The 111,644-nt window shown below is 33.7% G+C and overlaps 5 protein-coding genes and 1 pseudogene across 5 annotated transcripts; all 6 read left to right on the forward strand.

Moving 5' to 3' along the window:
- Positions 1-23,264: 23,264 nt before the first annotated feature.
- Positions 23,265-24,850, forward strand: LOC115228243 (band 4.1-like protein 5). The gene is given in 4 exon segments (XM_029798875.2): positions 23,265-23,454; positions 23,953-24,107; positions 24,139-24,486; positions 24,488-24,850. Coding segments are annotated over 4 exon segments (1,056 nt in total).
- Positions 24,851-36,518: 11,668 nt separating this feature from the next.
- Positions 36,519-36,935, forward strand: LOC115228244 (general transcription factor II-I repeat domain-containing protein 2-like). Its single transcript, XM_029798876.1, has one exon. It carries the CDS (start codon positions 36,519-36,521, stop codon positions 36,933-36,935), a length of 417 nt encoding a protein of 138 aa, XP_029654736.1.
- Positions 36,936-44,286: 7,351 nt separating this feature from the next.
- Positions 44,287-46,248, forward strand: LOC115228245 (annotated as a pseudogene).
- A 10,396-nt stretch (positions 46,249-56,644) lies between these two features.
- Positions 56,645-57,400, forward strand: LOC115228246 (dnaJ homolog subfamily C member 17-like). Its single transcript, XM_029798877.1, has one exon. It carries the CDS (start codon positions 56,645-56,647, stop codon positions 57,398-57,400), a length of 756 nt encoding a protein of 251 aa, XP_029654737.1.
- Positions 57,401-62,208: 4,808 nt separating this feature from the next.
- On the forward strand, positions 62,209-62,820 carry LOC115228247. Its single transcript, XM_029798878.1, has one exon. The coding sequence runs from the start codon at positions 62,209-62,211 to the stop codon at positions 62,818-62,820; it is 612 nt and encodes a 203-aa protein (XP_029654738.1).
- Positions 62,821-77,401: 14,581 nt separating this feature from the next.
- On the forward strand, positions 77,402-79,104 carry LOC115228249. Its single transcript, XM_029798879.1, has 3 exons — positions 77,402-77,584; positions 77,827-78,004; positions 78,716-79,104. The coding sequence occupies exons 1-3, from the start codon at positions 77,402-77,404 to the stop codon at positions 79,102-79,104; spliced, it is 750 nt and encodes a 249-aa protein (XP_029654739.1).
- Positions 79,105-111,644: the final 32,540 nt, after the last annotated feature.

Here is a 111,644-nt window from a genome sequence, read left to right on the forward strand (position 1 = left end):
TCATCTTCTTCATTCACAGTAAATATTTCGTTATTATTTATTAATTTGAAATCATTATCTAGCCAAACAATCGTAGGTTTTGGATTTCCGTCAATTGCGCATGTTATATTTTCAATGTGTTGCATCATATAGTTGTCTTTTGGAATACTTACAAAATATGGAGGAATTGGAGCATCTAAAAAATAATCTCGACTTAAAAGTGACCCAGATTTACTCTTTTGTTTTTAGATATTGCAAATCCGTGCCGATTTATAGCCAGACAAAAGTATAATCCCCTTGAATTAATAGTTATTTCAACTTCATTGTTCGACACTTTTTATGATTAAATTATATTTATACATTTTTTGTAATCTTTAAACCAAGTTATTTGAATTGGTTCTTCTCCACTGACGTGACAATACAAATAATTGTGACCATAATCGTCACGGAAATGCGAAGGTGCTTTGTTTATTTGAGGAAATCCTATTTTGAAAATAAATCTGTTGAACCAGATATATTTTTGTAAAATTCAACTTTTATATTTCTAGACAGAATTCTTCCATATAAATCAAATCCAGAACAGATTATAGTACTGTTCTTATATTCTGACATTTCTAAATTGAATGTTTCAAAGTCCTCTGATATGTATATTTGAGAGGAATCGTATTGTGCAGAGAACTGTATTACTGTTTGTATATTTCCGTTGTTCATACACCACACCATGGCTCTCTTTCCTATCTCATATTTCAAATGGGGAAACAATGTTGAAATGTTTATATTATCTAATCAAATAAGAATAACTATTACCTAACTTGTAAATCTGTTTAAAGACATCTGAACTGTCAAAGCAGAATATAAAACTGAATATTAAAATAAACATCAAGGCGAATTTTAAATGAAATATCATACGAGAACGTTAAAACGACAATTATATTTCATCGGTACGTATGATAATGCACAAGCTGCAGGCGCAATAAATAATTAGAAGAAATAATCATGGCTAATTAAATCAAAATAAATTGATTTTATATATCGCCTTCTTAATAGTTCAATTAACATTCATTCATAGATGTTAATTACAACATTAGGCAATATTTTGTATAAATATTTCACAGGTCGTGCTGCCGAACTTTTCTTAAAAAGCATTTTTGTTCTTTTTAGTGTTTTTTAAAAAATATATTTAATGTAAATTTTCCAGAAAGAAAAGCTCACATCTAACAAATAATCCCAGACTTGTAAAAGCAGTTTCTTATGATTTTTACCACATCTTATATGATCTCAAATAGTCTTAAATAAGATGAGATGGACATAAAAATTGATTACGATCCAGCTGCTTGCATTATTGATGGTATGACAATAAATGATGGAAAGGTTTCCTATCTTGCCTATGAAAATTTTTTTACTATAAATATGAACTAAAACTTAATTTTGTTTAAATTAATTTGGTAAATCAATATTTTTATATTTAATTAATAAAACTAATAAACTTAAATAGCTAATGGTAATTGAGGTGGAGCCTGTGAATGAGGACAGGAGGACCAAGATATCTCGTTATCTAACCAGAATAGTCTGGTTCAAGCATATGGATTTTGAATATGCTATTTGGCAATTATTTTGGCTTTTTTTCCGACCTCAACGAGTGTTGTTTTAGTTCTATATATTCCCAGGTACACAACTTTTAACCTTCGAAAAAGTAATTTTATTTGACCGATTAGACACATCACAGAAGCCAAGAATATTTGGGCCAGAGATGACCCTTCCTTCCTTCTTCTGGTCGTCCTTTTTGCCTCTCGTTTTCATTTATGTAAAATAGTCCTCAGTGTCTGCCACATTTGAATCTTTTGTCCGCTCAGAGCCACTGCTATCATCACTGTGGCGTATTTTGGTCATTGAACTTTTTCTGGGAGGGGTAGTGGTCACTTCTGGCCTGTGGTTACTGACCAATAAATTTCTCATTCACCCGTCCAGTACTGATTCAGTGGAGTGGGGCTACATTTTTGATCTCAATTTGAATGGATTTGTCGTATTTTGTGCTATTTATAGAATTGTCGGGATTTTTATGTATTTGTTTATGTTCATGTTTTTTTTAGGATTTGGGACATGGCATCTGATTTGGTTATGTTGGCTGGATTTTTTGGTTATTTTTATCATATTTTTCTCGGATTTAATCGTATATATTTTGATATATTTTTAGAACTCAAGTTTTTGAGACATCGAAAATTATTTTTGTACCCCCTCTCTGTAATCGTGTCACTCTCAGTGTTCAGATTATTTCTTTTTTTATTTAAATAAATTTAATATTGATTTCTGTTTGTACAATTCTGGTTTTTTTTATAATTTATGGATTTTTGTTATTTTCAAAGCTGTATTACAAAACCAAAATTAAGTAGAGTTACAATATTTAATTAAGATTTTTTTATTTCTTATTTTTTTGAAATCTCTCGCCTCTTTTTAGGGGAGAATTTGCTAATAGTTACTCACTCTCTTTGCTCCTTATCTTTTCCGGATAAAATTGTTAGATGTCCCATATCTTTAATTGACGTGTCCCAACGGCATGCCAGTTCCACAAGTTCGTCGGATGGAGAGGCGTATTCTTCATTAGATACCTTCATCCTATGCTTGTGTTCAATTAACATACTTTTGAGAGTTCTTTTCAGTAAAAAGTATTGGATGTAAGTTCTCGTTGTCTTCAATAATTATTTTATCGAAATAGTTTTCACATGTACTTTATAGAGAGAGTATCGAAAGTTCATTTGGCCATAAATCATCTTTATGGAATTTTTCAATTTCGACTTCTTCAAGACAGTAGTATGATTTAATGCCCACCTCGATTATTTATTTCCTGTTTTATTTTGTTTTAGACAAAAATATCAGGTTTATTTTATTGAACTTTTTATCATAATTGACATATCAACTTACATCTCAACATTCTGCATCGATATTAAACACTGAACCGAGTGTTTCATCTTTCTTCAACTTTTAATACTATAGAATCGACACAAATGTAGATGGATACATTTTACAACTTTGTTGTGTCTTTGTAGATAATCACTGTTTAACATTTTATCACACTGGGTGGCCAAATAGTTGACAGATTTTCTGCTTTTTGCAATAAAGATCCCACGAATGCAAGAAACAAATTCCTATCCTGCAACGGACAGTACAATACTTCACTCCGTGGGCCGTTGTTTTTCTTAAATAACCATTATTGGACGTTGCTAGGTCAACATTTTGTTCTTCAATACATTTGAAAAACACCACTTTACAATTGATGTTTTTAAGCAAATATTTTCTTAAAGCATCTTTGATAAACTCAACATCCATATTTTCCATGTGGGGAATTACGTATTTGACGGCGAGAAATCATGTTTATCACTCGCCATTTATTTGTTTTTATCACTCGCAGGAGTCCCGAACTCCATACTGTCGACTGTCTTTCTAAACTTTTCAAAAACAGGAAGAGCATCAGTTCAATCTTTAAAGAAAAAGAAGCAAGTCCTTTCCCCATAGACTTCCAGTTTAAATATAACCCCTCTTTATTTGCAGGTTTGAAATGCAGTCTGGTTTTCGTATTTGACGGTCAAAAAATCAAATTCATGAAGCTCAATAAGTCCAATGTAATACAGTAGACTATTTATTTAACGAACTTGTTATATTAAAGCGTGAATTAAAAGTTAGATTAATTAAATTTTTCAATTTACTGGTCTTGGGCCTCCCTGAACAGCATCATCATCTTTCGTGATCCTTTTGCTATTATTTTGTCCTTCCTCAGAGTATTCGTTTTCTGTCACCTCATCATGTCTCCTCTTCATCGAGTTAGCTCCCCTTTGGTGAGTGTTCCACACTGCATAATCTTTGTTGAGAATCAATTCTTTAGTCATTACGTATTCGAAACCATGTTTATATTCTTCTTTAATGCAGTCGTTTGGATGTATGCCAGAACACTGTCTTTAATGACAATCCATATATATTTTAAAATACTTGGAGGTGATCGCATCCCAGGTAATGACAATCGGAAATATTTTGACTTTGGCTTTGTAAATGAATAAAATTTGAACATTAGTTGTATAAGGAAATGGCATAATCGTTTATAGCATTAAACAAATTGACCAAATTTTGCTTTGTGTTTTTAATTTCAAAATAAAACATGTATAAATTCCTAGTTGTCTTTTTAAATATTTTTCCCAATCTTATCTAACAATCAACTAAGATTAAATGTCACAGTCCGAATAAAATACACGCCGAATAATTACATTCTTTAATTTTACTGAAATTAAAAATTTACACAACAAAATGTTTTAATTATTATTAAAAATATGATTTTTAATGTAAAATTCATTAACCTTTTTTACTAATTTATATAAACAAAACCAACCACACTCATTTACGCAGTTAACTTAACGTTTGATATTGTTATTCCATTTTAGGTTATCCTAATAAAATTTTCATATAAAATTTATCGTTAATTTAAATAAAAATTATTTTATTATGGATTTATGAAAATTAATCAATTTTAGCTAATCGAGAAATATGAATTCCGTGTAACCGCTCACCGTCCTCCTTTTCGATAACATAGAGATCATTTCTTCGCTCGACAACAATATACTTATTAACATCAAGTCCATCGTACAGCGGATACTGCGAACTTGGCATCGTTGTCCTGTCTAAAAATTAATTTGACGCTTGAGACCTTAAAAGCACAGTCGTTCCGACATTGATATTTTCTTCTTCGTCGTATCTCCATTTTCTTTTTTCAATCATTTTTTCGCCAGCAATAATTAGTTTTCTAATGCACTTTCTCGTGCCTCTGATAATCCAGTTGAATCATATGCTAAAAGTTGCTCCATTCCCCCTTCATCAATCCTCCAGGATTTTCAACACCCATGAATATATAAAAAGGGATTTTTTGTGTCGAAGAATGAATGCTGTTATTGTAATCATACACGATGTCCTTTATGCATTCGCGATATCGTCCAAAACATTTTGAGAAGAACTTGCCGACGATATCCAGCGTTTTATGCTTTGATTAAATCTACAAATCGATTTTAAATCATTAACATTTCGACTTGCCCTTGTACCCAAGGAGCACGAGGCCTCCCACGTACATGTTTTATACCAATATTTCGTACATAGAGCATCCATTTGCGAATTGCAAATTCCCTTCCATATCAGTGTGTAGAATAAGCGGAGGCCCGACATAATAAAAAATTCTTTGGAATAAATCGCGATTTCTTCAGAAGATTTGGTCACCGACAGTTCAAGCATTACTATTGGAAAAAGAATCCACAATTACCAAAATCTATTTATTAACATTAAATTCATACCCAGCTAAAGCCATCATTCAACGCCGAATATCTTCTGAGGTCAATTAAATCCGCAATGTATCTGTCCCTACATCTCCTTGCAATGATTGGCGTAATCGGAGGCTTCGTAGACAATAATTTTTTCGACTAAGAATATTTACTAAAAGGAGTTATTACCTGACAGAAAGCACAATTCGAAATCACCCTAGAGATTTCTTCTCTATTCAATCCATAATAGAGATTTCTTAATTTCGAAAAAAAGCGCCGGTCTCTCCAAAGTGGTTATAGTTATGTTCCGCCTAAATTTTATTTATTAAGTTGGACCTCAACGCACTTAAGCTTTAATTCGATTTCATCTTCACAGAAAAAACGCAATTTAAGCCCATTTTTTTCGAAAATTGTGTTTCCATTTTCAAAATGGAAATTCTTTCCCAATTTTGTGAGCCTGTATCGCTCATGCCGCTCGATTGACGATGTATCAAAGTTGGAGTCTTCATTTCTTTGATTTTGTCCAGTGTTTCCTTAAATAATCTCACTACACGCATGTTTCACGCTTTTTAAATAAAAAATAATAATGTGATTCTACTAAAATAAATAATCAATTATTGATTTTTTTCATACTAATTTTTAGATTTCTAATTTTTTCAGCCATTTGTGACAAGTGTAGATTATTCAACGTGTATTTTATTCGGACTGTCACATTAAATTTTGTCAAATTCGCAATTTAACAAACTAAAAGAATATTCAAGCATTTGAATTTTAAACAAGTTATTTTCATAATATCAATCAAAGTATTTGGTTTAGACGGGAACAAAGAGAATCCATTCCTTCAAAAATTCCTCTCCCATCAATGGCACAGGCAGCATGATAGTAGAACTGAGAAATAAAACCCAAATAACTCACATATCGACCATTGACGTCCAAATTGAGCTGATTTTTAATTTCATCGACTGACAATGCGTTCGGAAGGTCCTGTTTATTGGCAAATACCAACAAAACGACGTCTCTCAACTGAGACTGCTCAAGCTGGCCAATAAACCCACAACTACAACCAGCCAGGCCAGTTCAGAACGAGCCTCTTCCAGTCGATTGGGATCATTGCTGTCAATAACGAATATCAAGGCCTAAAATATTACAAAATGGTGACCTGAGTGCCTTCCAAGTAGCGATTCCAGAGTGGTCTGATCTTGTTCTGTCCCCCAATGTCCCAGAGAGTGAGGGTTATGTTCTTATATTCCACACTATCCACGTTGAAGCCTTGAAATTGTTTAGCAAATAGCACCAAGAGTAGGCACAGAGGAAACAACCTCGCCAAACTTTAATCTGTGTAAGATTGTGGTCTTTCCCGCATCGTCAAGGCCGACTAATTTTTTTAGACAAACATTTAGACAGACGCATTAGGATTTTTACTGCTTTTTTGGTCGTCAGACGTTCAAATAGCTTTGTAAATATTGAGCCCATTAACAAAAGTCAAACAACAAGGATTAGTGCGTGCACAATTTGTTGAAAATTACAAAATTATTTATATTTAAACAACTTAATTTTTAATATAACTAATTTTCATGTTCCTGTTAAAAAATAATTTTCATTTTATTCTATACAGAATACCACTTTTAGAAAATGTCCAAACATCTATTCTGATTGGTCTTACTAATCAAAACTAAAATAATCAAATATTTTTCAAAAAAAACATTAACTAATTAATTTTGAGTATCTATTTAAGGCTTTTAGAACGCACTTTCCTCACTATTTCCGTATTATCTTTAACATTGACAAAATTGTTGTTATTGGTGAATGCATATTTTTAATATATGTTTACTACAGACATTAACCAAGAAAAATGATCATTTTGATTCTTAAATCTAAAATAATATGTCGCGTCCCACACGAGCTACCCATCCCATGGTGGTTACATGTCACCTGTCAATAAATAATAATGCCTGTCATGGTGACTGTCAAATTTAATAATTAATTTAATTGCATTGATTTCTAATCAATAATCGTTTCAACAATAAAAATTTATTAAAATAAAGCGTCTACGTTTTTTTAACTTGATTCATATTAACTATTTTAGACTTCCTGAACTTGTTTTAATCTGTTAAATAAAATAATAATAAAATAGACCTCTAGTCGATTGTTTGACAAAATTTGAACAACTTCAGCAGGTTCGCCATATGGGGATTCAAATCGGTTTAGCCTTAGGGAAGGATTTGTCCCAAAATCCTTTAGAACTCTAACCTAACAATTATTCACTAAAAATACTCCGCTCCCAATTGAAAAATCGTATTTCGATTGATGAACATTCATTCTTTTATTCATGCGTTTAAAATATGGTGAATTTAAATTAGGTGGAGAAAAATTCAATATAAAATCACTAGCATCCAAGTTGTCTAGCATATGTTATTCAAAATTTACCTGAAACATCTAAAATATTTTCTACATCCATATCCTCTGATGATACATGATAAAAATCATCCGAACACTCACTTTCTTTGAAATTAAAAAAATTAAAAAAACTTTTATCATCATGAATGACGGTGTTTATACCAGAAACTCCTCTTAGTTTTTTAAATGGTGTTTCATTTATAGAAGAATGAATGGAGTGCTTTATTGTAAAATAGGAGTGTAAACATTCCTGTTGCAGTTTACGAATTCCAGAATGGCTTTAACGCTAAAAATATTAAATATGCCCACACGAGTAACGAATGATTAAACCACATTAATTATGACATCTGACAGCCAATGACCTCGTAAAAATGATTTATTGACAGGTGACATGTACAGTGGGCGCAAAAAAAATCCGGTTTTCTAATTTCTCTATTTTTTTATATTGTGCGATATAATATTTTTTTTTAATCTTAAATTTTAGTGAAAAGTAACTCTTATTTTTTTATTTTGATTATTTTCATTATTTTTTTCAAGAGATATTTCCAATTTAAATTTACAATGCGCAAAAAAAACCCGGTTTTTTAAAAAAATGTCAAATTAATATTTAATATGCCGTCCTTTAGCCATAAAAACATCGTACACCCTTCTCGGCATGCTGTTTATGAGTTTCTGTATTAGATCTTTCGGCATATTTTCCCAAATTTCGATAATTTTATCTTTCAGCTCATGCATATTTTTTGGAGGATTTTCGTACAATTTACTTTTAATATATGCCCAAAGATGTTCTATTGGATTAAATCTGGCGATTGCGGTGCCCAATCCAATAGTTTGACGCTTCTTTCGGCAAAGAAATCTTTCGTGATCTTTGATGTGTGTGGAGGAGCCATGTCTTGTTGGAATATGAATTCATTCAAGCACATTTTCGCAGCGGACTCCCACAGATTATTTGATAATATGTTCACATAAGTTGCTGAGTTCATAGTTCCATTTATAAATACTAGATTGCCTACTCCATAATACCCGAAACATCCCCACACCATTATTTTTCCCCCTCCAAATTTAACAGTTGGAGATAAGTGCGATTTTTCTAGACGTGTGTTGTTTTTCCTATAACAAAATTCCTTTTTTTTGTGATTAAAAATTTCGAAACAGCATTCATCACTAAAAATAGTTGATTTCCATGACGTCATATTCAGTGCGATAAATTTTTTTGACAAGGAATATCGTTTTTCGATATTAATTTTAGACAGATACGGTTTTTTTTGACACACACGTGAATATATTTCCTTTTGTTTCAGATAATTCCCAATTGTTCGTTTTGAGACGATTTTTCCTGTCAAAGAATGAAGATCCTTTGACAGGCAACGGGAAGATTTTTTCGGATTGTCAGAAACAAGCGTCAATAAAGTATTTATATCATCATTATTTAATGTCCTAGGTCTTCCAGAACCGGACAGTCTCTGTGTTGTTCCATATTTTTTGTATTTACGTATGTAATCTCCCACTGTTGATCTGGGAATTTCTACTTCTTCTGAAATTTGTTTATATGTCCAATTAAGGAAATAAAGTTGAATAATTTGTCCTTTCACAATTTCTGAAATACACGACATCCAACAACAACAAAAATGACAACAATTTCAAATTTTTGAGAATAAAAGACTCAATAATTAAAAAAACCGAGTTTTTTTTGCGCATTTTAAAATTAAATTCAAGATATCTCTATGAAAAATAAAAAAATACTTAAAATTAAAAACATACTCGATTTACATTTCAAAATGATACTAAATTAAAAAAAAATAATATAAAATTTATATTGAAAAATTCGAAAAATAAGAAAACCGGATTTTTTTTGCGCCCACTGTAGCCAGCATGGGATGCGTAACCACCATGGGACGCGACATAATAACTAATAAACTTTTAAGATGAATTAAATCGACTTGAAACTTTCATTAGGAAAATGGCTTGAATTTCCATACTGTTCAGTGGCAGGGAAAATTTTCATATATTGATTTTCATTTCTTCTGTGCTTGTTAAAGCTATAAGGAGCTCGTGAAGTTGATTAGTATTTCGCAGATATAGCTTTCCGTCAATAAGAATGAAATTTTCAGTTTTCGTTTTTAGTCGAAATTTGTCAACTTTTGAAATATCCACTTGAACAGATACAAAAAAAGCCACTTCACTCGATTTTGTTCAATTGCTATGATGATTTGGACGTGGATCTGAAAGAATCGTCCTGGTGGTTATCGCATGGGAACAACTCTCCAAGGTCGGAGGGAATGCTGTGCATGGTTCAGGACCGCAACTTATTCTTTGACAACGGTGGTAGTTGTTGCAACCATTGCAACGCCGCCAAAAAGACTGTGGATCATCTTGCTACAAGATGTGGCAGAATGTTGAACAGTGATTACCTACGTCGCCACAATGAGGTTGTAAGGTGCATGCACCTGCACATCTGCCGAAAATATGGAATAAAACAATCTCGGAAGTTAAAGACCCACTCCGTTCAGTCGACTGTCTCTAATGAGGTGGTCGAAATACGTGTGGACACTACCATCAAGACGGACACTATTTTGAGTAATAATAAACCGGACATTTTTGTCTTCGACAAAGTTCGGAATATTATTACGCTTATCGAAATTGGGATTACTTCTCAGCAATCCTTGAAGCAAGTAGAAGTAAAAAAATTACATAAATATGACCTTTTGGCGAACGAATTGGAGGTAATCCATAATGCAAAAGTGAACATCATACCGTTGGTTATTACGTGGGATGGAATAACATCCAGATTCTATGAACACTACCAGAACTCCTTGCAAGTTCAGGAATCTACGCGAGCTTATATCCAGTCAATCGTGATTAAGAGAACACTGGAAAGCATGCGCCCGGAGTATAAACTCCTTCCTACAGCGGCGAAGCATGCAACTAAATCGGACTCGAGAACAACCACAAAAGTGGCCTGCCCTGTGAAATGGATAAGTATACCCGTCGAAGACACTTGCTCGGGCTCGAAGAGAAGGATAATTGACTAAAAGCAGACGCAATAATTAATAATCAATTTTATCTGGACTTTTAAAATAAATATCCTTTTTTTAACATAGATTTCCGGTTCCTTGGGCAGTAAGGCAATCAGCTTCGTTCAGGAGATCGGATCCCGCATGTCTGCCTTCACAGGCGACGCCCGCGAATCGAGATGGTTTTTCGAGCGGATATCCCTTGCGATAGTACGCTCTAATTCTTTCTCGATCGCGTCGGCTTCCCGCACTTGAAGCTTTTAATTAATTAACTTGTAGTTATTGGTTGGTTTTCATCAAAAAAAAAAAAAAAAAAAAAAAACATAGATTATTATTTTGTAGCAAGCTGTCAGTGTTATGACAGCTGTCATGGTTTCAGTGTCAGCTCGGTTTCATTTTCGGATCGCGACATAGTAACTATCTTAGTTTTGATTTAAATGCTTTTTTTTAATTCGATTTAAATGTTAGGAAAGACAACTAACCATTAATCTGTTATTAGACATCACATTTTTTATTTTTCCCTTTTTATATTGGATTCACATTTGTGTAGTTTCAGTAAAAGATTCGTTCCACAATCTTTAATATTTGAACCTAAATTGTTACTATTTAATTATACCTCGTTCTGACTTGTTTCTAACTAATTATTAAATCGCAAATTTCTCATAAAGTTCATTTTAGACAAACATTATTTTCATTTTATTAAGCACTTCTTGCCTTGCCATAATAATTATAACAAGACATATGCGACACAGGAAACAATTTTATTAGTTACTAGCTCGGCAGCTCGCTTCGCTCACCGCGACCTAGCTCCTGCGGAGGGCCTGTTTCATCAAACAACTATAAGTTTATGTAGATGTATAAAACTACCTGGTTTAATGTAACCCTATTCTATCGCCTGTTGATAAACGATGTTTGTCGTCCGTCCTTCCTTGGCATATATGAATAAATTTTCTCTTCTGCCTACCCTCGAGCATCCCACATACAGCTGTCCATGTGAAAAGCACTCACTCTCTAAAAATAACCCAACTACCTTTAATGACTGTCCCGGGCCTTGTTTATTGTCATTGCACACTTTTTTTTTCATTTTTTGTGGTTTATTTTTTTTTATATTAATTTTTTCATTTTTCCTTTGTAATTTCCTTTTTTTTCTTTTTTTGTTTTTTACTGGCGGAAATGGGGCAGGGGGAGATGCGGCAGGCGGAAATGCGGCAGGCAAGAAAGCGACACACAAAAAAGCGACACACAAAAAGATTTAATTAATTACCTTATTAAGCTGACCGTTTTTTCTTCAGCTTCGTTTTTCCTCCTTCGGTATCTATTTAAAAAATTATTTTTGAATAATAAAAAAGTTTAGGAAAAGAGGCATACCGAAAATAAATTCTATCTTTACGAAAAACTCAAGTAAATAGTTAATATTTTTACGCAAATTCTTCTGATTGCGCTGTCAATTGGTGGTAAATTGTGTTATGGTTGTGCTAATGTGGTTTCAACTATCAAAGTGTTTTTCAAAATCTGTTAATTGCACACTCTATTCAAGGTCGTGCGTCAATTGGTGGTAAATTGTGTTAATGATTGTGCTAATGTGGTTTCAACTATCAAAGTGGTTTTTCAAAATCTGTTAATTGCACACTCTATTCAAAGTCGTGCAATCTGTGATTGCACATTCTGTCAAAGTCAAATATGATAATAGCTTTAATTTTGATTCATGGTCGATAATGATATATGCATTTAATTTTAAAGAGAAAAACATAGGATGAATTGAATTTCTTATCGCGAATAATTGGGAGTTCATCATTGTTGTTAATATTCTCGCTGTCGTTTTCATCAAGGATATCTTAATACGTGAGATTTTTGCCTTGAAGGTTTTAATGGACCTCATCATGAATGTCGAGGACATTCGAGTTGTTCATTTTAATCAAAATGCAGAAAATAATTTTTTGATTTTTTGGGGGAAAGGTTTTAAGGACTTCATCATGTAAGTCGAGGACATTGTAGTTGTTCATTTTAACCAAAATGCAGAATTTTTTTTTTAATTTTTTTTGGGGGGGAAGGTTTTAAGGACTTCATCATGTAAGTTGAGGACATTGTAGTTGTTCATTTTAACCAAAATGCAGAAAATTTTTTTTAATTTTTTTGGGGGGGAAGGTTTTAAGGACATCATCATGTAAGTCGAGGACATTGTAGTTGTTCATTTTAACCAAAATGCAGAAAATTTTTTTTAATTTTTTTGGGGGGGAAGGTTTTAAGGACTTCATCATGTAAGTCGAGGACATTGTAGTGTAATTTAGAAGACCATTGGCATTGTAGTTGTTCATTTTAACCAAAATGCAGAAAATTTTTTTTAATTTTTTGGGGGGGAAGGTTTTAAGGACTTCATCATGTAAGTCGAGGACATTGTAGTTGTTCATTTTAACCAAAATGCAGAAAATTTTTTTTTTAATTTTTTTGGGGGGAAGGTTTTAAGGACCTCATCATGTAAGTCGAGGACATCGTAGTTATTCATTTTAACCAAAATGCAGAAAATTTTTTTTTAATTTTTTTGGGGGGGAGGTTTTAAGGACCTCATCATGTAAGTCGAGGACATCGTAGTTGTTCATTTTAACCAAAATGCAGAAAATTTTTTTTTAATTTTTTTTGGGGGGGAAGGTTTTAAGGACCTCATCATGTAAGTCGAGGACATCGTAGTTGTTCATTTTGACCAAAACGCAGAAAAATTTTTTTTAATTTTTTTGGGGGGAAGGTTTTAAGGACCTCATCATGTAAGTCGAGGACATCGTATTGCCAATTTGAAGTTGGTGTGAACACACAGACAGACAGACAGACAGACACACAGACAGACACACAGACAGACAGACAGACAGACACACACCATACCATTTTATTATTAAGATTATTTTTTATCCATCTTACTGCGTCCGGATTTTCATCTGACTTTAAACACTTCCTCACTTTTTGTAGGTCATTGTGCAACGCTTGGTCGACCACAAAAGCATTCCCCTTAGAACATGAAATAATCCTCTATCGCCACATTAGCTGGAGCAGCGAGATCTATACATAGAATATAACCAAACAGTCTCCATCTGGCGTCAGTGAGGCTTACTCGTGCATTTGTTGTAGATTCCAGCAGTCGAAATTCTGGCAGGCCAGTGCACACTAATTAACAGTCTAAGCTGTTTTCTGTGGAACGCATCGAGAGCCGTTGATTCCGCACTTGTTCAGGCCCAGTGCCAGCATTGTATAACAGTATCGACTTCACACATACATACGCCTCCGTAGATTAACACCGAGTCCTTTTAGCCATCTCTTTTTGAGTTTTTTCATTGCAACTCCGGCAAGTGTTTTCCTTTTGATGATGTCTTCTGTGTCACCCAGTAGGGATTTAAGTTTGTTGACATGTCGCCAAATCCATCTAAATTATAAATGAGATAAAAACCGGGTATTTCATAAATCAAAGTGTTAATTCCAGAAATATCCCTAAACTTTAAGGGAGTTTCATTGATCGCCAATCAATGTGTCGTATTATACTGAAAACTTATTTTGTAAATAAATTGTTTCCACTTTTTAGTTCTTTCTTTTATCAGTTTTGCAATATCTTGTGTCCAACGTGAATATTTATGAAAAATCGAAATTTTTTATTTCCAACAAATTTGCGGAAATCCGAGTTGACACAAATCTTCCGACGGATAATGCTATCAACCCGACATATTTGTTTACGACAAATCGAGCAACACAATTACACTTATCGATGTGGGGATTTCTTTATAAAATTGTCTCAAGCAGGTCGAAGTAAAAAAGTTATACAAATACGACTTGCTGGCAAATGACCGGGAGCGATCCACCGGGCGAAAGTGAAGATCGTCCCTTTTGTTATGACTTAAGACGGAATCATGTCCAAATTCTTCAAAAACCATCTGGAGGCGCTTGGCGTCAAGGACATAGTGAAGACCTAAGAGAGCAGGAAAGCCAAGACAATGTGCGGGTCATCGATGCCTGTTGAGGAGGTAGCCCCTTAATCTCGACTGTGCGTTGAAATCAATCTGGCCATTTGAACGTTAGGCCTAGGAGGGTGATGTCAATGTAACAAAATACAACAAATTACGAAAACGGAAACTGAATAACTATTAATTCTAATAATGCAATTATATCCATTGTTATAATCAATAAGATCCGCCTTGAATCTTTCATTTGGACTTCTTGCCGTTACATGGTAATTAGAATCGGATATTTAAGTATATTTATTATAAACTACTTTTATCGGCCTGGAAAATTCAGAAAATTCGCAGTTGTTTGATAATTAAGCGTTTCACTTTGGGTTAATCTTGTTTTTTAACAAAATTAGATGCTAGCTAGATAAGTAGCTAAAAGGATAGTCCAGAGCCTAAGGGTTAGCTCAACGACGCCGCGCTGCGTATTGAATAGCAGTTTTCGCAGAGCACACGTATTTCGTCCTTTTTGACTGTTCAGTTTGAATACTGGCAGACCCCGGGTTGGTGACGATCTTTGGAAACATCGTCGCAGAAAAAGAGTCGATGTGGGTGGCAGGAACTTTTTTTGCTAAAAGTAAAAGTAGTCATCTTGTCGGAACGCTTACCGTCACTCCAGTAAGTGTCCTAAAATTCATGTTTTCTTTTCTTCGAAATTTATCATTAATATATAGGTCACTCTGTCAAATATGAAGGCTACCCGGGCATCATCCTGGTTGCCGCGTGAAGCGTGACATATTAGACCAACAAACTCTGAAGCATTGCTTCTTTTCTATCTTTTCTGTTAACTAAAAAGTTTTTTTTTTTTTTTTTTTTTTTTTTTTTTTTTAATTTATACAAACAAGACAAAAATTACAGATAGCTAAGTTAGTTAAAGGCCTCACGAGACACCCGACCAGCCGCGCGAATGGCGAAGACGTTCCCTCGGATCACAGCAATCGACAGACGTTCCAGGAGCCAAGAAAACTCTCTTGGATCGTGACTAGTCCTTGAAATCCGTCGACCGAGCGAGCGAAGGAAGCGGAGTGTCTTGGGACCGAAGATCCCGGAGGACTCCAAGGCAATTGGAGTAAAGAGCAGCGAGTTGGACAGGTGGCCGTACTTGAGAATCTTTCGCTCCTCGGCCTGCCTGGAAGCGTGCCCAGGATTGGCGGCGGACAGCGCGAAAAAGTTAGTTAAATAAACGACTTATGTAAAAAACCGCACTTTCCGCAGAGCCAGGTAAAAATAATTTTCTTTACAAAATAGTTTAGTAGCGAGCAAGAGAATATTTATCGAAATTTCCCAGAAAATTTCGATTATTTGCTAAAATTATGGCGAGAAGCAAAAATTGTATTCTAGTTTCTATCACAGAATGAGAAGGTTTAAACAATACAACAGGTTTAGGATAAACTTCATAAGTCCAAAGTTTAAATACAACGATCTTCGATGATTTTTTGAATCTACACTAAGTAAAAGAGATATTTTTAGAATTACTCTACACATCCAAACATATCAGATTTTAACTTTCAGATAAAGTTACATCGAAATACTCAAACAGCCATCAAATTATCCCAATCTATATCCAAAAATCCAAATTTTGCCAAGATGAAATCAGAATCATATATCAATAAAATAAGAAGTACAAAAATAGGATATCTAGAATAACTTTATCTACGTCGGGCTGTTTTCTCAGAAAATTCGGAGAGGTTCTCGTACAGTTTATTTTTATAATTGTCAAAACCCAAGCACCACGTCGATGCTTATAAATTTGTTAAAAGAACGTGTCAGGGTCTGCCACTTTTGGTCTTCCAAAAAGGATAACAAACCAGAAATTAAAAGAACAAGAAAATATAAATAAAATTGTTAATTGTATAAAGTTAGAATAAACATTTGATTACCGACATAATATAAAATTGTTAGATCGAGGCACTGCTGAGAAAGGTAACCCACCTTCACAAAATATGACATAAAAATAACCTATTCTGTAAATATTTACTTTCTGTGTATAAAAAAGTGGATGTATTCTCCAACTTAATCTTAAACTGATATTTCTCAGTCGATTCCATATCATAGACCATTCGAGGCGTCGTCCTTGAAGACAAAATACACAATTTTTGTTTGCATTGAGGAAAAGTCTTCAAAACTACAAAACTCCAAACCTCTGACTCCGAAAAATAGTCAGTGAAGAAATAAAGCCACGAATCATTCAGAATAACAAATAATTTTTGTTTTGACGACTTGGACTGTCGATAAACATATTCCGAAAAAGTCGTCTAAACGTAAATTCGCCTACTACCATAAACATGTCGAAAACAGCAGAAAGAGAAAGCGAACACATTCGGAGACTCGAACTTTTGCTGATCAATCCATTTGTGAATAGTTTGGGATTGACTTGACGGTATGAGGGAGTGCCATTTTGAATGGGCAGACCATTCTGGACACAAATACAGGCACTGATGTCACTCATCCACTTTTCCTTGTCTTCCTCGTTTCTGTCCTTAAAAATCCAAAATAACCTTGCTTCACAAAATATTTCCACTCCTTCATGGAAAACTGAAAACTTGCATCCCTCCCAATTCGATAGTTGCTAAAATACCAATAATAAACCACCGTCGGACTGTTCAACGGAATCCGTAAGTTGACAGTAAACAAATGGTCGGTTGGTTGACACAAAATCAACAAATTTTGGAACTAAAAATTCATTCCAAGAAAATAACGAGCATGGCCAGTCGAATTGAGGAATCGACCCCAAGCACTCCAATTCTCACAAAATGTTGGGCAATCAAGTCCTGGGGACATTCCAAACATGTCTGACATTCTCTTATACACAAAAATCCGACCTACATTTCAAAAAAGGCACAACCACATCCCTCAGGTTATTTCGATATGTCTCAAAAAACTGTTCTAATCTCCCAGAAAATGCTAAAAATGAACTTTTAGATCATACATTGCAAGAGGGTGTCCTCCACCAGACAGGAATTGGATATTTCTAAACCAATGAAGACATCAACCAACCAGTAAGGACTGTCCGATAGTAGTACAGCTGCTGTGCTGGCCGTAGAAAAAGACGTACAAAAGGCACGTGAATTTTTTCTCCCAAAACCACACATTCATCAGAAAAGGCAGGAAAATTGTAGAATGTGTCCATTAAGATGTGAATGACATCACTTATCCCCATCATATAGGCCGAGTATAACTACAAATGAGTGGCAATCAGTACAGCCAATGACTTGAAGACTGAGGAAAAAAACGCAAAAACACAATTCATAAGTTGCTCTCCATTCCTAAAGTAACACTCCCAACCATTACGAAAGTTCCAAATTCTCGGACACAAGACAAGACAAAAGTTGATGGAGATGCTCCAAAGGAATGAAAAGATGAGTAAACTTGTATTCCAGTGAGTAAGGCAGAACCTTCTCAGCCACATGTTTCAAATCCTGTGGAAATGCAGGAATAAACCAACATTAGTAATATATCTCAATTCCCTGCAGTACACCGACTCTGATATGTACAACTCGTATAGAATGTCGTAAATGGGAGGAACAGCACTGGATCTTCTGCTTATTCTCTTGATACTATAAGGCCGGGGTCCTCTCGGCTGTGGGACACACTCCGGCACTACAAAAGATGTCCTCGATTCCTCAGATGCCTCTTTCTGAGGCAAAGTCTGACTGTTTTGAGAAATATTTTCAGAAATATTTTCACTGCCGACTGGAGACACTTCCTTCACGATTTCTCGCTGAGGGACATTGTCTTCTGACACAACCTCTGCACTGTCGGGGACTACTTCAGGCGATTTGGAGTCCCCTTGAGAATTGGAGACGGGTTCCTTCGGGAGTGACACTGTGGAGACCGGAATGTCATCATCGATCATAACTTGGTTCAAAACAAGATTGGAGCACGTATTAATACTCACTCTCACATGGTTAGACCGTCTGAAATTACGACTGAATGAGGTCTCAATAATTCCACAACGAATCATTGCTTTAAGAGTTCGACCACTGTAACGAAAACGTGACCCTCGTTTGAAAAAACTGGTCCACCCAACTCGTTTATTCTTCTTATGAACAATATCCTTATAAAATGACAAATTCTCCCACACAATCTTCCAATATGCTCTGCACATTGAAGCATTATCAAACACATACTCAGCCTAAATAGACAAATATGACTAACCTGTTCTCCGTTTGACATATTGTGGACAATTATGAGTCGACGTCCTTTAAAGACGACGGAATATATTATATCCCAGGAATACACCACCACCAGACTATTCCCCTCGTATATCGACACTCCCAAATGGTTTGTACACATCAACAAATGTCGACCCACCTGAGAACTCTACAAATATATATAAACATAACCTCACAGACCACAAATCGTTTTCCGTACGAATCCAACCTCCGAGCTCTGTCTAATAGTTTAAAATCAGCTTCGGCTTTGAACATTCCTTTGCTCAGTTTGTAAAATTCAAGGCACTGTTCTTCGATGTGTTTATTGGAGGAAAAAAGAGCACTTCCGAAATCTATTTGTACCGTTTTTATGTGATCGTAGTCTCCGTAGTCGGCTGGATTTGACATTTGCTGAGATACCCTGAAGAATGTAGGCCAACATGACAGCCATGTCAGTATCCGAGCCACGAATGACCCCTTCTTTCAAATCATGGGATATTTGAAGCGCAAAAAGATATCTAATCGATAAAACGCGGGAAATCACCTTGTATGTTCATTTGTGAGTGTACTTGGGTCTTCGATGTAGAATTTGACTCGAAAATAGAGATTTATGGTCTTGAGGTGACTGAGTTGTCGACGGAGGTTTTTTTCTCGGTCCAACCAAGCCTGAAAGTTGATTTTGTCAAAAAACGTGATTTCCGTTCTTGTCTGTGAATTGGAGGCCAAAATAATCCTTTTCGATGACTCCCAGGACTTGGCATGAACAGTCAAAGAGCTCACAGCCCATCGTTTTAGACTGGATTGGGTGAAAGAACGTCAACCTTTAACTGGAAATTGGAGGAGGTGTTGTCCAAGTAGTTTACTTTGATGTTGTAAAGTTTGTTGAGGTGGAGGAAGAACATTGTCACCAAAAGAGGTAAATGTTGAAATTTGAATTTTATTCTATTATTAAAGATAAGATAAATAACCGAGATATTAAATTTTGATATTATTTAAATATATTATTAGTAATAATAAAAGTCCCACTAATATACTTTTAATGGAGAATTCGATTAATTATAATTAAATTATTTTTATAATTTAACTACAATAAATAAAATTTATAAAATTTAAAAATTATTGGAAACTATTAAAAACTATCAGAGCTTGTTAACATTAATTTATTTTATTTTTAATTAATACATTTTGAATAAGTGTTAATTAGCCTTGTGGGACTTTTACTCTCACATGAAAAATCATCCCTTAATTAAAAAAATAAGCAAAATAAAACAAAAAAATAAAACCACCCAAAATACAATTCTCAACTTTGGCCAAAAAAAGTCTGTCCATCGCTGTCCAGAGTGCGGAATGCTATATCAGCCCTCTGACCCAGACGACCGACTGACACACCTCAAATTCCACAACGCGAGTGCTTCTATCTTTCATTTCCCGACAGTAAAACAGTAAATATAATATAAAGATAACCCCAACTAACGCCAGTAGAATAGTAAATCAATTTTCCGACGGAATTATATTAATGATTGACCCTCAAAGTCCCTCTTCGTTTATTAAAAAGGCAATTCTTAGTTGGTGACCCTAAAGTTAAAGTCAGTCCTTAAAATCGTGGACGATGAGTTGGGGATGATCAGTCCTTTCGGCGACATTTTCAAAGTTTTGTTAAAATATGATTATTTTAGTCTTTTTTGTTTATAAATGAGGGTAACCACGTGATTGGGCTGTGTCATGCACTTTTTGTGAGAGAAGCTCAGCAGATTATTCATTTGGCTGACGGAATGCTCGAATCCAGCAGAATTGTTGCGCTTTCTAAACCTGTCCGTGTCGATTGTGGGGTCAGTCGGATTTGGGTAGATCAGTCTTTTAGAAGAAGGAGAATCGGACATCGACTTTTGGATGCTTTGCGGTTTTTTAAGACTATTTCATTTTTTAGTGCTAATTTTGTGTTTGGGCGGTCTATCAGCTGTCGAGGACTTGCTTTTTCTGACCCCACTCCTGCTGGATTGGGCTTTATCAGGAAATATATGAGTAATGAGTCGTCAATATTTGTTTATACTTGACATTTGTTTATAAGCTGATTTTTTGTAGCAGAAAAAATAAGGTCTTTTGACTAACTGATTTTAATTTATTCAAAAAGTGGGTTTTGAGTGGTAGGACGTGAACAATTAAAATAGAACTGACAGGGAAAGGGGAATTTGACTGTGTAATGACATTGATTTCAAATATTAGTTAATTGGTCATGTCTTTACTGTGCAATCAACTGTTTTTGGATACAATTTTAATTAAATCGTCATTCTGCTGTGCTTAATTATATTTTTGTAGTCATAATTGGCCTTAATTAATAAATTTTGGACAGTTTTCACAAAAATTCATTATATTTGGAAAGTTTATTTATTTTTTAAGTTGTCTTGAGAATATTTTCGTTCTCTCATTTTGAGAAACAACACTTTTGGTTCCATACCCTTTTCTATTCAGTTTTAAATAGAATATGCAACCCTTTGCTCTGTTTTCTAAAAAAGAAATCAAAGAAGCAGCTTCTTTCAACGTACATAACTTTGAAACGACATTTTTCTTTTCGTTTTTGCTTATTTTGCGACTACGAGGCAGTAAATTACAAAGTCGTTTCAAATCATCGAATGCTGCATTAATTCCATTAACTCTACTTCTACAAAAATCTCCAAACAACGACCTTTCTCGACTGTTATTGATCTGTCTTTTTGCTTCAGCCTCGTTTAATTGTGTGTCTCTAATTTTATTTTTAAATAATAAAACCTTGTTCTAGTTGTGTCAGGAACACTGTCTTGTGAGTAAGAATATCCACCGCAGTCCCAATTCTAAATATAAACAACTTTTTATTTACATATTTGTGATTATACTCGTACAAATTATTGCTATTCATCCCAGTCGGAACATATGAAGAAAACTGCAATGATTAAAAAATATACTTGATCGTTATATGATTCATAAAAATATTCAAAATTTGTTTGTCGATCATTTGAATTTGTGTGGAAAACATAACAAGGCTCAAACCCCTGAATTTATTTACAAATCGTTTTACATAATTATAATTGTTTTGTGTGTTGGGCATTGGAATTGACCAAAATGAAGCTGCAAATAAAATTAAACAAATTACTGTTTATATATTTCTGATTAACGTCCATTTCTATTAATTTATGCGAGTTTATTAATTTATAGACAACTCTGAACCATTCCAAGTCAAGAGGACACTTTACTTTAATTTAGTTGTTCTCAAACATACATTTAATCGATTTAGTCTGGAAATATAAAATTAAATTAATTTAAGCAAAACTGACTTAACTGAATGTACATTTAAAGTCACAGAGCGTCATTATGGCCTACATTTAGAAACATGTTAGAATAATATTTATTGTTTAAAATTGTTTTAAATATGTATATAAAGTCAAATCAAAATATAAATGGACTCCAGCTGTTATTCTCTTTATGAAATGACTCTTCTCAAGACATTCACAATGTGAAAGAAATGAAATTATAAATTCCAATAAAAATCGAATATGTTTTCGGTTATTCTCAATTAAATAAGAATTCTTACAATGGGCATATTTTTCTAACAAAATAAATATTTATTAATTAAACAATAAAATTAATGATGTCTCCTGTTTTAGTGATGACCAGGAATTACATAAACAGACTACCAAAAATAATGTTCTATTCGACCAATGTAGTCATTCTATCACCAAAAAATAGTCCAAATTACGAAAAACCAGCCTCTATGACTTCCACAAACAAATGAAAGCAAAAATGTTCAACTTTGAAGGATGGAACATGCCTCTTCACTACGAAACCTCTCCCTTTTCAGAACATAGTCTGGTCAGATCCTTCGTGGGGCTATTCGACGTCTCCCATATGAGACAAGTCGTCTTCTCTGGCCAAGACACAGCCAAGTAACCTCCCTTCTCCAATTGGAGACTCCTCGACTACACAACCGTGGCTGATATATTCAAAATGAAACCAGGGACATGTCAGTACACTGCCATGTTAAACAAGGAGGCGGGAATTATTGATGACCTCATCATTTCTAAGGACGAAGAACATCTCTTCTATGCTGTCCTTAACTGCTCACAGGCAGAGACTGACATTACCCACCTGAAGGCATATTTTATTTATTTTATTAATTTAAAAAATATATTAAATATTTAGAATATTTCTAATGAAAATAAATGGAATGTAAATATACAAGAACTTGATGCTTCTTTGCTGGCTATCCAAGGTAATCAAGTTTTGGCGGGAATTTCAAGGTCCTTACTCACAGGAGTGTCTCCAGAGGGGTTTGGATATAAATTTGAGTAATCTTCTGTTCATGCAGTGTGTCCCCTCAGTGACTGCATTCGGTATTCCCGATTGTAGGGTTTCCCGCGTTGGGTACACCGGAGAAGACGGATTTGAGGTTTTTTAAGTTTTTTATTGAAGTTGATGGTCCCTTGTGAGTCAGCGGAGTTTGTGGTTTCACAAATCCTCGACTATTCTAAAGACGGTCAAAAAACAGGACTAGTCGGGTTGGGGGCTCGTGATTACCTCCGAATTGAGGCTGGGCTGTGTTTATATGGAAATGAACTCAATGACGTCACAAACATCAAAGAAGCCGGTCTCTCATGGATTTTGAGTAAGTCACGTGCCGAAATTAGAACCCGCCAAACTGGAGGCCGAGTCTTTTCTCGGATGGGAAAAAATGAAGGAAATTAATAAAAACCCTCCAAAAAAGACCCGGAAAGGATTGATATCTGAGAAGGGGACTCCCCTGCTGAGAGGTAGTGTTGGTAGGGGGATTGCCAGGGGGGACTAGTCTATACACCCAGTGTGGGAGGAGAGTGGGATATGCCACTAGTTCGTGTAGTAGTAGGTATTTGGATGCGAATATATCGATGGGATATGTGGAGTGTGGTGTTAAGTCCAGGGTTGTATTTGAGGTTAGAGGAAGGCAATATGAGGCTACTGTGGTTAAATTGCCATTTATTGTTCCTCGTTATTATAATTTTGTTTGTTGACTGATAATCATATTTTTGAATAGTATTTAATTAAATTGATTTAATAATAATAAATATTTAGTGGTAAGGCAGTATATTGTTGTTGTATAAAAGTTTGTTTGTGATGAAACTTTTAGTGGTGGGGAACAAGTCCTGGTTTTTTAATCGTCGAATTTTTGGAAACAAAAAACGAAGCACAATCAACGAAGCAGAAAAACAAAAGCCAAAAAAGGGAAATGTATTCTGCAAAATAACATTTCTGGACGGAACTGAAATCTGTTGTGAACAACGTGTAATATTTCCCTCCATTTAATTTAAATAAGAAAAAGTGCCTTGGAATTGATTTGATTGAATTAGCCATCTACCATTTGGACTTGATAGAGAAGGACTACTTCGGACTGCAGTTTGTGGACTCGGACAACGTAAAGAGATGGCTCGACCCACTGAAAACACTCTCCCACCAATGGAAGAGCAAATCTCTCTTTGACCTCAACTTTGTAGTCAAATTCTACCCTTCCGAGCCCAACAAGATGCGAGAGGAGTGCACTCGGTGGGCTATTTGTGGGTGTTGTAGATATCAGGTTTATCTCCAGCTAAAAAACGACCTTTTCACGGGCAAATTGGAATGTGGGCAGGACGTGGCTGTGGAATTGTCGGCTCTTGTTCTCCAATGTAACCAAAATTATTATTTTAGCCGAATTGGGTGATTTTAACAGGAAAAATCATTCTCTTGGAAATATTTCTGAATTTCGGTTTGTGCCCAACCAAAGTGAACAATTTGAGAGACTTGTTTATGACGTTTTCCGGACATATCGGTTGGAATATTGGCAGAATTGCAGTGGTTTGACTCCCGAACATGCCGAATTGGCATTTCTGAATAAATGCAAGTATTTGGACATGTATGGAGTGGATTTACATAATGTGATCGGCTGTGATGACAACGAATACTTACTTGGGCTTACTCCTTCAGGAATTCTTATTTTTGAACGTCAGGAGAAGATTGGTTTGTTTTTTTGGTATTTTTTATTTGTGTGATGTTAGGCCGACTATTCGACGTTTGGACTTTCGGTCACATAAACTGATTATTGTCATTGTGGACGAACATGATGGAGTTGAACTTTTGGAATGTTTTTTAGGTTAAGAGTGAGCTTAAATTTGTTTTCCGAACTTCCCGGGCTACTGCCTGTAAACAGCTTTGGAGGTCTGCGATTGAACACCACGCTTTCTTCCGTTTGAAGAATACGGCCGATGTCAAAAAATCGCGGTCGATTAATTCTAGGCTTGGGTCTCGGTTTCGATTTAGGTGTAGTGGTTATTTGACATTGCAGTGGACGGACTGAGTATCAGACAGCGGCGGAGAATACTTTTAGGAGAAGTGTCCATTTTGTGAGGAGACCATCGCGGAGATATCCACGGAGGGAGTTGTTTCAGGAGGGGCAGTTGAATTCGACAGTTTCGAGTTCAGTGGGACAAGGATCAAGACAGGAGTTAAGGACAGAGCAGAACAGTCGTTGGAGTGACTTGAGGGATTATTCTGGTGACTGTAATTTGAAGGCGAAGGCGGCTATTCGTGCTTTGGATGATATTCTGGGAGAGTTGGTGTGATAATTTGATTTTACCAAATAAAATTTATATTTCTCATGAATTTAGTTATTTTAAGTAAAAGCCAATAACATTGATTTGTATATTAATTATTGAATACAAATTTAGTTCTTGTTGTACGTTGGCAAATGCACTTTAGTAGTGATCGATTGCTTGCGGCTGTTGAGTTTAATTGATTTGCTTTTATAAACAGTTGCTAATAAGAAAGGCGTAGTTTTGTAAGTCTTGGTTCGTACGCAATAGGTGACATCATAATCATTATTTGTTTTAATTTTCAGTGGATGAGTGCTCACCTATCGAAGGTTGAAATAGGTACTCCACACCATGTTTACTCTTAGATGAAGAAAAGATCAAAAAACCCATGTCGGATTCCATCTTTTATATCCCAAACAGTACATTTTATATACCAACTTTTAGTTCCAATCAGCCATGGCATCCCAAACTACTCAATGATGCCATTTGAGCAGATACACTACCAACAGCAACCACAGGAGAATAAACATCCAATAATCAGGCATGGCAGTCCACAAGATAACTCTGAGGACGTCATTAAAAAGAGAGAAATTAGATTAATCAAAAATCGGTTTATTTCTATCTTCTTAAGTCTTTATCAGCGAGGCGGCCAGGGAATGTCGTCGGAAGAAGAAGGAGTATGTTTCCTGCTTGGAAAACCGAGTCAAGTTGTTGGAAACTCAAAACAAAACTTTGATAGAGGAATTACGGAACATGAAAATGCACTATCAGCAACTGATTGAAAACAAAAAAGAATTTTAATTAAAAAATATTTTTGTATATTTATAATTTTGTGATGAATAAATTATGAATTTAATTTCCATTTTTCATTAAAAACACATTTTACGTGTTTCCTTGATATTATTTATTACCCAACCGTGTTTAATTTGTACTTTTTTGGGTGTGGTGAAATGAAATGTGGTCTTAGCTTGGTTGTGAAATTGTCTCAGTTTATTTAGAAGAGTTCATTTAAAAAATTGTCATTCAGAGTTATTAAAGATGTTTTTGTTTTTGACGTAAAAAGTTGTTCAGATGTCAAATTAAAATACTATTATTGAATCCTATGTCAAAAACTACTATAAAACATACAAATAAATAATTACTTGTCTAAACCGGATCCTGACGGGACAGTAAAAATCATCCGGTTTATCGAGGTTACCTCCAGATTGGCACTTTTAACAGCAAGAGTTTTGTCAGGTAAGGCACGGAAATAAAGTCCAGTCTTGTCACAATCAAAGATGTCCTCATTCGATACAGTGCCAGTTGGCTTAGGTCTTAATTTTATTGTGGATTGATAGCTCTTTGAGTAGAACTTTATAGTAAAACTTATTAGCTTTTAAATTTATTATTTCTTAATTTTTGAAAATAGCAGTTATCAAGAGCCGTTGGGACTTGACATAACGGCCGGTTTTCCGAGTATAGAGGGTGCGGAAAATTTTATATTGAAAAAGATTGTAAAAAATAGGACCGGAGAAAACGGCCGGTATAGGGAGAGATTCTGTATTTCCGTGTTTTACCTGAAATCGGCTTAGACAAGTTTCACTGTTTATATTTTTTAGTTCTAATTTTTAAATTTTACTTTACAAATAATAATGACGTGTTTCCGTTGCTATGCCGAAAAGAATTTCTGTCAAAGACAAATTAGAGATTGCGAAGGTCTTAAAAAACTAAAAAAAAGAGACATATTAAACAAATTCAAGACAAACAAAGAGAATATTTCTAGAATCAATCAAGACATTTATAATTTTGATTGATGTGAATTTTCTGATCTCTTTAGAGAACCTGATACTAGTGATAAACATGGGCAAGGTTGTTTTTACTTCATTTCGAAGGTAATAATTAAATATGTCTAAATTTCAACTTTTTTAAACAATTTTTGGTAGAAAAAATTAATGCGACAGATCAATGTTAGAAAATTTTTCTTGGAATTTATGATCCGGAAGCTTATTCTATTAAGGATATGAGACTGGATTATTTGTAGACAAAATCCGACTGTAAATCCTTTGTAGAGTTAACAGATACATTCTGATTTTTTTTCTCTCCTTTTCCCCAATGATTTGCTGGTGTCAAAAAATAAAAAATTATCGTTTTCTTTGAACTAATTCAATTGGTGAAAAAATGAAATGGATTTTCCGAATGGGATGTCGAGCCTCCCAGCGTTTATTTGTCCGCGCTAGAATAGAAAAAACTACAAGAAAAGAGTAACAAGAGACTTCCTTTTATTTAATGAAAAATAATTAACTTTCGTGTTCTCTTGATTTTAAAAAATTGTGTGGCTGGCACAAGGAACGCTTAGGCACTTGGGTGTCTATGTCTTACAGGTAGTGCGCTATTTTTAAGTTAGTGACGTGGATAGTACTTAACAAATTAAACAAATAAAAAAATCATTAAAAAGAAACCAAAACTAAATAACGTCAATCATTAAAGCACATTTCGAGGAACGAAACCCTTTCTAAACGTGCCTGCTCGTCTCCTTCCAAAGAGATTACGAACAATATCAATAACATTTTTAGCTGTTTTCTCCACATCCTCAGGAGTCCCGATTTTGGGGTTAAACTCGACCACATCAAGTTCAGTAACAAGATCTAGCCCATTAAGCTACTCTTATACTCGTTTTACTGAGTTCCTCTGCAATGTACAGTGCCTCTCGCATTGTTAGACCGTGAATGACTATATTTTTAAGTTTTAATTCGAATACTGGCAGTCCCTGTTGATGGGATGAAAGGGTCGAGTGAATCAATATCCCAGCTCACATGTATCGGTCGATCACGACTAAAAAATTATAAATTATTTAATAAAATTTACTTTGAATTGATGTGGTCTATTGCTATGTAAGGACTTTTTGAACATTTGTCTACAAATTAATATCAAGAATAAGATACGACTCAAGAGAGTAATCTTTGTTCTTGGAACGTCTGTTCGCTGTAATCCGAGAAAATGACTTTGCTATTTACGAGGCTGGTCGAGCGCCTTGTAAAGCCATTAACTAGATTAACTCTCTCGTGTCCCAATAAATATCCATTCCAATTTTCGAGTAAATTATACCACTCAATCGATTTAATCTAATTTAGCTAAGAACGTCAATAAGCATATCAAGTTGCAAAAGGTAGGCTGCAAATAAATTAAAATTAGTGTATAGACTATAATTACACAATTTGAACTTTTTTAGGCTGTATCTCATCCGAGCAAAAAACTATTTTTATCTAAGTTTTATGATCAGTTTAATTTCGCTATTGGAAAGTAATTTTATTGAGAAAAATATTAAAAAATATGTCAATTGAGGCCGAGACGTCCGATTTGAAAGTTCTTCAGAATGGCAAAAGCATTAAGCCATGGGTGGGTCTAGTTTATGTCAGTTGAGTTCAACTTGTTCAAACATCTTAGTAGCATCCCCCCCGGCCACACTCATAAGTTCATCAACTCCCCCCGGATGGTACTCCAAATAGTCAGTAAGGTCAAAAACAACACCTTTTAATACTTTTTAATAACAAACCTCTCAGAGATATCCAAACGTCTTCACAAGTACAATGAGTGGACAATTCCTGTGGGGTAATTACCCTTAACTGGCGAGACTGAGCTTCCAATGCTTTTTTGGATGAGAAAGCAACCCAGTCCATAATTGATTTATTTGGCTTCAAAGGCGGTATCTGCACAAAATAAGCAATTAAATAACTTTCCGACGTAAATTAGTTTTTTTAGGATTTAATTCGGACATGTTTAGTTTTCAGAGCAAAATAATATCATAGAATAGACACAACAAAGGCAAATAAATTGATAAATTTATTTAACATTAAATTTATTAAATAAAAAATTGTATCTATGCATTATTTATAATGGACTATTTGGAGTCGCAATTCGAAAAAGAAGCAAATCTCGTTCTACAAAAACTCGATCGTCTGTCCAATCTCCGACCACTAAAAATATCGGGGATTCCCAGTCCATCTGAGAAGATCATAGTTACCGAAGAATTTATAGATCATGCATCTCAGACAGAAAATTCTGATTTGATCAGTCTTGAAACTATGACTAAAAAAGTGGAAATTTTAGAAAAAGTTCTTTAAAAATAAAAACTTCCATAGGAAGTTGTTTGTCTAAATGACCGACTCTATGAAGCAAGACATATGACTCAATGTCACTACGATAAAAAATTAGAAGAAAAGAAAAGAGAAATGTTTGTAAAACGAATATTATATTTAGTATCGAATTTTACGATTATACCGCATTTTATGAAGAAAAAAATCATCAAAAAGTTTTTTAATGTATTTTTGTATTGTAGCATCTTGAAAATGTCAGACGCGCTTACAAATGTGAATTTGCACAAAAATTTGCACAAAATTCTTTGGAAAAATACGTTTTTACCAAAATATTTAAAAATAGAAAAAAGAAGTCATTGAATTAAAAAGAAAGCTAACCCAAGAGGCAGTGAGAACTCGAGAATTCCAACTTGAAAACCGAGAATTAAAAGAACAAATAAAAACTACCAAACAAGAAAATGACGAATTGTTTGACAAAATTAAAGAAATTAAAGAAGTTGACCACTCAATTTCAAATTTAGGAGAAAACTTGTATTCCACAGGAAATAAAACAAAGAATTTTTGACCTGGAAACTCGGATTGAAGATCTAGAAAACGAGAAAATCAATCTGAAATCAAAAAGCTCAAATAAAATTGTAAATAGACGATTCTCACAAAGTAGTCTAAATTGAAGGAAAAACTCGAAATTGAACAAATATTTGCAAATAAGGTTTATTAGTTGTCCAATCACTTTTGTAGTTGAAGGTTGAAAACGAGGAAACTGCAGCCAAGTTTAAGTTGCTTCAGGTTTTTGGATAAATTGAAATTTTAAGCAAACTTCGGAAAAACTTGAACAAGATTTTGAGGAATGCAAAATGAAATTAAAAAATCAAGAACAATTTTTAGAGCAAGTGGACATTCAAAAAAAGGAAAAATATCATATATGACGTTCTAGGAAATAAAAATGCTAAATGAAAAATTAAATGAGAAAAAAGAGAACGATGAAGCCAAAGTTTTTTCTTTCTGAAGTATTTTAGGCGATAGTTCTAATAAATGAACTCAAAAACTCACATCAACAAAAAATAGAACAACTGGAAATGACAATCAAATCAAAAACGGAAGCCATTGACTCAATTCTGGAAAAATTGACTTGTGAACAGCAACACTCAAAAGACATGTCGGAGCAGATCAGTGTCCTCACTGGAAAACTAGAAAACGCAAATTCATCTTTAAGGTGTTAGCTACTCGTAGAATTATAGAGCTGCACAAGAACGGCCAGAAAAGATTAATGAGTCAGGGGAATGGAGAACAAAGTATTCAATTCTCCATAAAAAGTCAAAATTCAATTTCATATTTAGCTACATAAAGTTGAAAGATGAATTTTTTACACGTGAAAAAATGCTGATGAGAGCTGCCTCTCTCAAACACCACTCTATTCAACTTCAGGTGAATGTTACACATTTTGAGACTTAGAAGTGCGTTTCGAGAGCGAGTGAAGGCCTCGTTCAAGGACAAGTTTAAATATTGTTTTTAAGCCTAGTTTTTTACCGGAACACATTTCGCTGGCTCGAAAAATTATTCGTCAACTAGGGATGAAGTTTTTGACACAAGCTTTTCAGGTAATGTTTCTATATTTTATTTGTGTTATTTTAAAAATGTAACTATAATCATAGATGATGGAGATTACTAAAAACAACTTTTTTCTTTATTTTAAATAAAATACTACCCGTTTAACCTAATTTAAAATATCAGGTAAATTAGATAACTTTTTATGAAAAGCAAAAATATCTACTAAAATTACTGATTCGAAAGTTTAAAAAAATTTGGTTGAGAAGTATTCTGACTAAAAGAATACAAATTGAGTAATTTTTGTCAATTTTTTATGATTTATTTATTAAATGTTTGAAATCTAATTTTGATTAAAAATAAGAATTAGTTATTTTAATATCGTTCAATTCTTTCTTTTTTATCCAAATAATATTTTTCATAAATTTGATTTGACTTTTGGTAACATTGATTATCAAGCCAATTTTGATCTGAAATTTTAGGCCAATGTATATTGGCATAAATTCCATAGTTATCAGCAATCGGGGGAATTCCATAAAAATTTTGGTAATCAGAAGACTGAACGCCGTTATCCACAGAACAATAGGGGACGTTGGAATAAGATTGATTAGAGTTAGCATATGGATCAGTGAAGTAGGAATAATAATTCTGATTATACATATTAAAATTTCCTCGACATATATAGTTGATTTCGGGCTGAAAACGAGAAACGTGGTCCGGATTACTAATTAATTGAGATTTGTTTGGTTCTTGTATATATAAAGGTTCATCTCGTGTTTTGGTCTCAGTTCTCTGATAATTTGATCGAATGCAATTGTTAGATTTTAATTTCAGGTCGTTCCGAACTTTCATTCTTCTGTTCTTGAACCAAACCTTTAAATAAAAAACAATAAATAATACCTGGACTTTTTCTACAGGCAATTTTAGTTTTGCCGCTATTTCTTCTCTGAAATATATGTCGGGAAAGTTCGATTCAGAGAAATATCTGACCAACGATTCTTTTTGTTCTCTTGAATATGTGATTCGTTGTCTTCTTTTCTTCGAAGGCTTCGAACCACCATTTGGCACATTATTAAAGATGTTTTGTTCTTGTATTCTATTTTTTAGATTTGAGCTGAGAAATAATTATCAGAAATAAGAATTTTAAGATTATTATTAATAATTAAGTAAACATAACTAATATAGTCGTTATAAACCTCGAGCAGTTCGTTTTTTGTTTAGAATCTTTAATCATAATCCAGATTATTCAAGTTTTGCTTATCGAGATTAAAACTTCCGATTAAGTTGGATTATTTAGCTACGATTTTCTGAATTAAATTTAAGTGAAATAATAAAACGCTACGTACTAAAATAAAGGCGTCTGTGTGGATCAAAGCTAAAATCCAAAAAATTTTGAAATAACGATAAAAAATCATTTTTTTGCTTCTGATTTTGGTTGGAAAATAACTCAAAGTTCTACATTTTATGAAATTTTAGTTAAAATTAATTTTAAAAATGTGATGTAATTAGTTTCCATGACATGCTTTTAGTGTTTAATAAGTCGCTAAATCCATTTTTGAAGTATTAGTGGATTAATCTCTCTACACAATAGTTTTAAATACGTTTGTTTGATGCTCTTTATTCACATTCTCAATCTGTCTCAATCGATTAAGACTTTGTCAAAACAAAATCAAAAAATATTCCCATATATAAAAGTAATGAGCTATAATTTTAATTAATCAAATAATACTGATTTAATTTTAATGATGATAATCAAAGTTATAACAAATTAATCATATTTAGCAAACGCCAATAAATAATATATTTTTTGTTCTAGTTAAATGTTAAAAAATATTTTACCAACTTGTATTTCAATCAAGATACTTAAATTTAGATTTTTGCTATAAAAATAGTATTCAGAAAAATTTGTATTCAATTAGTTAGAAAGATAATCGTGGTTCCCGTAAATGTTTAGAATATGGTATGCAAACGGTTTATTGGTAGCCGTTTGTAGAGGTTAGATAAACACGACGGATACATGGAATTTATATATTTTACCTTTTATCTTTATTATGAATAATAGGGAGAAAAATGACTTCTTAATAGATACTGATATGTAATCTGAGAGAGCTCTAGTAAGCTATAAAGAAAAGAACAAGGCTTTTAAGATATACAGAAAACAGTAGGAATCGATAATAGTCGATAACTGTACGATTTATTCAACTTCAAGTTGGTTTTTTCCCAAATTTAAGGGAATTGATTTTTTTCAATTAAACTGTTATAAATATTAGTGATAAGTTAATACGTAAAAATCCAACTCTTCACTTCAATAAAACATTACTTATTGTATTATCAATAAAGTGTTGTATTAGAGACAAAAAGATAGAATAAATTTACTTTTAACGATTTTTGGTCTTTGAAATTCATATTTCTTCATTTCGTCTTCACAAAAAAGCAAAATGTCTTGCCATTTTGACATTCAGTAATTCGCTTTGTTAATTGGGATTTTTCAAAAATAAGATTTTTAGAGCAATTCTCAACCCCGAGGAAGCTAATTTCATATGATCTTATAGCAGTGAGGTTTTTGCATTTTAAAACGACGTGCGTTACTGTGTGTGTCTTCAGTCATGGCAGATTGGACAAGATGGATCGACGTTCTTATCTAGATTGTTTTGATAGTCGAGAAGTAAAGAATGATTTTCACAGCGAAATCTTGCGAGTTCGACGCGGTCTTTGTAGCTGAGATTCTTTTCAGCTGGGTTTATTCTTTGGATGGGGGATTGTTAAAGAATTATTCGCGGTTAGTGCGTTCACGAAGGATTTTGTTATTAGTTCTTTTATTTCCGATGGCTTTTTGTTAAAGAATGAGTTTAGGATACGGCAGTAATGGAGTGCTGGTGTGTTTTTGATGTTCCTGTCAGGGGTTGGTGTTGTTGCGAGATTGTGACTTTGATGGTTTTTGATCATACTCGCTAAGGCGAGGAATTGGGTTTCACAGATGTCGAAATGGTCTGCAAGTTTGATCATGTTGGTTTCCTGATGCATATGGTCGGTCTGAATAGACTTCATACAACCCGTGATGATTGTGAGTACTTGGTTTTGGATTGATTGTAGTTTTTGAAAGTGTGTTTTTGACAGCATAGTCCAATGTTAGAAGAATGTATTGTCTGTATAGGAATATTAAGCATTCCTTCTTTTATCCAAAGTCTGTTCCGGTGAGTGAGCGGAGTGTATTTTGCATTTGTGAGTTGAGTTTTTAATGTGTTGACAAAATGATAAGGAGGTATCGTATGTTATTCCGAGTATTTTGATTTTTTGATGTGGGGAATTTGAATTTTGATTGTAGGAGTGAAATTGGGATACCCCTCTTATTTTGGTCACCTCTCTAATCAGCCAAATCTTAAAAATTCTAAGAAATATTTTATTTTCTTATCAATTAGCAAATTCGCAAAATTATTTTTTTATATTTCACAACACTTGTCTTTTATGCAATCAGGTAGTTTTTATGCACTTTTTATTTTGAATGAGAAATAAAAACTGACAATTCGATAGATGTTCAATCATTTTTCACATAATTCCGTGACGCATCCAAAAAATATACAAAAAATTGAAAGATTGAGTTTCCATAATGATTTGTGCAAATATGATTGAAAACCATAAATTGAAACTTTTGATGGTTTAGAAGTCCAAAAACCTTCAATGTTTTAAAAATTACGATTGCAAATTTTCCATTTTTTACTACAGTTCAAAACGAGCTTGAATAACCTGGAAGATATTCATAAATTGGCTAATAATTTGTAATTTTAATCTAAGATCCAAAAAACAAATTTTACTCCTCATTGCCAACTCTCCTTTGCATTGCATTCCAGAAAATTTGACAAACATCGAAATTATGTTTTTAATGGATGCTCTATCAAATATCGGGATGAAAATTAGAGGCAGGAACCATAATTATTGTCACTATATTAATGATACAACGCTACTGGCCAAAACAGAGAACGGCCTCAGTTAGTTAATTTTAAAATTTAAAGAATAGAGTGCCGTCTTTGGTTTACTTCTAAATGGCAGTAAGTCTAAAATTATATTGACTGCAAATAATGGAATAATGGAACTAAAAATTTTTTTTTTTTTTTTTTTTTTAGTTTTTTTTTTTTCATCGGCCTGGCCATTGTTCGGGGCAACGCACACTGCGTCCTCGCCGCTGGAACTTAACTATTTTCGGTGTTAATTTTCCAAATTCTACTAAAAAAAAAAAAAAAAGTTAAGGAACTAAAAATTAGGAATGAAAAAATAGAGTTGCAACAATGTTACATTTTTGGGATGCTTAATTAATTGAAATGGTAATTCTTGGAAATAAAAAGGCAAATTGCCATATGACAGAGTGGTTTCCTGAAAATGAACAGTATACGGAAAAGCAAAGATATTTGCTTAAGGACCACACGCAGACTGGTTGATGCAATCGTGTTCCCGGTTTTTCTATACGGTGCTGTAACATGGATACTGAAAAGGCGGATAGAAAAAAATTAATGCTTTTGAACTCTGGATAAATTTAATAAGAATCCCTTTGACGTCCAAAATAACAAACATCTACATATTCAAACGGGTGGATACGGACATTTCGCTTGAAGAAAAAATCGTAAAACATAGATTTATTAAAAATCTACATATGTAAATTTTGTATGTAGTTAACCTATAAATACATTCAAGATAAATTTTTCTTAGTTTAATAAATAAAGATAAATTTTATAAGTTTAATAAATTTTAAAGTTTATCTATTTTTGTAGCTGTTATCAATATGAAGAAAAGGAAAATTTTTGAAGAAAACAGGCAATTCAGCAATCATTGGGAAGAAGATTACTTTTTTATAATGCATAATTCCAAGCCAACATGTTTAATTGCAAGGAGAAAGTATCGGTGGTGAAAGAGTACAATGTAAGAAGACATTATGAAACAAAGCATTCCGAATACGCGAAATTTAGTAAGGAATTGAAAACAAGGAAACTGGATTCGCTTAAATCTGAATTGAGAAATCAGCAAAGACTATTAAATTCATCGATACACTCTTCTTCTGATACTGTTAAAGCAAGCTACTCTGTTGCAATGATAATTTCAAAGAGAATGAAATCATTTTCGGATGGAGAATTCGTAAAAGAGTGTTTGGATGCTGTCGTGAAAGACATTTTGCCAGATAAAACTAAAAGTTTTCAAACATTAGCTTGTCACGTCAAACCATATGTCGCAGGGTTAATGACATTTCAAATGAAATTGAACAAGGAGTTACAAGGACAGGATAATTTGATTATAAGGACAGGATAATTTGATTACTAATGCATGCCATCAAGTCAAAGCATTTCGAATGAAATTGTCATTGTTTGAATGTCAAATAAGAAATGGAAATGATCAACATTTTCCAACGCTAAATCAATTTAAAATCAGCCATTGTAAAAATTTCTTCAAGTACGCTGATGAAATAAAAAATCTTGCTGCAGCATTTGACAGTCGATTCTCGGAACTAACAAAAATATGAGAAAATGTTTGAAACATTTTCTTCTCCATTTCATGTTGACGTTTTTATTGTTTCAAATACTTTGCAGACGGAAATAATTGACCTACAGTGCAACAGTGAACTAAGACTTGTTTATCCTACTATATCCAAAATTGACTTTTATAACAAATATGTGACTGCAGAAAAATATCCCAACTTAAGAATTTTTGCACAAAGAGTTGTAAGCTCCTTTGGATCTACTTACGTATGTGAATCATTCTTTTCGAAATTAAAGTTTAGTAAAAGTAGATATAGATCTTCTTTAACAGATAAAAACTTAGAAAACCAATTAAGATGTGCAACTAGTAATTGTGAAGTTGATTTGAAAAAATTAAGTGAAGATAAAGAAAAACAGATTCTCATTGATACGTATAATTGGACTGAATGCTATTTTACTAAATAAAATCTTATCTGTGTTGTTTTGATATCTATCCTTAGTATGTACATGTATATGCGGCCCGCGGAAAGGATTCATTTGGACAAAGTGGCCCGCGATGCGATTTGGGTTGGCCAGGCCTGCTTTAGAGATTACAAATCTATTTTTGAGATTTAAAAGTAAAAGTATGTTTTTTATTAAATACAATACCATCAAGCTGGAAATAATGATTTTTATATTTATTATTTTTAATTTATGATATTTTGTTGTCGGTCAATCAATTTATTTTTATAAAAATAAAATAATAAATTGTTGGAACAAATGGGAATTACTGGATCTCCAAAATGTGCTGCTTGCTTTAAACCTGTCGAATTTTACGAGCGAACTGATTGCTGTGCCAAAATTTATCACAAGGAGTGTATACAATGCAGTTACAAATTCCAACAAACAATATTTTAGACCAATGTAATAAACGACTGGATTCCTCTTCTGTAAAACTAATAAATGGAAAAATGTTTTGTTGCGAATGTTTTCGAAACTTTACCAAAAAGTATCCAGTTAATGTAAAATCATATCCAACAAAACCAAATATGAAGTTAGTTTTTTGTGTTTATCGCTAACAGCATAGAGAGCAATAATTGTAACATTTGCCACAAACCAGTTTATGATGCAGAAAAGATAATAGCAAACGGATCAGTTAGCTTATTTAATTTCAGTAATTAGATTATGCATAACTCGTGTTTCAAATGTTTCACATGTAAATGGATGCTACAACCTGGAAAATTTAGTGATAGAAACGGCAAGATATATTGTGACAGTAAATTTTTAAATTTTAAGCATTTAGAATGTCATTATTCTCATTTTGGAACCAAAGGTGTTGGATATGGAGGAGCACTCCAACTTGAATAAACTAGTTATTTACTATTGAACAGAATTTTAACTCAATAAAAATTAAAAGAAACAAAATTTAACTTTAGCTAGACTATTGAATTTAGATTCTCAGTCCCGATTATTGGACAGAACAGAATTTTAATTCTTTAAGAAATTTCGCAGTATTGGATGCCAGTACGGCCGACGTCCCTATCGAGATTGGAACAAAACGGAAAAGTTTTCCGATCTCCAAATACTGAGATATCTTCACCTTTTCTGCTCTACTAGCAGTCAAACCGAAAGAATTAATATTCCAGAGACTTATGGAGTTAGAAAACGTATCTGCACGCGTTGCATCCCATGTTATATTTTCCCTTGAAGTAGGAAAAAAGAATTATTTCATACGACCTTCTGCCATCTCCCCGGTCCAGCTCGATGGATTCCAGTTGTGATGGAAATCCTGCGCCCTCGATTGCAAAACAAGGAATGTAGTCCTTTGCGATCAACTGTTTCTCCGCACCGGTTAACTATTTTTAGTTCAATTTTGTAAAAACGTTGAGACCGATAAACCTCAAGACCAAGACGTTGTGCAACACCGATTCTCACACAATCGTCGTCCATAAGCGCACCAAATGAACTGCATGGAAATGCGTGGAGCCATTTGCCGCTCCCGTGTTGTTCCTTAGAAAGCAAATAAACAAGATGGTGTTAGTTCAACTTCCGTTTAGGTCATCAACAATAGCCTTGCATGATATTGCGTCCCAACAATTCTGTCTCAAAACATCATCCGGATCGAAAGTCCATCTTCCTTTCATCAAAACCAAGCCTCGTTAAATACTGTGTCCAAGGAACATCCAGTAGTGTGACATAGTTAGTTAGTAGCCCCGGACTGCCTGATATGCAGGAACCCGGCGGCTATTAAGCGACGCACAGCCTGGGCCGGTCGCTCCCAGAGATCCCGAAGAGCTGCCCATGGTAGCGAGATTTCCGGTGGTCCAGGACGGAAGAAGAAGTGGTGGACGGAGATCGGGTAGAGGTTACAAACGTGGCAGGGCTTTCTTTCTGTTTTTTTCCCATGAGATCGCGTCCAAGGCAGAAATGATGCCCGCAGTGAAGTCTTGCAAGAATCACACGTTTTTTCTTGGAAGTAGTGATTGTGATTCACCGATTTCTGGGGAAGTACTAGGAGTATTTGGTTAGGCGATGGTCTACGGATAGCCCTTGTGGAGATAAAATTGTGTATTAAAGCCGATCTTTTTTACCGTTTCTCAAGAAAATTTTCAACAGTCTTTTCCAGACGTATTTGCCTTTTGTTGGCGGATTTGAGAAGATTGTGTGCCGGATAATAGGCGGTCGCGGAGTCATCCAAAAATTGGAGTTTGCACATTTCGAGATGGTCAGCGACGGGCAGAATTTTTGTTTCCCCATTGAGTTGATCGATAGGGAAAGATTTTAAACATCTCGTTATTTTTCTGAGCCCAGCATTCTGGACTCCTTGTAAGTCCTCAAGGGATGTAAGCAAGACGCACGGAGACCAGCAGGGGGAGCTTAATTCAATGTTGTTTAAATGAATTGTTTGTATATCAACTTTAAGCTTTCCTTGGCTTGTCCAAAAGAATAACCCGAGACTGCACGTAGTGAGTTCAGCTTGTGCCTTGCTTTAGTACATATCGTATTCACGTGGGTAGAAAAACTTAAAAATTGATCATAGGTGACACTCAGAATTTTGGGGTTTTTTGTTACAAGTAAACGATTTCAAGTACAAAGAGTGAGGGTTCATGATTGAGTTCACGTTTGTTCGTCATGAAGAGCGTTGCAGTCGATTTGGATAGCTGGCTGATGATAAACCAGGCAACAATGAAATCCAGATGAGATTGTAGGTGGTTTGTGGCCGTTGATAGATCGCTATCTCTTAATGCAATGATTATGTCGTCTGCGTATGAAAGTAGTAAGGTGTTTTTGGTGACTGGTGCGGTACTTAAATGGAGATTGAAGAGAGCTGGCGATAGCTCTGGGCCTTGCAGGATTCCATTCGGTAGGTATCGAAAGCGGGATTTGTGTCCTCTGATCTCTGTCTGGCCTTAACGGCCCGATAAAAAAGTTGTTAGCCATCGTTTCAAGGCTGCTGGGATATCTGTCATTGCAATTTTGTAACTCAGAATGGGTCTCGAACTGCGATCAAAGGTCTTAGTAAGATCGGCTGACACAAGTATAGTTCTTTGGGGAAATTTAAAACTTTTTGAATCCATCTACGATAAATTGAGTTAATGTTGTTAGATGTGTTGTGATGGAATAATGTGGACGATAACCATTTTAATGATTTTGAAAATGAAAAAAAGGATAGATCATTGTCAATACAACTCTTCCAATAGGTTTTGAGACAACTGATAAAAGCGAGATAGGTAGATATAATGTTGGGTTTTTAAATCTCCGTTTAGTTTTAAAACGCGAAAGATGCATGATTTTTTCTATATCATCGGAATTTGTCCGAGGTTTAATGAGAGTTCAAGAATGATTTTTGTATTTATTTTATATTCATTATTTTTAATTTATGATATATTGGTTGGTGGTAAACCAATTTATTTTAATATAAATAAAATAATAAATTGTTTGAACAAATGAGAATCACTGGAACTCCACAATGTGCTGCTTGCTTTAAACCTGTCGAATTTTACAACCGAATTGATTGCTGTGCCAAAATTTATCACAAGGAGTGTATACAAAGCAGTAACAAATGCCAACAAACAATATTTTAGACAAATGTAACAAAAGACTGGATACCTCTTCTGTAAAACCAATAAATGGAAGAATTTTTTTCTTTGAAGGTTTTCGCAACTTTACCAAAAAGTATCCAGTAAACATAAAATCATTTTCAACAAAACCAAAAATGAAGTTAGTTTTATGTGTGTTAATCGCTAACAGCATTTGGGGCAATAATTGTAACATTTGCCACAAACCAGTTTATGATGCAGAAAAGATAATAGCAAACGGATCAGTTAGCTTATTTAATTTCAGTAATTAGATTATGCATAACTCATGTTTCAAATGTTTCACATGTAAATGGATGCTACAACCTGGAAAATTTAGTGATAGAAACGGAAAGATATATTGTGACAGTAAATTTTAAATTCTAAACATTTAGAATGTCATTATTCTCATTTTGGAACCAAAGGTGTTGGATATGGAGGAGCACTCAAACTTGAATAAACTAGTTAATTATTATTAAACAGAATTTTAATATAGTAGGGAAATTTAAATAAACATTTTCATTTTTAATAAAAGTCACACATTAGTAATGACATTTTTGTTGATATTTAAAAACTTTTTACAAAATTGAACTAAAAATAGTTAACTTTGTAGTTTAAAAAATTATTTCTTAAGTACTGGCTTGCAGGATTGAAAGACAATTTTCGCGTAAAACAGCCAGCGAGATCACCTGAATAAGGAATATAAATTCACTGGGATCTCTGGAGCGATAGGTGAACAGACGGCTAAATTGTAGTTTGATGTTTTTAAAACTGTAACTGTAAAGTATGTGTTTATAATGAGATCAATTTTGTCTTTAATAATCAAACTTCACTGGTTAAAGAGAAGAAAGATTGACCTCTGTGAAACCCATTTTCCTAATGATATGCATCTTCATTTATTGCCAACTTATTGAGCTGGGATTTTTTCTTAGTTTTATCTCTGTCCAACGTTTTCTAAAAAAGTACCCGCTTTTAAAAAAAGACGAAGCACTCATCAGTGAGTCATCACACTAGCGTCCAAAGAGAAATCTGTTTTAATAAAATATTAATTGTTTTGTAATCTTTTGCTAATAATTTTCCCATGATTGGAGATACTGTAAATATTAGACTTATGTGTCTAAAACTACTAACCAGATAGACAGATTGGGAGAACTTCTTAAGCATCAAAGAATTCTTTTTGGATAGAAATTTGTTTTTAATAGTGTTTATACTCAGACTTAACATATTTATGAGACATTTTTTGAACGAATGTATTATTAAATTTGCGAGAGATTAATTTATATATAAAACACATTTAAAAGAAATAAAACAATAAATTGTATAAATCACGTGTAAGGCGTTCTAGTTGGTGTAATGTCTGATTTCGAATTCGACAATGCTGCCTCAGGTTCTTCTGGAGTGACCTTCTGTGAAATTGGTGAGTTAAAAGTTGGAGGATATTGTGTCATAAATAATCGGCCCTGTAAAATAACCGAATTCACAACAGCCAAGACAGGAAAACACGGCCATGCCAGAGTATCCTATTTTAATATCCCAGGGAATGATTGTAGCCAATGATATCTTCACAGGCAAAAAAATGGAACATTCTGGACCGACATCTCACTCGATTAATGTGCCAGTCATAACCAGACAGGAATATACAGTACCACCCCTGATTGAGTTTAGTTAATTGACATTATCGACGAGGACGAAAAGTCATATCTCACGTGCATGGACAGTAAAGGGGGTCAGATTGATGGACTTACATTGCCACTTGATGCTACTTTGGCTGGGAATATTCGCAAAGAATTTGAGGCAGGCCTGAGTGTTGCGGTTTGTGTCTGGACTGCATTGGATGAGTCAGAAGTCAAATCGTTCAAAATAGTCAAAGATTAAAAATTTGTTCTGTCTAACATTCTTTTCTTTTGTCTTATTAAAATTAGCAAAAATGCTAAAAATGTTGAAAAGTAATCGAAAATTGTAGAATTAGTCAAATTTAGGAAAAACAGGGGCAAATTTAGTTCTTTTAAAATTACTAAAAATGTTAAAAAATAATCGAAAATTGTAAAATTAGTCATATTTAGGCAAAATAGAGGCGAATTTAGTCTTATTAAAATAACCAAAAATGTTGAAACAATTAAAAATTTTAAAATTTAGGCAAAACAGGTACGAATTTAGTCTTATTAAAATTACTAAAAATGTTAAAAAGTAATCAAAAATTTTAAAATTTAGGCAAAACAAAGACGAATTTAGTCTTATTAAAATAACTAAAAAATGTTAAAAAGTAATCAAAAAATGTAAAATTAGTCAAATTTAGGCAAAACAGAGAGGAATTCGGTTGTTAATTGAGGAATTGTTTGCATAAGTATGTCCACACATTCCTGCCACTGTCGATACAAGCAGTCATAGTCCACTATTCCACCATTCCTCGTCATTCCCAGATAAACAGGAGCCATAACTGCAAATATATGAATAGCATTGGCTTCCACTCGACAGGAAAGAACGTCTATAAAAGACCGGATAGTTATAACAAGCAGTTTAGCCGTTTCAATCGCCTTTTCAGTCAAATTCAAATTTAGAAAAGATAAAGATTTGTGTTTGAGGACATTGAGGAGTGATTGGCTGAACTTGGCCACATGAAAACCAAGAGATTCGATAAAACGTGGGGAATTTGAAAGTAAAGTAATGTTGTTTTTTTCTGTTGTTTCGAGCAATGAAAGAATGACAACAAAAAACGACTCGTGGAAAGGCAAATCCAAAAATTTGTCAGTTTTCGGTTCAAATTTTTGCTGGAATATAAAAATCGTATCCAAATAAACTGAAAGTAATTCCGAGGATTCAAAATCAGAGCAATAATTCTTAAGAGTGTCAAAAACCACAAGATGTGTGTTGTTTGATTGTAAAAACTTAAGTGATCCATTTTTTAGAATGAAAGACAAAGCACAAAGACCCTTCAAACTCGTCTCAGAATTCGAGTCGTCGATCAGAAGAAGAACTAACACGATAATTTTATTCATGTTTTTGTCCAAAGTGGCACTGTCGACACGGAACATGACCGTTATGACCAAATCCATCATAAACCGACGATTCTTCCATTCATTTTTTGTCAAATATTTCACAAAAAGCGTCAGAATTTTATCAAAATTGTCGGAAATAGAACAATTTTCTTTTTCTAGTTTTTGGCCAAGTTGGGTGGTTAAATCAATACTAACATCAAAATTTGGTGCCAAATAATAACATATTGCGTAATTAATTTGTTCAAAAATATTTTTGGAAATCATTTTTTTGATGATTTCGGATAAGTGTTTTTTGAATATATTTTTCCCGTTATCATCATAGCTAATATTTGATAAGAATAGTGTTTTTAAATCGTTGGATATTTGAGGATCAAGTTCTGGTGTGGGTGATTTTTTTTGATTTGAAGATATTTTATAAATTCCAGGTTCACCACCAAAAGAGGTTGTCATTTCAAAATGGATTTAAACTTGTTTTAAAAATTATTAAATAAAAAATTAAAATATTTTTGCTATTATTCAATTAAAATAAATTAAATTTTTTAAATTAAATTAAACTTTCTAAATTTACTTTTGAGTAAAAAATAAAAACATAATTTATTAAAATAAAAAAATAATTATTAATTTTTTAAATACAGTATTATTTTTAAAAAATTATAAATAAAATCTATCAAACCAGCGTGCTTATTTTATAGTATTTTATGTTTTTTTAACTATTTTCAAATAAAATACATTTTAAACATTATAGTCTAATTTTCGGTAGTTAAAATGTCATGGCTCTTCGGAATAAAAAACCCATCAATTCCCCAAGACCCGAATCTCCCACCTCCCCCCATTCCGCCAAAGGATACACCCAAAGATAACGTCGGCTATGGATTCAGCTCAGAATCCCTCGAACGTGCTGCAGGTGCGGCCAAACGTCTGGAACAGTCAAGTTAAGGTCCCTACTCAATTCGGCAGAACACTCCAAAGAGGCCTTTGAACTATCAAAACTCCACGAGACAACAAATCAATTAGAATTTCAAAAAAAAATAAAAGTAATTTTATTTATTTTATAAAAGGAATACGAACTTTCTCTCGAACAAATCAAACTCGACCAATCCAAGGTACAGGGAGAAGAGCGGAGGAAGACCATCCAGGAGGAGACCAAACAACACAAAGCCCGAGCCCAATACCAAGACCAACTGACCCGTCAACGTGACGAGGATCAACGAGCCCTTCATGTAAGAATAGAAACCTATAAACCCTTTTAGAGCAAAATGCAGGAGGAATCCCTTCGGAAACAGGAGGAATCTGTCAAAAAACAAGAAGAAATGCGAAAAAGTGATAAAATCCCCACCCGAATTTGCAGAAACGGTGGAATATGAGTCGAAACTTCGTTTGGAGGGAGAACTAAAAAGAATCGAGGCCGAAATCCACGCCCAGGCAAATGCAGAGCGGACAAACCGAGATATTCGAATGGAACAACTCAGAGAAAAGGCAAAAGAGAACAGAACGACTGTCCTCGAGTCAATCAGGACTGTCGGAGATGTCCTTGGTGGAGGGGTTGGTTCTCTTGTTCGAGATTGGGACAAAATGACAGCTTTGGTTATATTTATTACATAATATAAGGCCTCGGGGGTCACTATGTTAGCTGTGGGGATATATGCGGCCAAATATGGGATGGGTGGGTTGGTTAGGCAGGTTGAGTCACGTTTTGCCAGACCTTCCTTGGTCAGGGATACGTCTCGTCGGTCTTTGCTGGATTGGTTCCTTCATCCAATCACGGTATTTTTTTCCTCCTGATTAAAGTCGTTTAAATCGATGAATTCTTCACAGGATGCTCTTTCTGGGATTATTTTTGACGTTTTTTGGTTTTTTAATGTGATAGTCCTCGATGGAGAAAAGACTGAGGGATATATCCATTGCTACTCGGCATACTATGAAAAACCGTGGATTATATAGAAATATACTTTTTTATGGTCCTCCGGGTACAGGAAAGACAATGTTTGCTAAGGTTTGTGGGTTTTTTTGAGTTATTCAGAGTCTGGCCACACATTCGGGGATGCACTACGCCGTGATGACTGGAGGGGATGTGGCTCCCATGGGCAAAGATGGAGTTTCCGCGATCCACAAACTCTTTGATTGGTCAGAAAAATCAAGAAAAGGGTTTTTTTGACGAATTACACAGACTTGTGCTGTTTATTGACGAGGCGGATGCATTTTTGAGAAAAAGGTCAACTCAGGCCATCAGTGAGGATATGCGGTCAGCTCTCAATGCTTTCCTCTTCCGTTGTGGCAAGCAATCAAACAAGTGTTTTTTAAAATCCGAAAGTTGTAGGTTTATGTTGGTTCTTGCGAGTAACCAGCCCGAACAGTTGGATTGGGCTATCAATGACAGAGTGGATGAGATCATTGAATTTGGGATTCCTGGCTTGGAAGAAAGGGAGCGGATGTTGAGAATGTATTTTGATCGGTTTATTCTCACCCCGGCCAGTTCGAAAAAAAGGTGTTTGGTTTTTTATTTAGTTTAGTCGTATGAGTGTTGATAGCTTTGATTATGGATTGAAATGTTCGGAGGTGGCGGCTCAGTTGGAGGGGTTTTCTGGGAGAGAAATATCCAAGTTGGTCATTAGTTGGCAGTCCTCTGCCTATGCTTCGTCCGATGGAGTTTTGACTCAGGAAATTATGGATTCGTGTATTCAGGATTCTCTGAGGTCACATTCCAAGAGATTGCTGTGGAATAATTGACTACTTTCCTTTTAACGTGTTTAATATACTATTTTTGACGAGTTTTCAATTTGCTAAATTTATTAAGTTTGAATTTGCAAGGTACCTACTAAGAAAGTGTGAAGGTGCAGTCTCCTTTATTCCTCACCATTTTTGGGCCAATCAAAAATTGGGGATTAAGAGAAATAATCAATATTGTATTTTTAATTGAAAATTTTTTTAATTTTAAAAAATCGCGATCTAAAGAAAAGTGTGGAGGTGCGGAACAAGCGATGAGAGGATTGTGACTTTCTTGTCGCGAATGTGCAAATAATAATAATTCACTGCCACTTCTTTTAGGTAAGATAAGAAATTAAGCAATTCGTTAAATATTTTCAAGTTCATCAAAGCCTTTGAACAATTGTAGTATTTTAAATACTTGTTAAAGTTCATTTTTTCGAAACACTTTAGTTTTCTAAATGTTCCCATCATCAAGAGAGTTCTTTTATCGAATTTAGTCATATTTGCAGAAAGCATTAATGAAACTCTGAAAATTTGCTAGAAAAATTTTTAAGTAATTTCTGTCTTGATCTGCGTTTTGTGCAGACTCTTTTTGAAGGAATAGTCCTGTAAATACGTTGGTTTTGTCAGCAAGCATTTCCGAACCATATTCATTTATTTTGATAAATTATTTTTTTAATAATAAATTTTAATTTTTTTAATATTGGAACATGGCGAGTAAAGGAATTTGTCGAGCAATGCGATTTCTTTAGTAAAAATGGCATTTTTCCAAAAATTTGTGATTTATAGAAATTCCAATTGGCGAGCAATCGAGGGTAAACTGAACACGAATTATTTATATTAAAAAAATATTTTTATTTAATTCAATATAAAAATGCACGTTGAAAAATATTTGTTTTTTAAATAAGTATTTTGGTGTTGTGATGCTTATCGTTTCGTCTCTAGTAAAATTCATTGTAAGTCTCTACAAAGACCATTATCGATTGTATAATTTTTTAATATTAATAATATAGCAAACTTTGCAGAAATTTGGTTATTCTAGTTGCTATTTCGTGTTTTCTTCATTTTAATGACTTTTCAGAACTAACAAATTCTATGTGATTTTAACTTTTAATGATTGGATAATTTTTAATTCATTTGTTTTTTTCTTTTTAAAATTTTGGTTAAATTGAAATTCCATTGTATAATTTAGACAGATTTCTAATAATATATTTCATAGCTCAGAGTTGCGATTCTTTTGTATTAAGAAAGGTTAATTAACCTAAAAACATTGAAGCTTGATATTTGCTGATTTAAGTTAGGCTCAACAAAATTTAAATCACTTGCTTGCGACTAAATTTGTAATTACGCGTATCATTGCTTATGGATCGAGAGACCGATATATCCTAGATTTTGTCGATTTAAAGCGATATTCTGCATAAAATGAAAATTATTCCTGGGTTATTATTTTTGAGTATAATCAACAGATACTTGTTTTAATTGATTCTTTTTCTAAATTCGGTGTAGTAGAAAGTGCCGGTAACAAATCTGCAAATGAGATCCGCCCTCGCAAATATTGCCCTCGTAAATATTGTTAACCAGGCGAAAAAATGAAAACCGTAGAAGATGGAAGTACGACGAAATTGATTATAGAAAATGAAACACCTTAATACGTCACGACGAAGACGTAAATGGCTAATAGAAAATATTTCCTATACAACCAAATTTTAACGAAAAGATATAAAGTAACAAATACTTATGGAGAAATGATCCTATTGATTAAGAAACAGAAAAAAACATCGTGCATATAAGCCGGATTAAGAAGTCATAATTTTAATTTTCTTGATTTTTTGATTTTTGTTTTTTTATGAATTGTATCTTTACTTTCAGTAAGTCGTCTAGTGCCGGAGTGCAATTTTAGTTTTTTTATCAGCAAATTAATTTAGAAAAAAAGTTAACACAAAAACATGTTCTATTTTTAATGCCGCTTCACGGATCGTAAGACAAATATTTCTAATAATTGAAAATTAAAAATTTTTAATTGACATTTTTTAATAAATTTTATCGCTAAAAATAGTTTGGTTTACTATTTTCCGTGAACTTTTAAATAAACTCGTAAAACGCTACGTTCAATTAATGATTTTGATGCTATATTGGTTTGCGGAAAAGCACAATCTCTTAAATAGTAAAGAAAAAATTAATAATTTTAGATATTTACTGAAGAGAACAACAAAAGAACTCCAGAAATGTGATTTTTATTAAAATTTATTTATATTTTAAAACCTCGCAGCTCTGGACTATGACAATACATTATTATTATTATTATTTGCAACATACGTAGAATCATATTAGTTATAATTTTACTCGTGCAGCATTAAAAACAATCCTTTGAACCAGCCTCCTCCAACCTCCTCTGTCGTGAGCGAGTTTCCTCAGCTCGTCCAGATCCTCACCACTCCTTAGCCTTTTCTTCACACATTTCAGGTCTCCGTCAAGTGTTTCCGGCAGCGTAACACGTGGACGTCCACGGAAGCTCGATCCCTCTTTCAGGAAGTAGCCCTCCATTGCTATGTTAGCTGGGGCAAGCATGTCCATTCGTAGAATATGGCCAAATAACCTCCACCGCATATTGACGATTTCCACACTCAGAGGGCCAGTTCTGCATCTATTGTATAGCGATTCCTGGTTGATTCTTATAGGCCAGTTCAATCCCAGTAGGGATCTAAGTTGCCTGCGGTGAAAAGAATCGAGTCCACGTTGTTCAGTACTAGACATTCCCCAGGTCGCCGAATTATATGTCAGGATTGGTTTGACAAAGGCTTCATACATCCTCAGACGAAGTGACGTACAGAGTCGTCGTTTGCCGATCCACTCTTTCTTTATCTTGTTCATCGTGGCCCAAGCGAGAGCCTTTCTTCTGACAATATCATGGCCGTCCCCAAGTAGAGAACCAAGTTTGTTCGTTTTGCGCCAGGCTTCACTTGAGCTGCTCTCCATCCTCATGATTTCAACGATGTCGGTTTTTCCAACGTTCATTTTAAGGAACCATCTGTTCAGCTCAGCAGGTGCCACTTCAAGGAGTCGAAGTAAGGCCGATTTGTCGTCTGACACGAAGTCGACGTCATCTGCATATACAATTTCGACGATATTGCCAGCATAGAATTTTCGAAGGTCTCGTAGTGCCGTCTCCAGATAGATCACGAATAGCAACGGCGAGAGGGCGTCTCCCTGAGGGGTACCGACGTTGCACGTGAATTCACGGGAAAACGCCGTGCCGACCCGCACCTTGAGCTTTGTGTTCGATAGTAGTACTCTTATCATATTGACAGAGTCAGGGTCCAGGAATTGTTCCAGTATTTTGAGGAGTAGACCACGGCGTACCGTGTCAAAGGCCCTAGACAGGTCTATTCCCAGGACTGTTGTTGCACTTTTGTATCTCTGGGTACATATATTCGACATATATTCGTATGTTGCAAATAATGACAATACATATATTCGTTTATTAGAAAATTTCCGTGATAAATAATTTACATAAATATTAGTTCACTTATTTAATTAATTTAAACAAGTACTTATTCACTTATTCCATAAAAATAGATTAAATGTTAGTGAATTCGTTTTCATTGATTATTCCATCCGTGTGATTACTTGTGCAAATACCAATCGTCGACGGTTTTACCTCTGTGGAATTCTCTAGCGATTCCTCAGCGACTTTATGAGCCGACTTTGCAGAATTTATTAGACTAGTTAATTTTTCCATCCATCTAACAAAACTAGAATTACATTTACGTTGATTTGAGACAATTTCTAGGAACTTCCAATTTATAAAGATGAGGTTCTGGTAATGATACGGGAATAAAAAATGTTTTATTTTCTAATTAGAAAATGAGCTAATAATCTTACCAGAGGCGTCGTTTCGAGGCAAATACATCCACTCAATTCTTACTAATGATGGAAGAAATGATTTGGGTCCAACTTGAGGCTTATATGAGGGAGATTTCAAGCCGTATCGATTGTCCCAGACTCTCAATAAAAGCAAACTGTCGTCAAACAACAATCCCAGAACATCCAAACATTTTTTATCCACGTGCCATACTAGATATCCCTCATAAATAAAAGTTTTGTCCATAAGTGACAAATTCTAGCAATTAGCTTCAAAAATGACTACTTTGTATTCCGAGAAATAATTGTCCCCATTTTTAATATCTATCTTGTTGCTAATTTCCTCGATTCTCCTCGTATTCTCACACAGAGCGACTCCTTCGTTCACCATATCCAAAAAATTAATTGCCTTTTCGTAAGCCTTTTCTGCAATTTCTTTTTCCTCTGCTTTAAATTAAAGTCTCAATGCGGAGTACCCTTATGATATTTGATCATTTGTTTTATGAGAAGAGGATATCTTGTGATTCGTTGCATCTCGGTCATTATAAGATCAGTAAACAACAACTTTCGACATACGGGATCTTTCTCAGCTTCCTGAAAGAATACAGTCATTGAGTACCGTCATGAGGTTAAAAAACCGACTATCATTTCGATAAGTCACCCTAAACCGTTCCACCGAGAATTTCTGATCACGGCAAAAAAACGTGCACATGTAAATGAATTCGTCATCACTCATCTTAAACAAATTATAAAATAAATTACATTATCAATGAGAGTAGGACACAGAGATTGATCTAACTCGTCCAGGTGCGACACCAAGTCATTACAAAATTTTTCTACAAAATGAAAAGTATAATACCATGATGATATGTCAATTGGATGAGGTTTGGAAATAAAAGTTCAGTTAAACCAGCAAACGACAAATTTTTTACAATTTGGCTACGAAAGACGTAATTCAGTATTTTTAGATTCCGCAAATGTGTACGTTCAGTGTGAATAAACTCTAAATATCATTTATTTAAATCCACCGTTATTTACTTCAGCCAAAGACATTTCCGTTTTACTCAAATGGCCGTACTTGACTCGACAAATTGGCGGAAGTTCAGCGGGATATTCAATGTCAGGATCACTTTGATTTTCTTAAATCTGGAAACCTGATTGTGATATGATTCTTTTTTTTGATCGTATCGGAAGACGAAGAAGTGTTTGTTTGCGAAGGGACATTAAATCCGACGGTCTTCTTCTCAAATCCAACAATCACTGGTGTTCATCAAATAAACCATACCGTTCTTTTTTGCAAAACTAATCAACGTGTTTCTTCGTTTTTGAGTGCAAATTGTAAGACAAGTCGACGATATACATTTTTGGTGAACGTTAATGAAACATTCTTGGGATAACAAATTGGAAACCCACGTGTGCAAGCACATCCTTGTGGTCCCGCACCGTACATCAATTTGTTGCAGAGTGAACATAGTTTCTCGGATCTGCAGTAAAGGTCATTAAAAACGTGATTTTTTATCTATCGAAAACTAGTTAAAAGTAATTACTTTTCTAGGAAACTGATGTTGATGTTGATTTATGTTTCTAAGCATGATTTGTTCCTTAGGATGACTAAAGATCCCGACAGGGTTGTACCCAATGTGACCAAAAACAGTAACTATGACTGCTTTGATCTGATCCAACACAGATTTGTCACCCTCTGCTCTCCTAATAATTAGGGAAATGCAATTAAAGCGGAAAAGATTTCAAAAATACATAATGAGCATACTTTTCCGCGTTTTTATAAAATTGGCCAATCATTTTCTGGAGAAGGATATCTATCTCTAATTTTTTCATAGAAGGGAAAGCAACATCTGAACCATACTTATAGTTGTCTCCTTCAATATTTAACTAACAAAAACCGAGAATGCAGTCCTGGTAAAATTTTTCGCACATTTTATTTAGAGGATCCATAATCGCTTGTTTTAGACTGCCAAAAACGTTTTCCGTATTTCCTTTGTGTGTATCGAAGAATTCAGTAAACGTTTCGTTGGTAAGATTTGGTTTTATAAGCAGAGGCTATGTCAATTTCAAATCATAACGGAATACTGCTTGTTCTGGATGGAGAAATACAGAATAAATCTCATAAGCTGCATATTCCAGATTTTTCAATTGAGTTTTACCAAAAATTGTTGTAATTACAAAAAATAGCTGCAATAGTCAGGTTGAAATACCATTGGATATAGTTGATCAGACTCACTTTGACAGTACAGTAAAAGAACAGTAAAATGAACTGGATTTGCCATGAGAAATGCGAATCCTCTGGACGTGGTAAGCTATTTTTAAGATATAAAAATGTACAGAATAATAAGATTTTGTACATTTGGTAGAATTCTTTGACTTCTGTTTGGTTAGAAAATATAAAAGTACATCAAGGATAGTTGGAAATGATTCAAGACTGTTCGTCATGATCGAAGTAACGTTTCTCTGGAGGTTAATGGCTGATCTATTCTAAAAAATGATTTTAAAAAAGAAAAAAACTAATATTGAAAATCTCGATGTTTGATTTAAGTTTGATCCCAAAGAAGATGTCTAAAATGTAACTCAAAAGAGAACCTGATTAGCGACTTTTATCGCTTTAATTTCGAATAAAAGAAAAGTACCACAACCTGAAAAAGTGTAAATAGAACAACGTTTAATTATGTCGACTACATTGGAAAAATTCTGCTGACTTAAATCTATTCCATTGACCTAATTCATGTAACGAGAGTAGTTACTTTTATTAGAGCATCTCCTACCGAGATCCCACTAGAATTGGCCGGACTATCTACGATGTAGTCAACGATATTCATACCTGGAGCAATTTTTCGTACATAGGCTGGGTTTGATCCTGTGATTGTGAATCCTATAAACCCTTCCTCATCTTTCTGAATGACTACAATCTTCATTCTAAAAAATACTAAGATGATAAATTTACATTTTAAAATTGTGACATAAAAGATTACAGTAATAAACTATTTGAAATTATTAGGTTAGCCATGATTAATATATTATAAAAAAATAAATTTAATATATATTTTTGTTAACATAATAATATCTTGATGATAAAAGATTATCCCAAAATTACTAACAAATTGTCTTTTGTATTATCATTAATAATATGATTAGTAAATAAAAATAAATTTCTATTAAATTTATTATAAAAATAAAACATTCATTAATTTTAATATGAATAAATAAAATAAATTATTACTATAACTTGTCAACATGGCACGTAACTACATGTCTCAAGTTTTGGACGACTTACTTGGAAGAGACCGAAATTTGGACCCTTCTATAAATCTAGAAAGAAATTGGGACAGTCCAGACGTAAATAAGGTCTATAACTCAATGGATAGGTCTGTAAGCATTTTTTATGCAGTTTTTGTCCAAATGAGTTATTTTACAACACAAAAGCTAACTTTGGTAGATCTATCTGTAATATTATAGGCGTATGCGTCAAAGTTCACGACGAAGAACTCAAAAAGGCATATAAGAACTCTTCTTTGTACGGAACGAAAGGATATGAGCAGGATTTCCTCAGAGTCCTTCAAAATTTGATAGACGACGTGGAAAGGAAAATAAGACTGGGCCAACAACGTCTTTCAGGCCCCACGAACATCCCCGTTTAGTTCTATCACTAACCACAGACCGAGGATGCTGATGGAATGATATCCGAGAAGGCCAGGGAGTTGGAAGAAGAGTTAGAAGAACTAAGCGAACGGGCCGACGATTTAGGGGCATCAGGAATGGTCGATGAGCTCCAACATGTCCTTCAAAGGATTGAAGAAATCAAAGAACAACGCTCAGAGTTGTCCCGTCCTGCAATATCTCCTTTAACTACCACAACCCAACAGAAGCCGATGGAGCTGTGTAAAGTGTGTGGGGCATATCTCGTGGTGGGAGACACTCCACAGAGAGTAGAAGACCATACGAACGGGAAACAGCATACGGGATATGCTAAAATAATATCATGTATTGCTGAGATGAAGGCAAATGGGGTTGGAGTCAATAGGAGACCGCATTCTCCAAAGGCAGTGCCCCCACTGAGAAGAGATGATGGGAGGCTTCCATCGAGGGTAGGGATTGGGGTTGGGAGTTTAGGGGAGACATGATGAAAGGAGACGGTCTCGGGAAAGGAGGCGAGGGGACAGTCGTGAAAGGAAGAGGACAGATTATAGCAGACATTCTGATAGTAGGAGACATTCGAGAGGGCGACATGAAGAGTTTTATTCTGAAGAAAAACGTTCACGGCACCGAGTTTGAGTTTTATTGTGATATTTGTTTAGTAATTTGTTGACTGGTTTTTTCTCAAACAATGTTTCGTGTCTTTATTAATCATAAAACTTCATTATTTAGTATTTATGTTAAGATAAATCGGATTAAAGAAAAAAATGGAAAAATAAGTTTATTATCCAAACTATATAGATTAGGAGTAAAACTACATTTTGAATGTTTGATTTTCACGTTGAATAATTAATATTTTTACATGAGTGGAAATAACCAAGCTCTACAATTTATATTATCCTAACGTTTATTTTTTAACTGGTTAAAAGAAGTTGAATTGGGTGTCATTAATCTTAAACAGAAGAGATTATCTAAAATAGTTTCCATTTGTGCTTGGATTAACGTCTATTCCTTTTCTGCAGCAGGAACCTTGTTAGACCCAGTGTTTAAAAATCAAAATTTCTTTTGACTCGGCCTGGACATTTGGCAGCCTCATCAATGCCGCTGTGGGGCTTATATAGACCGCAAAAGTCTACAACCGCTCTCTAGTCAAAAAAGCCCAGGGAGGATCCTCAGGCACGTTGAGCTAAACAGGATTTTAAAACGTCTGCTTGGGCAACCGACATCCCGTGGCGGCTGGAACCCTCAGGTCTCGACAGGGATGATGGCAAGAGGCCAGACGACATCTTGCTCTTTTCGTACAAGTGCGGTAAAGCGACATGCTCTGACACTTTTTCGTCAACATGCTTTTACACGTTTGCAATCGAAACCGACAGAGCTGCGACGAAATCTGAGATTCTCAAAACCAATAAATACAGATCTCTTTCTGACAGATAGATCTTCTAACCAGTGTCAGTCAAGGTACACTTGGACCATCAACACTTTGTTTCCTCATCGAAAGAGACCGCAACCTCAGAAGAATTAGAAACAACCGCCGCAAGCTCAATCGGCTTTTTGATCGTGTCTCAATAGCAGTTGTTAGAGGGAACAATTTCTCAATTCTCTTTTATGGTAGTTTGTTTCTTATTTAATATTTTTTCTTTTAAAAAAGTTCCCATTTAAAAAACAAAATTCCTGTACTCTGATTTTACGGCCTTAAAAGTTTTGCTGTATTTTATATCAGAATATAACAATCTTGGAAGCATTTGAGGAGAAATTAGAATTTCAGATAAAATCTGAACTTTCTGAAACAAAAGAAATTGTTTTTTTATTCATGTCATAATTATAATGATTTATATTTATTCTAAAATATGAAATTTCTCGTATTGAAAAAATAAAAGAAAAAGAAGACCATTTCCCAATTCGTAAAAACCTCAAATTTTATTTAGAATTCTGAATTCATAAAAATCATGAAAAGATTTTATTTATGCAAAAAGATTGTCGAAAAATGTTTGCTAGCATTTATAAATAATATTCCCAGACACATTATTTCAACTATCAAAGATTATTGTAACCACTTGTCGTAAATATAATTTGAATAATGACTCTATAACAGAGAATATAAAAATGTACAGAGGAGTCTGTCTTTGGGAATATTTTTTGAAAAATCATCGTCAAAATAGCAAACAGAGCAAACTCAGAGACACTCCTCTCATACTTTGTATTGATAAAACTCGGAGTTTGAGTTTGAGAAGGCACCGAAGCTGGGGTTTATATACAGGATGAAAACAAGCCACTATACCAGTCTCTTTTGGAGACATTGGTCTGATAACTTCAGCTGACTCAGCACACTGAGCGTACTTCTCCTCAGTGCCCTCGTTTAAAGAATGATTTTTTTATTACAATAAACAAAAGATATGGATGATTTGGGAGAAACAGGGACTGACTATTCCATCCTGTTTAAAAACGAGTAGCCAGCCCCTGACAAAGAACTGAATACGTGTTCGACAAAGAATCTGTAAAGATTGGAATTTTTCTACGCCTTTGCTTATCGTATCGGCCAAACATTGATGACAAAGCGGAAGAAAGAACTTGGTTACCCCTCCCTCTCATGTCGTAAAAATTAGACGCTTTTTTCGACATAGCAAAGTAAATCGGATCATCCGTCGGTCATTCTGTACTGCAGGATTCCACTAAAACTGGAACTTACAGAAATCTTATCCAAAAAATTTTGGCCATTTGAGATTATTTTGCTTATTTCCATCCTACTAAATAATTTATTTGTTATTTAAATTATGAAATATTTTCATTTTATTATTCGAGATTTTTTTAATATTTATAAGAATTTAAATCACTGTCTTTTGTGGTGCCTAACCAATACTTATTTTCTATAACAAGTTTCGATTATTAAACTAACAAATATTAGAAAAAAATGGATATTATGTCTATTGACATTTACAATTTACTTGGAATATCATTTGATTCGACTGAAAAGCAAATACGCCAGGCATATCGAAAAAAATGCCTAAAATGTCACCCTGACAAGTGTCCTGGGGATTCCAAGGCAGCAGAGGAGTTCAAACGTCTTGGAGACTGTCTAGCACTTTTATTCGACCCTGTTGCCCGCTCCAAATACGACAGAATCCTAAAATCAAAAATTGAATTAGCTAAACGTCATTCCGAACGTGATTCAAAGAGGAAAATATTAATCCAAGACATTGAAAGGCGCGAAAAAGAAGCTCAAAATATCTCCACCAAGACACGTGACGAAATGGCACATCACTCATTCATGGAACGAATAAGAAAAGAAAATGCAGCCATTTTAAAGGAAGAGAATGAACGTGTTGCTGGAATCCTCAAGGAAAATTTAGAGGACCAGTCCCCGATTGTCCAGGTCCAGTGGAACCCGAAGGACCAGGCTATTTTTACCGCGGAATTTATTCGTACCACGTTTTGTCGTTTTGGATGTGTGAAAAATATTGTTTTGGGATCGGAGAAAAAAAAAACTCGGAGTGCCCTGGTGGAGTTTGAGGGGAGTAAGTCTGTCAACATGTCCGGGATTGACCTATATGTGAGGGCGTGTCAATACGACATTAATCTTAAATGGCTTGTTTTGCCGAAGAGTAATGATTTGTCTCTTGAGGATTTTGAATCACGTGTATTCGCCAAGCTTAACTCTGTCCAGTGACTTTTTTAATTAACTTACTTTCTTATTGTAACTTTGGTGGAATGATTTTGAATTACGTGTATTCGCCAAGCTTAATTCTGTCCAGTGACTTTTTTAATTAACTTACTTTCTTATTGCAACTTTGGTGGAATGTTTTTGGATTTTGGCTAAAAATGTAAGTTTTAAAAGTAGGAGTAGAATTGATTTTTTGAATGACAGAATTTAGCTTTTTTAGCATTTTAATAAGGATTATCAGCTAGAATATGAACAGAATTAACAATCGTTTTCCGATTAGATTATTTCACTTGTAAAGTTCCATCTTGGGACCTTTGTTTTCATGTGTAATTAAAAATTGAATTTCCGAAATATGTGTGGACAGACAAAATTATATCTAAAAACTCTTATTTTAAAAAATTGGTAGATAAAAATACAATTTTTGCAAATAAATAAAAAATGGAGATGTATTCAACTGATGGCTGTAAAAACCACATTTAATAGACATTATTCTAAATAAAAATTTATTCCCAAGGTGATAATGGCGGATCATAAAGGTATGAATATTTGGAACTCACATATTCCAAAACATTCGCAGGAAACAGTCAATTTAATGAAAAGTAAAAATTATAAAACAATTTTAGTGCTCATAAACGAATCAAGGGTAGTTCCAGGAAATATGAAAACTATTCAGCTTCCACCGACAAAGAAAAGTTGTGAAAACAATACTGAAATTTTAGAGGAAATTTCGAAACAAAACCACACAAAAACTCATTTCAGACCCGGAAAAAGATCAAAAAGTGAAATTTCTCGTATTGAAAAAATAAAAGAAAAAGAAGACTATTTCCCAATTCGTAAAAACCTCAAATGTTATTTAGAACATAAAAAATTAAACTACAATAAAAACGAATTTATAAAAATATTGGAAAATGATGGAAAATGCACAAATCAAAATACCAAATCGCCAATTCAAAAATTGCCAAAGGAAATTGATAGAGTCGACGAACGTAAAAACAATTTCCAACAATTTAGTGAAAACCGAAATCAAAGAACGAGAAGAATTCCTTGAGAAAATGAAAATTTTAAACCTCGATAAAAAATACAGTAAATTGATTTTTACAGAAATTGCTCAAGTTTTTTATTTCTAAATATTATTTTAGAAAAGATACGAACTAGAAAATCTTGAAAAACAGAAAACTACCTAATAATTATTTTAATAAATACATTTTTTACCCTGAACTATTTTAAAACACAATTCTAAGCAATCTTGGTTTATTCTAAGCATAAAAATGTTAATTCCAAATGTTTTTGACTAAAAATGATGTAAATTTATCCTCAGAGAATGTAAAAATTTACAAGTTAATCAATTTATACAATGATCACGGATGACCTACAAACACGCTTTCTCAATGTAATTAAATATTTCCTCTAAAATGATCGAGTCCTAGGCAGCACGACATCATCAGTCATGACCAAACATGTATAACACAATAACCAGGTTTACTAGATTTGTTTTCCATTTCGTTTTATTCTTAGTCACGTAACACAAATCTCAGAATTCTCTCAACGTTTTAAACGCTTCCTGGTGCATTGGAGACTTTGTCAAAGACAAACGAGAATGATAGTTGATGCATTTAAAAAAGTAATTTTTCATGTTTTTCAGTTTTATCTTTTCTTTTAATCAGTTTCGTCATTTCCGGTTTTTATGTCCACTTTTAGTGACCAGTCCGACAGCTGTCGGGTATCTTCTGAATTTTGATTTTGAGGTCTTTTTTATCATTGAAGACGAATTCAATATCATTTACTAAGCTTAGTTCTAAATTAAATGTCTGCAGGTTAATATGTAAAAAAACCAAAGTCATCCAAATGCTTGTTGTCATGTCCCTTCAATTTCGTTCAAATCCACGACTTGGACCAGTGACAGGCCCATTGAGACCTTCACAATGTCACTTGAATTGGCAGTTGGGGATCCGTATATTCCCCGCTCTTCGTACTCCAATATCAGCTTGTTCAGCAATCTCTTCTCCGCGGGAATCCGCAATGACTCCAAACAGTCTATCCATTATATCCTCGCTATACCAGTCCTCAATGAACTCATTATCAACATTAATATCATTTTGGCGGAAAATTAACTATCAACTGAAGAGTGTAATATATTTGCCCTAATTAGAAATAATTGATTTGGTGGATGATTACGTTGATATTAATTAGTTGATTGTTTGTTAATTTTTTTATTATTAAATGTGTGTGCATGTACAATTTTGATTATCTCTGTTTGAATAAAAGTAAAGAACGTATATTTACTTAAACTAATCCAAGCAATAGTTATATATTTCTTAGATTATGAGTGTTGCAATTTTAAGTCGCCTGCCCCTCGTTAGTTTTTTCTCCCGAATTAATTTTGAGACATCTGGTGGTTCCAGATCTATAGTCTCAGTCTGAGTATAGTTGTCATTATATTTTGCGTCCATAGGTTTATTCATTTGGGTTCCACTAGATACACTGCTTTTAAGGACTTCTGTTGGCAGAAGATTTTTCAAAACTGGAGTTAATAGTTTGCTGTTTTTTCCAAGCTGAGGTCACACTTTGGGCTTTCTTAGAGACCGTGTACAATCTGGAATCAGAAGGCGGATTGGCTTCTGTAGTTTTGTTATTTTTCGCTAAGGGGCAGCCTCCGTATGTAGCCCAGTGTTCTGAGGATCCACAATTGATACAGAGTTTCGTGCTTCCTCTTGGATTTGGGCATTATTTTCTATGATGAGGACCGCCACAAGTTAAGGATCTTATTTCTGCTTAGCAATAACGTGCTATATGCCCGTAGGATTGGCATTTGTAACAACATTTGTAACAACAAAATCATTCGCAGTCAATTTTTCTGAAGATAATGTTTGTTCCCAGTCGGATTAATGAGTTTGCCTCACCTCTCGAGAGGATAGTCAGCTTTTCTATTGGTAAATTTATTCCAGCCTTCATGAAACGTTTCACTTTAAATCCCAGTGAGAGTATCGTCGGAGATACTTTTCCAGTTCTTCATTACTTGGCCAGTATGGGATATTCTTTAAGAAGATCTCCGATGAATGTAACTAAACCTGTCGTATTTGATGGCAACCCGACCCAAAAGGTTTCAGCTCATCAAGCTCAATTTGGAAGTTATTAGCCTCCGCATGAAATCTGAACTCGAGTAAAAAGTGGGCCATTCATTTTGCGTGAAATTATTGCCTTTAGAACAGTTGCTGTATAGTATGTTGTATTTCACCACGTATTTGTCTGTTTATAGTCAGATGAAGTGGTAAAGTTTCACGTGGAGTATCAGTATCATTGTTTTGAATGACAATGTTAGGATTAATTTGAGTGAGCACTTTATGTCCGGTATCTCTTTGCGAAAATAAACTTATCTTATTGTTACAATTGTTTAAAATAATTACAATTTTTATAATAAAACTTTAGAAAACATTTAATTATAAATATTATTATTTTTTCAACTAAACGTTCAAAAAACTAAAATTTAGATAATTTAGATAATCAAACTATTTTAATTAATTATAAATTTTAACAATTTTTTATATATTATTATAAGTGTTTATTTATAATAATTTATTTTAATTTGGACAGCCTATTTTTATTAATAAAATACATTATACCAGCAGCCGTTTTAAAATGGTTGATCATATGTATTCTGCTTCAAGCAATCCTGACGATTGTTCAGTACTTGTATATTTACATGATAAAAACATACTAGCCACCTGATGTGGCTTTTAGTACTGCCTACATGCCAGATATAGAAAAGAGAAAATGTCATTTTTTATTCTTCGATTTTGAAGAAGGAAATTTCTGGAAAGTAAATCCCGAAGATCCTAAATTTCGTCGATTCATCAATTATAAAGAATTCAAACAATTCTATAATGTAATTTCACTGTAATGTAGATATTTATTAGACTGTGCCGGTATTCAATGAATTCTATGGTCGCTTCGAATTCTATTCAAACGATCAGACTTTTATCACAAATTTCGTTTTTGAACTTGAAAAACCGTCCAAAAAATTAACCAAAAAAGAACGAGCTAAATACGAAATTGTTAATCGATGCGAATAATGTTTTCGTTGCTTAAAAAATCTTTTATTTGGTTATTTTAGACTAATTTTTGTAGTTAGTTTTTTTTTAATTATTTTTGGGAAATTTCAAAAAAATAGTTAATCAATATAGGTAGGAACTAACATAGAAATGTGGAACTAAATAGTTAATTTGAAATTAAAATAATTTGTTCAGCACTCTTAAAAAATAAAAAACTTGAACAATTAACTTTTAGTTGCCTTCATACAATTAACCTATAAGAATTGAATTTTGGACAGTCAGAACTGTGCCTCATTAAAATATGACGTCAGGTTTACTCTCTTCAGCTTTATTGCCTGATTTTTAAGAGAACAGTGCTCGGGATCTCTGGAAGCGACTATTAATAGATGTCTTTCCCAATAATTCATAGCTTTCCATATGATAGTTAATTTAAGCAAAAAACTAGACACGAATTAGTTCGGATCAGTGTTTGTTTAATGTTTGGTATACAAATGTGTCATTTTTCGCTACCATTGTTGGAAGCAAATTTTACGTTAGCGAACCGATGGTCTCTCTGTCAAACGCGTAAGGGTAAAAATCCTCGAACTCATCTTTTAGTAACAGTACAAAGGGCTCTCTATCTATTGGTTTCCCGTCGATACTGAACTTAACAGATCCGAAAAAAAATTATATGGAATGACAATATTCTTTTTCTTTGAATACAGGTTTTTCGTCTAGGATGTTGCATGTTTCGATACCTTCTGAAACAAAAATATTAAAGAATAAATGCAAAACCGTATTGAAAAGTTATCGGAAACTAAATTAAACTCAGTCAATTTATTTAAAGCAGTCAATGAACATGCTCTATCATTGTGCAATTACTATATTGGACTCATTGACTTAGAACCCTGTGAATTTGAAGAAATTGATAAATTAGTCAGAAAAATACTTATGAATTTGAATGTGCATATGAAACCAGCTTGCAAAGAGAGACTTTACTTACCGAGAAATATGTTTGGAAGGGGATTGATATCTATCACTTTCAAAGCGGAGAAAATGTTGCTTGATTTCAAAACAAGTCTGGAAAGGCGAAAATTTACTTCTCTGAGGAGTGCAGGAATTCTGTGGGCTGAACAACAAAGAAAGTCACATATGGCCACAATCACAGAATTCTTGCGAATAAAATATGAATCAAGCCAGCACATTGAACAAACACTAAAGAGTCTGCAGATTGAGTGTCTCTTATCAGCTATTAAAAAGAAAACTCTCCATTCAAAATTATTTGAATCACTTAATAATGAGACTTTCGATATACAGACATCCTCAAAATGGATTGTAAAAGAAAATATTTCCCCTAAATCTGAAGCCATGTTCTTCCTTTTGCAGGACAGGAGTTGACACTACTATCCCTACCGAATCAAAAATTCAACAAGCCGGACATTTTCCTATACGACAAAAAATTAAACCAGATATGGCTAATAGAGATTGGAGTGACGTGTGTGGATAATTTAAAAGCAGTTGAAGTTGAAAAACTTCATAAATATGATATCCTGGCAAGTGAATTAGAAATCATTTACAAAGCCAAAGTCAAAATACTTCCGATTGTCATTACCTGAAATGCGATCACCTCCAAGTATTTTAAAATATACATGGATTGGCATTAAAGACAGTGTTCTGGCATACATCCAAACGATTGCATTAAAGAAGACGTTGGAAGGAATGTTCGTAGAACATAAACATGGTTTCGAAGACGTAATGACTAAAGCATTGATTCTCAACAAAGATTATGCAGTGTGGAACACTCACCAAAGGGGAGCTAACTCGATGAAGAGGAGACATGATGAGGTGACAGAAAACGAATACTCTGAGGAAGGACAAAATAATAGCAAAGGTGATGGTCCTGTTCAGAGAGGCCCGGGAACAGTAAATTGGAAATTTTAATTAATCTAACTTTTAATTCACGCCTTGTTGCAATAATTTATTTTTAATAAAATAATCTTTATGGAAACTGTAACGTGGGACCTCTAGCTTAATGTCTGACTCCGACGTGGATTATGATTTTTCTGAAATAAACGAAGACTCCTTATTTGTCATAGAAGATGGTAATTTAAAATATTAATAATACAGAATTTGTGGATCAAGATGAAGCTGTTGACGATACTTTGGAATATTCCCATATTTTTAGTGGCCATACAAGTCAGTCAGTTCCTTTTACCTCACTAGATGAGGTTTATTGTTTGGCCGTCTCTCAGAAGCTCGGCCTAGCGGTGACAGGAGGAGCTGACGACTGTGGAATAGTCTGGAATATTCTAGATTGTTCTATAAAATTTAAATGTCAAGGTTTATTAGTCAACATAACTAATATTAATTAATTAAAATTATTATTTATTAATATAAAAAAATATTAATCAAAATAGGACATATTGACTCTGTTGTGGCAGCAGAGTTTCATGAGGGGGGAAAGGTTTTATTCACTGCTGACATGATGGGGAAGATTCAGCTCTGGAAAGTGGAAAATGGCCAATTTTTATCAACTTTTAGCATTTCAGAGACTCTTTTGGTGAGTCGAATTATTCATTTTAGTGGTGTATTTGGCTTCCTCTCTCCCAGGAACTCATGGCAGGGTCCACTGACGGGACAGTCTGGTTTTTCCACCCCCAAAAAAACCAATCCACCTGTCTTCCCTACATTTCCACTCCTTGTGGAGTAGCCCGTGCATTTATAACAGGGAATGAGGAGGTGAAGGTAGTTTTGGGGTACGAAGACGGAGTTGTGGGAGTTTATGATTGTAAAAACAGTCTTTTAACCACCAAATTCACACAACGTTGTTTATTTCCCGCCATTTTTAGTAATTGGGAAAAATCCTGTGACAAGTGTGGCTTGCCATGTGAGCGGGAAATTGGTGGCGGGAGGGGACAGTTCTGGGGTTGTGAGATTTCTGTTGTTGCCCGACAAGGTGTTGAGAGAATATCAGATTGAGGGAAGTGGGGATTTGACTGTCGAGGGACTTGAATTTGTAAAAAATGAGCTCGATTTGCTGGTTTGTTTGGCCAACTGTGGCAGTGTGGTGTGCTTTGATGTGGAGAAGTCTGTGATTCGATATAAAGTCGACTTGGGGGTTTGGATTGGCTTGTTTTTGTAGGTTTTTGTGACAAAATTGGTTATTTTTCGGGATGTTTGTTTTGTTTCCTCGCAATGTGGGAAAGTTATACTACTGGCGAGTTTGAGTGGTGATGAAATGAGGAGTATTGACCTACATCATGAGCCTATCACTGATTTTTCTGTTTTTTGGTTTAATTTTGACTTATTTTCAGTGCCCTTGGCAATAGACTGTGTGTTGTCACGTGCTCTATGGATAAAACTGCTCGAGTTATGTTTGATTGATTTATATTTTATTATTTTTTGATATTATTGTTATTTTAAATTAATTAATTTAAACTTTGAATTATGTTGATTGAAATTTTTATAATAAAATTCGCGGGTTTTTTTTAACTCTTTGTCTGTTGTGGTGGTATCACTTTTTTAGCAAAAATGAAAAAAATTTTAAATGTGGCAGAAAAAAATGATGCCGCAAAAACATTAGCTAGAATCATGTCGAATAACACAACAACTCGAGTTTAAATCTAAACTAAAATCTCTAGAGAACCACAGCAGCCAAATATAACAACATTTATCAATTCAAATATAAGCTACGTGGGACAGACACTCAAATGTTCATGACATCGGTCAGTGGGCACCTCAGTAACCTCGACTTTCCCTCCACGTACAGAAATTGGTTATCCATCACTGTGATATTACTAAATAGGAACAATTCAAGCCCACGTGACTTATTTCGGAGTCCAGTGGTGATCCAGTACAACGAATACAACAATATCCTTAAAAACATGTTACAAAGAGAAGCCAGATTGTGCTCCCATCTCATAATATGGACTGACTGTGACCGAGAAGGGGAACATATTGGCAATGAAGTCGTCAATGTTTGTCTTGAAGGTATTATTCCCACATAAAACAAGCAAATCCACAAATGGATGTAAAAAGAGCGCGCTTTTCTGAAATGACGACGAGGTTTTAAAGTGGTTAACCACAGTATAGAGCAGTGAATTATGCAATGAACAACCTCACGGAAATTAACCAAAATATGGTCGACGCGGTAAAATGTCGGACAGAACTGGACTTGAGAATTGGGTCTGCTTTTACCCGCCTTCAAACAATGGAGTTACGAAAGAACATTCCAGAACTAAAGGACAGCCTTATTAGCTACGGGCCTTGCCAGTTCCCCACTCTGGGCTTAGTGGTACGTCGCTACAAGGAAATTCTCAATTTCATTTCTGAGCCATTTTGGACTATTCAAAGTTTTTTTTGAGTAATTTAATTTTTTGACAGTTTTATACAGGCAGGATGACATTGATGTTGTTTTTCACTGGAAAAGGTGAATTTTTGTGTGAATGAGACTTTTAGAGGGCGGGTTTTTGATGAAAGTATTTCCCGCGCTTTTTATGATCAGTGCACTGAGGTTAGCCGAATAAAATAATATTAAAGACCAATCAAGTACTAATTCGGTCAGTAGAAAGAAAAAGTGCAGTAAAAAAGCGGCCTGTTGCAATGGACACAGTGGTAAACCTGTTTGGGTGTAGATTTGGTAGGAAATGGAAAAATTGGGTTGTTCCCGCCTAAAGATGTCAGCAAAGCAAGTCATGGCCACTGCAGAGAAGCTTTATCGGGACGGATTTATTTCATATCCTCGGACAGAAACGAATCAGTTCGCAGAAGGACTCGATCTTCAGGGATCAGTTCAAAACCAACTCAAAGACCCGGCTTGGAAAGATTTTTGTAGAGGTTTGTTGGAGGCAGGGATTAGTCCACGTAATGGAAACAAGACAGACAAAGCTCACCCTCCAATCCACCCAATAAAGAGTGGAGAATCACTACAAGTGTACATTTATAAGGTTTACTGCCAGGGAGATGAAAGAAGACTTTATGAGCTTATTACCCGCCATTTTCTGGCATGTGTGTCCTCGGATGCTCGGGGATTTGAGACTAAAGTCACTGCGGAGATGAATTCTGAACAAGTTGGGTCATTTTTTGGGATTAAATAGTTTAATGCGAGTGGACTGATCATTACGGAGAGAAATTATTTGGAAATATATCCATACCAGTCTTGGAATGCCAAAAAATTGCCAAATTTTGAGCAAAATTCGACTTTTGTGCCCAACGAGGTGAAAATTGTTGGCGGGAAAACAAGTCCGCCGGCACTACTCTCGGAAAGTGACTTGATAGCGTTGATGGAGAAACACGGAATTGGTTTTTTGTGTGTGGAATGAGTGGAAGGGACGGATGCCACCCACTCCGAGCACATTGAGAAGATTAAAAGTCGTTCTTATGTGGGACTCAATGAAAGTCTTCGATTTCTTCCAGGAAAGTTGGGAATGGCTCTTGTTGATGGTACGTGGTGTGTATTTATGTGAAGGGTATTCGAGTATTGGGCTGGAGATGGCATTGCCTGATAAGCGGGCTCAGTTGGAGCAGCAATTGGAGGGGATAAGCAGTGGTAGACTCACTAAGGCCGGTTAGGATGGTGGATTATATTTAGATGTTTTGAACGAACAGGTGGCTGTGTTTGAAGAGTTGTATGACATGGCTACTGCTAAGGTCACCTGCTTTTATTATGTGTTAGTTCTCGCGTTTTAAGGAGTATATTCACTCTTATTTGACTGCCAATGACTGAAGTTATTTTTATTATTTTGAATGAATTTTGTTACTTTTTTATATTAAATAAATTTCCACGAAAAATAATTAAGAATATGCGAAATATTCAAAAACTGTGTCAATTAATTTTAAATTTATTGAGTTCTGACCGCAAATATTTTTATATAAATTTAGGTGAAAATAAAACGAAAGAAAATGTCGTCTGACGCAGTTAGTGAGACTAATCCGCTTTCAATGTTTGATTTGATGAATCTCTATGAACAAGATCAAAATCCAAACAAACTAAATTTGACTATTGGAGGTGAGTTTTTCTTCCCTATGTTCACAGTTTGCATGGATGACGAAAGCCGTGTCTTTCAGTTTAAAGTTGTGAGAGAAGTGGCCCGGTCTCTTATAAACAGCGATGACTTTGATTACAAATATCTAGGCGTGTCTGGCCACCTCGGATTGACTCCTTTGGCCAAGGCTCTGGTTTTTGGACAAGACAGTAAAGCCCTAAAAGAAAACAGAGTATTCAAAATCGTTAATTTCGTAAGATAAGTGCTACTCAATCGATCGGGGGAGGAGGTGCTCTGAATCTTGGAGCACATCTTTTAGTAAATATGTATTCTGTGTCCAAAATATATGTCCCAAATCCTACATGGAGTAATGGTCATAGTTAACAAACTAGATGTGCACTATGAAATATTCAATCCTGTTTTTGATAAGGTTTTAAGTTATCAATTCTATGACTACGAGAACCAAACAGTTACTTTTGAAGAATTGATCAAAGACATGAAAGTTTGATGTTACAAATTATTCGTTTATAGAACATGGAAACGAATTCTGCTGTTCTTTTGCACGTTTGTTGTCACAATCCAACCGGAGGTCGTCTTTCTAAGGATCAGTGGTCGCAGATAATGACTTTGATTAAAGTAAAATTCACAAAAATTATTTAAAGGAAAAAAACTTGTATCCCTACTTTGATATAGCGTATCAGGGATTCGGAGAAGGATTAGAAGCTGATGCTTTGCCAGTCCGGATGTTTGTGGAAGCTGGCATTGAATGCAGCGTGGCTCAAACTTTTTCCAAAAATTTTGGAATTTATGGTATTTTATGCATTTTATGTAAGGTGAACGAATTGGATACATTTTTACAGTTTTAAACGACGCTTCTCAAGTTAAGAAAGTCCAATCTATTGTGGAAAGTGTATCCTCTAAATCATATGCAATCCCGCCTTCTTTTGGAGCTAAAATTGTGTATGAAATCCTTCGAGATGAAGAACTCAAGTCTCGATGGTTTATGTGACATATTGTATGATTAGGATTCAAGAACTGACAGATTACAGATTGAGGATGTCAAACCTTCGTACTGCGCTTAAAAAAAGTTTGGAAACAAAAATTCCAAATAAAAATTTCGATTTTATTGTCAAAAACGATGGATTATTTGTCAGTTTTAAATTTAAAGGCATTTGAACATAGGAAATATTATTTTAGGAAATGAAGCCAAAATTCTGCGCGAAAAATATAATATTTACATCTTAGAATACGGACGTATAAATTTGAGCGGAATGACACAAAAAAACGTCGAATATTTCTCTGAGGCACTTGCAACTGTTCTTTAGATATACTAACATTTACTTTTCTGTGTTTCTAACAACCTTTATGCAAGATTTTGAAAATTTCTTTTCCTTATTTGCAGAATTTGTTTTTTAATGAAGAATTCATATCTGGGTCAAATTGTGGTGTGGATTTGATTAAGGAATTTTTCGAAGATAGAAAATAGAAAGGCCAAAAAAGTTCAATAAGCCAGGATTGATGAAAATGAAGCAGACAAATTGGAAGCTCCTTCTAAAGGAGTAATATTTCCGATCGGAACTTAATGAAATTTAGGTAGAGTTTATAATATTTTAATTTTATCGAATTTTCAGAATTGCTTCAGATCACCAAAGAAGGCCTCGTTAGTTATAATCAAAGGCAATTTCTAAATTATTTGTATTAATTTTCATTATGATAGTATTGAAGTATAAAGAAGTTTAATTAAATTTTTTGCATTGATGAGGATTTGAGAATATCATGTATTGTAATTTAAGATGGGTAAATCGAAAATTAATTATATATTTGTCTGCATTTGCGGGTATCCATTCTTGCAAATTAAACAAAATTACCTTAAAAACAGGTTTTTAATTTAAAACTCTACCGAAAAACGAAATCTAGCAAACTTGATACGGTGACTACTTTTGATAACCTAGTTGGATTGGGACTGGGTGCAAATCTCTACGTCTGCGTATTGATATCTGCTCCACGTACGCCTACTATTAAGACCGTTCTGTCGGTCAAAATAAATTACACTTCCCACTTTATAAACTTTTAGAGATCGGCAGAAGCTTAAAACTACTGATGGAATTGTATTATTATATTTCTATCTATCAAATATAAAATTTATATCAGAAATATATTGAAATATTTATCATTGTTATCAAAATTTTATTAAAATCTTGTTTTTCAAAATAATTATTCCACATATGACAAATGAATTATTGTGTTAGCGAACAATCCGTCATTTGAGTATAAGCAACTGATAATTTTATCGGTTTCATTATTGCCAAGAAAACCCGACGAACAAATGGCTTGAGCATTTTTATTCGGCCCAATCGTAACCAAAACGACAATTTTGAACCTTTCAGAAATTGAGATATTTAATAATTTTTTAATATCGTTTGATAAACTTATTGCAAATTCAGCGCTTCTTGTTTGATCATACGTTTGATTTGATAGAACTTGGATCATCAGGGAATTTATTTCTTTTTTCGATAATTCCTCGTCAAAAACTATTCCTTTGATAGATAAACATACTTTTAGATTTTTTCATGTTGTTTCCTGATTTTGTAAAAGCAGAGTTCTATTTGTATTAGAAAAATTTTAATTATGAATTTTTTAAAAAATTATAATTTTTACCATCACAATCTGTATATTAACATAAAGTCTCAAATCAACGGTAATTACTTATAAATATGTTAAATGGAAAATTAAATCGCCGATTTATCGATTAACTTGGAATGGAATTAATTTTATTGTATGAGCAGCGGTTCTAATTTGTTAAAGTGTTGATTATTTTATTAAAAACACTAATAATTGAGTTATCAAATACCAGTGGTTAATATTCAGGTTATCAGTGCTTTTTTGTAATTTTTAATTGTTTTAATAATGTTGTCGTGGCCACGTGATTGCTAATAGTGATATTAACCGCAAAAAAACACAAAAAATTCCATGTACGCGTCACTCTCGTCAATCATTTTTGATGTGAGATAATCGATTATAATAGTTCAGATCAAAACTACCTTGATTCTATCTGCATTTACTGAAAATCGGTAAAAAAACAATAAAATTATTATATTCCATGTCATATTTGGAGATCTTTCGAAAAATAGCTTAAGCCGGAATCTATTTTCCTTATAATTTCATAATTGATGTAAAATCAATTATTCAGGTAAAGTTGTATTATTCTTGTACTTATAAAATTAGAGCTTAAGTCAAACTTTAATTTTTGCTAGCATCCAATCAAGTGAACAGTTAACAAAAATATATTCAATAATCAATTCGTCACATATTTAAACAGATTATCTATCATTTTTACAAAAAATCTTAGTTTAAAAAGTCTTTTCTAATTCTGTTTGGTGCTAAATCTATATTCGAGAACCTATATTCGGTTTAGTGTACCTGAGGCACTGATCAAAGCAGAGACTACTAAAGAATCAACTTACTTTCAGTGACTTGTCAACCTACGTCATTTTTCGACTGGACTTATATTTGAAGCCTTGAGAAATTCTAATTTATGGTTATCACATATATTATTCTCGACTCTCTTTAGTTTAAAGTAATTTCATAAAGAATAAAAAATTCGACCAGCGAACCTTAACATTCGTTTTCTGTATGAATAATTAAAACCAAGTTCGAATTTCGAGAAATAGTAAATAAAAATGTTAGTTATTCTATTTTTAATCGTTAGCCTTTTATTTGTTAAATTTAAAAAATAACAAATTAGTGTGCATTAATTTTAAAATGTTATGTATCTCAGAGTCTCCAGTTTTTCATTTATTACTTGATAAAGAAAGTCGTTTGACGGTCCTCCAGTCGAGATTCTAAAATAAACCAGACAATATCAACTTAAATCTAGTTTTTCTTCCCTCAATAGTGTAATAAATTTCCACATGATTAACCTTTAATCAAAAAATATAATCGATACCATCGGGGAATATCGGTTTACGAAAAAATAGAAATAAATATTTACTGTCGCTTTCACAATCGGAAAACGCTTGTTTGGAGTGCTCCATTTAATTCTGAATAAATACATGTCTTGGAATTCCATTTTTTCTTGTTTTATAAAATCAAGGCAGTACAGCCACTCGTCTCCGCATTTCCACGTCTTTCGTATTTAAATCAATGTTACTTTCACATATTCGATAATAAGATTTTCCGCTTTTTTAACTGTAAAATTGCTTCGTGTGAGTTCTTGAAATGGAATTTGACTCTCTAAGCAAAACAATTGTTTATATTAAACCTGTTTCACTCATTTTATAATCAACTCTTAGTTATAAATATATTTTTAAAATAAATTAAGTTAAATTGTAATTATTTTTTTAAACTAATATTAAACTTATCATGTTTGAGGTACTGTTTCTTATACATTTCATTAGAATATTTTATCAAAAATATTCACAACAACGAAAGGAAAATTAATTTATTTCAGTGTTTGCATTGCATCGCTTTCTCACTGGCGTTACTGCGAATGGAAAGATGTTCTATTTGACTCATTTTCAGACGAAAATTATGATTCTTCCTGATTATAATAAAACTTAGTGTTAATAATTTTATAAGGTTAAATGAATCAATCAAATAATTTAAAGTGAATTCACTCTCTTTTAGAATTTTAGTTGTTGACATTTTTCATTAACTTTATTCCATAATGTCTGAGTAGGTTTTTCGGTAACGTTTTTATTTTTGATATTTTTTGGTTTATCTGAAAATTCCAAATCTCTAAAAATTTTTGATATTTTAAATAACGAGATTGAAGTTTGGGCAAAAATTGAATGTTCAAAGTCATCAACGATTCTAAATTGCGATTAGATCTTCAAGTTATACTCAGAAATATCATTTTTCTTTATTGGAAGTAATTCCATTTCATTTGGCAAAAGTGGGCATTTAAATGAATTCGGCCTTTGACAATTTCTAAGCTAAATATACCACTGAGGAGAAGACTCGGTTGTAAAGGATTTGTCTCCGAAACAATCAAATAACAGCGATTTTTTCGAAGCCCACTTTTTCCAATTTAATGTCAAATCTGAGTCACAGCCCTGATCACTGAGACCTAAAAATGGATTTTGATGATATTCAAGAGTTGTCTCATCAAAAGGTTCTTCTCGCAAGTATGGAACTGTTGCACAATCGAACTTGGAATTTTTAAGTACAAAATGTACGAAATTCATATCTTCGCTGTATCTATCTTCTTGGAATGAAAAAACTATATTATTTTTGTTTTTCTGATAAGAAAACTCTGTTTTTTGCTCACATTCAATGATCTATAAATTATATATTTATTATTAACGTTTTTCATTGGTTTTGGAGTCGGCGTTACTGTGATCATATTTAATGAGTCTCCAAGAATTTGAAGACTTTCCCAGGGATATTTAAGCAGTTCATATTGAACAGGAATCTAGAAAATATGTCAAATAATTACTTTCAAGTCGAGATATGGAATATTCTTAATTTGACCATGTTGAGGAGTCAGTTCAAGTTCATTCCAAGACATTTTAGTAATTTTATTTTCAAAATCGGAAAGTTCGGCGCAAAAATGAGGGAACTTTGGGCAGTGAAATCGATTATTATTTTTATAACTATCCAAAGGACTGTCAAAAATTGTCGGAGATTTTTTTCCTCCTACCACGATCACAGCTTTTTCCAAAGGCACTCCAGTTTTTACAATTTGTTTAAGTTCGGCGAATTTATTAAGAATTTTGTTTACTCTAATTCGACAAACAACCTATAATTAGTGAAGATTTATACTTTTCGAGCAGCTTGCACAAAGTTATATCTTTGTTGAAACCTAAAATCCCAGGGGTTGTTTAATATTTCGTCAAAAATTGGCATCTTCTCAGAAATCTATTTTAATAAAGAATCAAATATTTGTCTTTACTTGATTTGCTTGTCTTAAAATTCGGTCGACTGACATTAACGATTTTTTCTTTAATAAATCTTCATCAGTCTGTTCTATTTGACGGGTTTTAATCTTTAAATAATTAAAATTTCAGTTTAAAATTAAAAATATTTACTAACTTTATAATTCAAATAATTGGTGTTTTGCAAAGCCATTGTCTCCTCGCGATATGTAGTGTTTACAGGTTTTTCTCCAAGTTTTATCATCCATTTTAGCCGACTTGTCTTCTCATTTTCTTCGTTTTGTCGAATTTTTCTAATAAAGCTGAGTTTTTTAGAGGGTTCTGGTTATTAATTACTATAAAATTACCCTCTAGGGATTGCTCCTTTAGATTGTTTTTATTTTTAGCCAATTTTGCAGTTAGCATGGCTGAAGAAGTCATTTTAAGTTTATTTTTAATCTCATTTATTTTACAAAGTTTTTTGCTCTTTGACAATTTTGAATATACGATTTACCGATTTAGAATCGTGAATTGTAAAAGAAAATATTTTAGGCTTTCTTCTGACAATTATTTGTTTCTCGTCGCAAATTTCTCTAAAAAATAAATTCACAAGTTTACTGTGTTAGTAGTTCTTTGGTAGGGTTTCCAAAGAAGGTGCATATCATTGGCTTTTTATTTTCAAATTCCTTAAGTCTTAGACGAAGTTTGGCTATGGCAGTCGTCAAATCCAGAGGAGCATATCTAATTGAAAACTGGACTGTTTCATTTATTCCGAGTGTCCCTAAAACAGTTTTTTAATTCATCTACCGACAGAAGGCGAGAACGTAAAGGACGGATGTAACTCCAAACTGATTATTTCAAATTCCAACTCTACGGGAGCAGGGTTTTTAAGAAGAATGGTTTTTTCGGAACTATGATTGATTTTAAAAATATACGTAGTTCCAATGCATATTTTGGGGAATGTGAAATCACCATGAAATGAATCAAAATAAACAGAAGGGGAGCAATGTATTGGAATGATTATATTTTCTTCCTATTTATGGAATGCATATTAGTTGATTACTTGACAAAATATTCGAATTGCATCGTAATGGTACTTCCATTCGTTTGGTAGAAAAGTGACTTTTATCGTCAACACTGAACCAGGAATAAATTTTTTCTAAAAATATATTATCTTTATTACTATTTTTTTGTATTCGATTGAGAAATATGGAGTCAGAGGGTCGAGAATGTGATATATTTGTGTTTTTGAGGAATCGTTGATAATTTTTACTGTTTTTATAGTTTTTTTGCTTATTTCAAAATCATCAATTTCTAAAAGTTTGGGGAACACTTTCAAATTGTCATTTCGACCAACACTGGTATAATTTTCTACAGAACTACTTTTATTAATTTATACGAGTTTCTAAAAGGTGATGGGGAACATGGTTGATAATATTTTGTGTTTTAACGTCCATCTTGTAGTTGCCTAGGACTATTTTTCATTATTCAAAAATAATCAAACGACATTGAAACAAATAATTAAATCAATTAAAAAGTCGCTAAATATTAATTTTCTAGAGAACATTTTTTTAATGTTCCACTTTTTAATTTTAATGCTTTTTTAATTACCAATCTATCACTATTTTCCACTTTGCCTACACGGGGCATAAAAAATTTTTAATAGTTTTTGGACCACTTCATTTCCAATTTTATTTATAAATTTTTTTGCAAAAGCATATTTCGAATGAACATTGACAACAAAAAACAACCAAGAAAAATGATTATTTTCCAGATCCTGAAGATTTAGGTGTTTCATTCATCAACAATATGAGTTGAATCATCACATTTTTTATTGATTAGAATTGGAAAATATCGCATTCTCTAACAACTTGTCGAATGATCTATCTTTTTATTATAAAAAATCTTCTACATAGATCTTCCAATGCATTGTGCCCACAATAATTGGCCTCATGAATCTCCCGAGCAATTATTTTAATTTCTTCTGTGCTCGTAAAAACAATTACGAGCTTTGTAGCCAGTTTACATCCTAGCGAAATAATTTCCCCTCGTTAATTAGAAAATTTTATACTTTCTTTTCGAGTCGATATTTTCTATTTTTGGCAAGATCAACCTCCACATTATTAAATAGTAATTTCAAATTATATTCATCTTGATCTTTCACAAACAAGCTTAAAAGCAAAAGGATATATTTTATTTGAGGTTATGCAGATAAAATATGACGAATAATTATTCTTGATCTTAAAAAATTAAGTTAATTTGTTATGTTAATCCAATATTAATTAACATTGACTGATCCCGGCTAGCACTCGGTCGCTAACAGCCTCATAATATTTTATGAAAATAATTAAAAAAGATCAAATTTTAAAAAATATAAAATGTTTAAAAGATAACATGAAAAATTATCAAATCAAACAAACTCAAAACATGTATCCATTAATCGTGAAGATACGTTTACAAAAACAAAATGATAAAAAATTTGACGAGTTTTCTGGATCTTGTGCCGTAGAATTTGAATAAAAACTTTTAAAATAAATACAAATCGTTCTTAATTCATACATAAATAAAAAACAAGTTTTATTGACAAAAAAAAGAATTTTAATGATTTTCTTGTTCGATAAATTCCGACAAAAGTTTAGAATCCAAAGCAACATATAATCTATCAGCATTATTCTGAAATAAACAAAAACAAAAAACTACTTTTCGTTTTTTGACAATCCCGTGGTCACTCAATTCCGTCAAATGAGTATGGAGAGCCAATTCACTTCCAACTAAGAATTGTTGTCGACATAACTCATAAAGTTCTCGGACAATTACTAAAAATAAAAAAAACACAAACCTCCATCATTTTTGTGACTGCAAATGATCGAGAATATTTTCCGAGTATTAGGAGGAAGGGACGAGAGGACAACCCGGATTTTATTTACCGCCGCAGAAGCACTGTGAGAATGTGTTAGCCACGGACATGATTTAAGTTCTTCGAAATAGTCCCGGTATGTTGTTACGTCATAATAAACGAAACAAAATTTATTCAGCATTATAATATCAAACACTTATAAAAATTATATTATAATTATATATTTACGTTAATTTAATAAATAAATAAAATATTACACAAAAATGAGTTGATGTGGTCCACCGTCGCTAAAACATGAAAATTATCAAGAGCCGCAAGTAAGGACATCAATTCAAGAACCGAAGAGTCCCCAATCCTCTCAATATTATTGACAAGAATATATAATTCCTCATCTCTACATCATAATCTACATTCCAACCAATATTTCTACTTTCCTGAGCTATAAAGCTCACCTGAGAAAATAAAGAACGAAATGATTTAGTCGACTTTAAATACATCTGCACAATACAATTCAATAACTAAGCCCACAATACCTTGAAAGGGACAAACCTCCTTAAAACTGCCCTCGTAGGCGTTGAAGACGACATGTCGGTGGTCTCCGAGAAAGGCAATGCGGAAGTCCTCGAGGACCTCTCTTTTAGAGCCGTAGCCATAAAGGAGTAGATTGAAGCCAAATCTACAAAATTAAAATAAAAATAACTTTAGTTCAAAATACCAACGTTCAAATAAATTGGAATATGAGGATATTAAGTGGTTTATTTCTTCTGAATATCTTTGACGCGATTTTGGGTAGTTTAATATCTCAGTAAGATCGATGTTTGACATTGAGGTGGTTAACCTATTCTTCTTTTGGCGGGATTTAAAATAGTCTTCAGCGGTGTTCTAATGATTAGTGTAATAATAAGACATTTTGAGTATCTGAGGAATTTAGGCTTTCATCAGAGTCTGAACTTTCTTTTAGTTTTTTATCTTTAGTAAAATTTAACAATTCAAATTACTAGGCAATTTTGGCATTTTTAAATGAATAGCCACGAGATACAAAAGAAAAATATTTTATTAAAATAAAAATAATCATTTATAATAAATAAAGCTTAAATTTTTATTATTCTCTAAAAAAATCTATCACTATTTTGAATTTTTGCTATAAAATAAATAAAGGAATCCAAAGGGCAAAGAAGCATTCTTATTTAGAGCAAATAAAAATTATAAATTAAAAAATATTTTTAGATTATAATTAATAAATAAAAATTACCTATTTAAATTTTGTAGGTTTTTGTTATATTATGGATTCTATTAACATTGTCAACGTAAATATACTCAATCCTGAGGCAAAATTAACTGATAGTTTCGAAATTGAAATCATGCTTGAATGCTACGAGGAATTTCATTTCGATTTGGAGTGGAAATTGACATATGTAGGATCTCCCAAGTCTAAGGAGTTCGACCAACTCCTTGATTCAAGTGTGGTTGGCCCTATTTCTGTCGGAAAACACATGTTCGTTCTAAAATCCGACGGCCCAGACCCTCAAAAAATTCCTCCCGAAGCACTCCCCGGATCGGCCGCCCTTCTTCTCTTCTGTACAATAAATGGGAAGGATTTTATTCAGATTGGCTATTTTTTGAATAACGAATATGAAGATTCTTCTCTGGCAGTCGAACCTCCACCAATTCCACTTCCTGATAAAGTTTGCTGTTTTTGGAATTTTAGATTGTTCGGTCTATTTTGGTTGATACCCCTCGAGTGACTCGTTTTGATCAGGGAATGGTTGATTTACCATTACCGGAGAGAATACACGAAAGCAATTCTTTGGATCGAGATGGAGAAGTTGGCGATGAAAGTACAGAGGAGGATATTATAAATGAACCAATTATGGATATTGATGGTAGTACAGAGGAGGATGTTGCTATTTAGTGTTATTAATTTTCCCTATAATTTGTTTCTTCTATTCTATTCAAGTGTTTGATAATTACATATTTATGTTACTTAACTTGATTTGTGTCAATATAGTTACTGATTAAGTGTGTAATTATTTTTTTAATGACTTATAACACTCTCAAAACACCTTCGTTAGTGAAATTATTTATGTAACTAATTTTCAGAATAAAAATTTTATTTTGAATTTTTTTAGTTACATTATCTCATGTGATTTGATGATTACTGTTTTCGTTGATATCTATTGAAAATGCGATTTTGTTTCTATAAAAATCTTAAAAGATTTTTTTTGCTTTTGTGATCCGACTTGGCGAAATCTAAGGATTTCAAGATATCGAGTCTATTATAGTAACAAAAAGTTGGATGATGGAAAGCAGTTAGAACAGCCAGTTTTGCTGTAAAATTAAGAAACGATGATTGTTATAATATTAGAAACGGTGAGACAATGTTTACTACTTTCAGGACTTCCCTAGAATAAAATGGGACAAAATACGCCGATTTTCACATAAAACTGTACTATTTGTACTAAAAATTAAAGCCAGTGAGGCCTCTCTCTGTAGAACATTAATTTTGTGATAAATATCTTATTTTTTGTCCAGTTTAAGAATCCTCTCCAATAATTCAAAAAATTTGATTCTTATCTTATCAAACACAAATAAATCAGGTTTATCATTCAAGGATGATTATTATCCTCTTAAAGAAGGACCACATTGTGTAGAACCCGATGTATTTGCTCGTCCGAATAGAGCCCCACAAAGAGATATTCCTCCAACTGTTTGGCCTTATGAACAAAGAACACGACCCCATATCGGGGAGTCCTCAGTAAAGTATATAGCATATGTCGGAGACCCTGTCGACATAGACCACGCTCGATTAGGGACTCGGACACTAAAAGTCAGTTATGCAGTGAGTGAACTGGTTGCTAAGGTGGGGAAGCCACATACAATTGCAGAACGTCTGGTGAAGCCAGCAATGTTGATCTGTGCTAAAGAACTGCTAGGAGAACAGGCTGCCAACATTCTACAAAAATCCCATTGTCTAATGACACAGTGAAGAGAAGGCAAATTGAAATGGCAGAAAACTCGAGAAACAGCTTGTGGAAAAATTAAAAGTTTCTAAGTTCTCACTACAAATTGATGAGACAACAATCAACAATTCTGCCTTATACTTACTTATGTCCGATATATTGATGCAATGGCAATTCATGAGAAATGTTATTATAAAAAAGTTGATTGACACACGAAGCGACACACATATATGCGGCTGTTTACGACTATCTGTACGATAATGGGATCCCTCTGTCAAATCTGTTGCAGATTGCAACAGACGGTGCCAGCGCTATGACGGCAAACAGAATGGCTTTGTAGCTAAATTAAAAAAAGTTGCCCCTCATATATTGGCAATTCATTGCATCATCCATCGAGAACATCTTTGTGCTAAATCTCTCAATGATGACATGGAAATGCATTGAAAGTCGCTGTTTCAACAGTGAATTTTGTCAAAGCCAATGCTTTGCATGACCGCCTATTTCAACATTTATGTGAACATGAGGACCACCAGAGACTCCTCATGCACACTGAAGTGAGATGGCTTTCCAAAGGAAATTCCCTAGTTCGTCTTGCTGAAATGTGGGATATGGTTCTTATTTTGTTCATGACATGAAAACACAAGCTTGTAGCAAGAGCAGAAAGATAAAGCTGAGACTTTGTTTTCAGTGATAAATAACAACGATACAAAAGCAAGGATTTTTTTCCTGGCTGATATTCGCACATGTCAACAACTGAACATGACACTGCAAGGGCGAAATGCTAATCTGATAGATAGTGCTGAGAAAGTACGCTCTTTTTTGAACAAGTTATGTCTCTGGAAGATGCATCTTCAAAAAAATGAATTTGCTTATTTTTGTAATTGCCAAAACTGCTCCGAGCTCAGAAGTAATCGCAAGCTGCACTGACCACTTGAAATGCTTGAAAGAAGATATGACTAGAAGATTTAAAGATATCATCAAGAATCCGCCTAGTTGGATTATAGATATAGCACATTTTGACGTTAAGTGAAAAAGACATTGATCCTATTATTGCTGGAGAACTTCTTGAACTGAAGGAGAACAAAGTATTAATGAAAAATATTGAAAGGGATGGCTTATATGGATGGATGAAAGTAGAATCGATTCATCCATTACTCTTTGAAAAAGTTGTTCCGTTTGTACTTGGCTTTCCACCACTTGGTTGGTTGAGACAGGATTTTCTGCAACAAACGATTTACTCACAAAAAAACGCAATCAATTGCAGATTGAGAAGAGAGGAGACTTACGTTTGAGGTTGAACCAAGATCTGGAATTCAACTTGACAAATTGATAGATAGACATCAAGAGCAGTGTAGTCATTGACATTTTATAAGATTTTTTATGTTAATAAAAATACTTTTTTGTTAATCAAAGTTTTATTAAAGGCAATGGGCCTGAGATTTATATGACCCTGAAAATGGGCCTCAGGGAAAAAAGGTTGAGAAACACTGCCTAGATGACATTCCGATGCTTGGGGTACTCTTTCTACGTTGCCGCGGGGAATCAGATCTCTCATAGGGGTTTTGATAAACCAATTAAAGTCCTCATACAGCACTCACACTACCCGCATATGCACAGAAATCACACTTTAGCACTTCGGGGTACTTATTTGCACTACATAGGCGACAACCCTCCACTATTTTATTAATCACTCACTAGTCTATTTCCTTGCCTAACAAAATGCTTAATGGCCCAAGTTCTTGGTTCTAGACAGAGGACTAACACCAATCGAGGCATGTTGTCACCCTGTAATATGGCCCTTTTAGCTTAACCTCGCCTAAATCGCATATGTTGTAGTGAAATTGACACAAATTTGATAAATCAAACGCAACTTGACTTTGCAAACACTTAACGATTTTTTGTTTCTAAAAATATAGTCTTTGTGTGAATTCAAGAAGGTTTAGTTTCTTGTTGTTTTTGAGTAAAAGTGTTTTTAGAATTTAATCAAATTTTTGAAATAAAAATACTTATTAATTAAATTTTTAAAATATTTTACATACAGTTGATTAATCTAATTTAAAATGATTTAAATCTATAATAAACGATTATTCGTGCTTATTTTTCATTTGCTATAAATACAACTAACAAAATGAAAAACGGTCAAATGGATAGAATGAAAATGTCAACATTAGAGAGAAGGCTAATATTTCAAAGTGGAAAAATTAACAATACTGTTTTATTTGATCCGGAATTTTTAATGTCGAGTAACACTTCACAAACTATAACTACCAATTGTTCAAAATGTAAGCACGCGAATGTAAAATGTTCTGGTAGCTTAATACAATTATTTATTAAAAATTTAGAATTTTTTAATCTCACCTTTCGAAATAAGATTCGACTTTTAAATCAAATAAGACAAGGACAGGGAGTTTTTGTATGTACAGCACCAATTCAAAATAAATGCAGTAATGGGGATTTTCACTATTTTTCAATTTTATCAACTGAAAATAGAAAATATTTAGAAAAATCAGGATTCTACAACAAGTAATATTTATGGTCCTGATTATGCAAAATAAATTTTTCGTCTTTCTTAATTAGTTCTATCTTAAAATAGTAAAGAGATCTCATTTTCGAAAACGTCGATTTTTAATAAAAGATCAAAAACAATTCAGACTGAGATACTCTGAATCCCCAACATTACACATAGATCTTCAGGAAGAAAATGAATTTCTAATTAACAAAAAAATATGCAAAGAATTCAAAAAATTAGAACGAATGCCAACTATTGATACATTAGTTTCTGAGCAAAAAAAGAGCAATCATAATTAAAAGCATATAAAAATAAGTAAAACAAATGAACTGCACAACAACAAATCACTTCCTAGTACGCCTATTTTTTAAAGCGTCAATTTTTTTAGAAATCTCCTTCTTGGTCCTCTCTCTAGTCCTCAGAGTGGAAGCAGACGGAGGCTGTTTAGTCGCTGGCGGAGGTAGACCATTACAGCCATGAACTTCAGGCAAATGATGTGCAAAACAGAAAACAAAACGACAGCGATGACAGCAATGGAACATCATCTTTGTACTGCGTCTACAACCTTTAGCATTGCAGGTCTCATTTACACGAAAACAATCATCTTTTTTACTTTTATCCACTTTTGGGGGAGTTTTTGGATAGTTTTTGATTTCTCCAACATTTCTTGGAAAATCGTGAATATTGGAAATCTCGAGGTTAAGTTTGGAGAACGAATTTGCTATCATCTCAGACTTTTCCTCCCCATTGTCGACTTTTTTGTTCAAAATATCAGTCTTGAAAGAAGGCAATTCAACCGCTTTAACAAAATCACATTCGGCATCATTTTTAGTGAAAATCCTCACTTTTTTGCGATTGGATTTTGTATTTTCAGTCACGTGTTGCAAACCCTCGAACTTTTCTGCAATCTTTACATTGTCTGGGTCTAATATTCAACCTTATAGACAATCCTGCGTTGATTTCTCGTCAAAGAAACGTCAAAAACATATTCAGACTTAGAAAGGGCCAAAGAAGATATCAAAGCTTCCATTTTTTGATAGAAATCCACTTTTTGAGGCGGGTTTTCCTCTTTCGGACAGTCCGTAAGGAAAGTTGCTAAAATAAAACCCCAAAAACAACCTTCCGATAAAAAATCGTCAGGAACAAGTCGGCAATCAGCATTTTCTCTAAAATAATGTACCATATTTGTAAGAAATGGCAAAGATTGCCCAATCAACGTGTCAGAATCCATAACCACCACCAACAAACGTCTTGCCCGTGTTATCGCCACGTTGATTCTTCGATAGTCCCCCAAAAAACCAACCGAATCTGAAAATGAATCCTCAACCCAAACTTGCATTCGAACGTACAAAGGAGAGTATAATGACCTCCTGTTCTCTGCCTTGAAATGAATCTACTGTGCTGATCTCCACTTCCTTCCAATGACTCATAGCCTTCTTCAACATCTCCACCTGCCCTTTGTAGAAAGATATTATTCCAATCCATTTTTGTGGCACTCCTTCCTTAGCAACCTTCCAACACACTTTCCGACAATGTCCACCTCTCCTGGATTGCACTTGGAGGTCCCCACTGTTTCCTCAACAGTGCCAGAATATGACGTATCTACCACCAATATTGAAGAATTGGTCAGTTCTGATGTCTCCACACCATTCAGATGACTATATTGGAATGATAGTTATAAATCAACCACAACAAATGTGAATTTACAGAACTATGGGGACTTAGTCGTCCTTGGTAGAACTCCTTAGATGAATAACCCATGATCTTGTGGTTCATTCTGTACTGAGTTGTGAGTGTTGTCATGTTTTGTGGGTACAATTCACTCCAATGCTGCATCATCGACACATCCAGACCATTTCTGGCAGCTCTACATGTATTTATAATTACAATAAACTCCTGGGATATCACTGTAGGGGGCAGCTGGTGATAATCCCCCGCCATCACACATTTCCCTACAGAAGGAAGCACAACCCACCCAAGTCCGTCCAAAGTCTTTTTTATAAGTCAAAAAATCAACTTGACTTGCCTCATCAATTATTACGACATCAAAATGATATTGGGATATTTTTCCAGCGATACTTGATATTGTTGAGAAGACAACCTTGGATTGTTCGAGAATTGTCCTGATTAGTTTGTTTTCATATGATTTGTACTCTTTAAACAAATTTTCAGACTTTCTTAGGTCAGTCTAACTCAATTAGAGTCCAAAATACCGTCCTTAGACCCAGAATTTGGTTTCTCATATCAACAAGGACTCCATAGTTCATAGAATGCTCAATTTGGTAAGCCAGTGTATATTTTAGACTACTTTCCATGATACGAGCCTCATTTCCGAGACGGACAAATGTCATTTCGGGGATATTCCACTTTTTTAGTTTTTCTAAAAGGTTATCCACAGCCACGTTGGAAGAGGCAACGACCAAAATCTAATTTTTAGAGGTGAATAAATAACGTGGGATTTTTCTGAGGTCAGTGACTGTCTTATTACTTCAATAAGAGTTGTGGACTTGCCAGTACCAGGAGGACCCTCGATTATTGCAAGTTTGGGCTGAGAAATTGCAAATTTTACTGCATTTTGTTGAGATTCGTTTAAATTTTTATCAAAAAAAATTATTTCTAATAATTAATTAAATCAATAAATATTTACCTTTTAGTTCATGTGGAACTTGTTGTTGGTTTTGATCAAAAAACATATCTTTCAACGAAGACCGACAGTTTTTTAATTTATTCAAAGATCTATGATCAAAAAACTGACCAAAACTCCTTCATAATCGAAAAAGTGTTGAAATTTTCTCTTTGAATTACCGCGTATGTAACATCCATAGATAAATCTGTCTCATTTGGCGAGCCGCTGTCCAACAGAACAATAGATTCGCATTTGACATCCCAAACGACACATTTTATTAAACTTTTATTCAGGTTTTCCATTGAGGAGACGGAAACGTAGTTTCCTAATAATTTTATTATGGCAAACACCCTTTGATAATAAATTTGGCGGCAATTTTTTTCTGGCGGGAAATGCAGTGAAGAGCAAAAACTTTTTGCCGTTAAACCCAGTAGATGTACGTTCTAAACAAAGATTTAAAATTCCATTTCCAAAGGTTTCAATTTCATTTGAAAAATCGCAAATTCTTGATATTAATTAATTTTTACTTATTTTTGACTTTAATGCAGATTCTTCTAGCTTTAATAGTCCAAGTTGTTTTTCGACATAATCACTAACAGCATCATTCAACATTTTATTTTTTATTTTAAATTTTTTAATAAATTAATTAAACTAGTATGAAATGGTTTTTTTGTTTTTCGATGCCTGCAATACTAGAAATCTTAATTCGAATTATTTACGACTTGGAATTCTCGATTTGTAAAAATCGTAATCCAGAATTTAATTTAAAAGCAGAACTTAATTTTACTGAAAAGGTTGCCAAATCATATTAAAAATCTCAATTATTTTTTTTTTAAATTGAATTTAACTGAAAAATATTTACTACAAAATAATACTATTTATGAGATAGCACTTTAAAATGATTGATGATACATAAGATTAGTAGTGCAGCAGTTCTGAGACACAGTATATATCTACAAAGTGTTTTAACGCATAAAGAGTTTTTTGTCGTCAATACATTGAAATTTATAAATATCAGCTAATTTTTTTTTTAATTGAAATGTTTTTGCAACACGTTATCTAAATTTTTATTAAACGAAAAAGTATTGCAAGATAGTGTTCAAATAAAATTTCAAAACTGGCATTTATAATCTACCCAGCGTCATCGTCAATATAGAAAAATTTTAATATTCAAAAATTGGATTGAAATTTTTTACATGAACGGCCAAGAAATTCTTTCCGCACATAAATGCTTCTTTTCTTTCTTTCATAATTTAATATTTCTAATCTATAAAATTTTCTTTGGGGTAAAGTCTTGTCATTGTTCCCACCCGTGAGGCGACGAGTCCATCTGGCACGGCACAGATGTAGAAAGGGGACCTCCTACCTTCCCTTGATCACATTACCAATGAAAAAATCTCCATTATGTAAAACTCTTCCGAAAACAAGTAATGTGGAATGAGCAAGACTGACAAATGGGAACTGGGCACATCAGATATTCTCCAGCTCTCTTTGGATCCGGAAGGCTGTATTGAAGATTTGGAGGCTAATGCTGATCGGCACAGACAGTTCCTTCTTTTCTTCTTCTTTATTCGATTAGTTAGCTGTGACTGTTTGTGCTGGGGTTGCTATGCAAACTTGGGGGTTAATAAATAAATAAAATCAAATTTTCTTAATATATTTTCCTGCACAAAAAATCGCCCGTGTGTACTTGAAGATGACAACTAGAGTCCCCACTTCTACCATTTTTGGTGATCGCCTGGCTTTCAGTTTAAGTAAATCTTCACATTTCCATCATGTGTTCTAATTTCTCCTTTTTTGACAAAAATCTTCAAATCATCGATAAATAAAAAATGATATGTAGAAAATTGGTTAATATATTTGAATATTTTCAAGATAAAATCCTACTTAATGGATTCACGACTGTGAGTCATTTGGAAATATACCACGTTTAATATTAACTGTTCCAACTTTTCTTTTCTCTCCAGTTAGGGATTATTTGCACCATAAATTTTGTTATCCATTCAGGATGTACTAAATTTTTCAAAACTTCAAAAAAAATCCACTAGTTACTAAATCCAAATTTTTTACATCGATTTACGTACATTTTAATTTATTTTCATATACTTATTAACAACTCTACGCGTGCATATGTCCAGACAATCGTAATCAAGAAATCACTGGAGAGCATGCGTCCAAAGTACAAACTCCTGCCTACAATGGCGAAGCATGCAATTAGCGCATCTCCAAATGAGACCATAGAATCGGACTCGAGAACAACCACAAAAGTGGCCTGCCCTGTAAAACAAAATAACGTTAATAAAGTTATCTCGCTTTTGTCACCCTCTCCTGGATGCGTTTTGTTAATCGCTTCCAAGTCCCTCTGTTCCTCGACAGTTTCCTCAGGTGCTTAAGATAGTTTGCTGATTTCAACCCTTTTCCAATCAAAGTTAGGTCTTGATGCAGAAGGGTTGCTAATGTGGTCTTCCTTATAAGGTCGTTCCCGGATGGGGAGCGTAGTGGTGTTCCATTACGAGATTTGCAGGAGTTTTCCTGTCCATTCTTAGGATGTGACCGAATAAGCCCCATCTATTACTTCTTATTTCTTCGTCAAATGGATGTACATTGTAATTGGAGTAGAGATGTTTGTTTGATATGCGTTTTGGCCATAGGATTCTTAGGATGTATTTCAGCTGCATTCTATGAAAGGAATTTAAATTTTCTATTTCGTGTACTGTGAGTGCCCGAGAGGAGAAGTTGTACAATAAGACTGGTTTTAAGAACATATTGTATAGTTTGGTTTTTAAAGATGCAAAAATTTGTTTACCTCTCAACCATACGTTGTTTAATCTTTTAAGCGTGAAAGTTGCTGACATTATTAATATTCTGATGTATTGAAAAATATCACAAAAATGATGAAATTTCAGATAACATGATTATTAAAAAACCAAATCAAGAAATAATCTGAATTCAATTAAATAAAGAAAGTAAAATTAAGTAAAATAAGAACAAATACAAGCTAAATTGATTAGAACAATGTTTTTATTTTTTCTAATAAATTATTTTTGTGGTGATCATTTGTGATTTTATGCAATAATTTTTATCTAACTGAGATATGATAAATGATTTTACATGGTTTTTCAACATCAGATAAAAAATTCTTTAAATTTGTGATTTTTTAAGACTTTTTTAAAAGAACATAAATTATATTATTCCACTTGCTAAAACTAATTATAGTTCATTTAAAAATATAAGTTTTGATCAAAAGTCCCTTTGAGTATTTGTAGAGATCCAAAATCGAAAATGTTAGCTTTTGTTTTTTTTTATCTAAAAACACAATCAGACAAGATAAAGCCAAACGAGTCAGTGATATAAAAGTAAATAACCGTCATTTCTGTTTAAAATGAACGACCTCGTCGGTATCTTTACTAGAAAACACTACCACAATATATCTCCCGATGAACATAATCAAAATCGTCACATTACTTTATTCAAACTAACAGCAATGAGTATATTTACTACAAATACAAACAGGCACTGGATGTATCATCGGAGCAGGGGTGTACATGGCCTCAGGACTAATGATCAATCAACAAGCCGGGCCTGCCACGATCATATCCTTTCTACTTGCCGCCCTGATGACCATTCTAATTGGTGGTCCTCAGTTCCCTTACTTTGAAGGATTGATGTATGCGGAAGTGGGAACTCGAATGCCCCTATCTGGGTCCTTCTATGCATTCGGGTATGCCGTGTATGGCGAAATGACTGCCTTTGTCATTGGATTTTTGTTTTTTCTGTCATACTTGTTTGGTATCATTTGATCTCAACTGTAGGTGCGGTCATAACTGTCAAGTCACTGTCCTTTTATATTGACTCATTGTGCAATTACGTAATTTCCAATTACTTTTCAACGTTCAGAATAACCCAGTTGGAATATTTTGAGAGTATTTTTAATCCACTACCAATCGGAGTCTCTTTTATCTTTTCGGGTTTTGTCCTTTGATCATTTCAGTCCTTTTTCTATTCAAGTCTAAGGATTCTAGCAAGGTTGCAGTCTATTTAGTGTCCGTCAATATAATTGTCCTCATCACCGTGGTCATTGGAGGCGCGAATTCGACGGAAATTCAAAATTGGAGTCTACCTCCTGTTTTTTACGGAAAACATATATTTAGACCAGTGATTCTCAGCTTTTTTGCTCAGGGGCCGCAAATTAAAAAAAAAAATTTACAGGGGCCGCAAATAATTTTTAAGAATTATTTATTAACCAAATAATCAAAATTAGGTTTAATTCTACTTGTTGAAGTACGTAACAAATCACTCAGATGAGTATCAGTCAATCTGCTGCGAACTTTGTTTTAATTCGAACGAGTTTACTAATGTCGATTCGCAGACATATGTTGATCCAAACATTGCTAAATTTTTCTTTGCATTATTGACTAAATTCGGAAATCGGTTCTCTGGAATTCTCGAATAAAAGTCAATTATTGAAATGTTGTTGAACAAACTTTTCAGTTCAACATCATTTTGCAAATCAATCAATTCCAGTTGGTAAATCCCGGAAACCTCCTCACTTTTCATAATTAATGGAGATGCAAATAATCTCATTGAATTTGCACCTTCTTTAAAGCTCTGTCAGCTTAAATTAAATACTAAAAACCTGAAATCTTGCATCAAATTGCAAATTTAAATCTTCAATTATTTTTAAATATTTATCAGTTGGAGAAAAAATCTGTGTTCCTTTAGTTTCTCCGTGAAGTGAATTCAATGAAAAAAATTCTTCGTATACTCGAAAGTCAGATGTTACTCCCCTTATAAACACTACTAATTGTTCGATATCTGAATATCTTTGGAACAATCAAGCGCAAAAGATAATATTGAAAATCTTTACAAATTCTAAAAATTACAAAACAATTTGCATACTGTAAAAGTTCGTTAATCAGATTATCAGATATATCACTGACTCTTCTAGTAACAGTATCGTTACTTAGAGGTAACTTGTGTGCAATATCGAAAACAGCGGGCGAACAACATTCCGATGCAAATATTTCGATTGCCGTTTTATATAATTCGCCATCAGAATAAGGCTTCATATTTTTAGCCAATAGGTAACTAATTTTGTATGATGCCAGGTTAATATTAGACGAAATGTGCCACTTTTGAAAGTAAATGATCGTTTTAAATAATCTTCTTTCATTTGTTTTAGTTTTTTCGTCCGAGAAACACCAGTGAATTTGTCATAAAGAATAGAGTGGAAACGGTAGTGCCGTTCGATTGTATACGTTTTTAGAGTTGCAATAATAGAATGGCATATTAGGCAAAGAGCCTTTCCATTGATCTCAATAATGAAATATTTTTCTTCCCAGATGTGTTGAAAAATCCTATTTTCCTCGGAAAGTTTTCGACAACGTTTAGAATCAGACATCACAACAACAAATAAAAAACGTGACATTTTTGTCACCGGCCACAACTGTTACTCCGCCAGATGTGTTACACAACATCAAATTGTCAAGTTGGAAAAAACTTAAAACATGAATCCTTTGGTATATTTCTATGAAATCAAAGAAAACTTATAAATTTTTAAAAAATATTGATGTTTTTTTAAATTACAAATACACGTAAAAATGCGTTTAGTGCAAGTAACAAAGGAAGACTTAGAATTACTTAAGGAACTTAAGAGCAATCCTGAGCTCGTATTCGTCAGCAGGACGCTTTCGCGGATGCAAAGATCAAGACTACTGAAATTAGCAAATAAATTTGATTTTTTGGATGGAGCTCCATATATCACTAAAGATGGACTTAAATTAAGATTTTTCTGCAGCGATGAAGCTGAACTTAAAGATAAATATATTGAAGTTTGCATAATAAATGTTTATTTCAATTGGCTGAACATAATTTGAATCATTTTGGTCGAGACCGGTTGTTTTCAAAATTGGCGCGCTTATACCACGGAATATCACGTGCAGAGATCAATCGTGTCATAAAACGATGTATTCCTTGCCAGGTTTTAAGTTTTTTTTATTAATTTTTTAGTCAAAAAAATCATTGGCTACTAAACCCCCAGTTACGCCGATCATTGCAAGGCGGAGTCGCGATCGGTATATCGCCGATTTAGTGGACCTAAGGAGATATTCAGATATTAATGATTCTTATAACTGGGTACTTTTGGCTATATAAAGATTAGATTCTTGTAATTGTCGATTCTTTTTCGAAATTCGCGATAGTTGAGTTATCTTTTACCAAAAGAGCTCATGAAATTGCTTCGTTATTTCAGAACATTGTTGGCAGCTGATAAAATGGCTCAGAGAAGAAAATGGAAGTATGACGAGGCTACTTTTAGTGTAGGAGAGATAGTAATCTTAAGGTATTTGGGATGTATAAACATGTAATTAGGCAAGATAATGACGCTAACAAACGACAATATCCACTTTATGATGGATTAGAGATGGTGAAATACACAATTGTGGCAAAAGACGATTTTGTAGTAACAATACAAAGTGAGACAGGTGACATGTATGAGAAAATACATGTTTCACGCTTAATTAAAATTGGGAATGATCCTTCTTTTTTGTGATTCCTTGATAGAAAACGTTTTAAACTAATAAGAGGCTTTTAAAATTTTTTTTATTAAAAAAAAAGAATAATTATTTAATAAAAAAAAGATATGGATAAGCCAAAATTAAATAGATTGCTAAATAATTTAAAACTCATATTTTACACGGTATGTTGGTTTTTGGGAAAAAATTCATGTTTCAGTCCAAATTTTTTCTATTCAGAAAAGCATATTTTTGCGAACAATTAGGTTATGCTTTGTATTAATTTTTAATTTTAAAAGTTTTTATTTCTATTTATATGAATTTTTAGTGTAACATATCTGGCGGAGTAACAGTTGTGGCCTGTGACATTTTTTTATTCATAAAATTTAAAAATATTAAATTAAAAAATAAAACATTTATAAAACCTAGGGGCCGCAAATTAAATCCTAGGGGCCGCACTTGAGAATCACTGATTTAGACCAACAAATCTGCGGGGGAGGACTTTCACGGAAACGGAGGATTTGTCCCTTACGGCTTCTCAGGGATTTTTGTGGGGACTTTGGCAGCTTTTTTTTGTCTGTCGGGGGTTGAAATCATTGCCGGGATCGGTTAAATGTTCCCTAGTTATCCCACAGCCGGGGAAGTGAAGAACCCAACGAGGACCATTCCCCTGGCTACTGTGTTATGCATAGTGGTGGCCACAATGGCCTATGTCTCTACCACCGTGGTGATCTCTTTGATGATACCTTACTATGAAATCGACATCAAGGCACCTTTCTTGGTGGCATTTCTTCACAAGGGGAAACCAGTTCTGGGTTATGTAATCTCCGTTGGTTGCATCTGCGGCATGCTTTCAAAGTCAAAAAGTTATCTTACATTTAGTCTGTTCGGGTTGGTTTTTACGGGGTCTCGTTTAATGTACTCAATGACGTTGGATGGGTTTTTTCCGAGGATCCTTTTTCACCCCGACGACGAAGTAATGGTTAGGAGAGCCTGTCTAGTCCTATGTGCTTTAACTGGTACAATTACTCCCTTATTTAAGGGGTTTTGTCTTTGTTTTTTACCGCTGAATCAGCTTTGAGTATTTGTGAGGTTTGCTTGCTTGTGCCCACAATCATTTTGAATGTTATTATAGTCAACGTTCGGTTCATTTTTTGCTTATTTTTAGTTATTCTAACAAACCAGGCAAAGATTTCCTCTCAGTGAAACAAATTAAAGTTGCCAGAGTTATGACTAGTATATCTAGTATTTATACATGTATATATTTTGTAGCACTATGTACGTTGTTTATTGCAATTTTGATGAAATTTCCGATTCAGAATTTGGTTATTTATTCTTCGTTGATGGGGCTGCTGGGTATAGGCTTGATTGGGTGCCTCGTCGTTTTGCAGAGGATCCCAAAACAAGGAGAAAGAGGGGTTTATAAGGTTCCATTTTTTAATATTTGTAGACACCGTTTGTGTCTGTTCTTCCGGTTATTTCGAATTTTTTTATTTTTGTTCTTTTGGTGTACGCGGATGGGAAACAGTGGATATTATTTGGTGGAATATTTATAATTTGTATTTATTTTCTGGTTATTTTAGTTTTTGTTATTTATATTTTGTCAACTATCATTTCAATAATGAAACAAAGTTCGGAAATAAAGAAATGTAAAAATAATCAAAAAAATCAATCCAGTGAACTTTAATCATAACATTGTTTCTATTTTTCTAATGAATTATTCATGTGTAGATTTTAGACAAAAACTGACAATATTTAAATCAAAAAGAAAAAAGCTAGATGTTAGCTAGAGTAAGTGGCTGAAAGGGAAGTCGAGAGTCTAAGGGTCAGATCAATGACACTGCACTGCGTATTGAATGATAGTTTTGCGAAGTACGGCGATCGACATTCGCTGAAAGAGCCAACTCGTCCCTTCGATTGTCTATTTTCAAGGAGATTCAGGAATACCTTTCCATTTGGTATTTTTGATAAAACTTGTATTTTATAAAGGAATTAGTACATTTTCTCCATGTTCGGTGAAATAATCGTTCATTGCCCGATTGGCCGGAGCTCTGGGGTCCATTCGCAAAATATGGCCAAATAATTTCCACCGGCCTCCAACGATTTCTTGAGACAACGGCGTAGCATCGTAATGTCTATACCAGCGGTTCTCAAATGCGGCCCCCAGGATTTTTTTTGCGGCCCCTCTAGAGTAACTAACTTTTTTAATTTTTTAATAATGTTCAAATTTAATTATTTTTCTTTCAAAAAAAAAATTATTCATTCTTAAGGTTAAACATATCCATAATTGGTGATTTCATTAATCAATTTGAAGCACGTTTTGGGGTACATTTATATAAATTTAATTTTTAGAATTTTAAAGAATTCCTTCCTTTAATGAAAATATTCGAAACTCCATTCAGCGTGGAAATTAAGGATGCGCCTGCAAAGTTTCAACTAGAACTCATTAATTTACAACATTAATTTGGGTGGTCTAATCACCAAAAAAACAGGTGATCCGCGGGAGACGTCGTGGCTCTTCCAGAGGATTTCGTGTGCAATTGTCCGCGGAAATTCACACGCTATCCTAGGGTCATACTAATTAATTCAATCGATTTTGTTATTTACAACATGATATAGAACTGGCGGCATTGTTCAAAAATGCGTCCATTATTAATTTTACGAATTAATTCCTCAAGACAAATGCATATATGAATCTACATATTTATGCGAATCAATATTTAGTAAAATGGAAAATATAAAAATATATATAATATTTTTTGTGCGGCCCGCGAAGCTAATCTTAATTATCGATTTGGCCCTTGAGCTAAAAAGGTTGAGAACCCCTGGTCTATACAGTAATAGATTGTTAATTTTTGATGGCCAGTGTATTCCGTGTAAGAGACGTAGTTGTTTACGGTGAAAAGAGTCTATAGTCTTCAGTTCAGTGTCCGAGATCCCCCATGTTGATGAGTTGTATAGTAGAACAGGCTTTACGAATGCATTATAAAGCCTTGATCTGAGGGCCCGATTTATCGGCCAAGCTTGGAGCCATTTTTTACGTATTCTGCTCAGAGCCGCGGTAGCAAGCATCTTTCTGCGAGAAATGTCTTCACTGTCTCCAAGTAGGGAGCCGAGTTTGTTGACGTTTCTCGATGTTTCAACAAACTCGTTTTATCTCCGGCAATTCAGTTTTGGAAGTGTTAATTATCAGGAACCATTTGTTAAGCACCCGTGGGGAATTGTTTAGTAGATAAATTAGATCATCTATGTTGTCCGAGGCAAAGTCCACATCGTCGGCATATACAATTTCGGTGATAGAATCATTATAGAAAGTTCTCAAATCTCTCAAGGCGGCTTCCAGATAGATTAAAAATAGCAGGGGGGAAAGAGAGAATCTCCTTGAGACGTGCCGACATTCGATTTCGTGGAAGACCTAGATCTACTCTTTCGGCAGTTCTGGAAAGGGATCTCAGACTTCATGGCAAAAGTTTCAAAAACTGGGACGACTTAGAATCTTTGCCGGATCTCGCCCGCAACAGAGGGGCATGGACGAGGATGGTCCAGAAGATTGTTTTGCTTGTGACACGTGTCGGATTATAACTTTGTGTTCCTACGGAATGTGTTAATTGCAGACTGACTGGAGAGTGGGGTTTTCTTTTAAAGGTCAAACAAATAATCCTTCTTATCTTGTATTCTTTGTTTCTTCTACATGTCCATCAATTGATTTCATAGCATTGATCCCCCTGTATTCTGCACAACAGCATTTTGTAATTATTCCAGTAATTTACATTGCAAAAGTAAACATGAAGAGTGAATCCCACTCCTCTCCTTAGTCCTGGTGAGATACAATCCCTTTGCTATTTTTGATAAACTTGTAATTCCAGGGACAGTCTGGTTTACTGAAAAATATGTCTACAGAGTAATGCTTCGATTGAATAACAATAGGGGAGCGGGTTATGACAATATTTGCTAAGCGCACCGACCAAGCCTGCAGAAAGGATAATCTTTATATTCCAGTAATTTACATCACAAAAGTAAACATGGTGAGTGAATCCAACTCCTCTCTTTAGTCCAGTAATTTACATCGCAAAAGTAAACATTATAAGTGAATCCCACTCTTCTCCTTAATCCAGGTGAGATGCATTTCATTTGCTATTTTGATAATTTTTGTGAAAAAGTATTCCTGAGTGCTCAAATTATATCTTACGTTTTCAATCAACATATTTTTACATAAATCGATCTTGGACCTCAGTTGGTCAAAGTCATGGCTATTTTCTGCGGAAAACTCGTTTTGCAAACACTGAACAACATATTCTTCGTCGTCATTTTTTGACTTGAGGTTGTATATTAACTTCAAGACATTGAGGGTTGATCACACGTTTGTAAGTTGAGCTATTTTTTACACATTTTGTAATGTTCGTCATAGTTATTGGAATAACTGCTATTAACATTATTAATAATATTCTGATTAACTGCCATTAAACATGTAAGCTGACTAATTCACTTCGGCAGGCAACAATAATTACATAGCCCTCTTAATTAATCAGACTTAAAAATGATAAAACTGAGTACAAACCGATGTTTAATAACCTCAATAGAAGAATAGAATATTGTTTATTGATCAAAGAAAAACAGAAACCGAAAGGAAACAAAGAAAGATTATTAGCAGGGAGATTAAACAAGGCACCGAAGTGTCTCTTTCAATGCGTATCCCCAATTATTGTCGGTGTCGACAAATTTTCTCAAAGACCATTCGGATCGTGGAGACAAAAGATTCTTGCGAGCTTTCTAGCCTTGCGTCAAGTTGTACTCCATAAGCCAGTTTCAATTCGAAACGTCTTATTTTTTCCAACTGTTTGACAAGGTAGTCACTCTTCCATGGTATATTAATAGACGTGTAGCTTTCAAATTCCACTATCATTGCTTCCTTCAGCTTAGTCTCATTAATGACCAAGATGTCAGACTTCGCTGTCGTTAGTACGATCAATCCTTCTGTCGTCGGCGACTGACCTCTCTCTTGATTTTGGCTTCCTTCTGGTTGTTCTTGTTACGGGGCCTGTTTTTACATTGCTCATTTTCTGTGGAACACAGATCGGATCTGTTTGTATTCCAAATTCGACAGTCATCGGCAATCCACTATTTCGAGAAACTCAGCGTCCGTCTGTACACTAACATCAGAGACATTCGGAACAGTTTGTTTCTTAACGATTTCCTTCGGAATTTCCCCCCCCCCCACACGTTCCTCATTCAAAACTTTTATCCCCAAGAGAAAAATTAATGATAGAGAGAAAAATTAATGATATGTCCTCAGAAACTTTCCCATTGAGAATTGTGCTCCAGTCATCAGATGATGACACATAGGTTCCCGAAGTAATTTTTGATTGTCGCATTACTCCGATTTTTCTCTCTAGTGACTGTTTAGCGATTGGGAAATCTCCCTATTGGCTCTGTGCGTCGACAGGCCACAATTGATACATGGAAGTTTAAAGGACAATTATCCGATTTATGCATACCCCCACATAGGAAGCAGCGCAGAGACTCCTTGCAGAAAGATGGAATGTGACCGAAATTCTGACAGCGAAAACATCGCACTTGAGATCTTTTAAACCATTCAAATCTTAGTGGAGTTAAACCAATTTTCACTCCCAGAGTTATCAGAGACTGTGTTCGACTTTGTCGGCGACAATGAGTTTCCCGAAAGTTAGAGGCTCCCCACTCTTATAGAATCTTTCCAATCCCTTGGAGATTACTCTCGACGAAAGCTTTTCGAGATCACAGTCTCGAACCCAATATGGAATTTTTTGTATTATGAGTTCGGACTTGGATTAGCAACTTCGATAGCATTCAACGATGTGTTGGTTGCTTTCAACAAAACTCTAAAGTTTTCCGAGGTCACAGGTGCATTTCCATTGTTTTTACACAAATTAATTTGTTCCATTAAATGTACAAGAACCAAACAAGTGCTATGAAGGAAATTCCCCTACTCCCCAATAATTTTTGATGGTGTATTAATAATTGGTTCTGAGTGTTTGGTTTTTGAGGCCGGTAGCTATAAGCCAACCAGTTTTTGAGGCCGGTAGCTATAAGCAGACCCTGGGAATCGTCGTCTCAGGCCGATCATGCGAGCAGGATCGAACCTTTCAGAAGGATCTCCCTCGTTTGGATTGGCGATCACGGGATTAACTATAATTAACTGGCTTTGCACGTGTTTGGTCTTTAATAAATAAATAAATAAATAATAATTCTCCCTGATGGATACATTTTAGACCAGCGGTTCTCAAATGCGGCCCGCAGGATTTTTTTTGCGGCCCCTCTAGAGTAACTAACTTTTTTAATTTTTTAATAATGTTAAAATTTAATTATTTATTGATCGTTCCAAAGATATAACCGAAAATAGTTTCGATCAATTAATATGGCATCACTGCATAATTCACCAGGAAAATCTTATCGCCAAGTCCATTAAAATGGAACATGTTTCCAAAAAAGTCGTTAATATCGTTAATTGGATACGCTCAAAAGCGCTCAATCACCGATATTTTAAATCTTTTTTGGAAGAAGTTGATGCTGAGTATGGAGATGTTATTTTTCATACTGAAGTGAGGTGGTTAAGTCGTTCGAAATGCCTTAATATTTTATTAAAGGTTCTATAAATTGCTTCCAGAAATTAAGGAGTTTACCAAAGACAAAGTAATTTTCGATGAACTTTACGATGAAAGATGGATTGCCGATTTGGCTTTTTATGTTGATTTAACCACGCATTTGTCGGATCTCAATGTTGAATTACAAGGAAAAGGCAAACTCTGTTATCAGTTATATGGATATATTTCTTCGTTTATCGAAAAATTATATTTATGGATGACTTCCCTTAAAGAGGGAGATACATCTCATTTTTATTCACTATCTGAAAAAAACGAAGGCGCTGTTTATGAAAAATACATATCCATAATTGGTGATTTAATTAATCAATTTGAAGCACGTTTTGGGGTACATTTATATAAATTTAATTTTTAGAATTTTAAAGAATTCCTTCCTTTAATGAAAATATTCGCAACTCCATTCAGCGTGGAAATTAAGGACGCGCCTGCAAAGTTTCAACTAGAACTCATTAATTTACAACATGATATAGAACTGCGGCATTGTTCAAAAAAGCGTCCATTATTAATTTTTACGAATTAATTCCTCAAGACAAATTCAAAAATATAACACACAATGTATATATGAATATATCAATGTTTGGATCTACTATTTATGCGAATCAATATTTAGTAAAATGATTCGCATAAAAAATAAATATCGTAACAAACTCACGGATAATCACTCGAGTCAGCTTTTACGAACTTCTTTGACTTTACTTATTCCGGATTTCAAAAACTTAATAAACAAATAATACTTTCTTTTTAGTTACAACGCCTTTTTTTAGATTTTTTAGCTTGTAATTCTTTATAAAGGAAATGGAAATTAAAAAAAGAAAAAACAGAGTCCAAAAACTCATTACGCATCAGCAGTGGCTGCACTTCAGATTGCAAGCGAGTTACCGGCTTGGAAAATATAAAAATATATAAAATATTTTTTTGCGGCCCTCGAAGCTAATCTTAATTATCGATTTGGCCCTTGAGCTAAAAGGTTGAGAACCCCTGTTTTAGACAAAAACTAACAATATTTAAAACAACTAGAGTAAGTAGCAACACTTTTATTCAATGCATTCGAGAAATTATTTTTTGGCTTTCAGTCCAGAATCTATTCTTTGAAAAATATTCATAATCATTTGGTACATGCTTCTGGTTGTCGGAGTAGTGACTTGAATTTCGTAAGTCAAGTCATCGCCGTACGACTAAGTTGACCAATAGATTTCAAAACATTGGCTTGTTGAATAGTATCCCAGAGCTCTTTGACATGGAACATTGTCAGTGGTTCAGGACAGAAGAACAAATGTTGAGAAAGATCGGATTAGAATTACACACGTGGCGGAGACGTCTTTTTGATACAACAGTAATTCTGATTCATCAATTTCCAGGGGTAGTTCTCAAAGTATTTTGTTTGGTGATAGTCTGTGGATCGCCCTCGTGGAGATAAAGACATCCCCAAAAATTAATTTTTAATAGTTTTATTTGTTTAAGCGGGGAAGCCATAAATTTGTTTAGCTTAAAATCAGTTCATTATGCTTAACTAATGTTCAGGACAATATTCGGGTGTGTCTTTTATCAAAAAATGCATAAATATAAAAATTAGTTATTGATAAACAACACTATTCACCTCATTAATTGAATAATTTTTTCCCCAATTTTTGTAAAAATTAATATAAAATCGCAAAAATTTATTTAAATGGCAAGAGCTACAGAAAGAAAAAAGTACAAGAACCACTGCTATAAAAGATACATCACTAAAAAGTCAAGTGACCTACTACTTCTTTGAATTGAGCCGTTTTATGATTTCCTACAATGCCTAGTCAATGTGATACTTTGCATCGAGTTATGCAATCGTTTTTGGATCTCCCGACCAGACATGCCGCCACTTTCTCCCATCTGTCCTCCGTAGAAGCAGGGTACGTCTTCAACGCCTGCTCCAATATCGCCTGTTCTTCCGCCGACCAACTCACATTTTCAGTTTTTCCAACTTCCAAATTCTTCTGACTGTTGAACTTCTTCAAAAACTCGTTGGAATCCCCCAAAGACATCAAATCCTTTGACATCCTCATGACCTCTTTGATGGAGTAGTCATACCCCTTTGAGTTGACATTCCGTGTAATATGCTGCCATCTACAGTACTCCCAACACTCCGACCTGTCCTTATACCCCTGCGGGAACACTTTGGTGGCCTTAGTCAAACACTGCAATGCCTCGACAGTCCACTTCTCCACCTTCCCATTGGTGCCATTAACTAATGCCTGACACTCCTCGAACTATCAATAGTCACTGCTAATACACCTCAGAATATAACCCCTCTCGAAATTCGTCCTCCTTCCCTTCTGAGTAGGCCTTGTTCACTTTAGTCAGTCTAGAATACACACTCAGACTATACTTGGCTAGATTAACACGGGCACTATCCAATGTCAGTTTGTTGAAGAATTCACACAATTTGATGTTATTGGGACAATCAATATTCTCTAATAGTCATTCGGACTCACCTTTATGTTTTGGAGGAGAGTAGACCTCTCGGACTGAAATCTCTTAATATGATCTTCTGCCCTCTAGAATGAACCACAAACAGTCAACCTCAACCGAAGAAGTCGTCAGTAAAGAATATTCCTGGAAAGTACATTATTAGTCAATACAATGCGAGTAGACTGAGTTCTTTGTTGCTCTTTTTTCGACTTTTTCAGTTCTTGACGGTCTTTTCGCTGTTGCTGCTGAAAATTCTTTACTCGAATGTCACGTGCATATGCATCATCTACACACACTAGTCAACACTGGTAGGACCAACTAGTTTCCGGATTCGGGCAGTCTCTCGCTTTTTGTTAGCAGTTCTCTCAGCTTTGTTGTCCTTGTCGATTGCACGTCGTTGATATCGGCTAAATATAGTCCACAAATCAGTACTTTTCTCCCTGTTCTTTATCTTCCTTGTCCAAATATGAAAACTCGCGCCAACTGTCAAAAGCATACCAAAAATTGTAGAAAGTTGTAATTTCCTTATAACTTGAGTTCAGATCCCCGAATTTAGGGACAGGCTGAATATTGGACCACCTAATTCAATTAACAACCAATTAATTTATATTTTAATTATATAAATTAATTAAAAATATTTAGTATATTAATAAATAATCATAATTACGTAACCTGCTATTGTTTTCAAAAGCGCGGGAATAGATCAAGTAAAAATCTTCCCGCTTAACCTCTGTAGGGACAGGAATGCCATCATCATTAAAGGGATCCACAGAATCATAAGATCTCCTCTTGGCCGGATTCCCCAGAACATCAAATGCTGCATTTAAGCCACAAAAATGTACATTTATTAAGACAAGACGTCAATTTAGACAATTTGCTCTCCTCAATGCTTCGTTTTTTGTCTGGATGGAATTGTAGGAGTCTTTGACGGTCTAAATTTAGTAAGAAAGCTCACAGCAGTTCTTTATTCGGTCAAAAGTGGCCCTCCAACGGACGTTTTTCAGTCCTAGGACTGCATAGTGGTCGATTTCCTTTAGAATTAGTGAGAGAAACAGACTTTCCAGTTGGACACATCAAAGTCGATTCCGGGAGATGGATTGAGGAGAAAGTCCACGGAATAGTCAGAATTAAAGTAGTCTTCGTCGGACAGGTTTTTATAAAAGGGCGAAAACTTGTCTATATAGCCAAAGCATGTAAGCATGATCTTTTCATTTCGAGGAATGTACTTATCCAACTCCATTTATATAAATAAAATATATATCTGTAAGTCATAGTTATAAATTATATACAAATATCGAAAGCACACAAAAAAAGTTAAAAATGCCGTTCTACTGAAATTATTTAAATTTGGGTTTACCAATTAAAATATATTTTATTATTATTTTAAAATAGTAATTTTATTTATAAAAATATATTTTTTGAATTTTATAGTTCTAGGATTTTTTTTATATCTTATTTCTAAAGGGATTAGAGATAACGTTGGCAAAAAAACTTGTTTCTGAAAATCCTAAATATAGTTAAAATTATTGTAACTTTAATTAAAAATTCATTTAAACTAAATTCTATTCAAATTTGAATAGTTTAATGTGGTGATAATGGAAAATAATAAACCTACCTCCATTTTCCTACAAGAATTTAATGAAAAGTAAATTTTAATTCAAATTTCCTAGAATAAAACAAGACCACGATCAAATACGAAGCAACAATCTTAGAACAGCAGATAAAATCAAAGTAAGACCCACAATAATGCCAAGACTTTGACTGCTCAAGCAAATCTCCTCGAAGGACAAGCCCGCCAAGTAAATAAAATGTTGACTGGTTTACTTACCTTGAACAATCAACTGTTTTCTGTAAATCGTGAAATCCAGAAAGCCAATGAAGGACTGGGCATATTTTATCGTTAAATATTTTTGTAGATGGATTAGAAGGTTTTATGGATGAAATTTGCAACGGATTGCTCAAAATAGACAACTACAAATCAATTAAAGACATTAAAATGAAGGTTCTCGACAATTCACATTTGCTTGTCCAAGAAAGAAAGAAACAACTTGAGAAATGTCGTGAAGTTGAGGATTTGAGATATCAATTCAAACAAGAAGAATTGGAGGATGCATTTCGTAGAGATGTTGCCAGTTATTTACAGAATGGAGTACTTGAAAAAGATCCTGTTTATACTCAGACATTGGATACTCAATATGACCTTGAAGAGATGAAGAGACAACTTGAAGATTTTTTGGAAGATGATTGATTTTTTATTGACTAATATTATACTTTTATGTTTACTAGTCTTCGACTTTATAGATGTATAAATGGGTAATAGAAATTGGACGGAATTTATGTCGAGTATTTTAGATTTAATAATTTGTGTTGCGAATTATTGAGTTTCGTTTATTTTTATAGAATTCGTGATTTTTCGGTTTGGAAGATACAATTCTGTTTCATACCTGAAAATATTTTCAATTTAGTCAGAGAGACGAATTGGCGAAATTTGGAAGAATAATGTTTCATTGCAGGTTATGAATAATTAACTTTTTTGATTAAAAACAAATTTGTAACTATTTTTTAATTTAAAGGTGAAGAGCGTTCAAAAGATAAATATTCGGGACTGAGTCTTCGCTATTTGAGCGATCAGCAAAAATTTTAATAGTACAATCTTCATGGCGTGGAAAGCAACATAATAAAAATGATGTTTTAAACTGGCTAGAAAATGTAATTTTTACAACACTAGTGAAGTCAATTTATAAAATGTATAAATGCATACATAGTTTGTAGTTGATGAGTTATAAGTAGGCTTACCACTTTATTATTCCAGAAATCCAGGACATTTATTGATTTCAATAATTAAAATCCGGGACTTTCCGGGACAAAAAAAATTTTCACAGAAAAACAAGAAAATATCTTTAACTAAAATTAACTAAAAAATTCGATTATATTTTCCAACTGAATGAACTTCATCCAGAAATTTTTGATTATTTTCGATTTTTTAAAAAAATCAATGCACGGCATGTCAATGTTCAATCTACAACTCAATAATGATTTGAAGGTTTTTTTTTCATTCGACCTCTTTCTTTTGACCAATTCATAATTGAAAATATTCTTTCTACAGGAGCAGTAGTTCCACGTAAGCAAACAACATATTTGATAATTTTGATAAAATTTGGAATTTGAATACTCATCTCATTAAAATATTTACAAACATGCATCCAATTTAATTCGCAATTATCCTGATTAGTTTTCCATTCCTTATTTGTTGTTAACCAGAAGGATTTAACATTAACAAATTCGTCAAATAAATCGTCGACATTTATATCTTTGAATCCAATTGCTTTATTAATTTATTCTGGAAGTAAATCAACTGCATGTTGATTACAGTTGTATGCTATATGAGCACCACATCCAATACCAATAATATTCTCAAGAATTTTTAATCGATAATAAACATTTTTTGACACTTTTCTGTTTAAACCGCCAAAATTTGTATTGTAACTATCGTCACAAAAACTTAAAAATTTATTGTGTCGCGAGCGCCAGCGCGCGACCGAGCGCTAGACGCGACTTTGACACTAACAAGCCTATCATCAACAAATATATTATTAAATTTTTTTTTTTTTTTTTTAATCTTATAGTTTATTACAAATGAAAAGAAAATGGAACAAGAAGTCAGCTACTAGCCGCAGAGAGAATAGAGAAACTGTTCCCCCTGAGTAGGCTATTGAGACGCGCTCAAAAAGCCGATTGACCTCACGGGGGTCGTTTCTAATCCTCCCGAGGTGACGGCCTCTCTCGGTGAGAAACGTAGCGTGGCTGGGCCGAATGTGCCTGATGTTTCGACTGAAACAGCACAAAGAGGAATCTGTCGGCGAGCGAATTATTTAAAATTTTAACATGATTTAAAATTAAAATTGAAATAACTTAAGTTTTCCATTGAATCCCATAAAATAATTTATAAGTAGACCTTAATAGAAAAAGTAAAATCAATTAATACTGAACGCTAATTTGGTTTAGGTTGTGAGGGGGTAATAATTTGACAGATCACATTGCTATTTTTTCGTTTTAATCTCTAAAATTAGGTCTTCTAATCAAAAATGAACTGTGCAGACAGGCTTGCTCCTCAGAAGATTCTTGTTTTACATTTTAATAAACTATGAAGCATTTAGATTTTTTTTCATTATTCTAAAATATCAATTATAAATTTAAAAATATTATTTTTTATATGAAATCGGTTTTAAAGCTCATTCTGCTTTGGCATCGATTTAATTTTTGTTATCGAATATATTTAATCCCAATACAAGCCTGATATTAACCTCGACGTCTGAGAAAACTATACCTAAACTGCTAAAACAAGATGGATCCCCTGCATCTCATGAAGAAATCCCGAACATATTTGCTGATAGTCTCAAAAGAATACAAGAAGTCAATCCGGATACAAATCTATCTGATTCAGCTTTGTTTGATATGGAAAAAGAGTTGGAAGACAATCTTAGCTCATTACCAATGTGCTCGGAATCTATAACGTGCAAAGACGTGGAAAATGCAGTTAGATACTCCAAAAATAACGCTCCGGGAAAGGACAAGATAACCATGCGCATGTTCAAAGAAGCTCCCAAGCAACTTTACGAATATTTGGGATGTCTCTTCTCCCGCAGTGTGAGCTTGGGATACGTCCCTTCTTCATGGAAACTGACGGAGGTAAGGATGATACGGAAGCCTGGAAAACCTGGTTACTTGGCGACAAGTTATAGGCCTATAAGCCTAATTCCTACCATCAGTCGAATAATGGAAAGGGTAATGTTTGAACGACTCTCTGAACACGTCGAGAGAAATGGTTATCTCAAAGACGTGCAGTGGGGCTTTCGGAGGGGTCGTTCCTGTGCTGACTGTCTTTATACACTCAATTCGTCGATTGTAAAGGCTCTGGATTTCAAAGAGTGTCTGACAATTGTGTCTCTAGACATCTCAAAAGCCTTTGATATGGTTTGGCACCTCGGTCTCCTTAGACATCTGGCGAAGTGTCACATAGACAAAGGACTATTCCTATGGCTAAAAGACTTCCTCCGCGACAGGCGCTCTGTGATAAGCTTTCTGAACTATGACTCGGATGAACTGAAACTTAAAAGAGGCGTCCCTCAAGGATCAGTCCTCAGTCCTCTATTATTCAACATTGTGATGAGCAATCTGCCGTCTCCTGTCAACACACGGACGGAAATTTTGATATACGCCGATGATGTTGTAATCCTTGACATTTCATCGAAACCTTATCCGAACAACAAAGGATTATATCATATATGAATACAGTGGAGCAATGGTGCGATGAAAATATGTTCATTATTGCGCGTGAGAAGTCCGCATTACTGAGAATCACAGAAGCAGAAATTTAATAAATTTACCGTGCCTGATCAAGAACATACCTCGACAAAACTCAATTAAATATCTTGGCTTGTTCATCGATGAAAAGGGAAACTATCTCGAAAACGCAAAATTAAGTAAAAGGAAAGCAACTAATGCTCTGTTCTGCCTGAGGAAGTTAAATTTGGAGCCTGATACTTTCCTCTACGTTTTCAATACGGTGATCCTACCGGGACTACTATACGGAAAAGAGGGATGGTACTTCTCTAAAAGAAGGACACCATCTTAACTAAATTTGAAAAGTCTCGCAGGCTCGCTTTGAAGCTTGCTTACCACCAAAAAGTTGAAGATCCAATCCCCCTGTGGCTTGAAAGTAAATCCTCCATGGTCGGTGAAACTGTCGAAAAAGCTATAAGTGGTTATAAATCCAACTCAATTGTCACTGGGACGTACCTGCAGAGGTAGAAAAGAAAAAAAAAAAAAAAAAAAAAAAAAAAAAAAATTTACTTGAGGGGGTCTCTTTTTTTTTTCTGGGAAGAAGTCGATAGGGTAGTCCTATTGTTTCATTATACAAACTCCCCCCTAACCTTTAACCCTTCTCTGTTTCCAATAAAACTTCCTATTCCTATTCCTTATATTTGTCATTTTATAGATTTTTTGATTGTCGGATCTAGAAATTGAGTGGTCGCTCGCTGGCGCTCGCGACATATTGATAGATTATGTTTTTCCAATTTAGAATATATTCAGTCAATTATAACTTCTGAGGTTCCACAAGTAAGTGAAAAAAATCAAGTTTAATCTTCACTCCTATCTCTGGTGAAAAATATCAATTGGGATAAGTTTAACATCTTTTCTATTCGACGTGTCAATCGTAATAGATACAAAACGGACCGTCATTAATTCAGTTGCCAATTCTTATTGGGCCAAAATTGCATTACATATTACACTTTCAGTTTTCATTCTAGCTGAAGTGTACATTGGTTCGAACAAAATAGATATTAATTTTGAAGCACAGCCCGAAACATTAAAACTAACGTTGTGGAGCGCAGTGTGATATGCAAACACTGTCTCTTTTGCAGTAAATAAATAGTTTTTACTTTTAAGGAATGTTCAATGCAAGTATTTTGGGCTGCTGTTAAAATGTATATTTTATGCTTATTTGATGATACGTGAGCCTTTATATCAGAGCAACCTCAACGATAAATTGAGAAACGCGAATAGAACAGCATGCATTCAGCGTTATGATCGTTTCCACATTTCTTAAGAAATAGATATTCCTAATATAGTTGATTCCGCCCGGTGCGATCTTGTGTGGGCTCGTGGAAAGATCACCGAGCGAAGTTGAGGTCCCTGGTCGAGTGCATCGAGATCACGTGACTTTTGTTTGACTCTTATCGTCTTGGCGGTTAAATAAATGACAATCCCACATTACTAACTAATAATAAATATGATAATCAAGGCTCCATTATCCGGGACGGATGATAAGCCTAGTTATAAGGGTTATATATCATGCTTAAAGTGAAAATTAATCGTGGAAAAATTGAAATACCAACAATCTTTCAGAACGTTGAGTAGCACAAATTTTCGATACTAATCGAAATACCATTTCACAAATTAAGAAAGATATTTTTATTTTCCTTAAAAGTGGAATTGTCTATTCCAGTGGTTCCTAAACTTTTTAACTTGTCGCCCTTTTAAACTTTTATCGCCCCAAAATTATCGTTGTGATGTATTAATGTAACAAAATTTTTTTTTTATAAAATTTCGATTAATAGTTAATTTTTTTCCAAAAGAAATGAAAATAGACAAAAAGCTACGACAATTAATTAAATTATTGTCCCCCTTGGAACTAATGTTTATTTGATTGACTTCATAATCTGTTTTTATATTTGTCAGATTGACTCAAATTTTCGCAATCACATATATTTTCCGTGTTTCTCTGCATAGTTAAAATATATTTTAATTGGATAAATTTTCTTTCAACAAAATAAGAAGAAAAACATAACATCTGAATTATTTTATTCCAAAGGCTAGAAAAATGTTCTTTTATATTTTTATTTTGCCAAAATTTCGAAATTCAACAATTTTGCGTCTGAATTCATGTTCTTTGTCAATTTTTAGAAGAATTAATTCTTTTCGTAAGTGAATTTAACACTCAACTATATCAGCAAAAATGGATTGATTATCCATCATGGAATTTGAATATTTATTATATCATAAAAACAGGAATTTATTTACGACTTCAACATAAATGTTTTGAGAAAATTGAACAATCTTCTTTTGCTGGAGTCTTCATTAAAAGATACAAATCCAAATTTAAGAAAGTCTTGATTGTATCGTCGAATTATATAGTTAAAACTCATTTATAACGCATAAATTTTTTGTCACGTGTATACAAATAGTTTTTACATTTAAAAACAATGTTAAATATATCTAAAAATTAGAAAAAGTTTGATAGAATCTATTTAAAATTTTCATTCCAAATTGAACTCCTTAAATTAAAAATCCAATCGCCCTATTTTGCCGATATGCCAACGTCGAGAACCACTGGTCTATTCGATGGCACATGAAGGGAAAAATAGTTTTGAAAAATTGAATATGCTTGATTTAAGAGTATTTGAAATTTTCAACAGTTCGAGCCTGAAAAGGGTTCTTTTTGCCGGAGCCAATTATTTAAAAATCCGTTGCTTCAAAGCTTTTATTCAATTAAATTCAAAGTGTCTAATGGTTGGTTTCAGGTATTTAAGTCAATACATAATTTCTTTCAGATACTACTGTTTGAATAAAAAAAAGTTATTTTTGGAAATAGGAGAAAAAAATCGTTATGTGCCAGCGGCTCTTTATTCAAAATCATTGGAAGCAAATTCTGGAAATTAATGTGAAGTAAAAAAATGCAAAAGAAATTGAAAAGTAATTAACAGCGAAAGTCCAAAAAGTTTTCGATGAAGGTTTTTTTGAAAAAGAAACAATTTTTTATAATGAACATGACATTGAAGATCAATTGAAGGCTATCAGTTAAATAAAAGAAACAATATCAATACTGACACCCAAATTATTGATAGATTATTACGAACTTTAAAAAAAATAATGAAAAATCTAAAAGAAAAGTACTAATTTCAAGGAAAAAATTAATCATTAGCAAAAAATTGTTTTCATAATTTTTAATATTTTTCATTTGTTAAAAATAAAACTTCGGGTTTTATAAAACCCCTGTTTATGAGCCACGAGCTGAAAACTGTATCAACTATTTTTTAAAATCAATTTTAATTACAAACAAGAATATCGAACTGATATAAGAAGAAAATTAATATGATGTTGTAAAATTTTTCTTTAAATTCGTATGAAATTGTCTTTTCAGAAATCGATCACACTCAATGTATTTTCAACGGAATCTGTTAAGTTTTGTTATCTATGACGGAATCAAGCTTCATTAGCGACTTAGAACTTGAAAAATAAATTTTACTGATCCTACGTTCTCTAATATAAAAATTATCTAATCTACGATTTTCAGTCATTGACACTAACTTTTAACTTGGATTTAGTGCATTAAACTTTCTGAACGATAAAAGGAATTCTGTTGTAAAGATTTTGAACACATATAAGAGTTTTAACACAACAATCGAAGGCTAATCAAGTTAGAGACGTAACAATTTCATGTTGAGAACTTTAAATGGAGATTGCACCGGAAAAAAGAAATTTATTATTGATTTCTCAAAGATTTAAAATAAAAAATTATAAAAATATTTAACATGTTATACAAATACACTCAACCCTTTCAAATTGGCCACAAATTTTAATTTTTTTAATAAATTTGAATTTTATTAATGAAATTTGTTCCACGTGTCTTCTTGTAATAATTATACTCATCTGAATTTTAATCAGAAAATAGAAATTTTTTCTTATAAAGAGGAGAATCGTCATTTTCTTGTCAGCATTTGGGCGAAAGATTTTCTTTTTTGTTTAATAAAAAAATTTCTTGAAAACAATCAACAACATTCTTTTGAAAAAAGATTCTCTTTTCAAAAATAGCAAGATACATAATCTATAGTCTAAAAAAGTATCAAATTTTAAGTTTCCCTAACTTGATACAAAATTGGTTGAATTGATGATTTGATTGAGTCAAGAGGTATTTAGGGCAGAGATAGAAAATTGAGGAAACATTGAAGATAAAAATGATGAAAATATAAATGATGAGGAAGAAATTAAAAAAAATGATATTTTGGTCAGTTTAACGACAATTGAAAAAGATTTATTGAAAAACATTGAAAACGAGCATGATGTCTTACTAATTTCATCTATAAGACGTTACAAAGAAAATATAGTGATATCTAAAAAAACAAATGGGAATTGAATTTTACTTTCAAAAAATTAAGATTTTTCAATTTTCTTCAATTTAAAAAAATTATGCTAACTGAAGACATTAAAATAGTTTCTTTTAAAAATTATCGATTTTATTCTCTAATTGGCCAACAAAATTGAAAAACCAAAAAATGGCCAATTTGAGAATGTTGAGTGTATGTATTTTCGAAAATGTTTGCTAAAAAGTTTGATCTGAAAAATGGGTTTTAATTTTTAAATATTTTTATAAAATTGTCTTTGTTTTTTGATAAATATTATTAGAAGAGACAAACGGCGGTACCTACGATTCAAAATATCAGAAGCAGCGTTACTTTAAACATTTTATTTAATTAACTAAAATTTACTCATCCTAGAAAAAATCAAAAATACCGAAAATCAATTATAATTTTATAAAAAGTTGAATTTAAAAGACGGATTTATTTTTACTTATTCTGTATGGAAAGGGTAGCAGACAGAACAATGAAAAACTGTTTTGGTCATTTATAGTGCATCCCAGAAAGATAAATAATAATCCTATTATTATAAAGAATGATCCTAATATTTAAATAAAATCCCAAAAAGAAAATAACGATCCCAAATTATAAATAAAAATAACAAAGTGCGTAAAGTAAGAATAAATAACATATGAAGACAATGTTGCAACCGAAAATTGAAAGACACTCACATTTATTTATTAATCAATTCTAAGATTAAGAAACATATTCCTGTTAAAGAAATTTCCAAAATAGTTGATATATCACCTTCTGCAATTACAAAATTTGCAGTACAAAATTTGTAATGGATACAATGAATAATTCTGATTCTCTTGCCGTTGAGGATAAGAATAAAGAACTTAAAAACAATTTTCCTATTAAAAACAGTAAAAATGTTTTAAAAACAAAATCATTTTTTAGACAGTGTAAGATTTCCCTCCTGAATTATCCGTGTATTTATGGAAATGTCCAGGAACCATATTATCTGTCGAAAGAAGTTTCTCGATGCTAAATAAACTTTTAGCGAAAGGCAGAAACTTCAAGGATACAAATATTAAACCTTATTTAATGTGTAGTTTTGATAAATTTTAATTCTTAATGATATATAAGTTTCACTAGAACTGACGTAAGGTGAATGATTTATTAACCATGTTTTTTTGGGAAGTACGTGGTTGTGGGTAAAATCCCAGCCTCTTGGAAAATTTTATTTAAAATTTTGAATTTTTAAACTATTTTAATTTAGACAACTACAAGTCCAAAAATTTAAAAATAAGGTTAGGATCTCGTTCTTTTGTTATGACTCCAAATTCAAGAGGCTCTAACTTACAATATCTGCTTCAACATTGCTTAATTTTCAATTAAAAAGAGATGAAAGAGTTAATTAATGAATACAGGTCTTCAGGCGTACAAGATTAACTTTATAATTAACAATGCTCATGTTCACAATCAATTGGAATCAGTTGTAGAGCAATTTGAATTTCCATGAAAGTTATCTGTGAGTCGATTGACTGTTCCACCCTGGAGAATGAATGTCATCTTTATTGATTTGTATCAAAAACCGTTTTAAACGAGTCTTCAGAGGAGGTTGGCCATTCATTGCTACTTATTTTAATTCCAAATTTAGAAAAAAGAAATCAATCTATGAATTAAAAAAACTTGCTTCTGTCTGTGAATAAAAGTGAAATTACCAAAAATAGAAATAAAATGAATAACAATTCCCCTGATTTGGTACTATACAACAAGGTGTTTGAGGAATTATTAATTCAAATTGATGAAATAATTCTAAACCAATCGATGCGAGGTAACAGACAAGGAAGATACCGTCTCATTATGTAAAACAAGAAGTAATCGAAATTATAAATAAATCATTGATCGAATATGAAGTCTGCTGATTGAATGTTAGCACCATTCGCTTTTGATGCTTTCAAATGAGAATAAAAGTTTACAAATGGAATTGTTGAGATCCAATCGGATTTTATACTAAAGGCTAAATTTTTGGAGCCTGGAATACTTGCTTCATTTAAGCATCTTCGTGAAAAGTTTAAAAACCTTAGAAATTTTGCTGCCAAAATAATTTCTATGTTTGGTTCGACATATGTGTGTGAACAAGGTCTGTCAGTTTTCTTCGTACCACATTCCTCCCAATTTCAGAGGGAATT

Source organism: Octopus sinensis, unplaced genomic scaffold (genome assembly GCF_006345805.1).
Source record: "Octopus sinensis unplaced genomic scaffold, ASM634580v1 Contig10079, whole genome shotgun sequence".
Classification (NCBI taxonomy): Eukaryota; Metazoa; Mollusca; class Cephalopoda; order Octopoda; family Octopodidae; genus Octopus; species Octopus sinensis.

Coding starts and splice junctions, on each gene's coding strand:
- LOC115228244 (XM_029798876.1), top strand. CDS start 36,519: ATGTTTGAAACATTTTCTTCTCCATTTCATGTTGACGTTTTTATTGTT.
- LOC115228246 (XM_029798877.1), top strand. CDS start 56,645: ATGGATATTATGTCTATTGACATTTACAATTTACTTGGAATATCATTT.
- LOC115228247 (XM_029798878.1), top strand. CDS start 62,209: ATGCAAAACCGTATTGAAAAGTTATCGGAAACTAAATTAAACTCAGTC.
- LOC115228249 (XM_029798879.1), top strand. CDS start 77,402: ATGGATTCTATTAACATTGTCAACGTAAATATACTCAATCCTGAGGCA. Junction 77,585..77,826: donor AACTCCTTGATTCAAGTGTG/GTTGGCCCTATT, acceptor TTGGAATTTTAG/ATTGTTCGGTCTATTTTGGT. Junction 78,005..78,715: donor AATTATGGATATTGATGGTA/GTACAGAGGAGG, acceptor CAAATAAATCAG/GTTTATCATTCAAGGATGAT.